We start from the raw sequence: 144,179 nt of genomic DNA, 5'->3' as shown, positions 1-144,179 counted from the left end.
ACCCAACTTGCGGGAATATCAATGCATACATATACTAGGGAGACTGTAGAAGTAGACAAGTCTCCTTGGTGACAATAATGAAGTTACTTAACAAGATAATTAGGTAAAGTTGAAAGCAGCTTTTTTATGATGGATTACCCAGTCTACAGATCTTCATATAATATACCCATCAAATATTATCAGATTTATCACATTAATGGGCACTTGGAAAATTTTACCTAGGGCAGGATATTTCTTTTATTAGAATTCCCATACTTTAGTCTAAATCAGCAATAACATTTGTGTAATTACAGAGCACATGTAGGAGGCCTAAAAATTAAAAGCAGAGAGAAATGTTTATAAGCAGACTTTTACCTAGATCAGTGGTCAGCAAACTCATTAGTCAACAGAGCCAAATATCAACAGTACAATGATTGAAATTTCTTTTGAGAGCCACATTTTTTAAACTTAAACTTCTCCTAACTCCACTTCTTCAAAATAGACTTGCCCAGGCCATGGTATTTTGTGGAAGAGCCACACTCAAGGGGCCAAAAAGCTGCATGAGGCTCAAGAGCCACAGTTTGCCAACCACGGACCTAGATGGACAAAATTCTCTTAAAAATACTTTTGGGAAATCTAACTACCTTACTGATCTTTTTGCTTTTCACATAAAAATATTGATGATAAAGAAGAAACTAAATTTCTGAACCATTAAATATTACATTCTTTCTCTCACTAAAATCCTTGAAAGGTAGTTTATAGATTTTCTTTATTTAATAAAGTAGATTATTCAAGATTCCCCAAATAACTATATTATAAATATAATAACATTAATTTATACAGTACTTCTTCTATTTGTAATATATCAATTTTTTTCTCATAACCATTAAGTTAGATAAAGAAGGATTAGGTGTTATTATTATCTAACTATTCAGGTAGGCTTTAGCATATAGTTTAACAGATCTTTTCACCTGCATCTTATAGGAAACTACACAGATACCTGCTTAGTACATCATAGAAAGAGCAGGGAACTGGGGGCTGGGAGGTCTAATCTATTATAGATCTAATCTAGATCTAAATGTAAACAGCAAATTGCCACAAAGTAGAAAAAAAACCTTTTTAAACGTGTTTCTTGATGAGTTGAATGCAGATGTTGGACTTCATGATTTCTAAAGCCTATTCCAACTAGAGATTCTACCCCCTCCCCCTGAAAAAAAATTGTCTATTATTATAGGGGTAATATTGTTTTCTTTTTTTATTTTCTATAGAAGTGACCTTTTCAACTCAGATTAGGAATATCCTTAGATGTATAAGGAAGGCAGGTATAATACTTCCCTGGGTAACCCTTTAGGAGGTAGATAAAAAAATGATCATGCATCAGTATTTCTGGTTTCCCATAGACATGAGACCCAGGGGAGCCCACATTGGTGACCTTGCAGAGGCTTGGAGTCTAAATAATGTGGCTGAATTGGTAGGAACTTCAAGACTGGCTGTCAGTTCCACACGGGCACCATCAGATTTAAGTCAAATAGCCAGATGAGACCAGTTGAACTTCAGCAGTTGCCAATTCACAAGCAGCCTAGCCCGGCCAATCCACAGTTGTGCCCAGAGAACATCCACTGCTACAAATGTTCCGTGAAGCCACCTCAATATGTCATGAAATCACATTGGGCAAAAAAACAGAGAGCAGAGGATAAAAGCTGAATGGCTAGTAATTTTCCAAAAGAAACAGGCTTGTTCCAAAGAGGTTGTTAGTCCAAACCTGATTCACATTTTGAATAGTCTAGATGTTTAAACCAAAAAGGGAAATAGAGACATGCAGTGATAGAAATAGTTCCCATTGGCAACTCCAAGATGTTGCTACCAATCAGCAAGGCGGAACTCATGAGGAAGATAAGATGAGCTGTATGGTGTCAGATGGGTACTAGTTTTATCGGGGTATCACTTAGTGAGTTATATAAATGTCTAATCACTGGATTGTACCCCTGGAATTAATACAATAGTGTATGTCAACTATAATTGAAAAAAGAAACCCAAGAAATTTTTCTTGTTTTAAAAATTATCTTAAAATAGAGTCTTAAACTTATTAAAAAAAGAAAAAAAGAAATGATGCCATATTTTCTTTATACATCTGAGGTTAGTTTAATTTTGTGAACTTGCCCTATGAGATGTATCTGTAAACATATTGCTATGTGAGATGTCTGAACTTACTTTACTTAATAATTTTAGTTCATTACCATAAGCTAAAGTAGAACAAACAAAATAAGGAGCCACCCTATTCACAAAGTCTGTTTTAGTTCAAATATTTTTCTGAGCATATAACATAGCCTCTCTTAGAAATGTTCATAAAGAATTGAGGTTAGCCGAAACCGGTTTGGCTCAGTGGATAGAGCCAGGGGTCCCAGGTTCGATTCCGGTCAGGGGCCTGTGCATTGGTTGCAGGCACATCCCCGGTGGGGGGTGTGCAGGAGGCAGCTGGTTGATGTATCTCTCTCATCGATGTTTCTGGCTCTCTGTCCCTCTCCCTCCCTCTCTGTGAAAAATCAATAAAATATATACATATTTAAAAAAAGAAGAAGAAGGAGGAGGAGGAGGAGGAGGAGGAGAAAAAGAAAAAAAAAAGGAGGTTAAAGGAATTTGGGTGACCACTTACTTGTATCTATGAAAATTTTTATAGGGTTCCCATTTAATGAAACCTTAAAGTAAGTGAGTTTTTAGTTTCAATTTGGTTGCCAACATAAAGGAAAAAGAAAAGCTCACATCAAAGTAGTACAACCAAAAAATTAAACATCAAGGAAAGCCAGGACCGGTTTGGCTCAATGGATAGAGCGTCGGCTTGGGGACTGAAAGGTCCCAGGTTCAATTCCAGTCAAGGGCATGTACCTTGGTTGCGGGCATATCCCCAATAGGGGGTGTGCAAGAGGCAGCTGATCGATGACTCTCTCTCATCGATGTTTCTGACTATCTTTCTCCCTTCCTCTCTGTACAAAAACCAATAAAAAAATATATATAAAAAATAAAAAAAAATAAAATAAAATCTGTGCTGCTAAAAAAAATTAATAAATAAGCATCAAGGAAAAAAGCTATTTCTTAAAGGGTGGCCTTGACTGTCAATCAGAATTTTGCTCTTTGTGTAAAAACAGAGGGAAAAGTAGCTCTCTATGAACTACCAAGGGAACTGCCTTTATTCTGCCACCTGCTCCAGGTGCTTCTCTTATACAGACACTCCGTCTCGTGCTCGCACCTGTTTATTTCCAAGCTCTTCACTCAAGCAGGGTTGATCCACTGACTATAGTTTAAAGTTACTTCATCTTATTTAAAATTTCAACCCAAGCAGGAAAAGTAGATCCATATACTTACTTTCCTCTTTATAACATCAAAATTGAAACTTCTGTTAAATAGGTTTAAAACCCATTGATGGCATTTGTTGCTAATTGGCCCAAGAAAATCGGAAGAAACTATGATCTGAGTTTGTCAATCAAAGCATTAAATACGTACGAACTGTTTCTATATAAATTTTTGTACTGTCATACAAAATAATTCATTATGAAGGCCATTTGTCTTGAAGAAGATACCTTATTTCAGATACGTCCTTTTCAAGAAATCACTGCTAAACATTTTTAAATTCAATTGGGGAAGAATTGACATCATAACCATGAGTTTTCTAGTTCAAGAATATGGTATCTTTCATTTTTATTGTCTTCTAAAATTTCTTTTAATAACTTTTTGTAGTTTTCAATGCATACATTATGTAAAACTTATCCCTAAATATTGACTATTTATTGTTTATTACGTACTGGACCCAGTGTTAAGCACCCAAGATAAAAAGATACACTGTGGTGTCTTATGAAGGCTACATTCTCTCTGAAGGCAGAAGGAAAATAGGAGTATTTTGCAATAGATAAAGGTCTATGGAGGCAATGGGGGTGCAGAAGAAGGGGCGGATTACAGACAGATTTGAGTAGAATAAACAGAATTTGTGTTCAAACTGGATGTGTTGACAAATGAAAATTCAGAGATAGTTCCCTGATTTCCAGTTTGGGGATCTAAGGATGCCATTGGATGAGATTAGAAATGTCAGAATGAGAAAAATAGAGTCAGCTTCACATTATTTCAGAAGGAGGTCTAAAAGAACTACTTGTGTACAGAGAAGTACAGTCAGAGATGGCCATATTCAAGTCCATTTTCAGAGCCTTAGTGGGTATTTTTTCCCACTGAAAAAATGTTTAAACCTGCTTCTGAAATGAAAATGTTTAAACCTGCTTCTGAACCTGCTAAACATAAACACTAGCTGGTGGAAAATACATTAAATGGTGAGAAAGCCTCTTTCATGGAGAGGACGTTAGCCTTGGATTAATATTTACAGCATAGGTAAGCTGGTGCTTTGGAATTCATTTTAATTATTAAATGGTGGCCATGAGTTAAAAGAGGCCCCAGAGCAAACACACTGAATAGAGAGCCAGAGGGCATGGGCTCCACCTCAAGCTCTTACATCTGCAGCATTTGAGGGAGAAAAGTCATGTCACCTCTCTTCATCATCTACAAAATTAGGACCCACACTCACTGCCAACTCTAAAAGTCTATAATTTCCCTTCCCATTTCTGGACATTGAAGCGGATAAAATGAGGAGGAACTGGCGGAAATGAATGCTAGAGAAACTGGAAATGTTCAACATCTATGTGTCAATGAGAATTTATTCCAAATCTTATGTCTGACGTTCTGAAAGGATAAACAGTTGAACAAGACAATAGCCCAAGACCTCTCACCCACTTTTAGTGTGAATTAAATTCAGAATTTTGAAAGATTTGAATATTTATTTAGCACAATATTATTCATCTTCCTAGTTATGAATTGCAAAAGTAAGCAAAAACAATGGCAAGTGGGCCACCACGTTCATAGTATTAATTATTTACACATTTTTAAATAGTGTTCACTGTTAAGTGGTTTTTTACTAGGATGTGAAATAAATCTATAGTGGAAGGTTTTAAGTTAAAATTGCCTTTCAGTAAAAATCAATAGTGATGGTGTCCTAAAACAAACGAATCCTGATCCTGATCAAAAGGCTTCAGCTCTTTCTTGGCAAAGGGAAGCCAGTTTAAAAAATTAAGGAAGTGATAAAGAGCTGTTTTGTACATTCACTGTATTCACAGCGAGGGAAAATTTCTGTCCTGTCAATATCAATATGTCTATTATAAAATCGTCAATTCCACCCATGATAGCTTTTTTTTTTTTTTAAGTAAGAACTATATTAAAGTCATAAGTAAAATTTAAGATGTTTGTTTTGTCCTGTAAACTTGACATGCATACATTAGAAGATTAGATTGACCTCTTTTGAGACAAATGCAACACAGAGTTGTGCCCAAAGATCTTAATTTTGTCTAGAACACTAGCAGCCGTTATACAGGAGTGCCTTCAATATGTCCCTGGCATTTCACCTACACTCTAATCCTTCCAAGAAACTCACAAAGTAGATGTATCACTGACGAGAGACTAGAGACCCAGAGAATTTATGTGACTTGCCCACAGCCACTCAGCCAGCTGTAAATGATGATGTTGCCATATGGACCCAAGTCTATCTGATCTCCAAGCCAGCTCTCCCCATTTAACAAAGTGCCTCTGCCCTTACTTTTTTACTACTTCAGGGCTTTTTCTTGAACTCCTCTCTCTGACAACTGTTAAACCATTTATTCAAAGATCTCAGACAACCTCAGCACTCTAAGGTAAGCTGTCAGATCTCATTGGGTTTACGTCATCTACCATTCTTTGTTTATTCCTTCTTCCTCTTAACCTCTTCCTTTTCTAAAGCTGAAAGTAGATAAAATAACCTATTTCAATCACAGAAAAAAGTGTTATTCATCATTTGAAAAGATTAGTGTATTCCTTGGTAGTGTTGGACAGTACACTAAGGTTATAAATATAGTAGAATGCTAACTATTATAACAAAATCAATAAACCCAGTCTTCCTGAGTATTTAAGTCACATCCTTGCTGGTTCTCTAATCTCTCTCGTCAGTAATCTATTTTAAAATGCTCTTCCAATTAATCCTAGGTATTCATAGGGATAATGCCCAAGGCAGGATAATCCTTACAAGTTCCCTGTGTCAGTCTGACTCCTTATTCTGTCACAATCGCCAAAGCTTAAAATCACCCACAAGCCAACCTGCTCATCATCGCTTTCATCCAGGCTGGGATTTCCTTTCATTCCTGAAACACCAGCTTGCCTGCTTTGCATTTACTTGAGGTTTAGCATAAGGAACATGTTATAAATTTTTTCTCTAAACTCTCTTCCATATTAAATTTTTGCTTCCTTGAAGAAATGCAGACTCAGTCCTGAATTTTTCACTATACTGAGAATCTCCATTGTTTTAAGATTATACATTCCCCTCAGACATTCAACCTTTGGAGAAAACAAAACCTCTCTATATCCTATTACTGGAAATCCACTCTTCCCTTATGACAAGAAGTGCTTGTGTGAATACCTCTACTAAACAATTCATCTCAAAGGCTGCAGTTAAAATCATGCTCACTCACCCATATGGTTCTCATTCTCATTTTCTCTCTCTCTTTCTCTCTTCTTCCTTCATCTTTTCCTCCACCCCTCTCAATTATACACAATGTGATTTCATTCTCTTACAACAGTTTAATCTTAGTTCTTTCATCCTTTCTTTCCTGCCACAACAAATCAATACAACCAAGCTCAAATGTTGCTTTTCCTCATCTTCATCCACATTGTCCTGTGACCTTCTCACTTTAACCTCATAACTGTATTTTTTTAATAAAAAATTTGACTTTTAAAAAAGACTAGCCCAATTAAGTGAAAAATATTTCATCTCTATTAGTTTTTCATTTTCATCTGTATTTAATATACTTTTAATATTTTGCAGCAGAGAAAAGTAAAAGAGAACAATAAACATCCAAGTATTTACACATGTGATCTGCACTCCAAAATTTCACAACACAAATGACTTTATGTGTAAATAAAATTCCACCCTCGAAAATAAGGTATTTATATTGGAGCATAAAAGAAAATAATGTTGATCTCATGTGATAATCACAAAACCTACATATGTCTAATCATAGAAAAATAGCAAGTCATTTGTTCCAGACCTTCAAAATATTTTAATCATGCAAAATCAACATAATGTACTCTAACATAATGCTAAAATGTTAACTAAGATGAAGTTAGGCCTTTGTTTTACAGGATTTGTATTTGGCAATAATTATTAAAATAATTACTCTAAAGGAACTCTAAAATATATTAGTTCAGAAACAATATTTCAAAACCCAGCAGGAAGCAACAGAAACTATTGCTCTGATACATTTTTTGTCATGACCCTGCCATACAGTTACAGAATTATAAAGGAAGTGTTTCACAGTATTATACAGATCCAGAAATGGTTACATCTCCTACCACAGACACAGGGTATGGGTACTAACAGACATGCACAGCATTCTGTAATTCATACCACAGCAGCAAGCAGAGAACAAAGGCCTGGTGGCTGCTGGAGAGTCAGAACCTATGTGGGAAGCAAGATTCATCTTTTTAGGAATCATACCCATTTTCCTGAAATACTTCAAATACAAAGGACACAATAGTTTCCAAATTAAAATAGTGACTAGATACATTTGTCCAACTATCTTCTCAGGTAACACTGAAGAGCAATATCTTCCTTAGGAAACAAATAAGTGCCCTTTTTGTAAAAAGGAAAATAAATATGGCTGTCAAAGTAGCCAGCACTTGGTCTCATTTGCTTCTCTGAATTGTAATGCCACATGATTAGTATGCTGTCAACTCTTGATGGTACAGGAGATAGCTACTTCATTAATCAACAACTTATCCCTAAATCTTCACTTATCTGCAGCCAGTCCCTCAATTTAATTTTTGTTGTAAAACCACCAACTATCAATTCACACCAGCAAAGGAATTAAACTTGGTATGTGATCATTTGATTAATTCTATCAGTCTCCTGTGGAGTAGGTGGGATTCACGGTCCAAATGAGAGTATTAATGGGATTCTGTTTCCACACCAATCCATCATCTCCTTGGCACAGAGCTGATTCTGAAGGCACGTCCCTACCATAAAGCTCTTGTAGATCATTCCTCAACTTCCAATTATCCAGGCACTTGCATGAACCTATAATTAGTTATGTATTCTTTGCAGTGAGTTTCTTGCTACTGTTTCTAATCTTTTGTTTCAGTTTGTGTTTTTCTTTTCTTCACATGAGACAAAATCCATCAGCATTGGGAAAAATGCAATTTCACCAATGAGTGCTGCATTTGAACATTTCTTAGGACAAAAATGTATTACTTAAACCACTCCAGTAATGCAAAGTGTTCCATGAACTCCATTGTAATTTAAAAATAAAAATATGTTAAACTTTGTAACTTATACTTTCATAAGGTTTCTGATTATTTTTTAAAAAGGTCTTTTGATGCATCAAGTGACCATCCATGCCTTTTCCCTTTCATTTCATTTCTAAAATACACAGAATACTTTATGAAAAGGCATAAACATACATATATAGGTAATACATATATGAAAAAACATACACGCACACACACACACACACACACACATATATACATTAAAGAACAATCTAAAATAATTTCTAATTGAAAAACTAGGGAAATGCCTATGTGGAATTGGTATTACAATATGTTTCCCAAGATAGGTATAAGGATACAGCTGTAATTTATGTAGCACATGTCCAATTGCTCACAATTTTCTAAACTATAAAATGGTGGCAAATAACAGATATTTTATGAAAATGTTTGCTTATTATAGTGGTGTATGGAGTCCACAGTGGCCCACTTTCCTCAGAAGTCTGAGGTCACGAGGTCCCACAGCCTCGCTGTGCAGAATTGGCTCTAGGACTGTCATGCCCTTGGAGAGGCTGCTGGCACTTCGCCTAGATGCCCACTCCGGTTCTTGGTCACCTCTCCTCTCTGAACTCTACTTCCAGGCAGAGTTTGGACCATAAAACAAAACGATTAGTTGTATCCTCTACATAGAAGCTTCAATTCAGGAAGACAAACTTATTCCCACAAATAACTAAAACAGTAAGTTTTCAACAGATCAGGAAAACAGGGAGATGACAAAAACATTCTCTCTAATCTAGGGAAAAGGCAGCAACAGTGCTTTGTAAACGTTTCTAATAAGACTATGGCATAAAAGTTTTAAAATTAATTTCATGTTCCTTCAACCACCTACTGGAAGAAATCTTTAAATAATTTCTCTAATAGAATTCAATGATCTGCATCCATCAAGAACAGGAAGTAAAACATAGAAATTACTTGTAACTAAGAGATATTTAAAATGAAAAGTATAGTATGTAACAAAATTAAGCAAAACCATAAATAAATGAAATAATATAATTAAGCAAGTTTACCATCAACACTTTTTGTTAACTATAACATGGTGTTGAACATTGTGGCGAGTACAGTCCCTTGTGAACTGATGTTACTTGACAAATGGAAATTTCTCCAAAATGAAAAAGCACCAAAGTCAAGTCATTAAAATAATTGATATTCGTGGAATGTTCCTTATGGCAAGATTTTACAATGGAGTAAAAACTTAAACTTGTGAATGAAAACCATTTGCCTTAGTTAAGGCACATTTGGGCATTTCCAGACATTCACCTGTATAACTATATTGACTTCATAATAAGAGGTTTCTAAAAACAGTCTGTCCCCAAACACAATCTGCTGGGTAGGCTGGAAAACCAGAACAGGGAAGGAAGCAGGGTAATACTTGCTGTCACCCTAGAGATTACCCACACACATCTGTTCCTGTAATAAACACTACAGAATTCCAAGTTGAAATCAATATACAGCATGTTCACTCCTAACTTTCTCGACCATGCATTATCCCAGGCCATCATTCTCTACAACTACACCTACACTTGAAATGATTCTAGCATGTCTAACTCCTGCCTGCCTGGTACTTAACACATACACCCCAAAAGAGAAAGAGGGATTTTCTAAGTGGAAAACAAAATAGATATCTTCAAAAACTACTCCTCTAACAAAAGATCCCTATTCACCCTCAGCCGACATGGAAGGCCACTGATGCCAACCCCAGTCCAGCAGGATTGAGGATGCCCCCTTTCTCAGGCTGGAAGAGCCTCAACTCTAAAAGACAAAACACATTCTTGATTTAGTTACCCAGTAGATTGATTATAAACTCAGCCATCACTCTACTACAAACTTCAGAAATTTAACTTTAAACAATTAACAAATATTCTCTACCCATCAGTCCAACCCACTTTTAACCACTTGATGTGGAGGTTTACTTACTAACATGATTTTTGAAGAGTAACTCACATGTAAAGCTAGACTGTTTTTCCTTTTTCACCAGATAATACTTTCACTCAGATTAAAGTATAAAAGCTAAAAGTAAAATTGGTTACTGTACCAGTATACTGCAAAATAGGAACATAATCACTGTGACAGGTGCTACATACAGCATTTTAATATTTTTAATACTAAGCAAAAAAAAAAAAAAAAAATCTTAGAACTTCTCTAATAACTCCTGAGTTGTTTTATTTTCTCCTTAAATCTTCAAAAGTAGTCTGAAAAACTAACTTTAAAATAAAACTAGAGAGTATTTTTTGAACTGAGAACTAGACCTGATTTAGACAAAGCAGACATAGTTTCACTTTTATTGTTATTCTTTTGAATTTCTTATAAGATCGAGCATGAAAATATATAAGGGCACAATGTTTGTAATGTTATAAACCTTTACTGTACTGACATATACCTTATAACTTTACAATATTTCAAAGTATTTTCACATATATCATCTCCTTAGAGATATAAAAGCACAAAATATTATAAATGCACTGGACTAATCAAGCAGTATGACATCGATTTGCCATAAAATGCAAGTTAATATTTTATCAATAGCCAATATTTAGTATCCTTATAGTCCAAGGTACAACAATAAAGTCTATATATTTGCAAAAATTCAATAATGTTTCTAGCTTTTTTGGTCATGCTTCACTGCATGTTCATAACAGCTTCTCAGTAAATTTCTGTGAGCACGTGGTACTTTTTAAAGATACAAAACGTAAGTCAAACCCAAAGGCTTGTTTCATTTGTAATACACACAAATACATATCTATAGCTCTTTTTTAAAACTTATAAAATGTGAAAGTATTATTCTTAGTAGAAAAAAAGTCTAGACACTCATAATTTTTATCTGCAAAATAAACAATATCCTCTTCTATTATTCTCCAATGAATAACTCTTTCATAAGTGACTCACAGATTAAATGTAGGAATCATACTGTTACATGTGAATATGCATTTAAAATAAAATATGGTGTGGAAGGGCCACTGTTTTCACTGGAAGCTAGGTAGTTTTTCCTTTGAGACAAGATGTTCTCAAATTAAATGGCACATCCTAAATTAACCCCTAATTAGGAATAATATTCTGAAAGTTGGATTATTGAATGTTTTTATATCTAAGAGTTCTGACATACTAGTTTCTAAATAATTTAGATGATACCCATTTCAGTATCTGTCCACTATTTACTGTCTTAATATCTTGTCACAAGTTCTTAATATTATGCACTTAGAAAACAGTCTGGAGACTTTATTTTGTGTGTCAAATTGATGAAGTATTTTTAATTTAATTAATTGTATTCCTATAATTCAGCCCAACATGACAAGCTATTCTCACCTCTAGCCCTACAAAATTGATTACTGAACTCTATGGAGACATTGCTTCAACAAACACCACCTTCAGAGGGTTCATGTAAGAAAGAAATTGAAATATAAAAGAATTGTTTCCTCAAATCCTAAAAATCACTTCTCAAAAACATAAACAAAAATTGGCATATTTTGGGAACCAAAAATCATAACTGTTCTATATTTATTAGGATATGGTATACAACACGTGTTACTAATATTCATATAAACAAAGTCAAGATTGAGCAACTGTGATGTTTCATGTAAACTTCAAAGCAATAAAATCATATTTGTAAAGGCATACTGCTGGTGTGTTTATTTTCCAGAAATGCTCTGCTTAAAATCCTCTGATCAATAAATGGAACAGATGATATATGATGTGATTAAAAATGTGACATAGTAAACATTCTCTGGGGATTAAAGTAAATAGAACTTTTCTTAAAAGCCGAAGAGACACACAAAAGCCTATTAATTTCTTTCTAAATAAAATGAAATTTTTTTTCTATTGATATTTATTGCTTTCACTATATCTGTATGCATATTTTGACCTTTTTACTACAGAGTTTATGATTTTTCCTGATATTTAATAATAATGTTAAAATATTATAAGAAATACCATTATTTTCTCTTAACCAATATTAACACATTAAGTGCTTACTAAAACTGAGTATATGGAATTTCAAATCAGTTCTCAATTTCAAGGTTCAACAACTTAGAGATGCATCAAATTGTAATTCTTTTTAAAAAGATATGTGCCCGGCTGGAGTGGCTCAGTTGGCTGAGCATCTCCTGTGTACTTAAAGGTTGTCTGTTCAATTCTCTGTCAGGGCATATACCTAGGGTTGTGAGTTCGATGTTTTTCTCTCACATCAATGGCTCGCACTCTCTATCCCTCTCCTTGTATTAGGATTTAAATAAATAAATAAATAAATAAATAAATAAATAATAAAAAGATACACTACAACTAAGCAATTTTGTTAATTTTGTAATCCTCATAACACTGAGATATTCATGGTTTTAGGAACCACTGCCTTGTTGCCAGTGCAAGGGGCATGCCTTTTAAAAATAGTTTCCTTTCTTATTTTTAAATTCCTTTCTTATTTATATTCAGAAATAAAGCATCAAATTTATATGAAACAGCCACAGAAGGCAAAATTCTTTTCTTGGACTTTTGCATTAAAAAAAAAAAAAAGTTTAAGCATTTAATACAAAAATTTTTTTTATTATTTCAAGCAAAGCAAATTATTGAAATCATACAGTTGAAAGTCCCACTCTGCTCCACTGAAGTTTCAATATAGGAGTTTATCCGAATGTGCACCAGAAACAGAGGTGCTGCCTGACAAAATGGGGGGTGCGGGTGGGTGCAGAGGGGGAGAGGAAAAGACAGGAGCAAGACTGACAAACGGAGGGTGAGGGGGTTACAGCTCCCCAAGAGCATCCATCTCATCTAAAATAAACATGTTGAGGTATTGTAATGAAAACAATCCAAGTTATTTTCTAATTAAAAATCCAAATTACTTCTAGATTTTCTCAGCTTTAAAAAAACACACACAAAGGAATCCATAAAACAGGCAAAGGTGTGGCAACATAATGAAATTATCCTCTTGGTTTTCTTTAGGTAGACTGTTACCTTCTCAAAATAATTTATTTGACATCCCAAGTACTGCATCAGTATTTGCAGATACATGAAAATAATTATAAAATAATTATTGTGTACAGAATTTGTAAACTCACATCCTAAAAGTGTTACTGAATACATTCATTTACTGGGTCTTGTCTTAAACATTTTATTAAACTTAATATCATCCAGAAAAAAAAAAAAAGGAAAAAAAAACCACAACAAAATGCTTACAACATAAATCACAAACAGATGGCTCAAATTTGAACTGTGACCTCTGTTCTTTCGGATAAACTGGACAGCAGTTTCCGCCTCCTCTCCCTACACTGGTTTGTGGGTTTCTGTGAATTCACGGAATCAGTTCCTCATCCTGGGAAGCTGTATTTCCTGGACTTCCACAGTCTTTGCTATGACTTGCACCTTCTTCCTCTTTTTCGGGAGGAGATGCACTCTCTGTTTTCTCTGTGGGATTACTCGTTGCTTCTTCTGGTTGAGAATTTGAACTTTCAGCATTCCCATCCTCTGCGTCCCCCAGCCTGGCGGCTTCGCTGCTGGGCTCTGTGCAGGGCCCGTCTGTGACTTCCTCAGGCTCTTTAGGGGCCGCTATTTTTTCTTCAGCTGCTTTGCTATTTACAGGAGCTGCTGAGGAGGAAGTTTTGGAGTCTTTAGATTTTTTGTGCATAGAAGTTTGACTGTGAGGACTGGAGGCGGGAGGGGCAGGCATTTTCTGGGCTTTGCCTCCTTCTGCGTCATCTTTCCGAGGGGGTCCCCAGATAAAATTCTCTGAAGGCGTGTAATGTTTCTGGGCGAAACGTAGGAGCTTCCTCCTTTCCCTCCTGTCTTTAATGGTATAAACAAAATACTCCAGCGCGCTCTGTTTAATATTGGGAATGGTATTTTCCACAAGAGCTTCGTGAAGAATAAATTTTACAAGAGGAGGTTTAAAACTTTCATATCCAAGCTCGCCAAGGCTTTTAAGAATACGGGTGATTCTTAAATAGTTGTGCTGGGACCTAAAAGAGAGGATTGAATAAAATGAGGGGGTGAGGAAATCAGGTGGAGGAATGCAGGGAAATAAAAACTACTGGGAAAATTTTTTTGTTTTGTTTACAGAAATAAGCCTTATAATGACTTGTAGAGACACCAATAAGAAAAACAAATTTGAAGGTATGAAACCCATATAACTCAATGCAATGTCAATCATGTGAAACTCAAACATATAATATACATCCTCCTTATTTCTTAGGTTCTTCAAATTTGAAAAAAAATATTTATATTAAAATTTATTTCCACTGATGTTGAATTGTTGTTTCTTAAATACACTGAGGATAAGTGATCTATTAGAGTATTTATTTGCAACAGCAATGTACTGTACCTGTCACCAGTGCTGAACCTAAACACAATATTAGCTACTAACTGAGTAGTATGATTTGCAGTGTAAACTGATCAGCAAAATCTACCATATTAGCCAACTCATGAGGAAAGATCCAAAAAACACTCTATCCTGCTAGAACAACTCCAACAAAAGATGCAACACTGACTAATTTAACAGAACACGTACAGCTACAAGAAATGATGATGGCTCGCTAAGGCTCGTAGACTCATTTGCTGGACTTCACTGGACTCTTACAACAATCAATTCAGTTGATAAATATGCAAGCCATGTAGAACTCAATAAATAATATGTACTATTTAATAATATTGTTATTATTTAAATATCTGATATTAAAAACTACCATATTTGTATCTACCCCAACTTAGTGACTCAGTTCCATGCTAGGCCTCTCTCTTCTTTATCAAAGAACTTTAAATTTTCCTTCCAATGACACTGATTCCAAAGATGCCCTTCCCCCCAGATAGCACTATCATCATTCTCCTGTCCCTATACTAAGACCATTATCAGATGAAAGCTTCCCAATTCTGTTTTAACACAATTTATAATCTTCCTCCCCCACTTCACTCAGCCCAATAGTTGCCTTATTGCACATGCCTGGCTGCATCCAAAAGGAATCTCCAGCTACATATATTAATCATGTATTGTCATCAACAGCCCAGATATTTGTTTACACAATATTGCAATACAACCATACTGTCACTTACTTTTAACTTCCTGAAACCTATTTTATACCTCAGAAACTTCTTGTTACAAGCATTGCACATGCCTGTCCTGGCTTCCAAGCATGCTTGGAGGATTTCACTTAGGAATAACTAGCAAACTATTTGGGAAGAATGGAAAAGGATGTTAATGAATTATTTGAAGGAAACACGGGAGTGGTTCCATGGTCTCAGAGTTGATAAGAGAGTTTGTTTGGACAAAACAATAGTCTTAAGGATTTGAGCTAACAACACTGGAAAAGATAAATTGAGCAGTTCTCATTGTCACCATCCTTATGGTTGTTTACCAAAAAAGTATTATCTTAACATTCAACTCTTTGAAGGCAAAAGGTAAAGCATGTTTCAGCCTTACGAATCTGTACTTTTTAATAGGAAGTAAGGGTATTTAGGGACAATATAAATTTGGGTGAAGTTAGGATAAAGTCCCATTAGTGGCACAATTGACTTAGTTGTTAGGCTAATATAGATTCTGTATAATCTAAAAACTTAGTGACAAAACTCTTGAGCAACATCTGCCTCATATGTCTACAATAAAGAGAAGTATGGGAAAGTGAAAGAATATTTTTTAAAATCCTAATGAGTTATATGACACAACAAAATTTACTATATTTACAAATAGCTCAATTTCATATATCCGGTCCAAGATGAATGGCTAAAATAAATTTTCCGTATACATTTATAGCTACACACTCTCCAATTAAAAATATTTATGTAACAGTAGAAAAGTACAAAAACTTAGGTTGAAGAGAATAAAGCTCAGGATGATGGGACAAAATTATATAAGAAAGAAATGAGGTGTTTCAATATGATTTGAAATAAATGTCACAAAGACAAAATGGAAGAAAGAAAAGTAGCTAAAATCCTAATACTGTGAGAGTCTTTGGGGTTATACAGCTGATAAACAAGAGAGGCCGGACTTCTAGACAGAGGTAAGGACTTCTTCAGGAAGACCAAGCAGGTGAAGAGAGAATGCATAAAAGGCAAGAATTAGGAAACAGAAAATGGAAGTTAAAGGAGATTCCAGAGTCTAAAATATGACTCAGTCATCTAAGGTGATTACAAATAAAATTGGAAATACATCTTAGTGATCGGTTTATATATCTGCACTGTCATGTTTGAAAATATTTCACCTCTTCTAGCCATGGCCACTTGTTCACTGAACATTATTTCATTTCACCTCATTCAATATTTTTGTCAGCTGGGCTCCTATAAATAAATATTGAGTTCCCTGTCTACTCTAAAAAGCTCAAGATGTCATATAGGTTAAAACACAAATAAGTTATGGCATTTAAAGATAAATCAGAAAAGAAACCAACTGAAGGGAAAAAAATGACATAGAAGTCTTCCTAGAGTCCCTTGTAATTTGTTCAAATCTAGTCAATATAAATTTTTGCAACTAAACCTCAAAGGAAAGTTGTTTTCTGGAAGATTTTAAGGCAATTCACTCACAGCTAGAAAAGCTCTATGCAATCGCCAGGGAAAAGAAAAAGAGACAATGGGTGGTGGAAAGTAAGCAAGCTGCATGGAGGAATGGGGCAAGGGGTGGGGGGGAAGGGGAGCACATGGCAGCCAGTTCAGGCTCCCCTCCCCTGACTCACCCCAAGAAATCATTTAACTAAAACCTTCAGAAGGGCTCTGTTTCCAGCTATCAATTAGAGGTCTGACAATATAACCCAGGAGGATTTAAGCTGACAAACATATGTTGTTCATCGTTTATTCATTCAACAAACATTTGCTAAGCAAGATTGCTATTCCAACCAAAAACAAATTGGAGGCAGAGATTCTCTAAAACGATAAACACGAGTGCATGAAAGATGAAGATACTACCCGTCCTCTCCGAAGATTTACTTCCGCCATTCTTCCTGTCAAAAGGCTACATGCATGCAGCTTTCTTTGACAGTATTACATAAGAGCTTAGAAACTCTGTCTAGAGATAGCTACCAGCATTGCTTAGGCAGAGACTTACATACTTCTGCTTAAATGTCCTAAGTCAAATTTAACTTCAGTTATAAGTGAATGGATCTTCTAATCAGGATCATAAAGCTTTGTGCCCTTCAGTATTTTAGTGCAAGTCACCATTTTAATAGTGTTGATTATAACTGAAAACAGTAAAAGAGCCCTGGTTGGGTAGTTTAGTTGGTTAGAGTGCTGTTCCAATACTCCAAGGTTCAATCCCCAGTCAAGGCACATATAAGAATCAAACAATTAATGTATAAATAAGTGAAATAATAAATTGATGTCTCTCTCTCTCTCTCTTTCCCTCTTTCCTTCTCTTCCTATTTCTCTAAAACAAATAAATAAATAAAGTAAAAGAAAGGCTTAAACATTAATAGTTATTTTAGTAAAATGAGATGAACGTTCTAGAAAGATACAATAATTTTAGTTAGTTAATTATTGCACAAAATTCTGATTTGTTTTGGACAAAAAATATTTCTTAGGCAGTTTCAATTATTTTTTCTCTGGGTACCTATCCAGATCAGTTAATTATAATATGCTAAACAAATGCTTTCAAGCTGTTGGTTTTATAGTCTAGCACTCATAAGCCACCCTATAATTAAAAAGGAAAAAATTTTAAATATAATAAAAAAGGAAAAATTTTACATTTTATTTGCATGTAAAAAAATATTAAGCAAAATAAACTTTAGGTAAAAGTATTAATGCAAGTTACAAATATCTAAGCAAAAGAATATAGCAAATCAATTCCAAATAAACTGTTAAAAATTTCCTTCAAAGGGTTTGAAATTCAGGAACCCAAAGTGGCCTTTGGTTTTTTACCTAAACAGAAAAGACTTTAATTTTCCTCTGTGATTTTTTTTTTTTTTTTTTTTTTTTTTTTGCATATAGGACTATCTCAGTCTTATAAAACGATTTTTGTGTCATAGGCCTACTTCATGGATTAAATCCAAGAAGGCACTAAGCTTGAGGAACAGACTGTGCCCCGTGAAGCACACAGCCTTGTAGAGGGGATTCAGAAAACTATACAAACAGTAGCCATAAATGACAAGAAATCAGTGACAAAAAGGGAAGGAGGCCACTGGCTGTGGGCAGTGGAGCCATTTCAGGAATAAACATCTCTGATGCTGAACAGCCATATTTCTACTTGGAATTTTGTTGTTTTGTTTTGTTATAGAATATAGAACAGGGAGTAAAATGCATTTCAGACCAGCTTTTGAATTCAAACATCTGCTCGTTGTTCCTCTGGGAATTCCTGGGTTCCACGGAGAATTCCAACCCAGGGAAGGAAAGCAGCGTGCTGGCCCTCATGTTCAGCAGGGCCTTCACTTACTCATTCAGGTGCTGGAACCTTTCCTGCCAGTTAACAGCCCGAGCAACATTCCCCGTTTTATCAATCAGCTTTATTCCAAAAAATTCCAACATCATTTTATAAGCCAGGAGAAATCTTCTAATTGCTTCTTTTGTTTTTTTGAATTCCTAATGAAAAGAAAAAGTCAGCTGAAATGATTCAGTAATTACCAGGTCAATAAAGAAGCAATATTACTTGGCCATCTCATGTAAAATAAAATGATCTTGCATTACCTCAATTTCATATGTAGTTAGTTCTTTAGCATAAAAGTTCAAGCCTTGTTCTCTCAGGGGGAAAAGCCTATTTTTCAGAAAAATAATGTTTGTATATTAATGTTATCCGAAAAACATGCAATGGTTAAATAGGGCTTGGCTCAAGACAGAGGAGATGAAACTGACCATTGGATGTAAGTGTGGTTGTGCTCCAGCTTCTCATAATCTCCTTTCCACTTACTGAGAACCTCTTCAATGTACACACCTGAACAGTAAATGCAGAAAATGAACCAGACACTGTAAACACTGGTGAAGGCATTTTAAAGTTTAATCACTTAAGCTTTATATTAGACATTTTTAAATATTAATAACAGCCCACAAGAATATAGCTTTTAAAAAATGAATTCCCTATGCCATACACTGAGTTACATAATGGGCCTAATTTTTAAAAAAAGTGGTACCTCAAATTGCAGGAAGTTCTATTGAACAGCATTACTCTACAGAAGAGTTGGCAAACTATGGTCTGACATCTGTTTTTGTAAACAGTTTTATTGGAACACAGCCATGCACAAATGAATAACATTCATTTATGTATTTTACACCAGAACAATGGAGTTTAATAGTCGCAACAGAGACCATATGGCCCAAAAAGCTGAAAATATTTACTATCTGGCCCTGTACAGAAAATATTTACCAATCCCTGCCCTAAAGGGTCATATAGGTCTTTAAATATTAGATAGGATCAAATTGAGATGAATGCCAGGGGAAAAGAAAGAAAAAAAAGGAGGAAGAGAAAGAGATGGAGAGAAGCAAAGAAAAGGAGAAATAAAAAATGAAAGAAAGCCCTGGTGTGGCTGAGTTGGTTGGAGCATCGTCACCTACACTAAAAGGTCACAGGTTCAATTTCGAATCAGGGCAGATAATCAGGTTTATGGGGTGCAACTGATCAATCTTTCTCACATCGATGTTTCTCTCTCCCTCTCTCTTCTCTAAAATCAATAAAAACATATTAAAAGAAAAAGGTGTTGAGCTATGGCCAGTATATCTAAGTGGTTAGAGTACTGGTCTGCCCTCTGGGTTGCAGGTTCAATCCCCAGCCCTGGTGGAGGTGCTTGCTGGAGCCAACCAATCCATGTCTCTCTGCGTCTCTGTGTCTCTGTGTCTGTCTGTCTCTCTCTCTCTCTCTCTCTCTTCCTTCCCTTCCTCCCTCCCTCCCTTCTCCCTTCCACCTTCTCTGAAAATAAATGGAAAAACTCTCCTCTGGTGAGGATTAACAAAATAATTGAAAGATAAAAGAAAAAGGTGTTGAGTGCCTACCATATGTTGGGCCCGTATTATATCTAGTATACTTCATCTACCTTAATCTTTGCAAAACTCTCCCAAATCAGTATTATCATCTCCATTTTACTAATGAGGAAAGTGTGTGATTTACTCAAAGTCACACACTAATAAAAGAATAAATGTAGAAATAGAACACAGGTCTTTCTTGTTTCAAAAAGTAAGTCTTCTTTGTCACATTCTATAGTTCCCCATAGGAACTTAAATAACAAATTAGAACAAAATCTTCCTGATTAAATCTCTCAAGGCCCTTTCAGTAGACTAATTGGCCATTTAGTCAATTTTATAGAAAAATTAACAATGTAATATTTTCTAAACATAACTTATTTTTGTTTCCTCTAGAAATCATTAGTTTTTAGTAGAGGGCCACTCTCAAAAGGTTTGGTAAAATGTTCCTTTTGAATCATACTATTGGCTTTATCGTGTTGAAACCATCTACTTCCATAGCTTCCCATTTGTTTTCCCTTCTAACTGCCCCTCCTCCCTTTTAATAAGTAAAATACATTCTTGCAGGCTTATGCTTACTGTCAAGAGTGTATGTAATCACTTTTCAATTGTGTGTGTGTGTGTGTGTGTGTGTGTGTGTGTGTACACATACTAAGAGAGGAAAGTATGTGAGTCGAGATAATTTATATAACAAAATAGAATAACATTTTATGTGACCTTAGCTAAAACTTCTGACCCCAACCTATCTTATAAGATTTCAAAATACATTTTTTGATAAAAATTACAGAAAATAAGTGCATTACTTATTGTTTTGATTACAATCTCCAAAATAAATTTATTAGAAATATTAAAATAATTCAGTTAAATACTGTAATATTTCTGTATTCAATATTTTTTTGTTTTGTTTTATTTAATCCTCACTCAAGGATATGCTTAGGGAGAGTAAGAGAGAGAAAGAGAGAGAGAGTGTGAGAGAGAAACATCCATCAGTTGTAAGTGCCCTGATGGGAACAAACCTGCAACCCAGGTATGTATTCTGACTAGAATTGGAACCAGCAACCTTTCAGTGCATGGGCCGATGTTCAACCAACTGAGCCACTCCAGCCAGGCCTGTGTTCAATGTTTTTAATATTTAATTAAATTCAAGTCAGAGTCAAGTTAATAATTTGTCATTTCATTTCTTCAAAAAATTATCTTGCCCCAACTCCTTAAAACAAACAAACAAACAAAAAAAAAACTAATAGTTTTCCCAGCCAATGTCACCTATGAACCAGGAGGTCACCGTTCCATTCCCAGTCAGGACACATACCCGGGTTGCAGGGATTTGTGCAGGAGGCAATCAATGATTCCCTCTCATCATCGATGTTTCTACCTTTCTCTCTCCCTCTCCCTTCCTCTCTGAAATCAATAAAAATATATATTTTAAAAATACTAATAGATTAATATTATTTCAATTAATAAATAAAGCAGTGTGTTTTTATAATTAGTAAATACAACAAAGCATTTTTATCCAGTTTCTTTCCAAATCAGAGCAGACTTTTGAGACACCAGAAAATTAATTAAAGTGATTCTGGCCTTTCAGCAATTCTTAGTCCTAACACCCAACTGGTGTGTTCCTCAGTGCACAGTACAGGGAGTTCCTCCTCCAAACACTCCCCCCAGGCTCAAGATATCCTTCCTCCAGTTAGTTCACCAAAGGAGACAAGGCTCTCCACTGGGAAGTTTTACAATCCATGATCTTCATTCCTGACTCACATTGATGTGGTTTTGGCTCAGTTTTCACTGAGAACAAAGGGCAAGAGCCAGAGTCATTTGGTCTCTTCACAGAGATAAGGGCTCAAAGAAGAGAAGCCAGCTTTGCTGGTTTGAGCTGAATAAAATTAGGAGCCCACCATGAATCATAGCATGGTGCCTCGTGAAATATGCATATTACCATTGTGGCTGCATCCTCTTATGAGGATCCCTTTAGAAAAGACCCTATGAGGGCAACTATGGAGTTGTGAAGAAGGAGGCTAGTTTATTTGCAGAGCTGAGTGGAGACCTACTCTTTCCAGGCAGGATACTGGAGCACTGAACTAGCACTGCTATGACTCCGTGACTCCTGAATCTGGAAGTCTACAGGAAAGATCATTCTAATATAAACATTGCTTTTCAATTACGTTCTAAATAATTGCTTTTCAATTACGTTCTAAATTTTCATGTATGGCATAGTGAAAAGAATACTGACCCCTGGAATCCAGACCCAACTCTTACAACTGAGTATGTGGGGACCTGATGTGGCAGGGATCCACCCTTTCCACGTCCCACACGGAAAGAGAGATGAAGGAACTGGTTCTAAGTGGAGGTGGCCAGGGATTGAAAATAATAGAAATAAAGAGAGAAGACACAGAGATAGATTTTAAGCTGGGAGCTGGGAGGAACGCCGATCTCCTCTGCTGGAGAGACAGACGACGAAGACCTGAGCCACACAGCACATCTATTTATTCTCCAATCCACCAAGGGGGTTTCACAGGAAAACAAGGAGCCTTGGAGGGCCCAGGTCCCACCCACTCCTTCCTCCTGGACAAACACAAGCCAGGAACTAAGAACATCTCTGCATTCCCAGGGCAGGAGTGCAACTGACATGACTCCGCCAATATCCCAGGCCCAGTCAGCAACAATCTAAAGAATATCCAGGTGTCTTCCCATTTGGCCCTCTACATGAGTAACTCTTCAATGTACACACCTAGTAAATATTTATTTAAGACCTAATAAATGTATATATAATGGATTTAAGACCTAGTGACCTTACATGTAGAGTGTCATTCAAGATTTAAGACCTAGTCACCTTACATTTAAAATGAGGAAGCTGAATTTAGCTCTAAGGTTCCCTAATCACCTAATTTTCTATGGTTTTAAAAATGTCCTCTCCGTTCCACTCACAATAAAGGCTTCCACTACTTGTCAGATAAAAGCCACTGTAAACAGAAGGTATTGCTAATCCACAGTGATTCCTCTAGAATTTGGAGGTAAGGTATTGCTAATCCACAGTAATTCCTCTAGAATTTGCCAAGTGGATGCTCTCAACTTGAGGGTCTAGGACTTTGGGGACTCAGACTGTACAGTGAAGTGAACCCAGTAATGAACACATGCATTGAGAATGTACTGACCATGGAATAAGCAAAGAATAACTAGGTACACTTATTATTTCGATTTTGCTTCTTACCAAAGTAGCAGATCACTCACCATCTGGCTTAAATGGAATTTTATTCTTATAAAAGCGAAGATTGCTCAAGTCATTTTGATACCGGATATCTTTGACGTTCTGCTAAAGGAAAAAATAAGTCAATCTCCAGCATATGCACATATTTAAAAAAAACACAATGACCCTTCTTAAATGTTTGTTCACTGGCACCACAAAATAAGAAAAACAGAAGGGAAATATTTTACATTCCTTTTAGAAAAAAATTTTCTGGTCTACGGCCATACCACCCTGAACGCGCCCGATCTCGTCTGATCTCGGAAGCTAAGCAGGGTCGGGCCTGGTTAGTACTTGGACGGGAGAAAAAAATTTTCTGTTATCTTACTGGGTACTGGTGTCTGTATTTGTACAAATCCCTTGCAGCGTAAAAACTTCTCTTTGGTTTGGCAGTTGCTTCAGTGGAATCAGCTCCCTAAAATAAAAAGTGAAATTCCATTCACATGTTAAAGCAAGATAACTTGAGAAATTTCCAGAACAAACTCGAAACAAGGACCATCCATAAAGAAAGCCTAAAAAGTGTCAAGCTGTCCAGATAACTGAAAACATTATAAAAGTCCTTTTAATAATACAACATTTGCTGGCATTCTGTCTTTCTGATTTGAACATAATAACATTTGTCCTAAGGTGTTTTACTAAATTAAAACCTTTATTATTCACTAAAAGTATACAGAGGCTAAATGTTATGGATAAATATCCATCAGAATAGAATTCAAAATGAATTTAAGACATATACTTTATCATAGGTTATACAACTACAATAATTCTATAACAAAACTTATTTTAGTATACTGTACATAACACTGAAAAACAAACAAGCCATGTTAAGATAATAAATCAATTCTACATAGAAAATTGGCATTACTTTCGCAATATTTAGCTGCTTTTGGAAATCAAGTAATATTTATGTAAGAAAAAGAGGCTTTTAAAACAAACTAAATAGCTTTCTAAATTCCATCCTTCATAGCACCATAATACATACATAAAATCAACAGTAATGTGTTAATTCAGTGATAATACAATGCAATATAAATTAACAAATTTAAAATATATACACAAAGAAATGAAAAGTTCTCAATGAACTTCAGACTGTAATGACTTACATATAGCAAGTCTGAAGTTAACTCGTGCTATTTATACTTTAAGGAAAATTCCCACCATTAAATAAGTTTTAAAATATAAGATATAGGTCAATGTAATTTATTTACAACCCATGTGTAAGCTAAATGCAGTACTATAATATTTAATAAAGTTCTTCATATCCATATCCCTCAGAAGAACGAGACTGATGACAATGATGAAATAGAAGACAAAGTTCAAATCTCAACATTCATTAACAGCTTTTCCCCCAATCCTTTTCTCATCATCTCCTACCCCCACCTGTGTTGATAGATTGGCTCTGTCAAAGCAATTTTTGCATGTTTTTGACGTGGTGTGATTCTCACTATTACTACAAGTACAGAGGCACTTTACCACCACATTCTCTGATGTTTAACATTAGCTACTCTGCCATGTTACATAAGCAAGGAAAAGCTTAAATTCTGGTTCTTGCCACATGTTTCAAAAGAGCTCTGCCTAGCAAGTTTCTGAATCTATTTAGCCTCAGCTACAACCATATGAATCATCATCCTACATTTGTATAGAAAGCACTTTTCCATTTACAAAGTGCTTACGTGTATTTTATTTCATCTGATTCTTCTAACGCACCTGGCTGGCAGTTGTGTTTCCACCTTAGAAACAAGGTAACCCAGACTTAGAGAAATTGAACAAGACCCAGAGCCTAACGACAGCAAAGGAACTAGATCCCATGCTCTGGGCTCCCAGACTAACTAGTTAGGTACAAATCAATTCCAGCTCCACTAAAAGCGAAAGGTCATTCCAGACACTTTGGTATAATGTGGACAGCCCAAGACTTGGAAGCAGGAGACTGGGGCTGAGTCTCAACTCTGCTACTTATTTGTTAGGCCTTAAGCAAATCACTTAACTGAATCTTAGTTTTATTAGCTGTGAAATGAAGGTAATGACTCATGTCCTACCTAATGCCCAGGATTATCATGAGCACCACTGCCGCCTTCAACTTCTGAACTTACCAGCCTGCCAGCATCCATCCCTGCTCCTCCAACTTCTGCACCTTTTGCACTCTCTATCCCATCCTTTTTCACCTGCTCCAGCAAGGATTTTATTCCTAGTTCCTGTATCATCAAATTTCCCTCTTTTCTGGCTCATTCCCCTCATCAAACATGCTGTAGCATCTCTAACCTTAAATAAACACAACCTTCCTTGCCCCAAATCCTCTTTGATTACCACAGATCCATAGCTCTGCTCACTTTGATAGTAAAACATCATCACAGAGCTGCTCTTTCTCCCTGCCTCCTCCACTTCTCCCAGGACCTACCCCAGCCAGGCTTTCATCCTCATCCAAACAGCACCTGTGAAGGTGGCTAACAAATCCCATCTTACCACATGATTTCTCAGTGCTCAATTCAGGGGACCTCCCCGCAGCAGTGGGAGGTCCCTCCTTCCTGAAACACTGTCAGGTCCCACACCTCTGGAGGAGGTTTTCTTCAGACCAAACTGTTCCCCTCTTTGGCTCCTTTTCATCTTCAAGCGCTCTAAATTGAGCAGTGAAGTATCCAAGGCTTAGTCCTCATTCGCATCACTCCTTGATGACCAGTATCTTCCCATGACTTTAAATACCACCAGTCATATATGCTGGGGACTCCAGGACTGGGGTTTCATTCACCGATATAATTAACTACTCAACTTGGATGTCCCATAGAGTATCGAACTCAAGAGAATTATCGATTTAACCTCTGAAGTTGCTTTCTCCCTAGACTTACCCATCTGAGTTAATGGCACCATCACTTGTCAAGTATTAACTTAGACAAGGAAGTGGCAAAAGTCGTCAGTCTGAAAGATAATTTAAAGGGAGCGCCAGTAGTACTTGCAAATGAATTGACTACCCGTATTTTCCGGTGTATAAGACGACTTTTGAAACAAAAAAGTCAACCGAAAATCAGGGGCAAAAGACCAAAATTGCACAAAAATTACCTGCAGATCTTGACGACAAAGTAAGTCTTTTCATTGAAGTGGGGTTGAAGTTGAAGTCTTATACAGCGAATATAGGCCTAAACCTATGTTTTAGCTGTAAAATTAGGGGGTCGTCTTATACGCTGGAAAATACGGTATGTGGAATAGGGAACAAATGGGGTTGATAGTCAAAAAGCAAAATTAAAAAGGAGATTTTTTTTTTTTTAGAAGTTAGATGGTGATACCAACTTGAAAAATCAACCATTAAAGGAAAAAAGGGAAAGCTGGTGTGGTCTACCATTGACTGGGGTTGCAATTAACTGATTGAAACATTAATTACCAAGTTGGTTTCTATTGATGGACCTGATCTTTGGATTGAATCTCTGCTGGTGTGTTTTGATAACCCAAACTTCTTTAGCCAGTTAATTAATTGGGAGACAAATGGAAGGGGGAAATACAGCTTGTAGTACTTTCCTGGGGTTGAATTCGCAATGCAAAATGACCCAGCAGCAGACCAGAACCAAGGGGCAGAGGGGTAGTTATCAATACAATTCCAACAGGTTAAGATTCTGACATTGGCGATATATGTATATATTTGGGTATGCATTCTTCTCTCTGGATGATCCTCAGCAAGCTGCTTTCTAGACCTGTCTTCTCTAAAATGAGAATGAAAACCAGCAACTCCCACCCTACCCCCAAAATTGCAGTTGATTAAAATAACTTGTTTACCCTAGAGCTTGCACTAAGACTTTTTTTTTCCTCCTGACCTAAACAGATCATCAGCAAGCTGTCTGAGGCCGCCTCAGCTGTAGTACTGAGGGGGCGATTCCTCTACTTGAGCAAAGAACCTGTGGTTCTTCGGGCTCCATTTTTTCACGCTCATTTCCCCATCGCTGATACAGAGGGCCCGATGCAGGGCAAACAGCAAACGCCTCTAGGACGCACACTTCCTCAGAGGTTTGGCTAGACAGTTCCTCCTTTTTAAAGTTTCCTGAATTATTTTCTGTTGCCTCATAGGGTACGAGGGATATTTATCTCTTTGCTCACCTCTCCTCCAAATTGTCTTAGGTAAATGATTTAAGCACAGGTGGATCAACAAGTCCTCTGCGTGAAATAAGATTTGTGCAGAGTGCCCTGACGCCTCCGTGGAAAGGCCTTACTTGTGGGTTTTAACTTGGGATGGGGACCTTCTACAACACTTTCCCTGGCTGTAAACGCCCCGGGGGGGGGGAGAGCGCTCGCTGCCGCCGGATCAGCTGCGGGTCCCACCTTATTCCGGGTAATTTTCACCAATAACACGCACCAGACCGGCTTCCACAAGCCTCTATTTTTAGACAGGGTCCTCCCACCCCACCTTCGCATCCCCCAGTTGCGCTGCAGAGGCAACGAAAACACTCATTCAAGTTGGGTTCTGCCCAGAGGACTTCCCGGCCGTGCCCGCGATCAGGCCCCAGACCGGCAGCGATCGGCGCCCCGGGCCCCGCAGGCCCCCGGTCCCGGGGCGGCGGGGCGGCCGGGAGCACCGAGGGGTCCGGCCGCCAAGGACGGGCAGCCGCCGGCGCCCCTGCCCTCCGCGCGGGCACAGCTCGGCAGCTCGGCGGGCGCTCGCTCCTGTCGCCAGCCGACCAGGTCCTTCCTCCCGGCGCCCGGGGCCAGGGCGCCCGGCCCGGCCCGCAGCCGCCGGGGGCCGCGTACCTGCTCGGCGCCCGCCGCCTCGGCGTCCTGGTCCGGCGCGGGGCTGGCGCGGGGCCGCCCGCCCGCCGGCTCCGGGGGCTGCGCGGGCTGCTCGGGCTCCTGCCCCGGGCCCTCGCCGCTGCCCGGCCCCGGCTCCTCGGGCTCCGACTCCTCGGGCTCCGGCTCCGACTCCGTCTGCCAGGTGGAGTCGCAGTCCTCCACGGTGGTGGGCTCGCGGAAGCTGGCCCCGCCGAGCAGGTTGCCCATTGAAGAGGCGGCGGCGGGCGCGGCGGGCGCGGGGCGCGGGCTGGGCTGCGGCGGCGCTAGGGCCGGGGCGCGGCCGCGGCGAGGGCGCGGGGCGGCATCCTGGGCGGCGGGCGCCGCACTGCCTCGGCGCGGCCGGCGCAGACAGCCACACTCGCGGGGAGGAGCCGGCCGCCCCGGGACCGCCAACGCCAACGCTCGAACCCGCCCATCTGGTTCCTTCTCCTCCCCTTGGGCGGGAGCCGGTGCCCGCCCGGAGCCAGGGCGGCAAACAGCCCGCTCCGGCCTGGGCGCCGCCACCCAGGGCGCCTGGAACCCACCTCACTTCCCCTTCTCCCTCCCGCAGCCGCCCCAGCCTTGTCTTGGTTCGGGCCTTGGAGGTCCCCAGGGGTGGATCGGGGTTGGCATCTTAGCCATCCCCTTCCTCCCTGACCCTTCCTTCTCCTCTCCCACACTCAGCCCCACTCCCACTCCCTGGCCCGGACCCCTGCCCTGGGGTTCTCTCCTGCTGAGCGGAGGAGTGATCTCCCCAGCTCTGGGAGGGAGGGCTGGGGTGGACCTGGTGTCTAGGCGGTGTCACAGTCCTCAGCAAGCCCTGTGTCCACACCCCTTCCCCTTCTCCCTGCTGGTCCAGGAAGAAAGTACATTAGCCGCAGCATAAAAAGACAAAAGCTAATGGTGAACAGGTACCATGTAAACGGAAATCCAAAGCTATGAAGACTGTATTTAGAGCAGATACCTGGAGTCCCTGCGCTCTAAATAAAATCAAAGCTATCTGTCACTTCGCCTAAGGAGCAAAGGTCTGGGGCGGGGGGGGGGGGGGGGGGGGGGGGGGCAACAAGAACTGGACCTTCACCTCAATCTGTGGACATTTTTACTAACATCCTCTCCAAACATGCATTTGAAGTAGCAGAAAAACTCAAAATCCTTGGCCCCTTGGTCCGTTGTGTATGTGAAGGGGAGAGCGGGGACTATAGAAGTTCTCCAGGATAAAATACCGTGGTTGAATACGTGGTCCAGAGGAAAGTGACCACTGTACACTTTGTATTATGACCTTCTAACTAGAAGGAAAGCCTTTCCAAGCAGCTGTATCTGTATGTGCGGAACTTGGTAGGCACTCAGTAAAACATTTGTTGAGTATGGTTAGATATAGGGCAGATATGCAAGATTAAGTAGGCTCACTTGAAATACATAGTTGCTTTTTTGACGTTTCATGATAAAATAGGGAACTGAATCAAGGCCGGCTGGGCTGTTTCTAGGGGAAAGGTTGCTCCCTTCGCAGGTAACTCAGGATTTCCTGTCTTCAGGCATGGCAGCAGGAGATCCCAGCTGTGGCTCTGTCCCTAATCAGCTTCTGACCTGGGACAGGTCACATAGCTACTTTAGACTTACATTTTCTCATCTATAAAACAGAAACAGATTTATCTCTTGTGTCTCTTGCAGCTCTGATTTTGCATGACCCTTGACTTGGAAAAACTCTAAAATTAATAATAACAGACACCACACACACACACACACACACACACACTTTTGGGTCATTGTGGCTTATTGAAAAAGAAATGAGCAACAGTAAAATACATGCATCTAACTGCTCATATCTGGAGAATTGAATTCATCTTCCATTGGCAGAGGCTCAGAGCACGTTGCAGAAGTAAATGCTGCCCTTCGCCGTAAACATTCCAGACACAGCAAGTCTGGGGATTGTTGCTGTGCTAGGTGCCCCATCAGTTGGTTTAGATTTGTGTAGTAGGCAGCCTTATATTCTTTGCCCTTCTCTCATTGAGAGGTAGAGTTGAATTCCCCTCTCCTGAAATCAAGGATGCCCTCAGTGGCTTGCTTTTGAAAATAGAATATGAGGATTTTCAAAAATAGAATGTCTAGAATTTTCAAGGTTAAGCAATAAGGAACCTTGCATCTTCCACTGGGGTTTCTTGAAACATGCTCTCTGTTAGCCCTGAGCTGCCATGTAAGAAGTTCAACTACTTTGAGACTGCCATGCCAGAAAGGCTACTGTGCATGTCTTCTGGTCACTAGTCCCCACTGAACCCTGCCTTCCAATATCCCTGGCTGAATTCTGCTAGCTTTTATTGGATCCTCCAGCCCAGCCCACCCACCAGCTGAATACCACTCAGTGACCACATGGATGTCATGACAAAGGAATTACACAGAGGGCCCTGCTCAAACTCCTGACCCTCAGAATAGTGAAATATGATAAAACTAGAGGCCCGGTGCACAAAATCCATGCACCAAAGGGTCTCTAGGCCAGGCCAGCAATCAGAGCTGATCTGTGGGGAGAACAGTGGGGTAATCAGGGGGGTGGGCCCCCACTAGCACCTGTCTTGGCTGGCCTAGGGCCTGTGGGCTGGAGGCAGCTCCTGCATTGAGCATCTGCCCCCTGGTGATCAGTGCTTGTCATAGCAACCAATTGTTCCACCTTTTAGTCGATTTGCAAATTAGGCTTTTATTATATAGGATGGCTGTTGTTTTATGTCACTAAATTTTACAGTAGTTTCTTAACAAGCAATAGATAGTGGAACAGTGAAAAATATCTGTGTAAGCCTGTATGTGTACATATGTGTAACCACTGTAATCTATATCCTTACCTTTCCACCACCTCTTGGCAAATGTATCAATTTTTCATGAGGCAATAGATTTTTGTGCCAAATTGTGCAACATATTTCCTAAAGAACATAATTTTACATAAAGTAAAATGTAACAACCTTAAGTAATAATTTTAAAAGTAAGTTTACAGCAATAATTGACCACATTGTGTCCAATTTGTTTATTTAATATAGTTAATTTTGGAGTCCTCTCATCTCTAGATTCTGTACACAGGAATTACCTTAAAGTTTTTCATTATCCTTACCTTTGAAAGTACTTAATATTCCTTCATTAACACTAAAGAAGTATATCTTTGCTTTATATAAAAATTCAACACTTAGTGCCAGGCATGTATTAATTTATCAATATACGTTAGCTCTAATTATAATTTATTCAATATGTCTTCAAAAAACATTGAATTGCACAATAAAATACATGTACATGGAACAAGGAGGAACTATCACAATAGTCTGTTTATAAAGTATAACTTCTGAGTCCTTACACCCAAATCTACCCAATGCAATTCAGATGTTATAACCATGCTTCAATGGAACTGTTTTCAACCTTTTCATGCTTCAGTCATGTCCTTGAAGGGTGAGGCCATTGTAAAAAAGGAACTAAACTTTTTGGATGGAACCAAAGACAGATATGGCATATCTTAAATTGTGGTGTTTTTTTTTTATAGTGAATTGTGTTTTAGAGAAGTTCAGGGAGAAAGTTTATCGTTATATAATTTCCTTTGAGAGCCTTTCAAATAAAAGGAAAGGATAGATCAAAGGCCATTTTATTCAAGCTCAGATGTTATATTCTCAGTAGCTCCCAGGAACGTAAGACCTATGGAGGAAAAAAAAAAAGTGTTATAAAAAATATTGCCCTCTTTTATCAAAAGCAGCCCCATTTTTATTATTTTGGGTTATTTTTGTTGTTATTTTTTATAGTTAAGTAAAAGTGTATGGAGTAGATAATGATGTCATCAACAGATTTGAGAAATTTAGAGCTGCCCTGATTGCTTATATTAGATGCCTTCCACTTCCTTCTCTGGTCACTGAAGTATTGGCTAATACCCCAAAACAATAGTGTACTGTGTTGCATGAGCACTAAGAAGCATTGTAATCTAAATTGCATCTTATTTTATTTTATTTTTTTAATATATTTTATTGATTTTTTTACAGAGAGGAAGGGAGAGAGATAGAAAGCTAGAAACATCGATGAGAGAGTAACATCGACCAGCTGCCTCTTGCACACCCCCTACCGGGGATGTGCCCGCAACCAAGGTACATGCTCTTGACCGGAATCGAACTCGGGACCTTTTAGTCCACAGACCGATGCTCTACCACTGAGCCAAACCGGTTTCGGCATAAACTGCATCTTATTTTAGAGACATTAAAATTTAAAAATGTTTTACAATCCACGTAATATTGTGGTTTGCTAAGAGAAAAGTTTAACATTTTTAAAGGACTAATAAATTTGTAAAAAGTAGTTTTCAATTCAAAGGCCAATTCTAAGATTCATATCCAATGGAGTATTTTCACAGCTTAAAGCCCTTTATACTAATCACACTAAAGTTATTAATAAAGCAATAGTGAGTGTTCATAGAATATATTAGTGTATAGTAAGATATCAGTGAAGCAGTTAAAATTAATATGATAATAATTCAGTAATAAATCATCGTTTGCATAACTAAGCAAATAAGTTCAGCCACTAAACTAAAAGTGGAGCTATGTTTAAGTTTTTAAAATAATGACATCTGCTCAATAACAATGTTTGGAGTCCTTAGTTGGACAATGAGGAGTATTTAGACTCATATTTGGGGTTTTATATTCAATTTAAGGTTCTTTTTAGCCACATTTCAATAAAACAAACATTCACATTTAAAAAAGAAAATTAGTATAAACATGATGAAATACAGGAATTTTGACCTCAATCAAGAAAGGAAAAGAAGAAAATTTGCCTATGATCTGCAAAGTTATTGCTTATTTTCCATGAATAAAAATAGATATATATCCCCAAATTTTCTTTTACCGATTATTGCCATTAAGTATTTGTTATTATTTCATATCATTCTTGTTCTTGGCCCTTTAAATTTATCTGATCAATTAAAAGCATTACCATAACTGAATAAGAAATGAATATGTAAACACATTCTGGACTTTTCCTCAGCTCAGAAAGATGCTTAAAATATAACTTATATATTTCATAATATCAAAAGTGATGTTTTAAGCACCTTTAAATCTAGAGCCAAAGAATATGTGATTCTTGTGGATTCCTCCAGGCTTCCTCGGAGTCTCTGCCCTTTTCTTTCACGACTGCTCTTAATCTTGTGAAAAGACTCCCGGAGGCAGGCTATATAAATGGATCTCCTCCAGGCTACTCAGAGCAGGAGCTCCTAGAAGGACACAACAGAACCAGCAGGCATCTGTCACTGAGCCCAGGGACATACCAGAGGGGATGCAGATAAACCCAAGGCAAGCATTGGCTCTTTATCCCAGGACTCAATACACCAAAGGAACCCAGTCTTGCTGCTTCCCAAAGATAAGTGTAAGCCGCTTAAGCCTGAACCAACCCCAGACTCTGATCTAGTCTTCTGTGAGATGGGTGTGCTGTTTGGAGGGTGGAAGGAAGGTGGTTCCTCATAGACTGCCAGCCAGTCCATCAGGAGAGAAGTGAGGCATGTGTGTGTGCAAGGAGAGGCGCTCTTGATCCAGATGGCCATCTCTTCGAAGAGAGGTACCATCCTATTTGGTAACAATTGTTGCTTTCAGTCTTCACAACTTACAACTACCTTTAGAAGAGTGCCTAGATAGTTCTTTGTCTCAGTTTTAAACTTCGTTTTCTAATGCCTGATCATTTATTCTACCCAGTTTCCAAGATAGCCATACTGTGCTTCACTTCCTGATATTTGAGGCAATGTGCAATTCCAGAAACATCTCTATCAAGATCTAGGTTGCTAGAATGTTTTGCTATTAAAAACAACCATGAAAATAATACCAATGAATGGATTTAATAAACAATATACTTACAATAGTTAAAAATGTTATATAGGATATTTTTCTTATAGATATATTAAGTACCTTTGATATTAAAATAAGGGATGCAAAAAAAGATGTGTTTAATAAACACCTTTATAAGTAGTTAGAAACATATGAAAAGTGATATTTTAAATATTTATGAGTTAAAAATAATAATTATGAGACAATGTGCATAGTACTAGGTAATAAAATAGTAATTATGATTATGATCAAATAACTCTAAATTAAAAATCAATTGTAGGTGAAATGACATTCATATTGTTAGTTTAAAATGCAATGTTAGGTGTTCAGTGAGGAGAGATTGTAAAGAGAACCTGTACATATTTGAGGATATGGCCTTGTGGAGAAACACAAGGTTCTATGAATCTGCTTTTACAAGCCTTCCAAACACAAAGACTTATACAGGAATGAAAATCAAAAACATCAACTTATAAGACAGCTTTGAGCCCTAAACTGACAAGATATTGGGGTTTTCCATAAAATCTTAATATATACTTTATATCTTTAATATGCCTTACTCTCTGTAGGACATTCAATATGTATTATTGAATGCATTTGAATTAATCTACTGTAGCAAAAATCAAGCTAAGTAAACAATAAAAATCCAATTTTTGAAGAAAATAAAGTCTCATGGGCAGGGAGATAGAATGTTAATATTGTGACTGACATTCTAGATGTCAAAGAAACTTCCACAATATCCCTAGACTGCATGTAAGACAGACACAGAAATGGCAAATTTTCAGGATAGTTTATTGAAAGTAAAACCAAACCCTTCTGCTCTAAACTAAATATCCAACTAACACAGACCAATTGTGAGTATACTCACCAACCCAGGGCAGCTCTGAGCTGAGTGTATAGAGTATGTGTATGTGTGTATTATGTGTGTGCAGTTGAAATATTTTTTTAGTACATTAAAAATAAAAAAAAATGGCTCATTAATGTAGAGAGCTTTTTAAAATGTCACTTATTCATCACTCATGACTCAAAAAAGTGCATCAATTTTTAACCCATCAGAGAGCTAAGGTCACAGAATAACCATGAGCTCCAAATCTAAGGAGGAGAGGCAAGAAGTGGCCACTTGCTTACCTGGCGCAGACCCGGTGAGACACTGGTTGTAGAACTCAGCCAGAATAGTTAACAGATTGGTAAAGGCTGCATGTGTCTGGGAGCTGCAGAAGTGGGAGTGCTTGCATGAACCCTACCTAGAATGCACTAAGCATGTAGACCTGAAAAGCCAAATAGCAGCCTCCACTGAAAGGGTAAGAAACCCCCACGAGGACCTTGCATGTAGCCTATGGAACCAAAGCCTGAAGCTCTTTCAGAGAATAACAAACTCTGTCACCCTCAGGACAGTGATGAGAACCTGTTGCAACTGAAGAAGGGAACAGCACATAATGCTCCCAGCCCTAATTCCAGTTTGCCTGTAACAGACATGGGGCTTTCAGAGCGAAAACTGGGGAAGTCCCTGGCACACTGGGAGGAGACGGTCATCCAAACCCTGAGTGAGGATCTAGAATCCTTTTTGACACACAATTGCAGGAGAACAGAGAAGACCACACCCACCAGTGTGCCCGCCTAAGACTGTAGAGACACTTAATGACAACAGAGAGCTCCCTCTCCCCACACCAGCCTCACAAGTTGAGTAACAAGTCACAGAGAGAGATTGCTAGGAGAGGGTCAAGACTGGAGACAGACCCTGGTTGATGTGCAGTGCAAAGGGGAGGCCTAATGTTGAGGGTGAAGCAGACACTGAGAACTACCAGCAAACCAGCCCCCAACTGCAACACGAGGAGTCACTAAAGGAATTTGATGTTGTGGTGCATTGAGGCTAAAACCACTGCAGCAGAGGAAGGGATTCACAATCTCAGCCCAGCTCCTAACTCATTTTGCACTCTAAAAATCCAGCAAAAAAAAAAACCACAAAAAAAAAAACCCCACAAACAGGTGTATGCATTTCCAGGCCTAAAATCTATTTTCCACATCTCTACTCTCCTAAACAAAGTGTCTGACTTTCAACAAAAAATGATGAGGCAGACGAAAAGGTGAGAAAAACAACACATTGTCAAAAATAAAGCAGTCAACGGAACCAGACTTGGCATGACAGAGATGGCGGAGCTCCCTGACAGGGAATTTAAAATAACTATGAGAGATGTGATGAAGCTCTGGGTCAGCAATTTTCAACCTTTCCCATCTCATGGCACACAAACTAATTACTAAAATTCTGCAGCACACCAAAAAAAAAAAAAAAAAATTATATTTTTTGCTGACCTGACAAAAAAATTGGTATAATTTTGTTTCATTCACTCCAAACGGCTATTGTTGTGTTGGCTGTTGTCATTCTTTTATTTGATAATCCAAGGGAAAAGAGGTCAGTACTCCTGACTAAATAGACAGGTATTGCATGTTTTAAAAATTCTTGCAGCAGACTGGTTAAAAATCACTGCTCTAGTGTAAAAGGAAAACAATGTGCAAGATCTGATGAGTAATTTCAGCAGGCCATGGAAACTATTAGAAAGAAACAATCACATTGAAATGTGAGAAATGAAAACCACAGTAACAGAAGTGAAGAATGCCTTCAATGTGTATCAGTAGCGTTAACAAAGAATCAGTGATGTTGAAGGTTGGTCAATAGAAATGACCTAAACTGAAACACAAGGAGGAAAAAAATTAAAAGTTACTAGGTATTTACCCAAGAGAACTGTAACTTGTACTCACACAAAAATCTACAAATGAATGTTTATCATATAACTCTTCATAATCACCACAACTGGAAACAACCCAAATATTTTTCAGTTAGTGAACAGATAAACAAAGCATGGCACATCCATGCAATGGAATAGTACTCAGCAATAAAAAGGAATGAACTATTCATACTTGCTACAACACTGATGAATGTCAAATATATTTTGCCAAGTAATAGTAAACAGACTCAAAGGTCATATATTCTACGAACCACTTATGTAACTGAATGGTTACTTTCTGAAACTGGCCAAAATAGAGACAGAAAATAGATAAATAATTGTCAGGGATTGGAAATATATATTAGCCTTTTATACTAATAAAAGGGTAATATGCAAATTGGTCAGGATGCCCTCACAATTAATGACCAAACAGCAAGCTGTGTGGGAAGACAAGGCCAGCAGAGGTGTTAGTGAGGGATGACCAAATGTCTGAACAGCAGGCTGCATGGAGCAATCAGGCTGGCAGGGGGGTTAGTGAGGGATGACCAAACAACAGAACAGCAGGCTGCATGGGGCGACCAGGCCAGCAGGGTGGGCAGTTGGGGGTGACCAGGCCAGCGGGGGGGGAGGGGCAGTTGGGGTCAACCAGGCTGGCGGGGGGGGGGGGGGCAGTTAGGGGTTATCAGATAGGCAGGTGAGCAGTTAGGAGCCGGTGGTCCCAGATTGTGAGAGGGATGTCTGACTACCACTTTAGGCCCAGTCCCCATGATTGGGCCTAAATCAGCCGTAGGACAAACCCCAAGGGGTCCTGGATTGGAGAGGTACAGGCTGGGCTGAGGGGACCCCCTGTGCACAAATTTCATGCATTGGGCCTCCAGTATATACATATATATACTGGAGGCACAATGCCCAATGCCCAAAATTCATGCAAGAGTAGGCCTTCCTGCCGAAACCAGTTTGGCTCAGTGGATGGAGTGATGGCCTGCAGACTGAAAGATCCCAGGTTCGATTCCGGTCAAGGGCATGTACCTTGGTTGTGGGCACATCCCCAGTAGGGGCTGTGCAAGAGGCAGCTGATCGATGATTCTCTCTCATCAATGTTTCTAACTCTCTATCCCTCTCTCTTCCTCTCTGTGAAAACTCAATAAAATATATTTAAAAAAAAAAAAAAAGAGTAGGCCTTCCTTTCCCCCACTGCTGGCACCTGGCTTCCCTCGCAGCCCTGGCTTCGTCCAGAAGGATGTTTGACTTAATTAGCATATTACTCTTTTATTATTATACTAGAGACCCAGTGCACAAATTTGTGCATGGGTGGGGTCCAGCTGACCTGGCCCCAATTGGAGCAGGGCTGGGCCTGTCAGGAGGAGGAGACAATGGGAGGTTGACTGGTGGGGGAGGCCAATTGGGGCAGGGCCAGCCATGTGTAGGGGCTGTGGGTGATAAGCCAGCACCAGCCCCACCCCCAAATCGGGCCAGGAGAGGGGCCGTGAGAAGTTGGCTGGCCAGCTCCATTCCTGATTGGTGTTGGAGGGGGGGGGGGGGATGATTGGGGGCAGAGCTGGAATTGAGGACTGCTAGGGCATTGGAGTGGTGGGGGCTTATCAAGGGTGAGGCTGGCAATGGGGACAGGCTGTGGGTGGTGGGCTGGCCAGCCCCACCCCCCAAATGGGGTTGGGGGGCTGATTGGGGGTCATAGGCCTGGGGGAGGGGTCATGGATGGTTAGCCAGCCAGCCTTGCCCATGACCAGAGTGGGGAGGCAAATTGGGGGTGGAGCTGGCTGGGGTGAGGGGCCATAGGCAGTTTGTCAGCTGGCCCTGCCCCTGGTCAGGGTGGTAGGGTTGACCAGGGGGAGGGGCCACAGGAGGTTGGCCAGCCGGCCCCACTCCCTATTTGGGTAGGAGGGTGGTCAGGGGTGGGGCCATCCTGGGAGAGGGGCTGTGGGCCGATTTTGGTGGGGCAGGCTGATCTGGGACAGGGCCAATCAGGGGGAAGGGCTACAGGGGGTTGGCCGACTGCCCTGCCCTTAATCAGAGTGGGAGAGGCTGATAAGGGGAGGGCCAGTTGGGGGGAGGATCCATGAGAGGTTGACTGGCTGGCCTTACCCCCGATCGGGCCAGTTTGCTGGCCTCAGTGGGCGTCATAATGACTGGTCCTTATGGTAGTTATGGCATTCTGGTCACTGGCTTTTTATATATATAGACTAAAGGCCTGGTGTATGAAATTTGTGCAAGGGTCTTGGCCCCAGCCCCCACCCACCACTGCCACGACTGGGGGCTTCTGCCACCTCTGCTGCAGCACCTACCTGTAGTGGCTTTGTCTAGAAGGAAGGCTGTCTAGGACGTCTGGTCTAATTAGCATATTATGCTTTTATTATTTTATATATATATGTGTGTGTGTTTAATATCCATGTATAGTTATATATACCAATAAAGTTGTAGAAATAAATATAAATATGTGTAGGCATGATATTAATATATATGTCACATATATGTGTATATATACATTTTGTATATATACATACATTTTTGTGTGTGCTATATGTGTACATGCATACATATATATACATATATATGTATATGTGATATATATATATTTAAAAAAATCAAATTCATGCGCCTCCTTTAGGAACAGCTTTTCAGTTTTCCCTTTGCAGATTCCCATTTTGCTTTATAATTCTCTCAGGGCACTTATCAGACTTAGTGCTTTTGTACATATCTTAGATATCCTCCTAGATAGCAAACTCTTAAAGGACTTTTTTGGATTTTATCTTTCACAACACCCTCCATGATCTCTTAAATGGTATAGGTGCTCAGTAAATTTACTGAGTGGAATTTAATGTTAAAAATATCTAGACACAAATCTGAATGCCTGGGAATCACCATGCCCTTAAGGTAATTAGTTCTCCTCAAACTAGATTCCACAGGGCCTTAAACAAGGACCAAAGGTACTATGCAGAGTAAATTCCTGGGCCCTCAATTCTTTCCTTTTCATTCTCTTTAATATCATATATCCCAATGACTAGAAAACTAAATATGATCCCTAAATGTATATTCCAATCTTTAACATCTCCTCAGAGAACCTTGGGCATCTTCCTGTTTCTCCCTCCCCATCCATCTTTCCCGTTTGCCTCCAATCATCAGGGAGTGGTGTGCCAAATCTCTTCCAGTTCTCCCTGTTATTCCACCTCTGCCATCATGGCCATAGTCTAAGCTATCATTAGCACTCTCCAAAATTTCTGAAAGTTTCTCAGATGATCATTCTGTTTTATACTCTTTATTTCAACTCACTGTTCAAAAGCAGTTAGAATGATTGTCTTAAAAACCTAAATCATATCATGCGTCTGCTTCAGTTGGTAAAACATGTTCAGTGGCTTCCCATTTACCTAAAATCACCCAATCACTTTATTATTTTGTTCCTCAAAGCTCTGCACACAACTACACTCCCAGTCATGAGCCTCCCGTCAGTTCCTCTAACTCAGACACCTCTTTCCTTCTTTAGAACCTTCGGTACTGCAGTTCACTTCTGCTAGGTCAGATCTTCTCAAATTATCCATAAAGGATCAGATATTTCTCTTTCTTCAATCTATCATAAAACCATACTGTCTAAAGCACAGTAAAAAATCAACGACTGGAAAAAATTGTTAAAGAAATACATTTTATTTTTAGATTTAGCAGACAAAAGGTAGTATATCAAATTACTATACATATTTCAAATGCTTATTCTCAATTTCTACACAGATCTCATTAGGGTTCAAGAACAGTTTGCTGAAGCGAAAGATCCGTTGGCTGCTGGGTGGCCCTGTGTTAGAGTACTCTGTGTATGGCTGATTCCATCTGCTAAGTTCTTGGCTTAAATGTCACTTCTTCAAAGAAGTGACTATGCTATCTAATTAGGTCCATCCCCCTTTATAATATTTCTTATCATTTTTTTTCATTCATTACAGTTATGTAAATATCACACACACACACACACACACACACACACACACACACACACACTTATCTCCCTACTTTATTCCCTGCCTGTTCCTCATAAACACCAGGTGACAGGTATGTGAACTCTTTTGTTTTGCGTTTTTTACTAATGCATACCAATTGCAATGTCAAAAATGTCAAATCCAGTTGAGACTAATGAATTTCTCAGAGCTTTAATGAAGTGTGAAACTCCAGACTCATGTGACATTAGATTTTTCTTCAGGATGTATACTGTAGACTACATTGTGGGAAATACTGATCTAAAGAAATAACTGGAAATTTTGCATATGCTAAAACTACTTTCACCGGGTTATAAAGTTTACATTGATGTTTAAACTTAACCTGCTATCATTATGTCATGGGTGGAAAAAGTGGAGAATTGGAATTATACCAAAAGATTTGATAGGAGAGTGTGTGACATTCATTTGCCCATTTTTCTCTTAGTTTTCTTTCTACCTTTTCGTATTCTGAGGCTAAAACACTGAAAATTAAATTTCCAGATTTCTCAGCTGGATGATTTCTGGGTTGGTTCTTCCAAAAAGAGGCACTCACAGAAGATTGAAAAGCTGAAGGAAAATTTAAAAGTATGTATTTTTTTCTTTTAAAAAAAATTCTAACTGTTCCTGACAGCAGTGGTAGCCTCAGGCTTCAGTGTCATTCTTGTCTTCTGGACTGAGGCTAGCAGCTGCAGCTCCAGCTCCAGAACTGTCCACTGTTCCCAAAGCAAAAAAGCAGCCACAAAGCCAACTGGCTGTGCCCTCCATAATCTTCAGCAGCTGCAGCAGCAATGACAATGGATTTGGCAATGACATGGCTTCCGGCCTTCAGCAGTGTCTGCTGTGAGCATCCAGCTGGGTCTGGCAACACTGCCTTCTCCCTTGTGTTCCTATAGCCAGGGCTGGAAGGGGCTTTCCCTATAGTCACTGGTTCCTCATTACCCCACCTTCTGCCTTTTGCTCCATGAGGCCTTCCAAGGCTGTATAAACTCCTCTCTGTTTAAAATACCTACAGTAGTTTGCTTTCCTGACTGGACTCTGATTGATATGGGGGCAAGGTGGGAGAAGGTGGTATGATGGTAGAAAATTATCTTCTCTGTCTGATGTCAATGAGTCAAGAATTAAACATTTAGAGAAACACCCAGCGCAAAAGAGCATGATGAATTCTGGGAACAAATCAAGAGTAGAAACAGAAGCCGAGGATCCTAATCCCAATCAATCACACATGGGGTGGCGTCTGCAAATCATTTCACGGTTTGGAACCTAGCAGTCCTCAATTCCTTTCTCCCTGATTGCTCCATCCCCTGGTGTGCACAAAGGCCTGTAACCTCCCCCCACACTCTCTTTTAAGCCACCCACGGCCATCCCCAAATAAGCATTCTAAGTGCCCCGGGCTTGCTCTGCCAAGGCAGCTTCCAGACAAGTTTCCTAGTTGCCAACTCTGTCTTCAACTGGACATCACCCAAAACCCTATCTAAGTAGAAAATCAGGAATTGCCATTATTCAACAGTTATTTATTTAGCACTTCTGTGAGGCACTGGGCAGGGGGAAAACAAGCTTACATAATAATGTGTGGGAGAATGATGCATACCAATAACAGAAAAGCTTTGAATGAAACAAGGGCTATCACAGAGATACAAATTAAGGCATCAAGTACCGGGAGGAGGGAACAATTAATTCTGTGGGGATCCTTCCCAAGGCTCCACAGACAATCACATTGTGTAGTAGAGCAGGATGGCACTGAATGGAGAGAGCTTTAACCAGTGGAGTCAGATTCAGTGGAACCTGCAGAGGCCAGACCTACATTATTTCCCTTATGGCACTTAGTATCCATATGAGGCTTTTAAACTAAACAGTTATGTGAAAATATTTGAAAACTTGAAAAAAATATATAGTGGTTATTGAGGAATGATATTACCTGAGGAAGAAATATAAAAAATATTTTATATCTGTTATACTTAGAGAGTGTGTGTATATATATATATATATATATATATATATATTATATACTATCAGTGTGATGCCCAGGACATAATAAGCAAAAAGAATTGGCTGTGTTTTTTAATCCTCACTCACCCAAATATGTTCTTTATTGATTATAAAAAGAGAGGAAGGGAAAGGGAGAGAGAGAAACAACAATGTGAGAAACACCAATTTGTTGCCTCTTTTACTGTCCTGAACGGGGATCAAACCCACAGCCTGGGTATGTGCCCTGACTGGGAATTGAACCTTTGACACTTCAGTGCACAGAACAATGCTGTAACTACTGAGAACACCAGCAAGGCCCCCCCCCCCCCAAAAAAAAAGAAAATTGTATTAATAAATTATCAAATAATAACAAAAACAGATCAACCAAAAAGTTGCTGGAAAGAAATAACAATGTTGAAAGGCTAAAAATGCAAGAAAGAATTCAATATCTCTTTGAACAATTTAGAGTATTACTGACTTGGAAGGCCACTAAGAAATAACAATAATTTATGGATGTAAAGAAGCTGGAAATGTGATTCAATATTGCATAATAAGAAGCAAATTACAGAAATATATCCTGAACTCATTTAATTTCTGCATACTCCATGATCAGTGAAGAAACAGTAATGACATTGAGATTTTTTGAATGCCATTACATGGGAAATTGGTTATGAATTTTCAAAGTAAAATGGTGAAAATACCAATAAAGTCAGCACTATTCTGAGGTATGTATACATGAAGAACTCTAATCTAAGTGAGGACATTTTAAACCTCAAATCTCTCAAACAATTTTGCAATAAATTGTACCCATAATATCTCACTTTCCTTTGATTAGAACTATATTAAAAGGATGGAGAAAATCTGAATAGAGAAGTAAGAAAAGCAGCTTAGTATTGAGGAAATTGACTTATGAAAAATATTCTAGGAACAAAATATGTGCAACTTTGCAAAGAGATGACTAAGGACTTATGACAGTCTATAAATATTTGAAAGGTATAAACATCCAGTAGGGGAGGAATTATTTAGCATGATATAAAAAACTATAATTACAGTTTATGAAATGAAATGAGACAACCAAGATTTAAAGCACTCAAAACCACCTTATTCAAGATGCTGAAGACCTATATTTGAAATGACAAATTGTATGATCTTTGAAGCACTTTAATGCTTTTGTCTGGTTTTTAAAATTTCTATCTTTAAAAATATATAACAATTTAATGAAGAGAGATAGGCATAATAAATCATTTCTTTTTTTTCTTTTTAAAATACATTTTATTGATTTTTTACAGAGAGGAAAGGAGAGAGATAGAGAGGTAGAAACATCGATGAGAGAGAAACATTGACCAGCTGCCTCTTGCACACCCCCTACCGGGGATGTGCCCGCAACCAACGTACATGCTCCTGACCGGAATTGAATCTGGGACCTTTCAGTCCGCAGACTGACGCTCTACCACTGAGCCAAACCGGTTTCGGCAATAAATCATTTCTTAAATGTAAGTACAATAAATACTTATTACAGTATTTTATTGTACTCCCTGGCTCTAACAAACAAAACAAAACAAAAAAAATCTCAGGTGGCTCACTCAATTATTTGACAAATAGAATACAAAAGACAAACAAAATCCATAAATACTTTCCTAATCGAATGTTAATCTTTTTCACTAGACCTACATACTAGCAAGGAGCAAAACTCACTAATTGGAATTTTGCTTAATCATTAGTGAAGGATTGTATATCATTGATCTAAACCAGTGTTTCCCAAACTTCTCTCATGATGAGAATCACCTGGTGGAGTTGTTAAAATACAGATTCCTGAGTCTTAAGCTTAGAGCACTAGTTAAGTATACAATTTTACCTATATGTTCCCCAAAATTCTAGTTTAGCACTTCTTGGTTGAGATTCAGGAATCTGTATTTTAACAACTCCACCAGGTGATTCCCATCATGAGAGAAGTTTGGGAAACACTGATCTAAACTAATCGAAGTTATGTACCTAGTTGAGGTAAAGACATATGTTGGCTGCTTTACATTGAAAAGAATCAAGATTTTATTTGCACTTGTTGCTAATTACTGCCTCTTTCTTTTTGAAAGTGTATAGGTAACTTCATTTATTTTTATTATGTAATGTTTTACATATGTCTCCTTTTCCCCAATTAACCCCCACCCCCATCCCTTCCCAGCCTGGGCAAGCCCCTACTGCCTCAGTGTCTGTGCCCATTGGTTATGCTAATATGCATGCATACAAGTCCTTTGGTTGCTTTTTAACTTCCCCTCCAATACCATTTGTTCTAGATCAATCTATTGTTGTTCATCAAATTATGTTGATCATCATATCCCACAAATGAGTGATATCATGTGATATTTATCTTTCTCTGACTGGCTTATTTTGCTTAGCATAATGCTCTTCAGTACCATCCATGCAATTGCGAATGGTAAAAGTTACTGCCTCTTTCTTGAATTGTTTCTTTCCCTATGAAAAACCTAAATATCTGGCCACATCCACACTCCTATGCCCATGTTTCATATCTTACACTGGATGTCTTGCTGTTTCCTCAACTCAATAGACTCCAAATCAAATTCATTTAACAAACAAAATGAAATTTACTCCACACTTTCCATATGCCAGGCTCTGAGGTAGAGATAAAACCTTGATTTTGAAAGAATAGCTATGGGTAGGAGCTCCTAGATGTTATCTCCCCACCTTAACCCAGTTCCTAAGTTTAAACTACATAATTTTGTTAAAAACAAACACTATCTATGGTTAGGTTCCCAAGAAGTACAAGATTTATTGAGAACTGCTCTTCATGATTTATTGAGAGAGTACTCTCAGGATAAAAGTAGTAAGGTGAGCAAGACACATCAGAGGGAGGAGCTAAATATTAGTAAAGCCATGGTCACAGCTGGTGTCTAGTTTCAGTCAGATCTGTGGGAAGCTCTGGAGCATGAATGGTACCACAGAGTTGATCCCACCTCCAGGCAAATAGGATTGTCTTCTATATGTTCATGTCAATTAAGCATTGACTATGGGCTGCTAGCTCCTGCAGAGAGCCCTACCTGTAATCTTTCAATGTTGATGCTCCCATCCAATGGATGGCAATTTTCTGAAGAAGGGAACAGCGGTAAGTCAACTCTCAAAGCACCCAGGAGATATATGCACCTCTGGTAAAGAGCACCTGACTGGCTACTATGCCTACTAGAAACATCATCACGTCCCTGGCCACTTAGGATCACAATTTCTATTCCTGTCAAGCCATACTGGATTGGTCACTAAATCTTAAAAATTCTTCCTTTATACTTTCTTTCTTGTGTTCTTCTCTTTTTATTTTTTCTTTCTAGTCACCACTTAGAGCAGTCCCAATTCTTATTGATTCACACTTAATCAACAATCATATTTTCCTAATTAGTCTCAAGATTTCCAGAGGCAAAAAAAAAAAAGCATGACAGGTGGCCAAACTATGGGTGGGGATTGGGTGTCCTGGGAGGGCATACTCTGATGAAAGGGTAACAACTACTCCGCTCCAGATGTGGCAAACTGCACAGTGTTGGAGGCCTTGTAATAGTTTAAGAGAAGTCACAAATCCAAATTTCTGATTTGGATTTCTAAATTTTATATGTGGTAGCTAATTCTAGGTTGGTATTTTTTTAAGTTCTATGTGAGGTAAAAGGAAAAATATCTGCAGGTCAAAACACCACAGCCATTTTAAAAATTCTGGCCAAAAGCCCATGAGAAGAGATGACATTTAAATAAATAACTATAGTTCAAAGTGAAGAAGGTAAAAGTCTCAAAGGAGACCTGGGTAAAGTACTGGGGTGAGACTCATACAACTTAACAAAAGGAAGATAACCCAATTTAAAACAAACCCATTGACCATTGCACACAAAAAAATTAAGATACCTAGGAATAAACTTAACTAAGGAGGTAAAATACCTCTACTCAGAAAACTACAAGATGTTGGGGGGGGGTGGGGGGAAAGATAGAGGAAAACATAAACAGATGGAAGAACATTCTGTGTTCATGGATTGGTAGAATCAACATAATTAAAATGTCCATACTATCCAAAGCAATCTATAGATTCAATGCAATCCCCATTAAAATACTAATGGTATATTTCACAGACCTAAAAAGAACTCTCCAAAAATTCATCTGGAAAAAAAAAGAGAGAGAAAGAGAGAGACCCTTAATAGCTGCAGCAATCATAAGAAAGAAGAACAAAGTAGGAGGGATCTCAAGACCAGACATCAAACTGTGTTATAAAGCTTCTCTTCTCAAAACTGCCTGGTATTGGCACAAGAACAGACAAATAGATAAAAGAATAGAGAACTCAAAAATCAACCTAAACTACTATGCTCAATTAATATTTGACAAAGGAGGCAAGAACATACAATGTAGTCAATACAGTCTCTTCAATAAATGGTGTTGAGAAAATTGGATGCAAAAAAAAAAAAATGAAACTAGACCACCAACTTACACCATACACGAAAATAAATTCAAAATGGATAAAGGACATAAACCTAAGACAGGAAACCATAAAAATATTAGAGGAATCCATAGGCAGCAAAATCTCAGACATATGCCGAAGCAATATTTTCACCAATACAACAACTAGGGCAATGAAAAGTAAAGAGAAAATAAACAAATAGGACTACGTCAAAATAAAAAGCTTCTGCACAGCAAAAAACACATCAGCAAAACAACAAGAAAGCCCACTGCATGGGAGAACATATTTACCAATGTTATCTCTGATAAGGGTTTAATCTTCAACATTTACAGGGAACTCATACAACTTAACAAAAGGAAGATAAACAACCCAATCAAAAAAATGGGCAACGGATCTAAATAGACACTTTTTGAAAGAAGGCAGAGGAAGGCCAAGAGACATATGAAAACCTGCTCAAAGTCACTAATCATCCCAGAGATGCAAATCAAAACAACAATGAAGTACCATCTCACACCTGTCAGAATGGCAAGTGCTGGCAAGGATGCTGAGAAAAAGGAACCCTCATGCACTGCTGGTGGGAATGCAGACTGGTGCAGCCACTGTGGAAAACAGTATGACGTTTCCTCAAAACACTAAAAATGGAACTCCCACTTGACCCAGTGATCCCACTTCTAGAAAGATATCCCAAGAAACTAGAAACACCAACCAGAAAGGATATATGAACCCCTATGTTCATAGCAGCACAATTTACCATAGCTAAGATTTGGAAACAGCCTAAGTGCCCATCAGTTGATGAGTGGATTAAAAACTGTGGTATATCTACACAATGGAATACTACATTTTGGTAAAAAAAAAAAAAAAAAGGACTAAAGGACTTCTTACCATTTGCAACAGCATGGATGGAACTGGAGAGCATTATGCTAATCGAAATAAGCCAGGCAGAGAAAGATAAACATCACATGTCTCACTCATTTGTGGAATATAATGAACAACATAAACTGATGAACAAAAACAGATCCAGAGACAGAGAAGCATTGATCAGATTGTCAAACCTCAGAGGGAAGGTAGGGGAGGGTGGGGGTTAAGGGAAGAGATCAACCAAAGGACTTGTATGCATTCATATAAGCCTAACCAATGGACACAGACACCAGGGGGGTGAGGGCATGATTTGGGGGGTGGGGGCAATGGGGAGATAAGAACACATGTAATATCTTAATAAAAAAATAAACTGTATTATCTAAGATAGAAAAATAAAATAAATAAAATGTGGATTTTAAACAAGTACTGGGGTGGGGAGTGGGGGCAGAGGGTTCAGAAGAAAAGAAATAGATCCTGAGTCCTCGTGAATGTGGATCTGGTTTTTATTAGGTTTTCCATCTTTGGTTTCTAGCACAATGCATGGCACACAGTAATTCTAAATATATGTTCAAAAGAGTAAAAAAAGAGCAAATGAAGGAATGCATGTCCTTGAGAGGGCAAAGGAACCATCGTACAATCCATAACGAAGCAATCATCCTCTCATCCACCAAGCACAAAATTAAAGCTGCCACACTCTGTCCTCTGGGGATTTTCTCAGGGTCACTCAGACACAGTCCCCACTTTCCTTCTCTTAGGACAAAAAGCATGTGTCAGTGTTTTGCTAAATACTGCTCCTAAGCTCGCAGGCAACAGCAGCAAGCAAACAGAAGAGGCTGGAATCAGTCTCTAATAATAGACTTTGGTCAGGTCTATTTTATGGGGTGTATGGCAACACTGGCCATGATTATACACTTAAGTCTCCTTCAGAAGTCCCCTGCATCTCCCAACATACCCCAGTTGGGTAGCTCTTTGTCTTCATGCCTTAGAATCCTAACTGCCTTGCCTTAGACTCTAAGGCTTAGAGGATCTGAGTCAGAAGCAGCTCCTGAAGTCATTGCAAAATGACAATGACTTTGGACCAAAGTTCACCATCACTGGGCACGGCTCTCTCCCTCAGCCAGCATCATCTAAGTCCCACAGATGCCTGTGGACAGACAGGATCTGCCAAGATGACATTCCAGAAAAGCTAAGCAAAGCTGAGGTCAGGGAAGCACAATGCCCAGTTGGCTATTTGGTTGCCTCCCAGAATCTCAAGACTTTACCAGAATAATCCACATTCTTAACGCCTCTTTCACATTGGGATGGAATAGTTCCATTGCTATGGAATGAAATGTTTCCCCACCATATTGTCATCTAAACTTCATGCTTCTTTACCAAGTGGGCCCATATGTTTGTAGTCTGGGCCTGTTTCTCTAGAATGTTTTTCTACTCTATGTACAGTAAGACTGCATTTAAATAAGAGAGAACCCCTACATTCTGGAATTCTCGATTGTCCCAGCTTTAGAAAGGGGCATTCAGAGCTTTCCTTTAGCCCGAATCAGGTTAATAATTAATAAATTATTTGTGTACCTTCCAACCCTCTTGTCACCTGCTTTGCATTTTTAAAAATTGCTTCATTACATAATTAAAATTATTTTCGCAATTTACAGAATTAGCTTTTGACAAATGAGCCTTCTGCTGCTTGGCCGGCCTCTGCCTTCCTCCCCTTGTACTTTGAGAAAATACCTATTCAACTTTTGCACTCACTTGGCAAAACCCGAATATTGGATGGATCCACCTCTCCCCCTGCCTTGACTCTGCCTGGGATCACTGGGGAAAAAATATCACACAATGAACTGAGTCTTTGTCCATTTGCTTGCTTGCTCTCTTTCAGCAGGCTCAGGGCAGGCCTCTTCCTTCAGAGACATATTAGAAACTGTCAGACAGGAAGTTCCTCAAATCCCTGCCCCTCTGCCCACACATCTAACTGTGATTACATCATCTGCCCCCTTCTTCCTCCTGCTTCAGACAGAAGTGCCTTTTCCTGTGGAATCCTTCCACTGTCTCTGGAGTCCACCCTCCCACATCCTTCGATCTTCAACCTCTCCCTCCCCCTTTCCCTCTCCCCTGCCACTATCCCAGGAGTATTTGAATGTGTTCCTCTCTTTGTATCCTTGACAGTCACAACATGGTCTTTTGATCCTTTGATCCAGTGTCACTGCTTGGTGGCTATCCTTGCTTTGCTCACCTTCACCCTCAAACTTTGGCAACACCTAGACCTGCTGCCACTGTTTCTCACCTTCCTTGTCAACCCCTTGTTCTTTGTCTACAGTTCCCATCGATCTTCTCCATGTGGCCAAATCCAGTGGACGTTCCCAGCCCGCATCCTGCTTGACCTCAGCAGCATTTTATGTAGTTGAGCTCAGTCTCTCCCCCTGGCTTCCTTGTCTCAACACCACCTTCTCCTTTTGTTCTCCCACCTCCCTCTTTGTGCCGTGCCCTGTCTCCTTTTAACTGTTGATATGTTTTGAAATTCTGTGCTAGGCATCCCTCTTCACTTTTCATTGCACTCCATCTCTAAGTAATTTAATTGATTCTCAGGGTTTAACTTGTCATCTGTATGCAGATAGCTTTTTAAAATAATTTTGCATTTATTTTTATAAAAGTGAGACATGTACATGAAATAAATCAAAGACTTCAGAAAGTTGATGAATAAAATTCTGTGCTCTTTTGTGCAACTCTTCCTCACCCAGAGCCTGAAGCATTCAGAAGCACTCTCTGGATTTATGTTTCTTATCTTCATGACTCTAAATAATGTGATTATTCTTTTATTTCACAATTTTTCAGGTTTAGATGTCTACTGATTTCCTAACACGAAAGGTGAGAATAAGTTTCACTTAACACTCATCTCCTTCTTCTCCTGGACCTTTTAAGATCTATCATTTTTAATCAGTTATCTTCATAACTTTAAATAAGAATTGAATCTGTTTTTTATAACATTGACCTTCAACAGTATTTCTTAAGCCCCCATTCCATAAGATAACAATATAAACAGCCTATCTTTCCTCCTTTCCCACTTCCCATCTTGCACTTTATCATCACATTTTAACCCTGCCACCATAACCAAATCTCTCGTACCATGTATAGATACATGCTAAAAAGATGGAGACAAACAAACAACATTATATTATTATTACTCTGTAAATATTGTTCACTGTTGAGCCAAATAGGAGGCTGGTATTAACCGCTTTCTCCAATTTCATACCCTGTGCCACTGAAGGACAATTCCAAGCATCAAGAATAAATTTTTCTCAAACTCCTCCAATTATTTAAAATTATGAAATGTTATAATATCCTTCATTTTTAAATAATGACTTTCTTATATATTTTTGCCTCACATTTCAAATTGTTTTTTTGATTTTGATAGATCTTCCCTTCCTCCAACTGATGGATGGAGAATGATGTAAAACTTCATCTGCGAACTGGACATTCCTGAGCACCTAACCAGGCACCTTATATGGACTGTACATTGAACCACCAATCAGCACCTGCCAAATACCCTAAGCCCCGGATTCCTAAGTACCTAAGTGCCTAATCATGTGCCTTATATGAAATCACCAATCAGTGCATGCCAAGTACTCTAAGCCCCTTTCCATTCCTCCCCTCAAAAGGCGTGTTCACCCTGCACATGTGCTCTCTTCCTTTGCAAGGCAGCCCGGCAATGTCCTTCTCCTCTAATAAAGCCTGTAGTCCTGGTTTTCAGCCTCTGTCTCATTTTTCAGATTTCTTGCATCATTTGCCTTGATCATCTTTCAGACTCCATCATAGTACAGTCCATGCAGGTCCCTTTCCCCCGGACCTGCATCCTCCTGTTCCAATGTGGCCAGCTTTGTCTTGGGTCTTCTGCATACCTGTTATCCCAGAACTTCTGTTTCTTGCTCTTCCATGTTGAAATCTCTGTCTTCCTTTTTCTTGGATATGCCTTTGTTTTCTTAGAGCAGTGGTCGGCAAACTGCTGCTCGAGAGCCACATTCGGCTCTTTGACTCCTTGAGTGTGGCTCTTCCACAAAATACCAGGGCCTGGGTGAGTGTGTTTTGAAGAAGTGGCGTTAGAAGAAATTTAAGTTTAAAAAACTTGACACTCAAAAGAAATTTCAATCATTGTACTGTTGATATTTGGCTCTGTTGACTGAGTTTGCCGACCACTGTCCTAGAGTATACTCTCTCTCAAATGACTTCTTTATAAAATGTGTGTATGAGATAAATTCTTTGTACATCTAAATGTTGTACATTTGTTTTGTTTTGTTTTGCTTGGCTTGGCTTTCACCCCTAAAAGGGAGTTTGGCTGATTGCATTGCTCCCTTATCTTCTAACCTCTGGTGTTGCTCATGCCAGATTGATTTTTGTTCCTTTGTAAATGATACAGTATTTTCCAGTTGGAGCTCTTAAACTCTTTTCTTTATTTGGCGCTTTGAAATTCACGTAGAGGCGTCTAAAGAATGGTCTTTTTCATTCATTTTCTGGGCACTTGCTGAACCCTTCCTGGAAGGCTCCTGGAAATCCATAGATTTGCAGCCCACTCATGTGCATGCGCAGATCACTCCCGGTCTGGCCTCCCAGTCCCGCCCCTGCACTGCCTTTGGGCCGAGTCCATTCAGCACGTGGCTATGCCCTGGGGCAGGTGTCGCTGCACTTTGATTCTGAGTGCAGGGATGGGGAAGGGGGTAGAGGGAGGGAAGCATCCAGGAGCATTGGCTTTTGCCTGATAGGTGGTGTGAGCCAGACGCCTCATAGCTGACCTGCGAGGGGCCTCCGGCACCTGGGTAACCCAGGTGTTTCTCATCCCTGGACTCCACTACCTGCCCATTAAGATCTCACGAGATGCCATGAGATATCGCCAGACAAGCGTCCTCTGGCAAAGTGGCCGCCCTGCAGCTCCTTAGCAGGGGATTGATCTGCCATTCAATGAAGACTGGTGTCTTGGACTGGATTTCCTAGAAAACAGCACCCGAGGTAAACACAACTAGGGAGTGAAGGTGATACCAGAGAAGCAGGCGAGAGAGAAATGCATGTGAGGCGAGGAAGGCCACAGCTTCCGGGAAAGCTGGTTGCTAGGGCCTGCAGGTGTCTTCGGAAAGTTATGCCTCTCAGAAGGGAAGGGGAGTATCCGGCCAGTGCCATCTCCTTCTGGTCAGGATTGGTGCGTGCATAGCTTCTCCGCAAATGCAGGTTGCATATTTATTGGTGCTAACAAGTTCCTTGCAACTAGGAACCCCCAGGGTAGGAGGGAGGGTGCTGTGAGCTTGTGTCCTCAGGTGCCTGGAGGGACCGAAGGCAGCATCACAGCAGCCCCAGCAGCGCCTGAACCCATAACCATGGAAACAGCACCAATGGTTGCTAGGTTCAAACACTGCAGATCTGGGATGGTGCAGAAACTGAATCCCATGCAACTACTATCTTGGTAGCTCTGGGAAATTTTTTATGGTCCTTCTACTGCTTTGTTTTTCTCATTATTGTTTTTCACCTTTAAGAGTTCTTCCTTGATCTCCATTTATTCCTTCCTTACAGGATCATGTTCTTGTTTTGAGACTATAGTACCTTCTATGTATCCATGAGAATATCAGTTATATTTTCAAGGTTTTCTGCTGTGGGAGGCAGTCTACATTGTGGTTAAGAGGATGGACTTTAGATCCTAACCATCTGGGTTTGAATCTCAGCTCTGTATGGCTTTGTGTCCTTGGGAAATTTGCTATGTTTTAGTTTATTTTCTTTTTATTTATTTTGTTTGCTTCAAACAAATACAAAATGCTTATTGTTAAAAAAAAAAAAAATGCAGGCATTGCCAAATTATCAACTTGTTAAACTTAGAAAAAGTATGATGTTATTTTATAACTCGAAAAAGAAAACTACATTCTTGTTACTCAGCCTAACTTACCTCCAAATTCTTAAAGTTGGAGATTCTTTAATTTAAAACGTGATTCTAAAAATTGTTCCAATCAGCCCAGCCAGCATGCTCAGTGGTTGAGCATCAACTTATGAACCAGGAGGTCACAGTTCAATACCCAGTCAGGGCATATGGCCAGGTTGTAGGCTTGATCTTGTGTAGGGTGTGCGGGAGACAGTCAATCAATAATCCTCTCTCATCATTGATGCTTCTATCTCTCCCTCTCCCTTCCTCTCTGAAATAAACATATATATTTTTAAATTGTCTCAATTAATTACATGCCATAAAAATGTCTTTTAAAGGTCCTATATATTAAATAAAGTAGAATTTGCAACGTAAACTTATTTAAATGGCTTTTATATTAGTAAAATATGCTACATTCTCATAAACTATACACCAATTTTATTATCTCATATTCTTCTCGACTCTCTTTGCCTATAGCAATTTTTTTACATCATTGTAGATTATGATGGTCCTATAACTCTGTCCATTCTTTCCAAACTTTGGTATGTTTGTAAAGCCTAAATATACCTCTACTAACATGTTTTCACTCTGTTCTTTTAATTTTTCTAGCATTATTTGTTTTCTGCCTTTTCATCTTTCTTTGCCTGTCTGTCTAGAATTTTATATTCAAGTGTATGTAAATCTCTTTTTTAAAACCTGGAAATTTCAGCAGCACTATGTTCCTCCTCCCCTCCCCCCTCCCCCCTTTGCTTTTCTGCTGTTTCCCTTCTTTTCAAGCTTCAAAAGTTCTTTCTGGTTTTTTTCTTCTCTTGGGTATACCTTTCTAATAGAAATTTTACTTTAAGCTGGCATCAGTGCTCTTTCTCCTAAGTTTTCTCTTTCTCTTCTTTTAACTTCATTTAAAGAGAAAATACATTTCATTGACATTTATATACTTTTCTGGTTTATTTTTGTTTTGTCTTTTTTTTTTTTCAAGCTTCAACAGGCAATTTCTGTTTTTTTCTTGGTTCCTCTTTTTACTCTTGATCATGTTATTTATTCTGAAGAAGCATAGGTATAGCCTCTGCCTTTAACTTGAAAATTTCCTCCATTTTGGCTGCATTTAGTTTTTCCGTTCTGAATAGTACATTTTTCTCTTTCTTCTAGAGTCAGAAATTTTTATAGTTTGTCCCACTGTTGCACTTCATCCTGTGTTCTTCCAGAACAGTATTCTAAAACTAGTCTCACAGGTGTTGGCTTTTTTGTTTGTTTGTTTCTCACTTTTACAAAGTTCTGGTAATCATAATCATACAGTGTGCTCTTGTCACCCTCCTGTTTGCTGAAAATTTTTCAAAATCTAACACTTCCCCTGGAAAGTACATGATGATACTTTGCCTACAGAAACTTTGCTTGACCTAGCTTTGAAAGTTTTCTGTGTTTTGGTGACCCAAAGCCCATGTGTCAATTTTTCTGGATATGATACTCAACTCATGATTAGTTGTTTTCTGTAATAAGCTTTCCTACTTATTATTTAAAAGTATTAATTGGCCCTGATCGGGTGGTTCATTTGGTTGGAGTGTTATCCAGTACACCAAAAGATTGCTGGTTCAATCCCGCCCCCTCCAATTGGAGTGCATATGGGGGTCAACCAATTGATGTTTCTCTCTCAAAGTTTCCCTCTCTCTCTCTCTCTCTCTCTCTCTCTCTCTCTCTCTCTCTCTCTCTCTCTCTCTCTCCATCAATTTAAAAAAATATATCCTTGAGTGAGGATTAAAAATTATTTCTAAATATATTTTATTGATTTTTAGTAAGAGGAAGGGAGAGGGATAGAGAGTTAGAAACATCAATGAGAGAAAGAAACATCAATCAGCTGCCTCCTGCACACTCCCTACCGGGGATGTGCCCGTAACCAAGGTACATGCCCTTGTCTGGAATGAACCTGGGACCCTTCAGTCTGCAGGCCGACACTAAATTCACTGAGCCAAATCAGTTAGGGCGAAAAAAAAAAAAAATAAAAAAAATTAAAGTGTTTATTGCACTTTCAATTGTTCCAATTATTTATCATAGCTTTTTAACAAAATCAGATGTCTCATTTCTTTTAACTGATGCTACAGTCTTTTTACATCATCATGTGTTTTGGCTAATTGCTGCTGGATTTTTGCTCTTTTTCATGCTGATAATTTCTTCTCTAATTTTTCTACCACACTGTGCTGAATTTTGAAGTCTTTTTTTTTTTTTAAGAAATGAATGGGTTTAGCTTCTTATCTGCTAATAACTTAATTTAAAAAATTTTTTTCTGCTGTGAGATCTTTGCTATCTTAGTCTTAGCTTGCTGCTTCTAGTTTTGAAGCTAAAAAGGTGAATTCCACCTGAAGTGCAAAAACAGCCAATATTCTGTGCCACACTGTAGTAAGGGTGGCCATATTCTCTTGTAGAATCACTGGGGCCACTCTGGGCAAGTGGGCCTCAGAGTTCACACAGGGGAAGCACTAAAGAAACAGAATAGCCCAAACCGGTTTGGCTCAGTGGTAGAGCGTCGGTCTGCGGACTGAAAGGTCCCAGGTTTGATTCCCAGGTTCGATTCCGGTCAAGGGCATGTATGTTGGTTGCGGGCACATCCCCAGTAGGGGGTGTGCAAGAGGCAGCTGTTTCTCTCTCATCGACGTTTCTAGCTCTCTATCCCTCTCTCTTCCTCTCTGTAAAAAAAAAAAAATCAATAAAATATATTTAAAAAAAAAAAAGAAAGAAAAAGAAACAGTCTGCACCAGAGGGAGAGGCAGGGTGGCCTGTGCCTTAATTTCTTCATCTATAAAATGGAGATAATATATTACCTACCTCATCAGGCTGTTATAATGATTGAACTTATTAGCTTCAAATTATTCCAAATTTATACGTATTATTATCTCTAGTCAATTTTTCTGTATGCTTATGTTTTTCTTTTTCCAAAGGACTGGATGGTGGTTTTATATGTGGCAAAATACTTCTCCTAGGGGAGTGCAGATGAACAGAAAGACTGATAGGGGCACAGAATACCAGACGAGGGAGAAAGATTGGGGTTGGACAACAGTGGTATAGGAGATAGGAGATGGGCATGAGATAGGAGATGCTGCTGAGGCAGCAGCCGGGCAAGCCCAGTCCTCATTGGCACAATCGGCTCTCTCTGGCCCGAATGGATGTTGGGTAGGGGCAGGCCTGCTGAGCTATGGGAATGCTAGGCATATGGACACCCCAGGTCAGAGAGGTTATGAAGGGCTCTCTGCAGGGAAGTGGAGTGGACATGGATAAAGAACAAGATCACAAGCAGCAAATACAGAGCAGCAGCAGCCAAGCCCCCAGGGGAGATGTGTGGTTGTTCTGAGGAAACCTCTGGGGTGGTGATCATTTCTTAGGCACCAAGGGCCTCTCTGCTGGGATTTCAGGGTGAGAGTGAATGAGCAGTTTTTGGTTTCAAAATGAGACAGACCAGAGTGTTCCATGGGCTCCACACCCAGGTGACACAGGATTGGGGGCCCTGACGCTGAGGGTCCCTCTTCAGATGGCAGCAGGCAAGGGCTCTTGTGAGCAAAGCTTATGCCTGGGGCAGCTGAAAGTGGAGGCAAGGAGGTGGGGGATGGGAAACCACATTTTGGGTTGCCCATTTCTCAGAGTTAGTTCCTGGGTGGGCAGATGGAAGTACATCTAATGCCCATCAGTTTCTACCCAGACTCTTTTCTAAGGGGCTTCCGTCCCATAGCTTTCTCCTGTCATACAATGCTGCTAGAAAGCCGGGAGAGGGGATATGATGAGGATCCTGAGTCTGGAGTTCGGGAAGAGAATCCTCATGGGATGTATGCTTATGTTTTCCTGTTTGCTTTTTAAAAAAATGTTTTTATTGATTTTAGAGAAGGTTGAGTAATAGAGAGATAGAAACATCCATGAGAGAGAAGCACCAACATCGATTGGCTGCCTTCTGCACAGCCCCTTCTGGGGAATTGAGCTTGCAACCGGGGCATGTGCCAGGACCAGGAATCAAGCCCATGACCTCTTGGTACATAGGTCGATGGTCACCCACTGAGCAACACTGGCCTGGGGTACTTACTCTTTTAAATGTTACTGGTATTTCTAACATGTCTTGTTATCCTTGGATATCCAGTCATGCTTTAAAAAGGCCTGGGTCAGTAGAGTTTCTTCTGCTGCTGTAAAAATAGGATGATTTTCCTCATAGGTCTTTCTGGTGGGAAGAGTTTGACTGAGAACTCCATGCACATGGTGGATCAGACACACACACTATAAGGCTTCACGTTAGGGACGGGTGAGCAGAAGCAGAATGTCAGTCAGGCTCTGGATCCCCAAATATGGTTGGCTTTCATATATATCATATCCTTTTTATTGATTTTCAGTTAATATGGCATTAAAGGAGAGTGGTGTTGATATCCTAGCATGGTAGATATTGTGAAAAGAATGCATAGAATACACATAAACTCTTTAGAGATGTTCTACACTTGATGTGATAGAAGAATCAATTGCTTAATCACAGGTGAAACGTTTTTAATACTCCAAAATAATATACTGTGTTTTTTTTAAAAAAAATTACATTGGTTGACAATCTACAATTGAAGTAATTATAGGATCATTTTGACTTTTTTGTAGAATTTTATAAATATTTTTATAGAATCCTGTGACTTATTGGATATTCTAATTTTGTTGACTAAAAATAGGACAGTAGCTTTTAAAACCCCTTTTCCTTTGAAATAACAGTGTGTGTCTGGGTCACCTATAAACTCTGGAACCCAGAAGAGGAGAATGAGAAATGAAGGAGTAAATATTCTTCAGGAAACAAGCTGTGACCCAAAAGTGGAGTAAGAACTTCCTGTCCAAGTCTTAGGAGGTGGTTAATAGCTCTACATATTTCTGCACTGAATTAGGTTCCATAACTTCCTGTGATGTCATTTGTCCCCTTCCCTCCGTCTCTACCCTCAACTTGAATTAAGACTTCCCTTCCAGAATGCTGCCATGCCAGTTTCCTTTAGAGTACTTTATAATCAAGTATTTCTACTAAGGTTTCATGAAACGAGTCCTGAATGAGAAGCCCAGATAAACGGATTTCTAAGGCCAACTTTTCTTCTTATCGTTTGACCTTAGAAACCAATGTTCATACCAAGCCTGCACTTTCTAAACAATTCACATTCTTGGAAGGTAGAAAGAACTTCCATACAAATTAATGAGTTCCCTGTCACTAAGGTATTCCAAAAGACTCTTGAAAGTCACTTCTAAGGATATAAAAATTGTAGGATTTATATGTAAAATGCAGATTGGATTTAATGGCCCTAAAAAAAAAAAAAAAAAAAAAAAAAAGATGTCTCTGATCCCTCAAAGTCAATGGTTTTCTGCTTTAGAAAGGAGCAGGGAGGAAGTGAGGAGGGGAAATCCAGCCTCACATAAATGTCAGCCTTGGCTGCTGGAGTTGCTCCAGGCTTCCTGAGGTTGTGCTGTCCCTGTCCATTCTGACTCCAGACTTACATACTCACTTTCATGGTTCACTAGTTCATGGTTCACTAGACCCCTCTTATCTGTGTTTTTGCTTTCTGTGATTTGTTACCCATAGTCACCTGTGGTCTGAAAAATATAAAATGGAAAGTTTTAGAAATAAACAATTAATAAGTTATAAATCTGAGTAGCATAATGAAATTTTGCACTGTCTGCTCTGACCCACTCAGGATGTAAATCATCCCTTTGTCCAGAGTACTCATGCTACACACTATTGGGCAGTCAGTCACTTAGTAGCACTCTTGGTTATTAGATTGACTGTTGTGGTACCCAAGTGATTGTGTTTAAACAGCCCTTATTAATGGGGCTGTTTAATAATGGCCCAAAGCCATTCACACCATATTGTTAAGATGGTTTTATTTTTTATTAGTTACTAGAGGCCAGGCGCATTAAATTTGTGCATGGGTGGGGTCCCTAGGCCTGTCTGGAGATAGGGGCCAATCAGGGCCTGCCGGCTGCCTGACAGGACCAGCCTGCTGGAAGTTGGCTGTGGGAAGTTGGCTGTGGGAGCCCACTAACCACCAGGGGGAAGCTCCTGCATTGAGTGTCTGCCCCCTGGTGGTTAGTGCGTGCCATAGCTACTGGTCAACCAGTCGTTCCCCTCATTCGGTAGTAATGGTCACTTAGGCTTTTATAAATAGAGAGATAGATTATTAATCTCTAACTGAGCCTAATTTATAAATTAAACTTTGTTATAGATATATATGTATAGGGAAAACATAGCACAGGTGCTCCTTAACTTATGCTGGGGTTATAGCATGGTAAACCCGTTGTTAGTAGGAACATTATAAATTGAAATGCATTTAATACACCTAACTTTCCAAACATTATAGCTTAGCCTAACCTACCTTAAGCATGCTCTGAACACTTCCATTAGTCTAGAGTTGGGCAAAATCTCCTGACAATGCATACACTGTAGAGTACCAGTTGTTTACCCTCAGGACCACATGGCTGACTGGGAGCTTCAGCTCACTGGCTCTGCCCAGCATCACAAGAGAACATTGCCTGGCACATCACTAGCCTATGAAAGATCAAAATTTGAAGTACAGCCTTTACTGGATGCATATAATTTCCACACCATTGTAAATTGAAAAATCACAAGTCAGGAACCATCTGTATATCCAGGATTTGGTATTATTGGAGTTTCAGGCATCCACTGAGAATCTTGGAATGTATCCCCTGAGAATAAGAGGGGACCTCTGTATTTTGCCATTTTTCCCTCAGTATGTCTATATTAGTATCCTTCAGTCAAAGGCAGGTAAAAGTACACCATTAGTTACAGGAATGGCCAATCAATGCAACCACATGATTTCTTTGAATTCTTAATCTCCATTTAAAAAAAAATCTATGGGAATTTAAAATTATACTTAATCAGATATCTGTTTCTATCTTTATATCAAATAGTATTTTAATATCAAATAGTATTTAAAATAGTCACTGGGAGCAGAGAAGTGAAGAACTTGGCCCAATCTATTCGGGAAAATGTGCCTCTATTTCCTTCTTATGCCCAAGGCAAATGTACCCCTACTTAAGAAGCTCAGGTCAATATGTTGATCTGGCACTCAGGATCCAGATTTATTATCCATCATCTTTTCATAATCCTTGTGACCTCCCTCTGCAAGGCCCATCTTCTCCAACACACCAGGTCCCCACTCCACGTGGAAGGGAATTCATACACTGGAAAAGGTTAATGTGTTATATAAATAGCCCCCTCTTGGTTCATTCATGTTTCTCTTTTCACTTCAACTCTTTACAGTGCCACAGCTAGTAGAATTATTTAATAATCTGTCTTAACTCAATCTTAATGTGCCTCACTAAACTAATTCAATCCCTGCCCCTGAAAAAGGCTGTATTATGTGTTACATTTTGCCATAATTTACTATGTGTCTTTGGAGAAGAATTGTGTATTTTATGTAATATGTCAAGGACAATTTCAAAATGGGTAACATCATCAATCTCATTGACATCTCTAATGGCTTCACTCTGTAGTCAGAGTTTTGCCAAATGCAAGCTTTGATTCAGGCCATCACACACCTGCTCCCTACCTTTTGTTTCAGATGTATTATCTGTTGAAAAGGCAACCAAGTTTAGGGAAAGAATTCATCCTTGAAACATTTCTTGTCTAATTAAGTCAACAGATGTTGTTTGAAGTCTATGCCTGGGGGGAATCTATTACTTCAGTTTTAAATAGTAAGAAGAATTCATAGACCTGCCTTTATGATAATTATGGGGCTTTCTGGATCAATGTAGCCAGCCTGGTAATGACTGATAACCATCAAGAATTTGTGATAGTTGTCATTTTCAACAGTTTGGATGGCATTTCCAAAAAGTGCTTTCACTTGAGTTATCATCTGGCCTTTATTCCTCCCTGGCTGAGAGTCTGATCTTTTTTTTTCTTTCTTTTTTTCAAAATATCATTTTTATTGACAGATGATAGAGGGTATAGCTTATATCTGTGGGCTGGAGTTAACTTGTTAGTCTGGAACTCCAAAATTATTCAAATGTACCACAATACCACAGGCCTGCTGGACACCCCAGACTTCATGTCTTCATGCAGACCCCTGTAAGTCACAGTACCTACTTGAATTTTGGAAAAGTATAAGCAGATGGGAGATACCCTCATCTTTATCACTTTTAAAGACTAGATTAAGAGACAGTTTTATCTGTAGGCAAGTGAACTTGCTATAACTGAACCCCAGAAGTCAACTGGGCCACCTGGCCACAGACAAGATAACTGCAGGCCTCACTAAGTGAGGTCAGGCTGCTCCGACACTCAGAGCATGCTGGAGCCAAGAGCATGTGGTCTGATCTTCTTGTGGTAGGGCTTGGACAGAGCTGGCCTGGCTCAAACTGCTTGTGGGGCTGAGGCAGATGGCAGGAAGTGGCTCTCGTGGTCCCTGCCTTTGCATGGAGGCAAAGAGAGAACAGTGAAGTCAAAGGTCAGTGTCAGAATGCACAGCTTAACCAGTCACTGAGGCAAGAAGAGCCTGAGGCAGGCAACAGATAACTGGTACAGCCTGTGAGTAAAAGAGCCAGTGAAAATGGAAAGAAGGACCCACTACTAGAAAGATTTCCATCCAGGCCAGCAGCCAAAAGATGAGCTCTTACTGCCCTCTGAAGTTTACGAAATCAGGGCTAAAGGGACACCCAGTGCCCATGGAGGCTTCTGTGTCTTAATCCGTTTCCTCCTCTCCTGCCTGGTCTAATAAGGGTGTGGCAAAGATCACATTCAGTCTTATAGGTGAAGTCTACTTATTATTGTTATTGTTAAAAGTTGTTATATAGTTGATAAATATGTGGAAAGATAGATAACTATTAAAAAATCTCCGAAAAAATAACCCAGCTGCATGGTGAGAATATTTTCTTCATGTGGCAGGACAAGATAGGACAAAGCACTTTGACATCTTATTTTCTTTAAATTTAATCTTCTCTTTTTAGTATTTTAACAAAGTATTTAATTAGCATCAGTGATTGCCAAACATTTGTGATAATTATAATTTCTGAACAAATTATATCTTGTGGCAAGTTCTGGTAAGTTCACAGATCAACATTTAAATACAAGGCAAAATCCCAGCATGAAATAATTTGATTTTTTAAAACACTGGGTCTCAAATTATCTACCTACCTTGACAGTTTTAGTGTCTTGATTAAATATTTTATGATGATACTCCTTAAGATAAAATGTAAAAGCTAATTTATAGTGACATCTCTTTATGTAAAAGGTTCCCAAGCTGATTTATTACCAGGTTGAAGCATGTCAGTGAATACAACCATGTCTAAAGATACTTTGCAGTTTTCTTCCACACTCCTAGTTAAACATCTTCTGCAAAACAATTTATATGAAAAGCAGTGTCTTTAATTATACAAGACTCTTCTTTCATATCTCCTTTAGTTTCATTCTTCAATTTAGTACCTGCTATGTTTTGTACTAAGTAATAAATTTGGAACACTATGATCAATTAAAATTCTTTTTCTGCTAAATTTATTATGTTACATCATCCTGAAAGGACTTTGGGGAATATATATATATATATATATATATATATATATATATATATATATATATAGAGAGAGAGAGAGAGAGAGAGAGAGAGAGAGAGAGAGAGAGAGACACAATTACTTAATCATATTTTTTGTTAGGGCAGAGGGGATTCAAGGAATACTTCTAATGCTTTGTTTAAGTTACATAAAACTATTTACCAATAGAATTAATAAAATAAAGCATTATAATTGCAATCTAACCTATAAACTCAGAAAATCTTAATAGTGTGTTTTATGTTGTTAAGAAGCACTAGAAGTGTAGCAAAAAGAACATGAAGCTAAGAGATGCTATAAATAGGACAAAGAAGAGACATCAAAGCTAGGCACAAGCTGAACAAGCAACTGCTTATGGCATACTGCAAGATCTGATGGGACAGTGTGTGATACAGGAAGTGGCAGCAACAGTAGTATAATGGGAAAGAAAAATGTCCTTGGTGACAGCATTTTAGTGGGAAGAAACAGGAGAAAATAGGGGAAAAATTAAGGGCAGGGAGAGACCAGATGGTGATAGTATTGAGCCAAAAAAAAAAAAAAAAATCCAAAATATGTCATAAACTCAAATCTTACCAGTAAAGACCCATTAAATTGAAAAATAACACAAATAGAAAAATTAAAATTTATTTTCATCATAGTAAAATACTTATATTTTATTTTATACAGGCAGTATCTGACATAGATTTTTCATAAAGAGGAGATATTTGCAATAAGATTCATTAATAGAGCCTAAAGAGATAAGGAGATGCATATGCCAATCATAAGAGCCAATAGAGTGGCTATGTTTGGGCATGCAACCTGGAGCTTCCTTGTAGCCATGATGAAGAAGGAAGCTTTACCAAATAAAATTATAAATATCATTATCTGAAATAATTATCAATAAATATTTGGGAGATAACATTTTCTTGGTTAGAAATATAATTCCTGTGCTGAATAGAGGGGATAACAATACAGTATTTCAGTAATAACCTTAGTGGCAGTTGAGAATTCAGAGAAGGAAACGAACTTGTTCCATGGAAAAAGTTGTTTGTAAATGGGCTCAGTAGGGCTCCTTCTGATGAAAAGAGTTTGACAGTTGCAGCCCCACACTGCCAGGGGCAGTGGCTTTGTAGGGTGCTTTAAAAGTCAGAACCCAAACATACCTTGCACCTGAGGAACTGTGCCAACAGCCCATAGTCTGGGACTTAATGCTATATCCCTGCTGAGACTTAGGACAAGTGTTCTGCCATGTCACACAATGTCTGGTTTGGAAGTAGGGTTTAGGAAGTTGAGAGAATGAAGCTTCAAAACCACTAGACAGAGAAGTGTGAAGAAAAAGAAGAGGAAAAAATCTCATTCAAAATGAGGCTGCAAAACAAAATTTTAAAACACCTGGGAACTCTAATTCTGTGAAGGTGAACCAGCACCAAATCAACAATTGCAACATAATTTCATTCCAGACAGAACTGTCTAGCCAAAACTTTCAAATGAGTATGCTTTGTATACTTCAGGAGAAAAATGAAGAAAAAAAAAGAATTTTTAAATAGAAAATATTAAAAACAGACAAATTCATTACTTTATTTTGAAGAAAAAGTTATACTTCCGGAACATGCTCCATCTCAAGATACTTGTGAACACTGGTTTAAACGCTTTAAATGTGATGATTTCTATGTAAAAGACAAAGAACATCCAGGTCAACCAAAAAAGTCTGACAATTACAAGCATTATTGGATGAAGATGCATGTCAAACTCAAAAACAACTTGCAGAAAGATTAAACATTGTTCAGCAAACAATTTCCAATAGTTTACAAGCAATGGGAATATTTTAAAAGAAGGAAAATGGATGCCACATCAACAAAAGACAAATGAAAAACCGAAAAGTCATCAGTACAATGTTGCTTCAACAGCATGAAAGAAACTCTTTTTTGCATTGAATTGTGACTGATGATGAAAAGTGCATTTATTTTGAGAATCCCAAATGCACAAAATCATGGGTTGACCCAGGTCAACCATCAACATCGACTGCAAGGCCAAATCACTTCGGAAAGAAGACAATGCTCTGCATTTGGTGGGATCAGGAAGGTGTGGTGTATTATGAGCTTCTAAAACCAGGTGAAACCATTAATACTGATCACTACCAACAACAAATAATCAATTTGAACCACTATTTGATCATGAAATGACCAGAATGTACCAGAAGACATGGCAAAGTAATTTTGCTTCATGATGACACTCCATCACACACTTCAAAACCAACAAAGACACTTTAAAAGATCTTGCCTGAAAAGTATTAATCCACTTGTCATATTCAGCAGACCTTGCTCCTTCAGATTACCACTTGTTCCAATCGATGGCGCACACACTTTCTGAGCAGCACTTCAAAACATACGAAGAAGTGGAAAATTGGGTCTCTGAATGGTGTGCCTCAAAACAAGAAAAGTTCTATTGGGACGGTATCCACAAATTACCTGAAAGATGGGGGAAATGTGTAGCTAGAGATGGACATTACTTTGAATAAAGCACTTTTGATGTTTCTCTTAAAATTATCATGTTTTCTTTTATTACAAAATCCACTATTATTAATCGGTATACCTAGTATTGTGAAAATTCACTAACGTGTACACTTATGCAAATACTCGTTTCTGTGAGATTGCTATACATAAAAAGAGGGGGGAAAAACTTTAAGTAACTAATATAAAAATAACCTTAATGTCTGCCAAATCAATAGATGAATGAGAAGGCGGAGATAGAGGATTTCAAGGATTTGGAGGAGGAAGAGAAAGAGCAGGGGAGAAGAAAGGATGAAAAAGAAAAATACAGAACCCATTATTAATTCAATATAAAGTTGGATTGCAGGGAGAGAGAAAAACAAAAACAACAACAACAACAACAACAAAAAACAAAGAAAGAAAATGGATGCTAAGAGAATACACAAAAGAAATTGGTAAAAATAAGCCTATATGCATGATCTAAGTGATGTAGATAGATAAAACTCACCTATTAAAAAACATAATCAGATGGAATAACATAAATGCATCTATATGCTAATTAGAAAAGGCACCTAACACCAAACCAAAAGGAAATTTGAACATAAAGTTTTGAATAACTAAGTAGATCTTATAGTAAGGTGATTTCCAAAAGATAGAGAATAACCCTCGAGACAATAAAACAATTTGCACTTAATAATACAACATTGTATTGAACAGAGCAAACCAACAGGATTACAAAGTAAAATTGATAAATCCAGAACTATAGTAGATGTCCAAAACTTCAATGAGAAATATAGATAAAATAGAGAAAGCTAATAAGAATATAGAATAAACAACTAAGCTGTATCCAGTATTAGCTTAATTCTGTGCCTACTCCTACCCAACTCCCAAAATATGCACACCAAAACCCCCAGGCTGCTGCTAAGAGAATTCTATAACCTGCTCTCATGCTGTATCTTTTGGGAAAGACCCTTGGATTCAGAGCATATGGAAAGGAATTTAAGGAGAATTCACCTAGACAATACCAGAATTAAAACAAAGTCTACATATAGGATGCATTGGAAATATGAACAAGAAAAAAATATGACATGAAACTATGTAAATGGAACAAAAGTAAGTATGAAAGAAACTCTAAAGCAACCAGAGTCTAAAGAACACATGAAAACATCTCAACAGTGTTTCATACTATAGAAAAGTTGATTAAGAATGTGAATTGAATAAAATAAGAACTTAAATCTAAGATGATAACAGCACAGAATGAAATGAAAATGTAAGAAACAAATTGAAACTAAAATAGCACCATTACAAAACTAATAAGTTGCATACCAAAAGGAAGCAAACTTCTCTCATGATGAGAATCACCTGGTGGAGTTGTTAAAATACAGATTTTTGAATCCCAACTATGAAGTGCTAAACTAGAATTTTTGGGAACATATAGGTAAAATTGTATACTTAACTTAGAGCACTAAGAAGGAGCATTCCCTTCAAAATTGATGAAAACTGATATTGAACTTAAAAGTCTTTACCTAGAAATTATAAATCAAGTATGGTTATAGAATAAAATTATCATCAAATATCTAAGGACTCAGAAAATTTATCTCCCATGCATCCTTATTTGTGAGGTTCCTTAAGATGGCTCAGGAAGAAAAACAAAAAAATAGAACTAAGAATGAGAAAGGCATGGGATGTAAGAACAATCTAACCTGGGACAATAAGGAAGGGAAGACCTAAGCTAACTACTGTGCAGGAAAATCAGTCCTGCAGTAAGGTCCAGAAATAAGCATGAAATAAAATTTTAAAAAGTATGTCTGTGAGGGTGGACATTCCATACACTAGGTAGTATCCTTGAAACCTAAGGATTAGCTAAATATAAGAGAGGCAGTTAGAAATTTTGAAGAGGGCACTGTACACAGGAAATATATGTAATTGCGTCGACATTGTTATGATAATGGAGAGCAATGATTATTGATTTTTCAACTTTAAAATCTAAACAAAGGCAAAACTTGCAGAAAACTGTGGTTATAGAACAGAATGCAAATGTTTTCAGTCTGGCCAATATGAAAGTAAAAACAAAGCTTACAAGAGTAAGGGACTGACAGGGGCAAAGGATTGAGGACTTTACCTTAATCAGTAGGGAGTCGAGATAGACTGTCTTTTATTACTGGAACAGAAATAAAGGGAAAATATAGGGTGGGGCTGAAACGGGTTGAGCTCAGTGGATAGAGCGTTGGCCTGCGGACTGAAAGGTCCCAGGTTTGATTCCAATCAAGGGCATGTACCTTGGTTGTGGGCACATCCCCAATAGGGGTGTGCAAGAGGCAGCTAATCGATGTTTTTCTATCATCGATATTCCTAACTCTCTATCCCTCTCTCTTCCTCACTGTAAAAAAAAAAATCAATGAAATATATTTATTAAAAATAAATAAAAATAATAAAAAAGAGAAAAAGAAAATACAGGGTGGGGAGAAAGTAGGTTTGCAGTTGTTCATATGGAAAATAATTAAATATTTAATAAAGAACACAAGAATAAACTGTGTTTTAATATATGCTATTGGGGATACAAAAATGACCAAAAGAGGAACTACGAATAGTTAAATAATTACTGTGGCAGGAGAGAGAGAGGAGTTTAGAGGAGTATAGTGAGCTAATTCCTCATTCAGCATAGCAGGAAGTCAGTAGGCAATGTTTAAAATAGATAATCCAAAAAAAAAAAAAAATCATGACTATTCAATTTAGAATTTAAAAGATCTAAAAATAGAAAAATATTAATTACATGTCTCTTTAAAAATATAATTTCTGCTATTTTTGCACCTATCTAAATAAATTTATAAAGATATATTTATAGTAATACTAGAGGCCTGATGCACAAAATTCATGCAAGAGTAGGCCTTCCTTCCCCCAGCACCCAAAGCTCGGGTTCCCTCTGGCCACTGGCACCCCAATTCTTATTAGACAGATAGGAAAACTGAGGCACACTTTAAGTAGTTTTCTTAAAGTGAAAGAACTACTTGGTGACAGGAGTATAAATAAAATGTAAGTTTTGAGATTCTCGAACTGGTAAGAAAGTACACACACACACACACACACACACACATGCACACACACAAATATGCCTTCTACATTAAAAAAATCAAAATTGGCTTATTTATCAGATTCTACTAAAGTCAAGTGAAAGATTGATCTTTATCAGTTTCTTTGGCTGTAATAGGAGAATTTTATGCAGCATTGCATGTGTTCTACTTCAGAAGACTTGTTTGTAAATCTTTTTTTTTTAATCAGGTAAAGAAGACAATTATATTGACTATATTTTGAAAGATAAGATTATTTTTGTTGTCTGCATTACAAAATAATCCATCCATTTTTTGTTGGCAGTTATTTGTAAGATACATAGTTTATTGCCTCCCCTAATTCTGACATCTTCCTAAATTTCTATACAGAAAAATTTCCAAGGGGAAAATTATTCCTCACTTGTATTTTTGTCATTTGATTAATTTTTTAAAATTAAGTCCAAATGATTCAACTTGTTTTTCACACAACAGACAGCCACCTGCCACCTCCCTCATAAAGGAAATATCCCATCAGATTTTCTACATAAATAACCTCTTTCCTAGGAGGAAGGAAAATGCATAGAGTGGTATTTACTCTCATTTTTACAAATACTTCTGTTGGATTTTGTAGTATGCTAAAATGCCTTTGCGCACATTATATTTAATCTCTTCTACTTTTCTTTGAGATTATAATTAGTCCCTTTCCTCTAATATCAATACATTTTCAGTTGAACACTAAACCTTTATTACTTTTGAAAATGTTCTTGGAAATATTTTTTTGTACAATTAAGGGGCACTCAAGTGATTCTATAATTAAAAGTTTCTGAACAATGTTCTATTAGGACATATAACCATTACATACTCAAAAAAGCTTGCTAATATTATTCACCCCTACCTCTGCATGTGAGCAGACTTAAAGAAACTGAGGAGTAAAAATATATTTTCCTATTACTCTTACTCAGATGTGCATGGCATGGGATAGATGGAGAAGGCCACAAAGCATTCCTGGCTTTTCAGTAGATTCTATTAAAGACTGGTGCGGTGGGGGCTTGTCCTGGGGGTTGGGAGGAGCAGTGGCGGGGAGGAGGGCAGTCAATCAATTAAAAAGGATACATACATAATACTTTAAAGAATAAAATTAAAACTAAACAAATAAAATTAAAAAAAAAAAAAAAAGACTTGGGAAGAACAACTTTGCATTGTAGTAGTGGCCAGAGAAGAGATGGGTTCACCATGAAACTAATGAAGATTAATTCCTAGTAATGTGTTCACATGATTTGCTTTAGAAAAATTTGCAAAAGTAAGATATTTTTATTGCTATTGTTGTGCCCTGTAGATTCTGCGACCCACAGACCTGAGCTGAGTCCGATGCAAAGGCAGAAAGTCTTTATTCTAGCCCAGGCTAGGGTTCGAGCCTGGGCATCAGCACAGTGGCACTCACCCGTTCCAAATTCAGACCCCGCTCTAAGTTTCCTTCTAAGTTTTATACTTTAGCCCAGCTATGCAAGTAAATACCCTTTGACTCTCCCCTCCCCGTTCCCTTGCGTAAGTCCTCTTTTGCTGTTGTGGCATCTCCAAGGTGGTCCTCTCCCGTAATTACCGGTTAGCCTGGTCTGTTCCCAGGAGGTGCATTCCACAGGGGTCAGGTCAGTCGTCATGAGATGAGTATCATGAGATGAGTACCTAAGAGATGAAACCTCCCTCGGGGCCTAGCCTTGCTTTAATGTTTGCCATAAAATATTGTATTCTGGCTTTACTCAACCTTATATTTATTGTTGTATTCTGGTTTTACTCAACCTTACACCATCAGTTAAGACTATTGATATTTTCTCTTGCTACCAGCAACTGCAGCAGGGCACTGAGGGAGCAAGGGAAGGAGGAGGCGAGGAGGCCGGGAGTCAGGGAATCTAACGGACCCTGATCACCAGCCAGGTCTAGGGACTTTACCTGTGCACTAGGCCTCTAGTGTTTAGTAAGAGTAGTGAAAGAGGACATCCGTGGCTTGTTCCCTTGTTCTTAGGGGAAATGGTTTTAGCTTTTGCCCATTGAGTATGATGTTTGCTGTAGTTTTGTCATATAAGGCCTTTATCATGTTGAGATATGCTCCCTCTATTCCCACTTTGATAAAAACTGAGAGTTTTTATCAAAAATGGGTGTTGGATTTTGTCGAATGTTTTTCTACATCTATTGATATGATCATGTGATTTTTGACTCTCAATTTGTTTTTGTGATCTATCACACTTATTGATTTGTGAATATTTTACCAACTTTGCGTCCCTGAAATAAATCCTACTTGGTTATGGTGTATTATCTTTTAATATATTGCTTGATCCAAGTTGCTAATATTTTGTTGAGGATTTTAGCATCTGTGTTCATCATGAATATTGGCCTGTAATTCTGTTTCTTTATAGTGTCTTTATCAGGTTTTGGAATTACTGTAATGCTGGCCTCATTAAAAAAAAAAAAAAAAAAAAAAAAAAAAAACTTGGAAGAGTTCCTTCCTCTTGGATTTTTTAGGATACTTTGAGGAGTATAAATGTTAGTTCTCTGAATGTTTGGTAAAAACTCCACTGTGAAGCCGTCTGGACCTGGGCTTTTGTTTGCCAGGAGTTTTTTATTTTTATTTTTTTTTATTACTGCTTCAATTTCATTAGTGATTATTGTCCTATTCAGGTTTTCTGATTCTTTTTTATTCAGTTTTGGAAGATTGTATTTTTCTAATTTCATCCACATTATCCAGCTTGTTGGCATATAGTTGTTCATAGTATTTTCTTACAACCTTTTGTATTTCTGTGGTGTCAGTGGTTACTTCTCTACTTTTGTTCCTGATTTTATTCATTTGTGTCCTCTTTGTTGCTTGATAAGTCTAGCTAATGGTTCATCAACTTTGTTTATACTTTCAAAAACCAGCTCTTGGTTTAATTGATTTTCATCTCTATGTTATTTATTTCTGCTCTAATCTTTATTATTTCCTTCCTTCTACTTACTCTGGGCTTCTCTTGTTGTTCCCTTTCTGGTTCTTTAAGTTGTAGGATTAAATGGTTTATTGATTGTTTTTCCCTGTTTTGTTTTTTTTTTAGTGTTTTTTTGTTTGTTTGTTTGTTTGTTTGTTTGTCTTTTAGGTAGGCCTGTAGTGCTATAAACTTACCTCACAGGACTGCTTTTGCTGTGTCCCAGAGATTTGTTGTGTGTTCATTTTCATTTGTTTCCAGGAAGTTTTTTATTTCTATCTTGATCTCATTGGTAATCCATTCATTGTTTAATAACATGCTATTTAGCCTCCATATGTTTGAATGTTTGTGGGAGTTTTTATTGGAGTTGATTTCTAACTTAATTCCACTGTGATCTGAGAAGATGCTTGATATGATTTCAATTTACTTGAACTTGTAGAGACTTGTTTTGTGTCCTAACATGTGGCCTATCTTTGTGAATGATGCATGTGCACTGAGAAGAATGTATATTGTGCAGCTTTGGAGTGAAATGTCCTATAAATGTCAGTTAAATCCATCAGATTCAGAGTGTCCTTTACCAGTAGAGTCACTATTTCCGTGTTAAGTTTTGTCTGGATGATTTATCCAATGAAGTTAGCGGGGTGTTAAAGTCCCCTACTGTGATTATATTGTTGTAGATCTCTCCTTTAAAGTCCTCTAGAAGTTTATTTATATATTTAGGTGCTTCTATATTAGGAGCATATATGTTTACCACAGTTATATCCTCTTGTTGAATCCATCCCTTAAGTAGTATGTAGTGACCTTTGTTGTCTTTTGTGATGGCCTTCATTTTGAATTCTATTTTTGTTGGATATGAGTATTGCTACTTCAGCTTTTTTTTTTTTTTTTTTTTTCTATCTGGATGGAAAATTTTTCCCATCCCTTCACTCTCATTCTATGTGTCTCTTTTATCTGAGGGGGATCTCTTGTAGACAGGATTGTTTTGTGTGTGTTTCTCTAAATTAAGATGTATCCTGGAAATCACTTTCACATTAATTTAAAGGGTTCTTTTTCAATCTTTTTCTACTTGTTGGATTTTATGGGGTCACATTTACTTTATATTATAGCGTGGGGAGAATTAAAACTTTTATGTTGAGTCATTTTTTTTCTAAAAATGAAGGGTGTCTTTTCACTTACTTAAATTTGTTTTTGTGCCTTTCAAGTGTATTTTAAAGCTTTCCTCCTGTAGATTTTACTCATTTTTAAAGTTAATGCCAAAATAGTCTATATTTTTTTTGTTGTAAAGAAGTTTTTCTTCCATTTTGTCTTCTAACTGATTATTGTTTATATGAGACTATTGGTTTTTATTAATTTATTTTTTGTTGAGGGTGTTACAGATAAAAATATGAAATACTTCATGAATATGTGTGTCATACTTGCACAGGAGCCATGCTAATCTTTTCTCCATCATTCCAGTTATAGTATGTGTACTGCAAAGCAAGCACAAGACTATTGGTTTCTACATGTTAAAATTATATTCTGTTATACCACAGAATCTATATATGTGCTAATTTGCTATTGATTCACTCAGGTTTTCCAAGCATGTTATCTCATCAATTGCAACTAAGAACAGTTTTATTTCTTTATTTCTCCTAATTCTACTCATTTTGTTGTGTCTGAATGCATGTCCCACATTCCCAGTTCAATATGAAATAATAGTGGAGATAATGGGCATCCTTCTTAGGGCAATTTTTGAGCCACAAAAATGTAGTGATGTTCCATTTTCCATACTAATACTAAGTGCAATCTGCTAGAGCAATAGGCAGTGTCCCCAGGCAGGAAACCTGCTTTATTTGTAATACTCCAAAAGATGTGTTTCTATGGAGTTAAATTTAAGATCCAATTTTCTTTTAAGGTAGAAATCAAGGGAACTTATGATACTACCACAAAGAAGCTTCATAGAAATTCTTTTGAGTTACATGTGTCAAATTGCTACCTTCTTTCTGTGTTGATGAGGTAATCTAATAAAAGCCATAGAGGGCCTGGCAATAGGAATAGGATGTGCCTCTGTGAAAGCAAGTCTTTTTTTTTTTTTAATTTATCTTTATTGTTGAAAGTGTTACAGATGGCCTCTTTGCTTCCCCTCCTCCCCCCCCTCCCCCCCCCATTGACGACCTCCAACTTGCACCTGCCCTTCCCAGGCCTTCCCTTTGTGTTTGTCATGCATATATGCATATAAATTCCCCAGTTAATCTCTCCATACCCCCACCCCCACCTTCCCTCTGAAATTCCTGAGTTTATTCCTTGCTTCTATGTCTTGGATCTATTTGTGAGAGCAAGTCTTAAGGCAAAAGGCAGATTCCAAATACTGATAGGACACTGTAAATTAAATTAATATGTGTTTTAATAATTTTAAGGTTTTAGGTTTACTCTCTTTTTAAAAAAATGTTTTTTTAATTGATTTTAGAGAGAGGGGTGGGGGAGAGAGAAACATCAATGATGAGAGAGAAGCATTGATAAGCTCCCTCCTGCACCCCTCCTACTGGGAATTAAGCCCGAAACCTGGGCATTTGCCATAACTGAAAATCAAACTAATGATCTTCTGGTACACCAGAATATTAATCAATTGAGTCAAACCAGCATATGTGATTGGAGATTACTTTGGTATAGTAAACCTTGAAAGGCCAGCAGAGACCGTATCTCTTATAATATGTCTGCCTAAATGCATGTGATCTTAATTTTAGGTTGCTATCACATACAAGTGAACACAAATTAATAACATACTGGGAATGTTTTAATCACAGGGACTCCAGTATAAGTACTTAGTTGATTTTCTGAAATTTTTTAATGAGTAAGACTTAAGCCTTAGGAGTAGTTTGAAAAAAGAAGTATATTATAGCAAGGTAGCACAGTATACAAAGTAGTAATCACATTTATAGTAAAAATGCTTTAGCAGGTATTGATACTTCCACATCTAAAGAGGAGTTTTTATGTTTTATCAACTCAAGGAAAACACTATCTTAAAACATACTAGTGTTTTTTCTTTCTGGTATAAAGAACAATATTTTTTAAGGCAATTGGTCAATAATGAACAAAAATTAGTGAATTAATCAATTAATGAATCAGGTATTGAAAAAGATCTTGAATGAGAATATTTTTATCAAAAATTTCCAAAATTTCATTAAATTTATCTACTTATTTTGATAGCATATAAAGAAGTTCCATGTAGAGAGAAGTCAATATTTCGACAAAGAAATCTCCAAAAAGAGAACAGGATAAAATAAAATAGGCTGCATTTTGTTATTACAACTTAAAAAACCTTTAGTGGTTTATTGATATCATTTGAACTTATATTTGGTATGTTAAAATAAATTTTTGCCCAATACTATTTTAATTTTTGAAGCAAAAAATTGTGTATATTGCTCTTACTTTAACCTTGTATAATCTACATAATTGCCTTATTACTTCACTTTTCACATGTCAATACAGCTTTTCAAGATTTATTATGTGCCACAATGATAAATAGATAGAAATAACTCCTTTTTAAAAGAGCCACAGAGACTATTGGCAGGGACCAAAAGGTAAACTAGTAATTGCAATTCAGAGGTTAAAAAGGAGAGCATAGTGATCTGAGAGAGGAAGGCAAGATCAATACTGCAGGGAGACATCAGGGAAACTTTATAGTCATGGAGACCTACATGGTGGAAGATGGGTCAAGAAAAGAGCAGGCAAGGTAAAGAGAAAGCAGAAATTCATAAAGATTCATACGTTTGAGAATGGGAATTGTCTAGAATGCTGGAAACTAGTTGTTTAGTATTTATCTTCCCAAATAGATTTCAAGGTCTGTAATCTTTCTCATTCAACATAATATTTCTCTCTAGTACTAACATTGCCTGGCACTTTTAAGAAACCCAATGAGTGTATTTATTGTTTGACTAATTAATTTTATTAAAGTAAATTAATATTAATATCTTATTAAGTTAATTTTGATAATTTCAAATTAATTTTTGATAGTTAAACAGTTATATTATGTAAAAGTTCTATTATATAATATAAAACCCACCACTAGATTAAGAAACAAATATTGTCAATCCAATAATGGCTGTTATGAAAATGCTACTTCTCACCACCCATAATTACTATTCTGAATTTTGTATTTAACATTCCAGTGCATTTCTATATAATTTTGTTACTTATATTTATGGAAGTACTTAAACTTTATATAAATATTTTTTATAATGTTTATTTGATCTGTAATTTGTTTTCTTTCCTCAACATTATTTTTACTATAATTAATTTCTGTTTTCTGATAGTCTGTTGTGTGATTATCTACAATTTTTTTCTTATCGGTTTTGCTTAAAATGGACATTTGTTTCTAACACTTAGTTCTTATGAATAATTATGCTATAAATGCTTTTGTATATGTCCCTTGTGTACATGTGAGAGAGTTTCTGTACATAGATATATACTTAAAAGTAGACTTTTTGGTCAATGCTGCTCAACCTCCTCATTGACACCTGGAACTGCAGCCTTTTTAAATTTTTGTTAATCTGATATGTGTAAATGGTATCTCATTATTTTATGTTGAATTTGATGAATTTTTCTTTAGGTTTTTTTTTTTTTTTTTTTAATGTACTTACTGACATTTAGTTTTGTCTTCTGTGAGCTGCTGGCTCCTTTGCCAATTTCATGTACATGTAATTGATCTTTTTTAATTGATTGAGTTATCTTTTTTATTGATTGAATTATTAGTAATCTGATTATAAAGATAATCTTTAACTTTGGTAAAAGATACAACTGTCAAATCTAATCAATCATTCTTTTTGGTTTGTGCTCTTTAAGTCTTGTTAAAGAAGTCCTTTCCTACCCAGAATTTATAATATCTACTAGAGGCCCAGTGCATGAAAATTCATGCATTGGAGAGGGGTCCCTCAACCCAGCCCACCCCCTCTCACAGTCCAGGAGCCCTCAGGGGTGGAAGGTGACCTGGAGATCAGTGGAAGGTGACACCTCAGCTGCTGCCATTGCCAACAACGCAATCCTCAGCTGGCCCTGGTTACCTGAGCTTTGAGCAGCCCTGAGCAGCTGGGCAGCCACTATCCACCATCCAAGGCTTGCCTGTGCCTCGGGCTGGCCCTGGGAGACTAGGGAGCTGAGGGGACTGGGCGACTCTGAAGGCAGACATGTGGAGCAGCCGGACCTGCCTGGGGCAGACCTAGCTGTGCCATGCCTGCCACCCCGGCAGGGCTGAGGTAACTGTGCACTGGCATCTTGGGGCTTTGGGCACCGCCATCTTCGAGGGCATGGCAGTCAATTAGCATATTTCCTCCTTACTTGCTGGGGGTGCCACCATCTTTGTGATGGTGTGATGGTTAATTAGCACATTCCTTCTTTATTAGATAGGATATTAAGTTATATTATGCTATATTCCATTATATTATACTACTCGGGGCCCAGTGCATGAAATTTATGCACTGGGAAGGGGTGCCTCAACCCAGCCTGTCCCCTCTCATGTACTGGGAGATCTCAGGGAATGTTCCACTGATGGCTTAGATCTGCTTTCAATGGGAAGTGACCGGGCTAATCAGGAAAGACACCAGCCCCATCACTCCGCTGCTGCCGGCACTGCCAGTCACTACAGCCGCCAAGGTATTTCCATCAACATGGACTCCAGTCCCACCACCACGAAAAAATGACAACTTTCTTTAAGTATTTTCAAGATGAGTCTTTCATAGGATATGACATTTCTTTCTTTATTTTTCTTCTTATCCTCACCTGAGGATATGTTTCCATTGATTTTTTTCCCCCTTCCCTCCAATCACAGGCTCGGCCCCTGCCCAAGCCTAAACCTCTGTCTGATGGCTGGTTAGGAGTGACCTTGGTGCCAAGGAGGTTCCTGGGACCCAGGTATGTGTGCAAAATAACAGCTGTATTTGTTGGGTTAAATTGCATACTCACTCTGGCTGTGGTCATAGCGAAAAGTATGGTCAATTTACATGTTTCTCTATTATTAGGTAAGATATTCTTGAATCAAAGATCTCTTAAATAGGACAAAATAAATATGGTCTAGAAGAGAAAAAAACCCATAAAATATATTTTATCAAAGTTAAAAACATGTTTTCTTAGACAGTTCAGAGAAACAAAAAGATAAGTCCAGTCTAGGAAAAAATGTTTTCAAAATACATCTGACAAAAACTTGTGTGACAAAATATAAAAAGAACTCTTTCAACTCCATAATCAGGTAAACAATCCATTAATAAGAAGACAAAAAGATTTGGACACTTCACGCACAAAAAAAGGATAAAGAAACGGTGAATAAGTACATGAAAAGATTCTGAACATCACAAGACATCAGGAAAATGATATTAAAACCATTATGAGATAGCACTACACAGCACTAGAATAGCTTAAATTAAGATACTGATAATACTAAGTGTTAATGATGACTTGGTGTGATGAAAACTCTATACATTGCTGGTGGAATGCAAAATGTCATAGCCACTTGGTAGTTGGTATAGCAGGATCTTACAAAGTTAATCATATGATTGATCTATCAATTTTACTGTTAGGCATTTATCTAAAAGAAATGAAAATGTGTGTTCACATGAAGACTTATACCAAATGCTCACAGTGATATTATTCACAATTGCCAAAAACTGAAAATAAATATTCTCCAATATGTAAATGGATTTAAAAAATTGTGATATATCCCTGTAATGGAATACTGTTCAGCAATAAGAATGAAACAAAAAGGAATACACACAACAAGATAAAGATACCACTTGATTCCATCATATGAAATTCTAGAAAAGATAAAAAAGCATAGTGAGAAAAAGCATGAAGGTGGAGCCAGGGATCAACTGCAGACGGATACAAGAAAAGTTTTTAGAGTGATGGAATTGTCCTTTATCTTTTATACAGTTACCAAAGCTCATCCAACTGCCATAGTCACTGCCATTCATCAAATGTACACTTTAAGTAGGTGACTTTAGGGAATGTAAATTAAATCTCAGTAGTGCTGAAAAATAATTAGCAACCACGGTAATTGTTTAGAACCAGACCATCTTAATGTTTAAGGGTAGATGAGTATTTTATTACAGCCTCTGTTTACAGTTGCTCTTGCATGCCAGCAATGAAAAGTAGATTGACTTTCAGTTATCCCCAGAGGAGAACAGGAATGAGATTTAGAAGTAAACACGGGAGTTAGTGAAAGTCTGCGTGAGGAGCGGGTTGCACAATTCCTTTTCCTACACTGCTTCTAAAATACTAGCAGTCTTCATGTTCCCCCAGGCAATTAAAGAATTCTTTTCTATCAAAATAAAATATCTCCAGAGAAAAATTCTTCAGAAATGAACATGGGAATTCGCCCAATGAAATGGGCTCACATTCACCAACCCCCGCCCCCAGTCCCCTCCAGAAACGCTCTACAAAGGGCAATGCCACCCATGCATGTGGCTTCATAATGTGTAACGCAGAAATACTGGGGCAGTCCAAACCATCAGATGTCATGAGGCCTTGAAATGTCAATGAGAGGTCAAGAAAAACACCCAGAGAACACAGAAATGATGTGTGAAACAAGAGGAACTTCAGGATCCACTTCATTAATTTGTTCAACAAACATTTGGGAGACTGCAGTTTTATATCATGCTGGGCTTTACATTGTTAGTTAAATTAGATAGAATTCAATTAAATTAGTGGAAAAATACTGAAGTAGACGTCACAAAATCGTGTTTCATGTTTTTGCTAATCATTTGCTTTGGGGAAATAGTTTATCCAAGGTGAACCTCAATTTGCTCCTTCCTCAACCGGGTATAGAAATAGCTGTCCTTGTGGGGTAGGATGGGCCATGACTGGAAGGGGTGTGAGGTGTCTTCTGGAGTTTGGGTAAAATTTTCTTTCTGTACTGGCCCAGGTGTGTGTACTGTATACTATGACTTGTGTACCTTTCAGTATGTGTGTTATATATATGTTAATGTAAAGGTTACCAAAAATAATGAGTTTTAAGGCCTCGTCCCAGCCTGAGAGAAATTCTATGATTCTATGACTGTTTCAATTAAAGTATTATGGTGGAGAAAATAAATGGGTAAAGGACATTTTAAAATGTGATCCTAGACCCTTTAACCAACTAGGTATGATCTTCAACCAAACAGCCCATCCCTAAGGTACTCCATTTTCTGACACATACATTGAGAGGTGGAATCAATTTAGATTTTTTTCTAATGTTCCCCATTCTCTCAAATTTTGATTATTGTTATAAATAATTAACCCCAACTAATGATTTACCAAAACACTGTTAAGGAGGATTGTTTCAAGCCTTTTTGTTGTAAACAAACAAATGAAAGCATCAAGCGAAACATGTTTAGTTTGCAAACTGCTGTTAATGACAAGCATGGCTTATTCTCATAATTAAGTTCTGGATCCTCCCTAAAATCTTCTGTATGATATTAATTTGTTTAGGGAACCATTTTTTTAGTTATAAAAAAGTTGAGATAAAAATATTTTTATCATACCTTGTAAGTATATTTTAATGGGCCTTCTTCAAAATATGTTTATTCTTCCTTGCTTGGCTTTTATATTCTCTTTCTCTCTCCATTTTTTTATTTTTTCTTCAGAGAAAGAGCCAGACCATCTAGCTTTATTCCTCTACTTGAAAAGCTCATAAAACTCTTTTATTTAAAAACCATTACTTTTGGGATCTGTCTATGAATCTTTATTTGAAGTAGAGGAATAATGGAAGTTATTTTGATTTTTCAACAAGGATTGTAAATTCTTTAATTCATCATTTATAGGCCTAGTTCAGGAATTAATGGGTCATCTAGCATGAGCTGTTTCTTGCATCTGGAGAAGAGTGGGGGTTTTTCCCCCAGAGTTTAATAGATGGAAGGTACTTCTTAAAGCCTGAATGCTATTAACACCATTAAGAAAGATGAATTTTTCTGGAAAAGTGTTATAAGCATCTCTCTCTAAAGAAGCCTCTTTGGAGATTCCCTGAGGCTATTGTTTGTGTCAGTTATTTATATGTCTTCTTTGAACTCTGTTGCCACTTTTGTATTTTCTCTTGGAGAAAGGTGAATAATCTCTTTTTCAGTCTCCAGGAAATTGGATAATGGATGACTTCAATTTTAAATTATCTATCTCTCATAGATATTGGGCTTTTGGCTTTTCATCATTCCTACCCCCCTTTGGAGATAGCATTTGGGGACCACCTTTCTTGGAGTTAACACTTAAGCCAACTGATCTAATAGGGAACTATATGATGTGCTTTACAAATTAATTACTAATGTGTTTTCATGACATCTTGCTTTCAGATTTCCATATTTTTACTCATTTCTTAGACTTCTCAGTATTAAAAACAAAAATGTCCTTAAAAACAACAAGAACTCACTGTAAAGATAGCTTGTCACATTATTTTTGAAGTGGATATATATTTCTATTTCCCCCATCACAAAGGTGGTAGACTCAGCAAAGAAATTGAAGACGCCTTTAAAAGAAATGCCCTTAGGTCATCTCAGAAAGGTAATTACCTCCCCTTTTTCTTAAAAATATCCAGAGTAATATCCAGAGTCTACCCAGGTCTCTGCTGATAATGGGCTGTGTCCCCTCTAACCCTGAAGCAGACATAAAACTGTTCTGCTCTCTCTTTTCTGTCACATTTTTCTTTTCTTGAGAAAAATTACCTCTCCCCTCTTGCAAAACAATATCCCTTTTGTAATTTTAGGTCCATTTTTCTCAGTCCTCTCCTTCCAAAGAAGACTGACTCATAGAAAAACAAGCATTTGTTTCTGAGTGTTTCCAGAGATTTCTTCTCCTAAGGAGAGATGCTCAGAAAGGAGAAGGCTCATGTCTGGCCATGTTTATTCTGGACCCTTTCCTCAAGATCTTTAGGCCTCTAGATCAGAATTTGCAGATTCAATCTAAGGGAAAAGCAAGGTTTACCGCCCCCCACCACCTCCCACCGCCCCCTGCAAAAGTGCCCTGCCCTCCTTCAGATCAAATCAGGTCTCCAGTTAAATAATGACAGCCATCAGCACAGCACACTCTGAACCCCACAGCCTGCTCTGTCCAGGCTGCTATGCCAGGCACTGGGAATACCACCAGGTCCAGAGGTGGCTACAGTCAACAACTTTATGTTTATTCAGTACTTTTAAGGCCCTACACATCACAAACACAACTATGATCTTTACAAAATTTTCTAAGGAAGACAGGACAGGAAAATAGATTACTCCCCCTTCCTATTTTATGGAAGGAAGAAACAAGAGACAATACCACCTTCTCAATTTAGGAAGGTGAAGAGTTGGGACCCAACTCTCCTTCCTCCACATTTAGGTCGTCACTCAACAATTTCCACTTGTAGCCTCTGGTCTAAACCCTGGAATATCTATAGTAAATTTTCTTGTTTGATTCATTTCTCTCCTATAACCCTTTCATCTCTGATATGTTAGTGTCAGAGCACAAATGCAAAATGTTTTTCAACTCAGAACCCAAGTAAGCTTTTAAAAAATAAACAAACAAACAAAAAACACACATTTCCATGTGTCAAGTTGTTAATTGTGTTAAATTACTTTCCCCAGGAAAATTGATGGGACAGTATGGAACTTACTGATGACCCTTGTGGCAACTTTCATTCTGTTACTAAGCAATAGTAGGTAAATTTGGAAAATGTAGTATTAGGGAAATTATCAGTTAAATGCCCTGAACAATCTAGTGAGGAAAAGAACCCTTTATTACAAGGGAAGCAGCATTCTGAAATATTGTGAAGTGAGTCTCTCAGTTTCCATCTGGCTGAGTCCCAGATGTGATCTTTTTTTTTTTTTTCCTGAGTTAATTGAAAAGCAAATTTTTAGCATGACCGCTGTTATTTCTCACCACTGCTGCAAATGAATCTAAGCACGTCATGAACAAGGAATGTTATTCCAGGACTGCTGCCACCTGCAGAGTCCCTAGGATGGTTAAAAAGTGTATCTGTCTGCCTGGCCATTTGTCCTTCCCAATGCACAATCGACAAGGGAAATGTACTCCAGGGTGAGCAAACTCCTCAGAGTTTGTGGGATGATAGTGCTTGATTGTTAGAATAAATTAGATCATCATTCACACCAGCAATAAAAAATAAGCATTTATTGTGTATCTAGTATATGCAGGGCAATGGCCTAGGCTTGGGAGATACAAGATACAGGCATAGATTTTTAAATTTTATTTAAAGGACATTATAGCTGGAAACATAAGACATGGAAATTACAGTTGTACTATAGAATCTTTAATCTCAAAATAGGTAGTTTGGAGAATAAGTATTATAGGAGCTCATGTGACAGAATAATTTAGAGGGCTGGGGAGTTACTGGTTATAAAAGTTACTGGCTACATTTACTTTTAATTCAGTCCTCATCACCACCATACAAGACAAAATACTGTTTATTGCCTCTCTTCCTCCCCCATTTTACAGATGAAGAAACTGAGGCTTAGGGTTAAGTAACTTGCCTAAGTCACACACGTGGTGTCCAGGTATTCTGAACCTTAACCATGATCCTAGAGGAGGAAATCCCCATCCTTCCCTGAACATGAAGTAACTGGGAAGGGGAAGCATGTCAGGGAGAAAGACCAGAGTAACCAACGGAGTTAATGATGAAACACTTCAGAGGCCATTCAAGCTGGTAGTTGGTTTTACCAGTCAAACTTCAGGTGTCAGGGGTGACCCCACAGAGATACAGCACCAAAAGGTGGCAACCCCAATAAATCAAGCAGGTAGCATCCTGGACATGTGTCAGTGAGCAGGCTGCAGCTTACGGAGAGAGCCCTGGATCATGGGCAGGGCAAGGCAGACATCTTGACAGCTACTGATGTGCCAAGGCATCAAGGAAGTGACTCTCACACAGGGCAGTGCATGGATCACAAAGATTTAACCAGAGCAGGACAGGGAGGGGTCACCCCAGGATAAGGTAGGCACTGAGGAGACAGAGTCAGGGGCAGCTACCAAAAGGTCAGCCCTGCAAGCAGAACTTGGTATCCAGAAGTGTGGCATGACCTTTTCAGCACAAAATTAAACAAGATGCACCAAATGCACCAAGCCGCCACCTGGTGGAGAAAGGTGCCAAGTTCGTCCTCAGAATCAGTTGCACTCTAAGGTCACAAGGAAGGAGGAAACCAGAGTCCCGAGACGAGATAAAGCCCAAGGACAGAACCTGAGTGGCAGCAAAGTTAACTTGATGCCAAGTTACATCGTTTCCTGGCAAGAGCTCTGATGACTCTTCTGTCTGGGTAAGAATTGAGCAAAGAGGCTAAAGTGGGATTGAGTCTGCATATAAGGATCAAGGCCCCTAGATATACAAAGCTTCAAAAGATGGGAACCGGGCAGTGCCTATAATCATTTGAATTAATTTTTTAGCCAATATTTATTTAGTGCCTTCTGTGCTCTGGGCTCCATTCCAAGGGGAGGACTACAGCTCCCTGGAACTCACGTTCCTCATAACCACGTCAATTCAGATGAGGAAGAAGAGTGTTCCAGGAAGAGGGTATGGCTCTGAAAAGGTGCAGAGGCAGACAACATCACTGAGCCTTTGAAAGAGAAATGGTTGGTCTGGTGGCAGCAGAAGGCTTATGAAAGGAATCTCTGGAATTCATTCACACGCTGTATCCACCTGAGTGCTGTGTGTTTGGGCGGGAAGAGCCGGTAGACCAAATGCCCCATCCATCCCTCTATCTGCGGAGGAGCCCTCCTCGGCCCAGAGAAGCGCAGTGAGTGGAAGCTTGGAGCACACGTGTCAGGTCCTGTCACAGGTACTTGGACAGGAACTCTCCAAATCATCGGTGCACTGGATCTGGACTGGTTTAAAGACATGCAAATGGCCCAGGACTCAGGGAAGCTGGGTCCAGGCCCTCCTAGCTCACCCTTATTCTCGACCTTGAGCAAGCCCCAGAGCTTGACAGGATTGAGGCCGATGTCCTCAAAAGCCCCTTCCACTTCTGGAATCTTTTCATGCTTTCAAGTAGGGGTGGGGAATCTTTTTTCTGCTAAGGGCCATTTGGATATTTATAACTTTTGCCGGCCATACAAAACTACCAACTTAAAAATTAGCCTGCTATCGTGGGTCAAACATTTAATTGACTCACCCCTAATGCCTAGGCAGGGCCAGACCAAATGATTTCACGGGCCTTACGTGGCCCATGGGCTGTGGGCTGGAAGTTCCTGACCCCTGCTGTAAAGGATCCTCTCCCGGTTACAGTAAGGAGCGTTCAGTGACATCAGAGGTATGGGGAAGGAGAGAAGGCAGTGGGGAAGCAGGCAGCAGGATCCAGGCTCCCATCCTGATTCTGCGCTCTGCTGTGTCCTTGAATAAGTTATGTAACCCCTCAGTGTCCTCATCTATCAAGTGTGGGGTTGCCAAACCACTTCTAGGCTCAAGTATTCTTTGAGCCTAGAATCTGTTTGCTTTGACAGTGAAAAAAGACAAGCACACAGCTGATGTACCGTTTTTAAAGAGGATACAGCTCTCAGTGAAAACATCTTAAAACAAATAGCGTTAATTGCCTGCTTCTTTACAGCTCTTCTTCCCCAGCTTGCAATTTTGCAGTCACCGGTGTGAAGCTTAAGTTTCAATACTTGCTTTCAGTGTTCATGCAGCATTGAAGTAAATGCTTTTTTTTTTTTTTTTTTTTTTTTTTTTTAAAGTAAAATGCAACCGAGTGAGTCTAGGAAGAAGACAAAAGTCAACAAATTACTAAATTTATTTTTCTCAAATTAAACTCACTGCAACGTATACGCAGGAATCTAAGGCAAACAGAATCCTTTGGCGGGTCCCCACAGGGCTCCATACACGCCATCAGCACTCTCAGCAAGCTTTAGAGCGCATAATGAATGTGCCCGTACTAACAGCGCCATCGACTGTTTCTTAACCAAAGGCTCTTAAGATTTCCCTTTTCTTTTTCCTTTATTCTGGGCGGGGGGAAATGACATGAAGGGAGACTTGAAGTCAGAGGAAACAGCGACAATGTTGGCTAATTTGCCTCCCTAAGGCCTTAGGAAATTCTCGCCTATGGTGTGACCATTTTATTACCCCAGTTTCTCTAATCACAGCCAAAATCCTGGTGAGAATTCATGTTGAAGATTGCAGCTGTAAAATATATGTTATTTATTTCAGGAAAAGGGGACCCCGTGTACCAATAAAAGTTTAAATGTATAATATATACATTTTATATACATTGTGGCCAGCATTTCTTAGCATTGCACTTAAATTACTGCAATGCCACCTCTGGAGTGCATAGATGATAGTCACTCGTGTATATTGAATGCTGACTTTGTGCCAGGCACTGTGCTAAGTGATTTGTATGAAGTATCTCATTCAATCCTCCCAACAACCACATTGGGAAACACTAAAATGGGCTGACCTCTCAAAGCCAGCCTCTGCCTTCTGGCGTTGCTGTCTTGGTAAGAGGTACCATCACTCCACCTGAGAATTCCATTGTTCTTCCAGATGTGTTGTCTCAAATCAAAAGAGATTCAGAGACAGCCCTCTTGGGTAATGTCTCTCACATGTCTTTCCACTTCCCTTCCCCTGCTCACACAGCTCTCACCTTCTCCACTGACCTCCTCTTCTATTTATCAAAATGCTTCCGGTTTGGAAAAGCTTAGCACAAAGGCCCCTCCCATGGCTCTATACTCCATACCTGCCCCCTCCCTACGCACACCTGTTTTCTGACTGACCTTGTTCCGAATCACCTTTAAAGCCCAGTATCTCCCATTGTCCCAGCAAGCACTGACTTGGTTATACAGTTATTTTGATGTATGCTCAGTGTGGGCTATCTATAGCCTTGTTTTTGCAAAAAGAAAAAAGTAAAATTTCTTAAAAATGGGACCATCACCACTGCTGCCCCTAACCCAAGGCCCAAACAGGCAAATCAGGAACAACCAAATAAATTATATATGTGGGATATAATAAACTCTTCAGTATTAATAATATTAACACTTACATAGTATTTATTAAGGGCTAGACACTCTTCAAGGCACTTTAGATGTATATATTAACAAGGATCATAAGAATTAGTTAATACTACATATCCACATTTTACTGGTAAGAAAACTAAGGCACAGAGGTTAGGTGACTTTCTTAAGGTCACAAAGATGTAAACCCCACTACTTACCTAAAAGTCAGTTTGGTTGAGTATAAAATCCTCAGCTCATGGTTTCTTTCCATCATCATCTTCAATATGTTGCTTTATTTTCCTCTGGTGTAAGGCCTTCTTATTGAAAAGCCTAATGGCAGTCTCTTGCCGCCCCCCTCCCCCCTTCCCTCCATTACATGGGTATTCTGGTCGGTATCCCCAGGTATACAATGTGCTCTTTCTGTACATAATCTCAAAATGTTTTATTTTAGCAAATTTTTATTGAATTGTGAAATAACAATTAGGGACTTCTAACTTATGATTTCTAATTCATGTATTCCAGATATATTTATTTGCACGTCAGATCTTCTCTGCCTGCTTTCTGAATTTATCACACTCTTGCTAACACTTTTCATCTCTTTCTTCATTTCTTATTTTTCCTTTTAATTTTATGTAGTTAGTAACAGAAAATTTACCATCTTGGCCATTTTTAAGTGTACAGGTTCCCATTGTTATGCAGTCATCACCACCATCCCTCTCCACAACTCTTTTCATCTTGCAAAACTGAAACTCTGTACTCATCAAACAATAGCTGCTCAGGGGGCCCCTCTCCCCAAGGCCCCTGACATCTTCATTTCTTTGGGATCTTTAATTTTTTCCCTCCCTTTCATCTTCCATTTTTGAAAATCATTACCTGTTGTGTATGTTTGCTCTTGTGTTAATCTTCTAGTGAGTCTTAATTTCCAAAATGATTTTTTCCTTTTATGTCTAATTTTTTCTGGAGTTCTATCACTTCATTATTGAGTTTTCTTTAGTGTGATTTATCTTTCACATCTTGTCTTTTTAACCTCATTTTGAAAATATTAGGTTATAATTGTCATTTTTTTAAGAATATATTATCTATAGATACTCCTTATTTATTCTTTTTCATCTTGTAGTAAATGCGATTTAAACTCTATTCTTTTTGTTATTCATTTTTACATAGAATTAGATTCTCTGAACTTTTGTAAAGGGGGCTTGACTTAGTTTTCCCAATTTTAACGTCTCTAGGCCACCTTCTTCTGGTTGTTTTTGTAGAGTACTGAGCAATATGAATACTTAAATTCTAAGGTCTCTGATTCTATTCTCCATTCTGGTTCTATTCTCCACTATGTTTCTTTGGTCTCTACTGTTGCCTGTTTAATTTAGATTCTTTTCTCAGCATTTGATTCTCAGATCGCCCCAGCTTTGCCCTGAGAGGGACCTTTATTTTGTTGCTTTGAGGCTGAAAGGAGCTCAGACTATTCAAGTCCCTTCATTCTTACCCCAGACTGTGCCTCACCACAGACATTCACTCCCAATTTCAGTTGCTGTCTTCAGCATGGCTTGCTGGGTTTTACAGGTAAATGCTTGTTTATTATTTTGAAGTCATCAAGTTTGTTAGACACCCCAATGCTTCGCTCTGCTTCCTCTTGGACAGATGCTAATACCCAAGAGGTCCTGTTGGTGTTGGTGATTTGTTATTATTTGCTTATAATTTGGAGTTTGTGGGAATATTCTGTCACATAGTTTAATAAAGATTGTATGTGGCCTGTCATTTTTCTATCCTAGCTATTCTGTGTGTTGTATAGGGTATTTGGGTGAGATGCTACTGCCTTCTTCATAGGATCCTCAGCACATACTTTTTAATTTCCTAGCTCAGTATACCTGTACATTGAAAGGGTTTAATAACTGTTTCAATAAACAAAAGGTTGAGGTATCATTTCTTTCACACACTTTATAATGTTAGAGCAAGAGTGTCAAAATTGTAAAGAAGTGAAGTCTATTTTTGGTAACAACCCACCAACTTTCCTGATAGCTCCCCATTCTGTACTTCTGAGGCTATTCTCTTCACTTTCCTGGTGTGATATATTTGGACCTATACATTATTTCTAACTGTGTTTCTTCATTTTCAAACATATAGACTTTTTTCTTTGTTACTGAATTCAAATACAGTCATAATGTAATCTTTGTGATAAAAATTATTTGGAAGTTGTAGTTCTTCAGTTTTAAATATATATATATATATATATATATATATATATATATATATATATATATATATTTTTTTTTTTCTTTGTTACTGAATTCTAACATAATCATAATTAGGTCTCTATGATAAAAATTCTTTGGAATTTATTTCATGGCCAAGTATGGAACACTTTGTTAAGATGTACCACAGCCAAGTATGGAACACTTTGTTAAGATGTTTCTCCTTTGGAAGGAGAAAAGTGTATTCTGCAGTTGATGGTGTAATAGTCTACTTAATTTCTATTAGATCAAGCTTGTTAATTTTGTTGTTGAAATATATCCTCATTGAGTTTTTCATTGCATAAAAATCACTATGAATGCATATGCAAGAGACTAGTAACACTGGTTGCTTTGAGGAACGGAACCAGGTAACCATGGAGGGTTGCAAATGGGGCCCTCAGAGCTCATACATTCCAGATAATGCGGTACTCCCAACTCAGGCCAGGACCCTGCCATTAAAAGAGACCCCCAGACCTTCTCCTGGGCCTGGAAAAAAACCTCAACCCTGACATTCAACACTATCAGCCTCTCCACAACAGTCTGCTCAAGATATCTATTATTATTAATACTAATAATCTTATGAAGGAGGCTAAAATTGGAACTAATGCTACATTTTCTCCTAAAGATCATTAGGAGTAAACTTTTCATCCTGACATCCTTGCTTATCTCAGTCACCATGAGCAGTGTAAGGTGCTAGGTTGTTCTCATGATTTGTATCTTTTTCATAGATTCAGCACACTCTTATCTGACCTAATCCCACATACTTACCCAGGATACTTTCATTGTGCCCTTGGTAACTCAGCTATATATCAGCAAAATTACCTATATCCTCAACCTCCACTCAGAATGCTCCTACACCTTCTTGCTTTGACTGAAACCTGCCAGACACCTGTGTATTCATACCTCACAGGTGCTAACTATTGTTCTCTCACACCCCCAAGTCCACATGGTCTGGAGTGGAGTAATTGCTTTCAGACTATTGCACTCCAAGTTTAGTCTGTTGGGAATACAGAATCTCATGTTCCACCTGAGAGCTACTTAGTCAGAATCTGCATTTTAACAAGATCTTTCAGTGTCTGACATTCACATCATAAACCCATCTTCAAACAAACTACTCATACTTAGACTCCATTCTGAAGTCTCCAAAACTGCCACACACTGCCTCCATTGCCTCTGAGACCACCACTTACCTCTCCCACTTCTTCCCTTTGGTCCATTCAGGCTTGAACATAGCGCCATGTTCTCACTTAGGGCCTTTTTACTTCTTGTACCTAGTGCCTGGGGCAATCTTCTACCAGATAACCTCACAGCTCATTTATATACCACGTGCACAACTCTACTCTCACTCATTTCTCAGAGGGCCTTTTTTGGTCTCCCTGCATAAAGACAGAATTTCCTACCTCCCCATAACTATTCCCTGCTTTCCTCTCTTCAAAGAACTTTTATATATCCCATCCTATTCTATATTTCATATTATTCAACGGTTTGTTTTTTGTTTATTGTCAATCTCATCTCTCTTTCACATACAAGAGAAAGAGAAAGGGAGAGGGAGAGGGAGAGGGAGAGGGAGAGGGAGAGGGAGAGGGAGAGGGAGAGGGAGAGGGAGGGAGAGAGAGAGAGAGAGAGAGAGAGAGAGAGAGAGAGAGAGAACCATGTCAACAGGAACTTCTCCCATGTTGTTCACTATTATGTCTCCAGCATAGCAAACAGTACCTGTATATTGTGGATATTCAATAAAGTGTTAAAGTGTTTTCTAAGATAGTAGCAAATGAGAAGCAGGGATGGGAAGAACATTTTTTAGCATGTAACCTTTTATACCTTTCACATTTTGAACCATGAGATAGTATTATCTACTCAAAATATAAAATACTTATATTATTTATAAATTTTCTCTAATATATCTTGCTTCCTTGTATTTAGTCTCAGAGGAAGATATGTCTCTCCTCTGGTTGAAATACAACTTATCAAAATAGAATATTTATGCCATTCCCTCCTAAATTTGCATGGACATGGTTTCAGCAATATTTCCTTTTTCTTTCATTTCTACTGACAACCACCATCAGCCTTTAAATATGTTTTGGACTTCCCTTCCTGAAAACAAACTTCCTGAAGCAGCCTATTCATTCATACTTATCCAAATCTATATATATAAAAGCCTAAGCAACCATTAGACCATTCAACTAGTAGCTATGACGTGCACTGACCACCAGGGGGCAGATGCTCAACACACAGGCATGAAAACATGGAACAGACTGGTGAATTTCAGAGGGAATAGGGGAAGGAGGAGGGCAGGAAGAGATTAACCAAAGATCTTATTTGCATACTAGATGCTTGGTGCACAGATTAGTGCACCATGGGGTCCCTTGGCCTGACCTGTGGGGATCAGGCAAAAACCAGCAGTCTGACATCCCAGAGGGGTCCAGATTGCAAGAGGGTGCAGGCAAGGCCAAGGGACCACACCAGTGCATGAATCCGTATATCAGGCCTCTAGTTTTTTATGAGTTGATTATACTTAACTCCTATTGTTCACTTCTCAATTTACTGCAATATGGCTCTTGTTCCAAACCCACTGAAGTTTTAAATTCACCCAGTATTATCTCCTAATGGTTAGATACAGTTTCTGGTTTTAATCTCATTGGACTTTTCTAATGGTCTTCACAGCTTCTACAACATGATGCTGTCCAATGGTCCCCCTACCCCTTGACCTTCTTGTCCTCTTTCAAGGACTTTCCTAAATGACAGGATCCTCCAGGGCTCTCCAGTCTCACCTCTTACAAACCCTCCTTGAATGATCCCACTCATTTTATAATTTCTACCTAAATGTCTATGACTCCCAGATCTCTAATTCTGTTCTAGACCTCTCCCACGTTTCTTATAAGCGAATAAAGACGCAATAAAATCCTGGTTTCTTAACATGGCGTATGAGGTCCTCCTTGGAATAGGATATGAAACTTGCTACACCGCTCTTTCTGATTCTAGTAACTCCCAAGCACACTATGCTGTTTCTGTGCCTTTACTCCTGTTGGCTTGTATGCTTATAATACCCTCACCCATCCACTGCATCCTTTGCTTTGACTAAGCATTCCTGTTTCTCCAGGCTGCACTCTGTGCCTTCTCATATTTACTCTACTGTATGCACACATCTCTCAAAGCATTGACTGCAATGCATCAAAAACCATGTCCTTATGAATCAGTTCTCGTTCTTCATCTGTGACGTTTCTGAGGACAGATGTTGGGTCTTATTTGTCTTGGTATTCCCAGCACCAAGCACAGGGTCTGCCATGTAAAAATCTCTCAACAGCCCTGGCTGGGTGGCTCCCATACACAGAAAGGTTGAGGGTTTGATTCCTAGTCAAGGCACATAACCCAGGTTAAGTTAGGGCATTTATGGGAGGCAATCAATTTATGTTTCTCTCTCAGATTGATGTCTCTTCCCCCCTCTACTTCCTCTCTCTCTAAAATCAACAAGAACATATCCTAGAGTGAGAATTTAAAAAAATAAATAAATAGCCCTGGCCAGGGTGGGTCAGTTGGTTGGGCATTGTCCTGTGCATTGAGAGGTTGCTGGTTCTATTCTGGTCAGGAAACATATCTGGGTGGGTGCTATCCCCAATAGGGGGACATGCAGGAGGCAGATTGTTTATGCTTTGTTCTCACATCAGTGTTTCTTTCCCTCTCCATTCCTCTCTTTCTCAAAATCAATACAGATATTTAACATTAATTAATTAATAATTAATTAAAAGCACCCAACAAATAGGTATTGAACTGATCTGGCAATTGCACTGATTATATTAGACTCTGAGAAAAGCTGGAGTAAAAGGACATGGTTTTTCCCTATTCTTTTGGAGGAATGAAACCATTGCAATTAAAGTCTTTCCAGATATTTTCACATGTGAGTCCATCTGGCTTTCTAGTGTCCTTTGGAAGTTGTTTGCTTAAAATCAAATCAGGCTGTAAAAAGAGTGCTAGACCATGATCAGAAGTAGCCAGACTTTTGGCCTTCCTTCGAGATAATGGACAATTCTGGTTACAGATTTGTTCGTAAGGAAGGGCACTATTGGTGCTGCATTATACAACAACAAGAACATACTTGCATGAGAACTGAATGTTCAGTCTTTCTCCTCAGCATGAAAATAGCTGTCCTTCAAGGAAAGATAGTCTGAGCTTATTAATGAAAATGAAATTCTTCGGAAGAACCTAACACTGTTATTGAAACAGTTTCTATTTAAAATCACTAGGAAGAACCTAAAATGACAGATAAGATAAATTTCATCCAAATTGTCTTAGAGCCATTTCCTTTGTATTTTGGATGATATGAAATAAATAGATGCATGGCTTACTGTATTTTCTAAACAATATTGAAGACACGTTTTTTCACCATGACTTCCTATATCACTTTTATTCATCAGTTACACAATTTAAAATTACTGTTCTGAGAAGTAGTTTCACATTTTCCCAATGAGAAATAAAAATGAGGCCTTAAACCAGAAATTAAACCTTCATAATGTCTTCAACTTTTTATACTGTCCCTACCAGCAACTTGCAGTTAGTGGATCACATGTTTAACATTAAAAGAGATCTCTGATGACCTAACGCAGTGTCTTTATTTCTTTTAGCAACTTACTTAAATTCTTAAAATACCAGTTTCATGAAAAGCATCGCAAATATTTTTCAATCTTTCCTTTTTTCCAGTTCAATTTTATAAACTTGAAAGCTCAAAATAGCTAATATATCTTCTACTCTTCTTGGGGTTGGAGTATTTTAATTCCTAGGAAGCAAACACACACACACACACACACACACACACACACACACACACACACACCCTCGGTGATAATTGGTAACATTACCTAACTTTCAAAGGCTGTTGGTAGGAAGGGACATGTTGCAATGTTTCCTTATTAAATAAAAATGGCATTACATTCTCACTCCATAGCTTGTCAGCATGACCATATCAAATGTGAAAGGAGAAACTTCACAATCTACAACTATTGTTTTCAATAACAGGGAATAAAACCTGTCCAAATCTCTCCTCATCCCAGGAGAGTGTGCCTTTTGCCCACAGATGTTTCAGAACATGCATTACCATGTGTGCAGGGATTTTGAGGCAGCATTTATAATTCCTCGACTAGACTCTTTCCCCGCTATTTATTTCTTAATAAGGGCCCATCAGCAAATTTCAGAGACTATTGTAGCTCAAAATTGTCAGGGGAAAAAAAAATATCTGCATTTTTCTGAGGAGAGGATTAGTAGCTTACGTCATATTCTCACTAGGATTAATAAAAGGTTAAATTCCACTGAAATAAGCAGAGCCTGCTGATGGATATTCCTCTTTTTATGCCTTCTGTGTTTTTTCTACCATCTTTGCAACTTAAAACTTGTTGGAAACTCATTGGACTAGAAGTTGCAAAACCCAGGCTCTACTTCCAGTCCTATTATTTGCTATAAACCATGTGGCTTTGGGCAAATAGCATCACTCAGAGATTTAGGTTTGCCCAAGCTTCCTCCAGAATGGGGAGAGTATGGCCTGAGTAATCCAAAGCATGCCGCCATCTGATTCTCCTTTCCCAAGTGGAGAGACATATCAATAAATCAAAATAATAATCTGAATATAAAGAAGGAAATTGTTTTCAGGGTTAAGACATTTTTTTAATTTCACTCATCAACTGTGTATTGAAAAAGACGTCAAACTACGGAAGAAAAAATGTGATTTATTTGGTCACTGCAGAGGACAGACTGAGCCTGGTGCCAGCCATGCCCGCTCAGCTGACAGCAGTGGAAGTCTGCTCTCCCATAAAGTCCTTCCTATCAGCATCCTACTGACAGGCTTTATAAGACAGTTTGCTAGAATTGCTTTAAATGTAATTTATATTATAAACTACAGTGAGATTATTGTTTTAAAAATTGTCTCTCCATCTGTGTTCCAAATTACTTCATTTTTTTGCTATTGATTATTGTGCTATCACAACCATGTACAATATGTAGTGGTCATTCAATATGGGACACATCAGAGTAGCAGCCCTTTTTTATTTTTAAAAATATGTTTTATTGATTTTTTACAGATAGGAAAGGAGAGGAATAGAGAGTTAGAAACATCGATGAGAGAGAAATATCGATCAGCTGCCTCCTGCACACCTCCTACTGGGGATGTGCCCGCAACTAAGGTACATGCCCTTGACCAGAATCGAACCTGGAACCTTTCAGTCTGCAGGCTGACGCTCTATCCACTGAGCCAAACCAGTTAGGGCATAGCAGCCCTTTTGATGGTAAAAAATCTCAAATAAAATAATGTATCTGCAAACGATCCCTAAAGTGTTTAGTTTAAATGATCTTGTACAAAATTCAATACTTTCCAACAAAATAGTGTTTTTCTCCCATTGTCTTCTTTCTCTTTCTTTAATTCTCTCAACAAAAGACAACACTGAAAAATCAATCCGACAGCTGGGATCTAGTAGAACTTACTATCTGCCACTATTGCACTTGGTGCTAATAAATGTATTTAATTAATTAATTAATTAATTAACTAATTAATTAATTAATTAATTAATATATTCATTTAGTGCTCATTACAACCCTATAAGATGTGTACTAATGATACCTCATTTTAAAAATGAGGAACTGTGGTACAGAGGGACTGTCACCTTGACATGAATGTTAAGTGATGGAAGCAGAATGTAAGCTGGCTTCTGAGTCTCAGCTAGCAAACAAAATGTGGAAGTAGAATAGGATGGGACACAAATGTTCATTCATCAACAAGTTTTTCTTGAGTAGAAGGTGCTGGATTCTGTCCTCTGGTACTGGAAATATAAAGTTAATAAGATTCATTCCCTGCTATCAAGAAGCTTACAATCTTATTACTGTGCTGTCTAATATGGTAGTCAAAATTCACCCTATGGCTAAAAATTTAAATCTAAATAATTTTTTAAAAATATATTTGTATTGATTTCAGAGATGAAGGGAAAAGGAGAGAGAGATAAGAACATTAATGATGACAAAGAATTAGCTGCTCTCTGCACACCCTTCATGGGAATTGAGTCTACAACCTTGGTATTTGCCCTAACCAGAAATTGAACTGTGACCTACTGGTTCATAGGTTGATGCTCAACCACCAAGCCATATCACCTGGACTAAATCTAAATATTTTTTATAAACAATTCAAATACTTAAAGTACTTTATTTGTAATTTACACATAGAATGTATATATACTTTATACATTTCATTTAAATAAATGAAATAAAATTTGAAATTCAGTATTTCATTCACACTTGCCACATTTTGAGTGCTAAATAGCCACATGTGGATAGTGGTTACCATATTGGACAGTATAGATTAGGCCATTTCATCACTGCAGAAAGTCCTACTGGACAGTGCTGATTGTGTTTGAGTGGGAATTAAGGGGTCAAATATAAAGGGAAATTGTGTAAGTGCTCTATATAGTGACAGGGTAACCTAGAAGCACAGAAAGGGGAACCTGACTTAAACCACAGAGTCTAGAACTGCTTCGCATTGACAGAGACATTTAAGACAAGAACCAGAAAGTTAAGTGAGAATGAAGTACCGTAGGTAGAGAAAGAAAAATGGGTATCTGAGGCAGAGGACAGATGATTCTTAGCTATTTTCTAGCATGATTCTTTCAGATCAAACATTTGGTACTGAAGTTCCATCCTCAAAGAACCTGTAATATTAAGCTGAAAGAACCTGGGATCCTAGGCGGACAAGGCTGTGTGATGGGGAGAAGACACGCCCATCCTCATCCTGATGCGGTACCCTGTACTGCAGTGATGCTGAGCTGCATCACACCATGCAAGGTTGATTCGGACTTTTGTCCTGTAGCCCTGCTAATCAGAGATTTTTTCACTATCATTTCAAATCACATCAATGTGAAATGTTTCAGACTCTGACTCAGTCCTTTCAGGCTAGGTCCTCTTTATTGCATTTTAGTTCTATTTCTTACATTGAAAAGACTGTCAGAAAACAGTGATAATTATGAGGATTTCAAAGGTTTCTTTGCCCATTAAGACAAGTTCCTAACAGCTTGATGGAGAAGACTTGTATTACCCATTATTTTTATAAGAATATTGTAGCATGGTGCTTTTGCAAGAAAAATTATTGAATATTGAAGTAATAACCTTGCCCTGGCTTGTGTGGTGGCTTAGGTGTTTGGGCATCATCCTGTGCACCTAAAGGTGCTGGTTTGATTCCCAGTCAGGGCATATGCCTTCCTGGGTTATGGACTCAAACCCCAGTAGGGGGAGTGTAAGAAGCAATTGATCTATGTTTCTCTCTCATATGGATATTTCTCTCCCTTCCTCTCTCTCTAAAAAATCAATTTTAAAAGGCATTTGAAGAGGGGAGAAAGAGCAATTAAAAACAATAAATAATGATAATAATAATAATAATAATCTTGTAACTTTTTTCCACATTTCAAGGGCATAAGTTTAGTGCTTTCATTAATATGGTAAATCATAGGTCATAACAAGGATTTAATAAGCTATACACAAAAAGTCTATTCATAAAGGAACCCACTTAGAAGAATATTATTCATGAATTCATTGGTGAAGGATTATATGAATTCACAAAGGAATGAGAACTGAATGACATATTAAACTAAGTAGGAGGATATACAGATTTTCACATCTAGGTCATCAGTTTTCATTTTATTTAATTGAATAAGACTAAGAGATTTTTTACTGAAAATAGACTGGCAATGAATAGGTCTTAAATTGGCCAATCTTTTCTTTAAACTTTATTTACCTGGAAAGCGTCATGACTGAATTTTTAAATTAGTGTTCTATGCTTTCCCTTCTTGTATAAAAAGACAACAGAAAAGAGAAAGCAGAGACAAGGTTTTGGATAAAATATTTAAATTTCGTTATCTCCTGAAATGGTGTGTTTTTCCCTTTATAAATGGCTTCAGCTGTGTGCATCTCTGGTTTTTGTTTCAACCTACTGTTCTGTAAACTGCAGGTAACCTCAATCACAGAACTCATTATTTGCCTTTCACAACACCTTCCATTTGTAAAACTTTTGCAATACCCAACACAATTTTCCATTTATTATCATCCTGAAACCACACAAAGGCTTATAATGCAGGTGGAACATTTAGCCTCACTGCTGTGCTAGAGAGGGGAAACTGAGTCTCAGATATGCTTCTCCCAAGCATTCAAAATCCCCATGTTCTTCCTGACCACAAGATATCCTCTCTACCTTTCTCTGTGATCTTAACAAAGCGATCAACTTCTTTTTCATTGTTTTATTTTATTTTTATAGATAAGATTTTTTTGCTTGTTTTAGAGCAGTGGTTGGCAAACTCATTGGTCAACAGAGCCAAATATCAACAATACAACGATTGAAATTTCTTTTGAGAGCCAAATTTTTTAAACTTCTTCTAATGCCACTTCTTCAAAATAGATTAGCCCAGGCTGTGGTATTTTGTGGAAGAGCCACACTCAAGGGGCCAAAGAGCCACATGTGGCTCTAGAGCCGCAGTTTGCCAACCACGGTTTTAGAGGAATAATGATCTGAATGTTGTTGTGTCTTGTTAGCTCAAAAACTCATGTCTTCTCAGAATTAAATCCATACTCAAGGTAGTCTGTAATTCAGCCTGTGATTACCTCTTTTGTTTTTTTAATTCCCATTGCCTCATCTCTTCCTTGACAATCATCAACTTATTCCCTATGAGTCTGTTTCTCTTTTGTTTTGTGTATTTATATTTTTTTATATTCTACATATAAGTGAAATCATAGAGTATTTGGCTTTCTCTGTCTGACAATTTCACTTGCATAATATCCTCTAGGTCCATCCATGTTGTCACAAATGGCAAGATTTCACTTCTTTTTATTGTTGAATAATATTTCATTTTATATATAATATATATCTCACATGTTTTTTATCCATCATCTATTGATGGGTATCTAGGTTGCTTCATATCTTGGCTATTGCTAGTAATGCTGCATCATGCAATAAAAATTAATAAACTATTGATATATGCAAAGCCTGATGAATCCTCAGAGAATTTTATAGTAAAAAAGTCAGTCCCAAAGGTTACATAACATTATTCCATTTATATAACATTCTTAATAATGACAAAATTATGGAAATTGAGAACAGACTAGTGGTTTTCAGGCAACAAGGAAGAGATGAGGTAGAAAGGAAGTGGGTATGGCTATAGAAGAGAAGTATGAGTGATCTTAGTCATGATGGAAATATTCTATATATTGACAGTATCAATGTCAATAAACTGGTTGTGATATTCCACTATAGTTTTGCAATGTTACCATCAGAGGAAATTGGGGATCTCTGTTTTATTTTTTACTACTGCATGTGAATATGTAATTTTAAAAAATCAATTTAAATAAATGGATAAACTAGACTAAACTAGAGACTACAAAAATGATCAAGACTTTAAAAATTAACTGTAACTTTTATAACTTAGATAACATTTCTGGATAAAGACAAAGAATGTAACATAAGCACCTGCTCCATCTTTAATCATCAAAATTCCTCTTCAGGAGTATGACATGGAAATTACTTCTCGAGCTTCACCTGGAGGGGCAAGGAGAGCAAAGGAGCTCAGCTACCTCTTCATCCAAAGACACAGAACCCGCTCTTCTCCTTCCAGTTGTAGTATAAACACTTGCCACAAACAAAAGATTTCTGCCAGGCTCTCAGCGTTAATCTATTAAACTCAGTTCTTGATAAGTTATGTCAATTGGGATCTATATAAATAGCTTCTTGGGGCTGCTGGCAGCATGTGGGATTTCTTAAACCTCTCAGAGACTTAAGCCCCAAGAACAATTTCTGAAAATTCCTCCACTCGCTCTGTAGGGCTATGAATCTGCAGAGGCCCAGACCTGCTATGCCATGGCAGTGGTTAGTTTACCGGGAAGACCAGCTCAAACAACTGCAGCAGAGGCTTCCTTTCCAGATCCTCCCCTCCTCCATCCTTCTTCACTTTCAGACATGTCAAAATGTCCAGGGAGCCTCAGCAGCAGCTGTTATCAGAATACTGGAAGAAAATACAGTTCTCACCATCATCTGGTCAACCCTCTCTCTGATCAATTCCTACAAAAGTAGTCACTCTCACTCTCATCTTACCAACTCCCTCACCTCTCTGTCCCATGTTTTTTCAAATCAAATCTCTAGAATTTTCTAAATCTGAAGCTAACCAAACTTTCTATTACTTTAGGCCCAGAGATATTGTAAATAACATCTGTCAGATGCTGGACCCGACATCCACTCTTTTCTCTAGTGCAAAGGACAGGGATTTGATGGCAAATACAAGATAAGATGGAAATTGTGTAAGAGCACAAGAAACAGAAGTATTGTTGCCTAGTTGACACTGAATTACTTTAACTTCTTACTTATACTCACACTTTTTCCTGACAGCACTTGACATGAATCTCAATATCTCTTATAGAGGGTTTTGAAATCTAAGACCATGAGGTAAAATCTTATGATTTAGAAGATTTTGCTTTTGGAATAGACATATCTATCTATAAAGCAGCTTCTTTTCTTTCTGAGGAAAAGAAACCATAAAAGTGGGGAGCATCTTCTTTAAAAAAAAAAAAAAAAAAAAAAAAAAGCAACACATTGGTAAACAAAGTACGAGAGGTTTTTATTGTGTAAATAATAAGTCAGTCTCAGTTGGACTCATAACTTCTTGAAAATGCTCTCATTATAAGTCAGAAGTTTCCCTTCAGGCATATTCTCCTAGTTTCCCTTCAGGCGTATTCTCCTGTGGAAAGTTTAATATTTATTCAAGGAGTCGCCAAAGAGCATTAACAGGCTCAGGATTCATTAGCTCTGTGAACATATATTAGCTGTGTGATCCCTTATTAGCTCCAAGACCTTGAGCAAATCACTTCTCCTTTCTCTGTTGGAATTTCCCCTGCCTACTTCCTAAGGATTATCATCAGGTCTCCATTTCACATCGATAACGCTGAATTTCTCATTTTCATCTCATTCTATCCCATTCCACAATATGAGTTAATTGGTTTATGACCCAATTCAAAATATTATGAGAGAAAGATACATATTGCTTCAGCCTAGTTTTTGACAAATTATGTCTACTTGAATAAAAATTATGGTAGTTAAAGTATCAATTATAAATATATTATTTAATTCTAAACAGATGGCAAGGAAATAGGGTACGTGGGCAGAATTGGCAGCAATAAATGACTAACAAAAATAAGTCATTTAGTGGTAAGATTCCTAGGAACTTGGATTTGGAAAAGGTCTTAAAGAACATTTGTTCGAATCAAAGAATTGTCTCTCCAGTGAGTCAGTGAACACTTCTTCCTTTGGGTGGCTCCAGACCATGTTAGGCTGTTCTTTCATTCCTGGACAGCTTGCTTTGGAAATGTTTTCCTTGGGGTGAACCACTTCCCCTCCTCCCAATGGCCAGACTTTGGTTTTAGTGTTGCCCTGTGCTGTAAGATAGAAACACCTTCTCCCTTTCCTGTGGCATGCCTTCCAGTATTTGTAGAGTCAGTCTGTCTTCCCCCGTCTTCTTTGCTGTAGCTTAAATAATCTCTGCATGGAAGCTCTTGCATATATAGTTTGCTCCCATACTAATGAAATCAATCTAACCACCATATGCCACTTTGAAAATAACCCACAGAGAATCAGGGCAAGATTTCAGGGAAAGCACGTTATTGGGTTTCACACAATTTGGAATTGGGTCTTGGCTTCTGCTCTTTCTAAATGTGTGGTCTTGAGAAAGTCCTCTAATTTCTAACTTTTTGTACTGCCATTGTAATGTTTTGTTATCAAAGGTTAGCTAATTTTATTAAATAAGTCTATAATCTGGAAGAGTTTGTGGTAAAGAAAATCAAGTTCTGACTTAAGTGGTAAAGAAAACCAAGTTCCTATCCTGTAAGAGAATATCTTCTTTCAAGCCAACTTTTATACCAATATTAGCCAAGAATTATTGTCTAAACCTCTCTTCTAGTTGGAGTATTATAAGTCCTTTGTTAAACACAGGGAAAATACAAGGTAATTATATGGGGATTTATCACCATGTGTGTTTGTGTGTGTGTGTATGTGTGTGTGTGTGTAAATGCAACAAAGAGTTTGTGTCATGATATAAAAATATAAACTAAGAGCCCTAGCTGATTTGGCTTAATGGATAGAGTGTCAGCCTGCAGATTGAGGGGTCCCGGGTTGAGTTCTGGTCAAGGAAACATGCCTGGGTTGCTGGTTCGATCCCCAGTAGGGGCGTGCAGGAGGCAGCCGATCAATGATTCTTATTCATGTTTCTATCTCTCTCTCCCTTCCTTTCTGATATCAATAAAAATATAAAAAATATCTAGATACCAGGAAAAAATTTTAAATAATGAATTAAAAATTTTACAAAACATGCAACTAACATATGACCCAGCAATTGCACTCTTGGCATTTATCCCAGAAAAATTAAAACGTGTTCACACAGAAACCTATTTTTGAATACTCTACCAGTTTTATTTGTGGAAGCCTAAAACTGTAATCAACCCAAGGTCCACCAGTAGGTGAATGGTTAAATAAACTCTGAGGTATCCATAAACAATAAAAAGGAACCATTGATATATATAACTAGGATAAATCTCCAGAGATGCTGAGGGGAAAAAGCCAAAGCCAATCTTGAAATGCATGCTTCCATTTATGTGACATTTTTGAAATGACAAAATTTAGAAATGGAAGACAGGCTAGCAGTTACAAGGGCTTAGGATCAGGGTAAGGCTAGAAGAATGAAGTAAGGGTGATTATAAAAGGGCAACAGGGCCAGTCTATATCTTGACTATGATGATCATGGGTACACAAGCTTACACATTTGATAAACTTTCCTAGAACTAAATACACACACACACACACACACACACACACACACACACACACACACAAATGAGTACACATAAAACTAGAGAAATCTGAATAAGATTATTAGTTTGAATCAATCTCAATATTTTGGTTGTGATACGAGAGGATACCTCTGTATCACAGTGGGAGAAAGCTGAATAAATAGTATATGGGATCTCTCTGTATTACTGCTTACACCTAGCTGAAAATAGACAACCTTCTCAATGAAAATTCAATTTTAAAAGATCACACACCTGTTGTAGTCCTTTTCTCCACAACATACTTCATACCCACGCACACCTCTTCGAGTCCTGACTCTTGACTGTCCCTAAGATTCTCAATTTAGGCAGTCCTAAAGTCCTGTCCCTCCTTAAACCACCACCCATCCCTCATATGCATAGTGGTTTGTTCTCTGCCCCCGCCCCCCTCGGGTAGAAATGGAGAAATATTCCATGTTTCTTGTTGCTCAATCATTATTCATTAAAATAAGAAATCCATCTGGGGGGAAAAAATAAGGCAATTAGTGATAAGTGTTGGTTCATTTTGTTACATACAATCTGGAAATCTATGCATCCAGGGTAGTAGACAAAGCTTTCATTCTGACTAGGGATGAGGAATTGCTTTCCCGCCAAGGGGAAGAGCCCAGAGAAGGTTGGGATGTGTCTAGGACAGACCAAGTGTTGTTGAGTGTTGCAGGATCTTGAGCTCTGAGGTGATGAGTAGGGATTTCACTTCAGAAAGCAGTACTTTAGGGAGAAATCCAGGATGGCACAGGGCTGGAGCACAAGCAGTGGAGTCTAGACTAGGACCCCAGAACACCTTGAGGATGGCCTGCAGACCAGTGCCTGTCTGCCAGCTGCTTGTTTCCAGTCGGTGAGGAAATTGGTACAGGAATAGAGAGTTCAGATTTAGAAACATGTCCTTGGCCACAGATTGTTTGAGAAGCTCCGCTCTACAAGGCTGCCATGGATATCTGGAGGAGAGGGATGTGGGCTTGGAAGTGGTTAATCTAAAAGAGAATAATGAAATCTGATGAAGGTTTGAACGTCATAATGAAAATAGTGCTAAAATTCGAAGTAGGGTGTAACATCATAAGCTGTTATCAGAATACTGGAAGAAAAAATAAAGGATTAACTTTATCACTGGGAAAACATTTCCCCCGAAACTATTATAGAAATTTCTGAGAAGAAAACCACTAAGAATCCAGGTTTTTCCTCCATTCCAGACAGGGTTGCTGTTATTTTTTTAAAGAAAATATTAACTGAACAGGAGTTTTTTTCAAATAAACACTCTGAGATGGAGCGAACAGGCATAACTGATTTTTTTTTCCATTCTTTTAGATTTCAAAAAAGCCATTAAAAGATTTGGATGCTTGAGGTATTACATAAATTATCCTATTATTGTACCAATGAAAGAATTTCATGCCCATCCATTTAATTCTGATTTGATTTGCCTCCATGAAATTTTTTTGTTTTGAAAAATATTTGTTATGCTGCAGTTATAATTCACATTAATCAAGAAGTGTATTTAAAAGGTAAGATTTTAAGTGCCTTGTTAGGAGAAAAAAAAGCTTGGCCTCACATAGCTCAACAATCCACTTCTTTTCACAGTATATTTGCCAGTCACCTAAAAGTAATTGTCCTGAGAAACTTATAATAGAAAGGTAATTTCACTGCACCGCTTACAATTTGTCTCTTCCACCAAATGGCCTATTTGATAAGTGACAAGGAGTGGATGGTTCATTGTTGCTTGCAGACTCTGCAACTGGAGGGAGGGCCATCAGCCCAGTGTTCTGGAATAGTTATTACAAAATGAAATATTCCTAACTAAATCCCAGAATTGTACAGAGATGATACTCTGAGGTGTTATTCTTCTATTTGATATTGCCCTCAATACCTGCTTCTTTCCCACCAACTCCCTGCCCTTCCCATTCAGGTCCTTATTCAGTGCCTCAGGGAAGGGCATGAATTTGTTCTCCAGCGGAAACCCAGCTTTAGTTCCCAAAGCCCATGAGGAGAGCATTGAGTGAGCACAAACATGAAGAAAGGTAGATTTCATTAAAACCAGGAAAAGAGAAGAAAACCAAGATGGAAGCATAGGTAAATAACTGTACTTGCTGCCCCCACAACCACATCAAAATTACAACTAAAATGCATAATAATTATTATCCAGAGCTGCAGAAAAGCTGGATGAGTGGAACTACTACAACTAGAGAAGTAAAGAAAGCACATGGAGACAGATAGGAGGTGCGGAGGCACAGAACAGCTGGCACCCAAATGTGCCGCTTTTTTAATCAGAAGGGAGATACAAGCTCCCACTTGTTCTGAGCTGCAGTGCCGGGCAAGACTCTGGGGAACCCAGACACATATGGGGAGAAACTGGACTGTCTGGCATCAGGGCAGGAATGCGTGGGCAGCTTTCTTCCGGGTGGAGGTGCTCAAAGAGGTCATTGTTCCTGTGCTAGGTCCTTCCCAGTGTAGGGCTAACTGGCAGCCATTGCTGTTTGCTCTGCCCTGGAGATTCCCTGAGACCCCACCCAATTTACAACCCCACCCAAGCTGTGCACATTGGCTTTTGCATATAAATGGACTGTCCTTTCTCAGCCTAAAATCTGTCAAACAAGCTGCAGCTGGGTCAGGGAGCTCCAGAGCTATCAAAAGAAGGCCCAATGCCAGCAGCAGCCCCAGCCTTGCTTCATAGCTGGGCCTCGTCTGGGCACTTTCAAACCTGATAAAAAAGAGGAAAAATCTGCAGATCTCTCTGTAGCTCCTGCTGGGTGGCCCTAGGCAGTGGCTGACTTTGCATTTCTTTGGAGATCCAAGAGCCAGGGTAACTGGTGGTCAGTGTGAGATCATACCAGATTACAACTCTTCACATCCATAAGTGACACACTCAAGGGGCAGACTCAGTGAGCACCAAAGCCCCACTGAAGCAAGTCCTGCCACATAAGGGTGTCTCCAGCACAGCAGCTTTTCCATTATAGACACAACTGGCCCTCACAGCCAATTGGTGTCCACCTCAGGTGATTGGAGATTCCTCCTAGTAATACCAACAGCAATCAAGGCTTAATTACAACAGGACTGTGCACACAGCCAACAAAGGTGTCCACCTCAGGTGATTGGAGAGGCTGAGCTACTGGGCCCTATAGGACACATACTACACAAGTTCACTCTAGCAATTCAAGGAGACTTAGTAGCTACCCAATACACAGAAACAAACACAGGGAAGCAGCCAAAATGCAGAGACAAAGAAATATGTCACAAATGAAAGAAATGGAAGAAAGCAAACTACTGGATATAGATTTCAAAATCACAGTTACAAGATTACTCAAGAATCTTCTAGAAACCTCCGAGTAACTTAGTGAGACCTTCAAGGATCTTAGTGAGAATGCAAAAAAAAAAAAAAAAAAAAAAAAAAAATGGAAAAGAACCAGTCAGAAATTAAGCATACACTGACAGAAATAAAGAATAATATACAGAAATTCTAGTAGATAGACGATTCCAAGAATCAACTCAAAATTTTGAAATACAAGGAAGCAAAAAACACCCAACTAGAAAAACAAAAAGAAAAAAGAATCCAAAAATATGAGATAGTATAAGGAGTCTTTGGGATAACTTCAAGTGTACCAACATCCAAATTATGGGGGTGTCAGAAGAAGAGAGAGAGCAAGATACTGAAAACCTATTTGAAGAAATAATGACAGAAAACTTCCCCTAGATGGTGAAAAAAATAGACTTACAAGTCCAGGAAGCACACAGAACCTCAAACAAGAGGAATCCAAAGAGGACCATGCCAAGACATATTCTAATCAAAATGCCAAGGGCAAAGACAAAGAGAGAATCTTAAAAGCAGCAAGAGAAAAACAGTTACCTACAAGGGAGTACCCACACGACAATCAAGTGATCTCTAAACAGAAACTATGCAGGTCAGAAGGGAGTGGCAAGAAATATTCAAAGTGATGAATAAATAGCAAGAATCTACAACCAAAATTACTCTACCCAGCTAAGCTATCATTTAGAATTGAAGGTTAAATAAACAGCTTCACAGATGAGAAAAAGCTAAAGGAGTGTATCACAACTAAACCAGTATTATAAGAAATGCTGAGGGGTATTCTTTAAGAAGAGAAGGAAGAAGAAAATTGTAAGGATAAAAATTATGAACAACAAATACATATCTATCAACAAGTGAATCTAAAAATCAAGTGAATAAAAAATCTGATGAACAGAATAAACTGGTGACTGTAATAGAATCAGGTGCATGGAAGTGAAGTGGACTGACAATTCTTGGGGTAGGGGGGGAGGGTGCATGCGGGAAGAGATTGGATAAAGATCTTATATGAGTGTATGCAGTACCTATGGACACAGACAGTGGGGTGGAGAGGGCATGAGGTGGGGTGGTAACCAGGTGGAGGGGAGCTATGGGTGAGGGGAAGAGGGACATCTGTAATAATCTGAACAATAAAGATTTAAAAAAAAAAAAAAGACCAGGAAAAGAAGGAGATGGCCAGATCCCAGATATATCAGCTGTTTTGTATTTCTAAGGAGACAGGACTAAAGAGTAGCCAGGGAAAGATTTCCAGGCCCCAAGGGTAATCCAAACTGCACAAAGTCAGATCTAAATAAACCATGGGCACCAGGATTCTAAACAACGGTGATGTGGGGACCAGTGACCATTCTCTTTACGGTATCTCAACATCTTAAAACTGGGTAGGGCTCAGTCAGTGTGGCTCAGTTGGTTGAGCATCATCCCATGCATGAAGAGGTATCTGGTTCAATACTCAATCAGGGCACATGCCTGGTTGCAGGCTCAATCCCCAGTAGAGGCATGCAGAATGCAGCTGATAAATGCTTCTCTTCCATATCTCTCTCTCTCTCTCTCTCTCTCTCTCTCTCTCTCTCTCTCTCTCTCTCTCTCTCTCTCTTCCCCTCTTCCTTTCTCCCTCTCCCTCCTTCTCCTTCTCTCTTCCCCTCTCTCTCACTCTACTTTTCTCTGTCTTTAAAATCAGTAAAATCATTTTTTAAAAAACTGGGTAGGATCTTAGAATTAAGGAACAACACCATGGAGGACAGTGGGGACAAGGGGGAAGGGATAATGTCACGACTCCAGGAAGAGCTAATGTCAAAAATTTTCTGCTCACTCATAGCTGACCAGAAGCTTGAAAGGAAAAAATTAAGTTGAATTATAGAATATAAAGTTATATATATTGCTCACCTGAATTAATGGAGTGAGATTCAGCCCATCATAGTAAATACATACACCATTACTTTTCTTTCCACCTTTCATTATGTAAAGTATAATGTGCTATGTCATTAAAGTATTGCCATAGATGTCTAAATTCAAACTGTCTATAAAATGATTTGTATTAAAGGCAAGGCAGCATATGCACCTGCATGTATATAGAACAGATACCAGTAGGGGCTGTGGAAGGAGAGATGTCAGAGGAAGAAAGATTTGAGTCCCTTAATTTAGAATTTGAATCTACTCCAAACAAAAAATGATTCTTTCCAATTCTTTATTATGGTGGCCTAGTAAATCCTGATTCACACAAAAATCGTTGAAGCTAGAACAGCTTGATTTGAACTACCAGATTTGCCTGTGTCTCTCACATTTGCCAATAGCAGGCTTTCTCTGCTATTACATTTTACTCCTACATAAATGTATTTGCAAGATTGATCTAGGATGAGACTAGCAAACTGTTTTTTCAGACTTCACATCTGCCCAAATATACCTATAAAATGTTATCTTCCTCCACAACATTATGGAAGGAGACAATTCAAAGTATAAGCGACAACAAAACAAAAAGAAGGAAGAGGTCAATGTGGGAAAGAAGACTCATGTAATACTTTAAACAATAAAGGATTTTAAAAAAATAATATAGTGGCTCAGTTTTGGTTAATAAGGAACTATGTCCATGATGAACATCTACAATGAGGCAGTGGATAGCAGTGTTTCCTAAAATAAAATGCTGTATGAAATGAAAAAAAAAAAACAAAAACACATACATTCCACTATGTGAAAAAGCCACATACACACACACACACACGAAGAACAAGAAGAAGAAGAAGGAGGAGGAGGAGGAGGAGGAGGAGGAGGAGGAGGAGGAGGAGGAGGAGGAGGAGAAGAAGGGAAATAGAAAACAACCAGAGACCTAGCCTGCTTTCCTTGAGTTCTAAATTCATTATCTGGGAGTGGTCTTGATCCAAGAGACAAAACCATTGGACAAACAAAAACTTTAAGTAAAACTCCCAATTTTAAATGAAGCTATCAAGTCAAAACAAAACTACTTGGAATCTGGAAGCCCATTTAATTCTTATTAGCACAATTTCAAAACAGAAACTGGAGCAAATTAAAAAACACCTCCAGTGTAGATATAAAACAACTAAGATCAAGAGACATACCTGAATCTATCTCAGGTAGACTACAGCCTATTAATCTTTTTCTAAAACTTGAAAGCAAAGTCAGGAAAAGAATCCCCATTAAATTTTAAAATGGCATAATCAGGATGGGATAAATGGGCTTCATGCTTTACCTGTTCCCCTACAACTCTGGCCCCAAAATCATGGTCCTTAAATGCCCTAGATGTTGCTGGTCAGACTTTAGCTCCTCTTCTTCTCCTTGCCCTCTTATTTCCATTTGTGATTTAATCTTTTTGCTGATAGAAATATCTTTTGAAACATCTGCTCTTCTGGGAGTCTCATGCAAATCTTACATAAGAACAGAGCAGGTATCTGTCAGTAGTTGGGATTAAAGGATGCAGGAGATATCTCCACAGCCCATAGCCTCCAACACACACACGCACACACACACATACACACACACACACACACACACACACGCACATGCACACATACATACACACACATACACATGCACACACACATGCACACACACCCATGCATGTGTGCACACGCACACACCCAGTAACAAGTGTACAACATCTTCCTTGTGATACCCTTCCTGTTACAATGGCTGAGCTAAAGTCAATAATTTTGATCCTCCCCATCCCCCCAAGGAAAAATCCTGACCCCCAAAATTTAAAATATATTTTATTAATTTTTTAGAGAGGAAGGGAGAGAGAGAGTTAGAAACATCGGTGAGAGAGAAACATCAATCAGATGCTTCCTGCACACTCCCTACTCAGAATGTGCCCACAACCAAGGTACATGCCCTTGACCAGAATCAAACCTGGGTCCCTTCAGTCCACAGGCCAATGCTCTATCCACTGGTTAGGGCCTTACCAAAAATTTTAAAAAGCTTTCACAATAACTTAATTTCCTACAAGTTATCAAATGTGTGCAAAGCTAGTAGATTCTCTTACTCCATTGATGGTACTTGACATTTAAAGTTTTGGAATTACATTTGTTTCATCCCATGCAGCTACAAGACCATTCTCTCTCTAGACCAGCTTCTCCTACAAGAGGACATGTGGGGAAACTGTGGATGCTCAGACCCTGTGCTCAGGAGTGTTTATTTTTTATTTTATCTAAGAGGTTATATAATTTGAGAGGAACTACTAAAAGAAAAGGAACATAATCTAACATCAGTTGAGGAAAGGAGTCTTTGCCACATATTTATTCATTTCTCTCTCTTTGGTTAAGGTATTACATATGTGTCCCTACTCCCACCCACCCCCACTCATACCCTTGCTCCCCTTGTGTTTGTGTCCATTGATTAAGCTTATATGCATGCATACAAGTCCTTTGGTTGATCTCTCTCTCTCTCTCTTATCCCCTCCCTCCCCTGCCTTCCCTCTAAGGGTTGAGCATCTGATAGATGCTTCTCTGTCTCTGGATCTGTTTTTGTTCATCAGTTTATGTTGTTCATTATATTCCACAAATGAGTGAGATCATGCGATATTTATCTTTCTCTGACTGACTTATTTTGTTTAGCATAATGCTTTCAAATCCATGCTGTTGCAAATGGTAGGAGTTCCTTCTTTTTTGCAGCAGTGTATTATTCCATTGTGTAGATGTTCCACAGTTCTTTAATCCACTCATCTGCTGATGGGCACTTAGGCTATTTCCAAAGCCAACATTACCCTAATACCAAAATCAGATAAAGACAACACAAAGAAAGAGAATTACAGGCCAATATTCCTCATGAACATAGATGCCAAAATCCTCAACAAAATTCTAGAAAATCAGACCCAGCAGTACATTAGAAAGATCATACACTATGACCAAGTAGGATTTATCCCGGGGATGCAAGGATGCTACAATATCCGAAAATCAATAAACGTCATACATTACATAAACAAATTGAGAAATAAAAATCACAGTCATATCAATTGATGCAGAAAAATCATTTGACAACACTCTTTTTTTTTTTATAAAAAAAAATACCTCAACATAATAAAAGCCATTTGACAAACTGTAGCCAACATCATGCTCAATGGGCAAAAGCTAAAACCATTTCACCTAAGAATAGGAATGAGACAGGGATGCCCACTTTCACTACTCCTAGCATTAGCAATTAGCCAGGGGTCTTCAAACTATGGCCCGCAGGCCACATGCAGCCCCCAGGGGAGTCTGATCCTGCCCGCCAGGTTTTTTGGGCAGTGAGCGCAGCCAAGGTGTTACAGTAGGGATTAGTAGTTCATATAGTCCGGCCCTCCAGCTCTCTGAGGGACCGTGATCTGGCCCCCACTTTAAAAAGTTTGAGGACCCCTGAATTAGACAAATTGGAATACAAGACATAAAAATGTCATTATTTGCAGATGACATGATACTGTACATAGAAAACCCTAAAGATTCTGCCACATATTTATTTGTGATGTCTGGAAACTACCATGGAGGGAGCCATTTCTTAGCAAAGTAGAAGTTAACTGTAGCTGCTACCAGGCCCTCTGCCCAGGAAGTTGCCCAGTGAAGGAGAAAGGAAATGCAACTCAAAGACAAAGGACAGGAGCGCGGACTGTGGTCCCTGCGCTTTCCGTTGTCATTCTCAGCAGATGGGGCTCAATCAGTACATTTAAGCTTCAGGAAAACAGGAAGGGGCTGAGATTCAGACCAGTGATTTGATGTGAGGAGAGCATCCTCCCAAATCCATTGCCCCTTTCCCAAGGTCACCTGCCTTCCCTTCCCTTGGAAATGCTGATTCCAAGAGCAAAGAGAAGCAAACTAGCATTGGGACCAAGAGTAACAGCCAGGAAACAGGCAAGAGATACCATTTTTGCTTATTTCCACTATTGCTCTCTACCTTTCCCTCCGAAAATCACCGAAAGGCTGTGTCTGAAAATGTATGTGTTTTTTATTTATAGTTATGCCTGCATACATATAACTAATGCTATTTTAGTGGACACTGAAAGCTTGCTGTGAAAGTACAGTTTCTATATGTAAAAGGAGAATAGAAAAACATTTCTCCTACCACCCTGCAATTCTCAGCACTTTTAAAATTACCTGTCATATCTGGTATTAAAATTGCCAATCTGCATTTATTTTGAATATGAAACACATATTAAACTTTCACTTTAACAAATATTAGAAATGAAACCATGGCAGCTCAAATCATTGCATTTCTCGATTTTAATTCAAGTCAGGGAATATAACTATGCACAAAGTGTACATGGCAAGAGATGCTACAAGAAACCCAAGCGGTAATCATACCGATGTCCCTGTCCTCCTCAAGGTCCTGCTCTGAAGGATTGGTCTGCTTTTCAACTCTGCCAACAATTGGTCTGGCCTGTCTTTCATGATGGTATATCTAGACGAGGGATAAATGTACCCATGTGCATACACACAGAGGTAATTTGCAGTGAAGGTAGTAGGTGACAGGTGCCAAATGAATTCTGCCAACTAAAAATACTCTATAAATCCAAAGACGAGATGGTTGGGACCATTGTAGTCATGGGAGGTTTTTTTGGCTGGAAATGGGACTTGGTTTCCACCCTAAAGGACCAGTGGCACTTAAAGAGGGAGAGAAGAGGGAGGAGCACATTCTACACGAGAGAAAGCCAAGCTTCCATGGAGTAGTAGCTAGGCAGGTTTGGAGAGCAGCCAGCCAGCCATGCATTTGATGGAGAGGAACCCAGACTCGGGAGACAGACTTGGTTTGAATGTTTGTTCTACCACTTATTAGCTGATGAGCTGGAGCAAGCCTGACCTGTGTGCACCTCATAGGCATTTCATGCGGATTAAATGCGTTAGTTTTTGTGACATGCTCAGACCAGGTAGTCTGGAGTAGAGTAGTCCTGTAGGTGAGTTCTGAAAACAGGTTCGAAAGGTAGACTGAGGCCCACTTATGGAATTGCTTTGGGCTTGGTCTTAAAAAAAACACAGGAAGCCATTGAGGGCTTTGAGTGGCATAAAAGTCAAAGTAACACAGACTATCTTCGTGATGTGTCAGTGCAAGGGTTTACTCTGTATGCTTTCCTCTAAATTCACTCTTTTATATATCTCTTGGAAAATGATCATTTTCCTCACCATATCTTTTCATTCCAGTTTTCACTCTTTTCATTTTTATAATTGTTTTCTTCACATTTATGAAGGTTTGCATTTATATTACTCCCATAACTCTACGATTACTAAGCTGAACTATACTAGTAAGCCTGGACCATAACGAAGGACATTTCCCCCAGCCTAATTGCTATTAAGGACAATATCCAAGCAAGAAAGTCTTTGTGTATTGTATACCCATTATCAGCAAAATATTAGATTCATTGAGTTTATAATTTACAAATGTAAGAATAAGGTGCCCCAGGGGTGTATTTCAAGCGAGGCTAGATTCAGGAATACAGAATTAATCACCCTACCCAGTGCTAAAAATCAGATTTATGATATTTAATTAAGTAACCCAATGATAACTGCAGCTCTGATAAGTTGTCTTCATACCAAGCATGGAATACAGATATTAGCAGTCAGGGAAAGTGCGCAGTCTTCAAATGGGATCATTTTTCTTAAGAACAATTTCTGTCCTATTTGACCTAAATCCTTTTCTCAACTCAATGCTGGCAGCGTGTTTGAACACTCTGGTACCTGGCCCCACGGCCTCCGAGGCCTCTTCTGAATGCAGCCCCAGCCCCGGTGACAGCTCTTCAGGGCTGGCTTCTCTCCCTCCAGCCTTCAGCCTGCGCCCTGCATGGGTGCCCGCTCAGCTGCACATACGCTCATGAGGATCCCACAGGGCACTGAGCACCACATTGGCAACCTCAGCCAATGAAGGCCGACATGGACAACTGCTTCTCCCATTCTCCCCTGGAGCAGTAAATCTGGGAAGCATCTTACATGCTGCCCAAAAGGTCCCAGCGGCACTGAGCCTCAGCCACCCACAGCAGTGCTGACTCAGGGATGTATATTGGCCTGGGTTTTCCTTCCTTTCCTATTTCACTTCCAAGCTCCCTTCCCACATAAATTACTTGAACACAAGCCTTTTTCTCAGACTTGGCTTTCAGTGGCTCCCCGACTATAACAGCCTGAAAGCACAAATCCAAATACAGGGAAATAGAGTCTATTTTGGCATATCAAAGTGATGTCAAATATCTATAAAAATCCATAACTGTGGTCTGTACTACAGAGGAGACATTTATTTTAATTTAGAAAATGAGTAGTGTTATGTAAATATCCCCAGAAGCAGTTAGACTTTATTTCATTCCTTTATTATTTTAAGGCTATTTTGGGAAGCTTTGAATATACAGCTGCCACCTACATTTCCCCAGATCCTAGTTAGCAATTATATATTAAATCTAAGATGTGGTAAATTGGGTGATAAGGCAGAAAGTTGAGTTTATACCAGATATAAAGACTGTTTTAGCCTGTATTTTGTATTGACACATGTTAAAGAAGACATTTTATTATGAAGATTCTCTGGTTATTAGCATTACCTTATTATCTTGGCAAACTGATTTTTATACAGGAATATCTTTGTTATCGAAGAGAATGTGTTTGACACAGCTTTGTAAAAAACTTTAGTATCACAGGTAGAAATGATACAGAAAAGCATAGGGATGAGGTCTAAGATACAAGGACAAGAATCTTTGTGTTAGAAAAATATTGTTAGCCCTGGCCAGTGTGGCTCAGTTGGTTGGAAGGAGACCCATGCACTGAAAGGTTGACAGTTTGATTCCCAGTCAGAATACATGCCCAGGTATCAGACTTGATCCCCTGTAGGGGGCGTGCAGGAGGCAGCTGGTCAATCTTTTGCTGTCGCATCTATGTTTCACTCTCTCCTCCCTTCCTCTCTCTCTCTCTAAATATCAATTTAAAAATCTTTAAAGACAAAGAATAAAGAAAAACATCATTAAATAGAACTGCATATAATCTTAAATATATAAAAAATACAAAATGCATCTTGAAGCTCAGAAATCTCTGTATACGAAAAATACAATGAAGGAATAAGACACTCTGAATCTAAGAGAGAGAAAGAAGGAATTGTGTTCAATTCTGGGCTTACTAAGCAGTTCAATATTGCGTCAAGGTAGGGCATAAAGGAATATAAAATGCTGTGCCCATAGCAATTTGGAGTACTGGGCACTTCACTGCAGTACATACCAGTTTCCCTCGCACGATAGGCGAGGTCACTTGCTCAAGCTCCTAAAGCTTCAAGTGGCAGATCTACTGCTTTGTGGCTAATATACAGGGTTAGGCAGAGTAGATTTACAGTTGTGAGTATTCTTTTGTTTTTTAATACATTTTTATTGATTTCAGAGAGGAAATGAGAGGGAGAAAAAGTTAGAAACATCTTTTGATGAGATGAAACATTAAATGATGAGAGAGAACCATTAATTGGCTGCCTCCTGCACCTGGCCCCCCCCGCCCCTCCAACTGGGGATTGAGCCCTCATTTTGGGTATGTGCCCTGACTGGGAATTGAACTGTAACCTCTTGGTTCATAAGTCAATGACCAACCACTGAGCCACATGAGCTGAACAGAGTTTATTCTTTATATATATATATATATATATATATATATATATATATATATATATATATATATTATTGATTTTCCACAGAAAGGAAGGGAGAGGGATAGAGAGCTAGAAACGTTGATGAGAGAGAAACATCGACCAGCTGCCTCCTGCACACCCCCCACTGGGGATGTGCCCGCAACCAAGGTACATGCCCTTGACCAGAATCGAACCTGGGACCTTTCAGTCCGCAGACCAATGCTCTATCCACTGAGCCAAACCGGTTTCGGTGAGTTTATTCTTATATTATTATTTATTGACCAGAGGCCAGATGCATGAAATTTATGCAAGGGGCTCAGCCCCTGCCCACTGTGGCTTCATCTAGAAGGAAGGGCATCTGGTCTAATTAGCATATTGTGCTTTTATTATTATAGATTATTGTATCATATTTTCATACAAACAAGTGTAAACCTACTTTTGCCTCACCCTGTACTCTGTGTCATTTATTTTATTTTAATCACAGTTATCTCCAGAGTGCCTGGCACAGTACCTATCCTAAATCATAAAGAGGTGATATGCAAATTAACCCTCACACCCTCACAAGATGGCTGCTTACAACCAGCCAGAAGCGGGATTAGTGAGGGATGACCAAATGACTGAACAGCAGGCTGCATGGGGTGACCAGGCCAGCAGGGGAGGGGGGCGCCATGAGATGTGACCAGACTGGCAGGGGGGCAAGTTGGAGGCAACCAGGCTGGCGGGGGGAGGTCAGTTGGGGGCGGCCAGGTTGGCAGGGAGGGCAGTAAGGGGTGACCAGGCCAGCAGGTGGCGCAGTTAGGGGTGACCAGTCGGGGGGGGGGGCAGTTAAGGGTGACAGGCAGGCAGGCAGGTGAGTGACTAGGAGCCAGCAATCCAGGATTGTGAGAGGGGTGTCCAACTGTCGGTTTAGGCCCGATTCCCAGGATTGAGCCTAAACCGACAGTCGGACATCCCCCAAGGGGTCCGGATTGGAGAGAAAGCAGGCTGGGCTGAGGGGAGCCCCCCCCGCCATGCGTGAATTTTGTACACCAGGCCTCTAGTTATATATAATCAATAAATATTTGTTGCCCTAGCTGGTTTGGCTCAGTGGATTGAGTGTCAGCCGATGGACTGAAGGGTCCCAGGTTCGATTCTGGTCAAGGGCATGTACCTTGGTTGTGGGCACATACCCAGTGAGGGGGTCTTCAGGAGGCAGCTGATCCATGTTTTTCTCTTATGATGTTTCTAATTCTCTATCCCTCTCCCGTCCTCTTCATAAAAAATTAATAAAACATATTTAAATAAATAAATAAATAAATAAATAAATAAATAAATAAATAAATAAATATTTGTTTCCATGAATGAATAAATCAATGAATGAATGGTTAAGAAAAGGGCACCATTAGCACCTTTTCAGTCTTCTCTGAGATATCAGGGGCCACAAACACAAAAGCAGTTACATTGCCAGTAACTCATGAAGTACCATTGGAGGGATCCACTGGAGTGTGCACGGATGAAAAATATCTTACTGGTGCCTAAAAGTCCTTTAATGCGAAAAACGTTTTAATTCCAAGTTAGAAATTAAATGCGTATAAAGAAAATAACTAGTGAAGATTACCATGCTATAAAGGTCATTGCTATATCAATAAGTGATAGATGGGTGTAAGTGACTGATTCTGTGTTTTCTGTTATTTCATTATTAGAGGCCCGGTGCACAAAATTCGTGCATGGGTGCAATCCCTAGGCCTGGCCGGCAATTGAAGCATAAGCATCTGGCATGGAAGGACAGGTCCCAGCTGACCTCTGGGCCCTGAGTAGCACCTGGGCCCCCAGACCCTCATGCGCCCCCTCTGCTTGAGTCATCAGGCCCCACCCAGCTCCCTCAGCACCTAGGGGGTGGTAGCCCTGCCCCCCACTGCCACTGCTGGTCACCTGCCATACCATCCCACCATGGTCCCACTCTTATCGGGGCCCATTGGGCCAGCAATGCCCACCTGCTGCCAGTGCCATGTTTCTGATGCCTGCCATGTTCCATGCTGCCCCCTGAGGGTCAGCATACGTCATAGTGAGTGGTTGAACTCCCAGTTGAATTCCCAGTCAAGGGGACAATTTGCATATTAGGCTTTTATTATATAGCATTTTTTTGGAGTGCAGGCTGTCAGCTAGGCAGTGATCTCACACTGAACAGCCTTAATGCGAGGTAAAGGCAGTTACCAAGTAGGGGGGAAAGGAACACAGGGAAAATATGCAATTTGAAGAACTGCATAACTGTCTTCCACAGGGTGAGTTTACAATTAAACTGGGCCACAGAAAAAAAGAATCAGCTTGCGGAGGAATTTCTATCAAACATGGCTCTAAAGACCCATAGTTCTGTTTGATGAATTTATGAAGAGTCTTCTCATTTTCCTATTTTCACAGAGTCTATTTATAAACAAGATTATTTTCTAAAAGTTTTATTACCTGAATATCATCAGTCAGTTTTCCTCCAGGGAAAGAGACAGATCTCTGGTTATTTCAAATGGAGTGATTAGTAATAAAAATGTTAAAACACAATTGTAACAGAGAATTGGTTGCAAATGTAGTGGAGGGACAGAAGAAATAAAAAGGGGCATAGGCGGAACTCAGGAGTCCTCACTGAATCAGCACTGTCATCCAGCTGGGATCCAATACATGGCACACTCTTATTGACTGTGTGTGTTGGGGAGCATGCAGCCCCACTGATTCTGCTGGAACCACTCCTGGTGCTGTGTATATTGACCTCCCCACTGCACAGTAGAGGTCATCTTACTGTGACAGACACACAGTCAGTCTTAACTGCTGCCACTGTCAGCTTGTGGGGGCTCCACACAGGGGAAGCAGTCCTACTTGGACCAGGTGATTGTAAACATTGGCAATTAATGGGGATACAGTAAAGAGGTACTTGTGAAAGAACAGCCAAAGGGTGACGACAGCCTATATTTGAATTAACGGCATACTGACCTAGTAAACTCTGTAACCACTTTTTTTTTCATTGTATTTAGAGTGAATACTAACAGCATATCTATTACAGTCACTACCCTATAGTAAAAGAATCAAATTCTGTGTTCAAAAGCAGCTATTGGCACTCTCCATTTTCATCCCTAGTAAAGCATAGGCTGGGAAGGAAGCAGACTCCTCTGTGGAAGGGCTTAGTGTGTGTCCAATTGAACACAGTCTGGTTGTATCATGCAAGGCAGAATGATGACCCTGTTACTGTCTTTATGTAGAGATTGAGCATAGACAAGTTAAGGGTATAAGTAGACTGAGATTGAATACAGATAGATACATATGAGTTCCAAGCTGACCAGGAGTGGACTTGTGATGGCTACTTTTACCTGTCAATTGGATTGGGCCATGTGTGGTTAAGCATTATTCTGGGTATGTTTGTGAAGGTATTTCTGTGAGAGGTTAACATTGGAATCAAAGTCTGAGTAAGGAAGATTGCCCTCCCCAATATAGGTAGGCCTCATGCAATGCTTTGAAGACCTGATTAAAATAAGAGACTGAATAAGAATGAATTATTTCTGTCTGCCTGACTACTCTCAAGCCATAACATCGGTCTTCTCTTGCTTTCACACTTGGACTGGAACTTACTTATTGGCTCTCCTGGTAGCCAAATCTTCAGATCTAGCACCTGGGGGTCTCCAGTTTGCCAACTGCGGATTTAGGACTTCTCAGTCTCCATAATCACATGAACCAATTCTTTATAGTATAAAGAATATATATATATATATATATATATATATATATATATATATATATATATATATATGATATTCAGAAGGACAAAAAAAATGTCCCTAGGGGGAACTAAATCCGTGAAATGCAAAATCAAATTGAAGAAATATCTCAAAGGTCAAGTGAACATGTAAGGATATAAAAATAATAAGCGGAAAGATAAACCACTTGGAAAGTACGTAGAGGAGATGTAAATATCACCAGATTAGAAGAAAGGAACAGAACAGAAGGTGGTGAGGCAACATAATGATCAGCCCTCCGGTGATTAACAGCCTTGGCAGAAAATGAGTGAAAACAGATGAATGGTCTTTGGAATCCTTAAAAGGAAACTGAGTTTCACAGCCAAAGAGAAGATGGAGTTCATGGAACTCTGTCAAGGTGGTGATTAAAATGTTGAAGGGTGTAACTGAACAAAGGTGTGCCAAAGGCTGTTAGAAATCCCTAAATATATGGTGTGTGTGTGTGTGTGTGTGTGTGTGTGTGTGTGTGTGTGTCTGTTTCTGGACACTTCTATTCACAAATAAGTACAAATTTTGTGCTATATTGGCCATAGAAATGCTTAGTGGAGTGAAAATTAAATGGGAATCAAGGATATTTGGACTCTGGTCTTAGTTCTGTTACTAACCAACCCTAGGATCATTTAACTCAGTTTACTCTAAATTTGCTCATGATACACAACCCCAGTCTTTCTAGACCCCTTTTATATAAATATGTGAATCAAGATCACCGGTCCCCAAATCACCATGGAAAATTGCCAATTTCAAGCCTAGGGACTCCAGTAGATATGGAATGAGCTCTAATGTGGATTTTTTAAAAGTTCCTCTTATAACTCTGAAACAGTCAGTTTTGGGAACCACTCATCTATATGATCTCTCTGATTCTCGCCAGCTCTAAGGCCTCAAAGTGATCTCTGAGTCACCAAGAATAAATGCCCATCCATCAAATTGGGTGTTTGATTCACTGGAGCCATAGAAGTAGCAGGGGGATTTGGTTTTCAAGTAGACTCACTACCAGGCACTGTTAGTTTTCTTTTATTATTTGATTGTAATGAGAGAATGAGCACTTGGCATAATACATGTGCCTTTATGTCACCAACATACCTGTAAACCAATTGATTAAAAGAATCGGAGGGGAGGGGAGCGTAGATTGGTAGATAAACCCATCATGAGATCTAGGGGGAAAAATGTATACTTTCCCAAGAAACTAAATAGAAGTCATGAGTACGGAGAGCAAATGTTTTCATTTGATATTAACTTTCCACTGAGGGCTGTGCAATGGTCTGGCACAGGCAATGACACACACGAGTGGGAATCTGATTATACTGTACTTGATGGGAAAATTGCTCATTTAGGACAGTTCTCATGTTTCAGTTTCATTAGTTACATTTACTAAGGGTTCAGTAATGTTCAACTCATCTTTTTTAGAGGCTTCTTAATACCACAAGCATGAAAACTTAATTTTTCACAAATACATAGGTATTATGACTTATCTAGATCCAAAAATTCTTCTTTACCTCAAAAACATTTTGTGGCTCCTTTAAAAAATGTTTGAAACCTCTATTTGATTAAAAATTTTATATTCCATTTCCTTATTCAATATTAATTATACTGTATAATTCACTTTGGGGGTAATACTTCATTTTATCAAACCTCCCTGGGACATCCTGAGATGTTTATGAACTCATCACTATGATGATTTGGCTTTTACTTAGAAAAAAGTGTTATTACTACCTAGTCATTCCCATTTTCTAAGAAACCCTCTCCCTACTCCTAAATTAGAAACCAGGTCTGAATTTTAACCATTTTGGTCTGCAGTAAAAGTGTTTTAAAAGCTTCTTTGAATGAACAACATCATTATTTCAGCGCTTGGGTTTATCTAATTTTGTAAGGTGTCTAGGGCAATACAACTTCTGTGAAACTCAGATTAACAATTCTTGCTGCCATATATATTTGACAACTAATTAACGGCTCCCACACTCATACGGCTCCTTAGAAGCACTTGAGATGCATCCTAATCATCCTAATCCAGAGATCTGGAATGACAAAGTATTTAGAGAAGAAGGGGATTAGAGAGCGCATGAAATTCAACATCCTCCTTATTTGCAAACTGTACGTCTACCCTGAAAAATGGGTACTAGCCTCTGCATGCACTCCTGGGACAAGGAGAGACCAATGCTGAAACTCTATTACTTGGAAAAACCATCATTTATAGAGCTGTTTACTTCCAACTTCACAGTTCTGACCTGAAGACTGATCTCCTTGCCCTCATAGCTCTCAAAATATTTCAAAACATCTCAAAGTTGCACATATTAGTACCTACTTCCTACTGCCGTCCCTCCCAAAATATAGATTTTCTAGGTCCCTTTTACCCAATACTTCTTTTTCTAGACCTACTATAATTCCAAAATAAGAATTTTTTTCTATAGAAAGAAAATATTGTTTTTGTAAAGGCATTATTGATTTCTCTTTTAGAATTTAAAATTAAATGTTTATTATAGAAAAACCTAAAGATTTTGATTTATAATGTATAAGTACTTACCAGGCACCACATATGCTTTTAATGAACTCATTAGTCAATGGGTTACTTCTCCCAAGCAAAGGTAATATCATATTCATCTTTGAGTCCTCAAAAGCTAATAGATTGCCAGCATGTGATGAACATTCAATAAATGTTTGCCTTAACTAATGAAATCTAAGACACCTCAATTGAATATTTTCAAGAGGATATTAATGTGTTTATTGATTATATGTGATAATAGATGATACACTTGTTTCATTTCCATCTATAATTTTATCTGGTACCATAATTCAATTTAGCTATATTGCACAGGATGTGCCAACAATCATTAATAACCAAATAAACTTCGTGACTCTACCTGGGTGACTCTATTAATGGTGAATTCCAGGTCACAGCACAGCAGCTGCCAGTTCAACTATACCAAGGATCCTGAAGACAATGGCTTCTGTGCCCAACTAGATTGTAAATAAATTTCAAATGGAATTATCCTGAAGGAATTCTAACTTTATACTGTTGGGCTGATTTACCAAGATGACTTCAGAAAAGACTACATAGTGCATTTAAAAACAAAACAAAACACATTTATTCAGCATCATGATCATACAATTACATTTGGCAGTCAACAGCATGTGTGAAAAGGTATATATATATATATATATATATATATATATATATATATATATATATACACACACACACACACACACATTAAAACCCTTTGTAGGAATGCTTTACACTTTCCACAGAACAGAAACTAAAATAACCTGTTATACAATTAGTCACATATACAGTCCTTGAGTTTTCGCCCAGTCACATGAGTCACATGAGTATTGTCTAACTACAGTGATTGGCAAACTTATTAGTCAACAGAGTGGCAAACCGTGACTCATGAGCCGCATGTGGCTCACGAGCCGCAGTTTGCCAACCACTGGTCTAACACATGTCTTCTTGTAGCTGCCAGGTCCTTTCACCACTGTGCCTGGCTTAGTTCACAATCTGTTGTAACCTGTAGCTTCCCTGTCACTTCTCTGGCTCCCCTCTCCTGCTAAGTTTTGTTTCCTGGAAGTAATTAAAACCTTCTGCTACTGATATAGTTACTACTACTGCTAGAACCACCATAGCCACCTTGGTTTTGTGGTTTGGCAAAGTATTGGCCTCTACCACAATAGGGGCCTGAGCTTCTGCCTCCAAAGCTTCCTCCTTTCATAGGCCCCAAATTTGAAGACTGATTGTTGTGATTGTCAAAATCATTGTAGTTTCTGCCACCTCCCAAATTGTTTCTATCATTACTAAATCCATTATAGTCATCCCTACTGCCACCATATCCATCTCCATCATGGCTGCCAACAAAGCCACCTTGACCACTGAGATTTTCTCTATGAGCAAAATTGTCATTCCCACTAAAGCCACCTCTACGACCACCTTCAAAGTTTCTAGAAACACTTCACCCTCTTTGGCTGGACGAAGCACTGGCCATCTCTTGCTTAGATAGGGCTTTCCTTACTTCCCAGTTGTGTCCATCCACAGTATGGTATTTCTGAGTGACAATCTTGTCTACAGAGTCACGGTCATAAAATGTACCAAAAGCAAAACCTCTCTTCTTGCCACTGCCTCAGTGAGTCCTGATTTCAATCATTTCCATTTGCCCTTACTGTTCAAAATAATCCATTAGCTGATATTCTCCATTGTCTTTTTTTTAACACCACAGTCTAAAATCTTTTTCACAGTTCAGTGGGCACCAGGTCTTTGAGAATCTTCTCTTGAGACAGCCTGTCTGGTTCCACAATTCTTCCATCCGCCTCGTGCAACCTTGCATTCATGGCTGCATCCACCTCCTCCGCTGATCCAAAGCCTCTATAGCGCTTGGTGTTTGGATCTCTCATCAACACACAGTCTGTGACCTTCCCCATTGCTCCTCAGACTCTCATAGTTGTTTCAAAGCTCAAACTTCTGATGAAGAGCTTCTGCAGCTGTTCGGGCTCATGGGGAGACATTGAAATTACAACTGCAGGAGGGGAGACTTTAATGATGCTGGGTGGTGTCCACCAGTAGAAAGTCAATTGAATTTTTTAAAAACCTGGTCATTTTTAACTAATTGCATAATAAACATCTCTCTAGTCCAAGATCTGCAAATGAATGAAAGGCCAGCTGTTTACACAGATCAAAGGGATCTCCTGAATGTAATATGGATGTTCTGTGCTACTAATTTCTTCCCCAGTATGTTTTCTTTTTCATAAAAATCTATTATTTTTAAGGATAATATTATTTTCACTATTTTTCTGATTTTATATAAAGCCAAGGGTCTAATCCAGGTATTGTATTCCATCCCTCTTTTATAAAAATTATACTAGAGGTATATTTTTCTTTTATAGCCCATTTTCAAAATTCGTTCATTAAAAATCTTAGCTATTAATAATAATAACAAAAATCTTGCAGCTGGACATCCTGTATCTTGGACACTTTTGAAAGCACTTGCTAAAGCTATTAAATTGTCATCATCCAATCCTTGTGAGATATGTATAATTCCCCAATCTTTCTTTTATAAAAAGATGTCATATAATTGCCTTAACAACATTCCTTGACCTAAGAAACATGTACTTAACACATAGTTGCCACACCCCAAACTCTCCTGAAGAGTTATTTCCCCTCAGGGAGCCCTGGAGCAAACTGCATTTCTGAGACCAATACTATTTTGACCCAAAGATTTAAGAGTGTCTTTGCCATCCCCACAAGAACCCAAATAGTAATCCCTATTTCTGTAACCAGTTTATTCAGGCCCCAGAGACCACCTCTATTCTATCCAACTTTAATAATGAAATTAGGCTATTAGGGTTTATGTAAACTTCGGATCTCTTCAAAGCTAGTCAAGCAAGTTCTCAAGGTAATAAGCCATGAGACAAAGCATCCGCATGGGCAGCCTGCTCTAACTCCTTCTGCTGATGATCTGGTCCTATCTGTTGAAAGGCTACCTACTACAAGGACCTCAGGATAAAAGTGCTCAACCCTAGCCCCACTAGGATGATTTGGCCAGTGATGATGGAAACCTAGGAAACAAATAGCAACCTGAAGTCACTTAATTCCCTAAAATAAAACATTCAAGAAATATATATTGTGCTTTCCCGAGTAACAGACCTAAATAATTTTTAAATTTAAATTTTGAGCAAATTAAGCTTCTTTGCATCTTTCTTCATAGTGTGACACATTTCTGAGATCCAGAGGAGGATGAAGATGATTCTCTCCGGGAAGTATCAAGCCTGCATATCAGGTCGAGTATCAGTTTTTTCAAAATATCTTTTTGTTGTTTCTAGGCTTTTTTAATATCTTCTTTCTTACATTATGTAATTATCTGGGTTAAATCCTTGGGCCCAAACCCTCCATGTTATGATTTTTATCCATTGCAGTGGATGTTGTTTTCATCTGCCCAGCATGTTACAACCTGACAGAGTTCATTTTTTTTTTTTTTTCATCTCAGCTTCCATATTTTTCTTCAAATGTAAGATTTTGGAAGTCATTTGAAAACATGTTTTTTTTTTCTCCGTAGAACTCTATATCTTTTTTTGAATTGTGCAGGTTCTTATTGATAGAGATGAAGAGACTACAATGGCACAGAAAATCCAAGGTTTAAATCTAAATACTTTCAGGGATAGATATTGAATTAAGCTATGCTTCAATAGACAAATTTCTATAGATTAAACATAATTTTGTGCTAGGTAAATGTCTCAAAGAAAATTATTTTGCAGAGATTAAATTGTTAAATACATAATTGTAAATAGCACCTACAGTGCTTCAGATGTTAAAAGAAAATTTAAAAAAAAGGTTTCATACCCAAATGAAAAAAAAAAAGAATGTACAATAGATTTTTTTCCTTTAGTTTCTGTTTCTGTATTTGTTCACCAAAAGCTTAGTAATTTAAAGGTGTTATTTGCATGAAGCTATTGCATTGTTATCTTTAGAGAAAATAAATAATAGACTTTGAATACAGAGAAAAGTAAGCAAAGACACAATGCAGAAAGAGTCGAATTAATACATTAAAAAAACAATAACCGTTGACAGTCATTGCCCTTGCCAAACTGGTTCCCACAAAGGATCTCAAATCAACTATGAAGATTATGGGGTAATAGTCAATAATTTTGTATTCTAAAAGTTGCTGTATTTCTTATATTTGTGTCAGTTCTAGTGATTATCAGAAGTTGTCTCAGTTATAAATATTACTGCATGATATAGTGCAACCAATTTATAATTCTATAATATATTCATATGTTCTTTCAAAAATATCTACTGTGTACCTACTAAGATCCAGGCACTAGGCTATGTGCTGGAAATACAACCAAAGGCAAAACAAACCACCATCTCTGTGCTCGTGGGTTTTTTAGTCTAAAGGTGCATTAAACATTAATATCATCAGCAACTGTGCTTAAGTGCCATAAGGCAAAGGTCCAGGGTGTTATAAAAATGGGTACCCAGAGGAAGTTGATCTGAACTGAGAGGGAGAACAAAGACAGTTTATCTTCTAGATTTCCAGGGAGACAGTGCTGTGGAATGCAAATATAGTCTTAGTGGCTTTTCTTGTTTTGTTTGTTTTTCAAAGGTCTAACATCCTGGTGAATTGAATTTGCTCAATTTAGGGTTATATTATGCTGCACCCCCTCCCAAAGAAAATTATTTTAAAAGTCAGGTGCTTTCTTTCCCAACTGGCATGGCTCAGTGGCTAAGCATCGACCTGTGAACCAGGAGGTCACACACGTACACAGGTTCCTGGCATGATCCACAGTGTGGGGCATGTGGGAGGCAGCTGATCAATGATACTCTGCCATCTGTCATCATTGATGTTTCTGTCTCTCCTTCTCTGTTCCTTCCTAAAATCAATAGAGAGGTGCTCTCTTTACCCTTATGTAAGCGTAAGCCTTTAAGTAAAGAATCATGGTATAGAATAGTAGCGATAAGATCTCTTTCTTGAGACTCTTCTTCAAATCTGTACCATTTATATTTTTTAAATACCTGCCACATTTAAAAAACATGCTTAAACATCATGTAAAGGGATACTAAAAAAATCACCTCTTGTTTTGTATAATAAATTATTTATTATGATAAGTAATCTTTGTTTTGACAAAGCATCAGAGAGAGGCATAACTTCTGGGAAGCTGAAGCGAATACAAAATAATATTGAATGTAAACTATAATTTTTTAAAAAAGAGAGAAGCATAACTCATATATAATGGGAGTAAATTTACATATTGCAGAAACAGCATTATTGTCAACAGTCTAAAGGATGGCATCTTTTTTTGTCATAGACTTATATGCCAAGTTACAAAGTGTTCAAATATATAAAACTTCGTAATTCTGCTCAACACCATTTAGACACTTAAAAATAAACTTAACTATGAAAACACATAAGGTTAATTCACCCTGAAATCTTCTGCATTTATATGGATTTGAAAGTTTAAATATTTTAGAAATCTAAGATAAATAAGATCTACTTAACTTCCCTCCCTTGTCTTTTCCCTTGTATTGATCACTAAGCAACATGGGGAGTCAGTGCATAGCTACGTGTACGTATAAAGAAGAGTTGCTTTTGCCTGGATGGTCTGAATGGCTTAGTCTGGAGGCAATGTCAACCTCTTCCTCCTGGTTACCTAGCTAGTCCCTCTCCCTTTTTTGTTTCAGGGTCTTTGCCACCTCTCACATCTTTTCACCTTCCTACTAGTAAGCTCTGATAGTATGCACTTACCTTATGACTAAAACAGGTATAATTTGCCTTCATTTCTGAATATCAAAGCAAAGCATTAGAGCATATTTCTTCTTTTAAAGGTCACAAAACAAGAAATATAGAAAAACTAGGAAACTTGGTCTATGAAAGAAATTACTGATAAGCTGGACTTCTTAAAATTAAAAATTATTGATCTGCAAATGATACTGTCAGTAGAATAAAAAGACAAGCTACAGAATGGGAGAAAATATTTGCAAAAGACACCATAATAATCTATAATAACAAAAGCATGATATACTAATTAGATCAGACAACCTTCTGGACCAGGGGTCCTCAAACTTTTTAAAGTGGGGGCCAGATCTCGGTCCCTCAGAGAGCTGGAGGGCCAGACTATATGAACTACTAATTCCTACTGTAACACCTCGGCTGCGCTCACTGCCCAAAAAACCTGGCGGGCCGGATCAGACTCCTCTGCAGGCCGCATGTGGCCCGCGGGCCGTAGTTTGAAGACCCTGTCTGGACAAAGCCGGGGCTGCAATGGAAGCCCAGGTCCCAGGTGCCGGCAGCCAGAGGAAGGAAGGCCTACTCTTGCACAAATTTCATGCATCGGGCAGAAAGACAGAAAAGGAATCCCCAAGTGATCAGAAACTATAAAAGAACTCAAAGCCAGGATAAGCATGAGCTGATGATATTCAGGGACAGAGAGAATCAAAAGGAAATGAGTCATGGCTTTCCTTAATGTTTGTCTTCAAATTTACCTATTCTTATACTAGTCAGTATTTTCTATTCTTTCTATCATAAAAGCTATTTTATTTTATGTATCTAAATGATTTTATAAATATTTTTATTACTTTGCATGAGAAATATAGTATTTTTTTCTCTTCTCAAATATTTTGTAAAAGTTAATAAGAAGAAACATGATTCTCCAAAGTAATATATCTTGTAAAATTTTTATGTCACTAATATCATTAACAGGTATGCTTGGGAGAAGACACTCTTTAATGATCATTAGGAAGATACAAGTATAAGTTAAAATCCACAGGCTCCAGTTTCCATTGACTTGACTGTAATCTTGAGAAATTCACTTGATATTTCTCTGTCTCAATTTATCCATTTGTAAAATCAATTTAATAATATTCTTAATTTACTTCTAATGGCAATAGGAGACTTAATTAATGTTAGTAAACTAATTTGCTGTGGTTAAAAGGTCTAAATAATTATACACTACTTTAGTGTTCTTAATTTTGAAATTATTTTAAGATGTTTAAATGATTAAATCTGAAAACATTTTAATGAGCTTTATTTTAATTCAATTAATAACATTATATTTTAACTTTTAAAGCATATATATGGCTTTTCAAAATGATAAAATATCTTTCATTCAATTAAATTACACCAAAATGTCCTCTCCTAAAATTATTTGTACCTCATTTATTACATGTATCCATTGTTTTGTTATCACTTTTTATTTTATTTAATATATTTTATCCAATATATCTAAAACTAAGAGAAGTTATTGTCAATGGAAAATATATATCAGTAGATTTTAAATAACTTTAAATTGGCCTCATTCATCTTATTCCTGTGAATGGTGTGAAAATGTGTGAATATGTATAAGGTGTCCCCCAAAAATGTATGCACACTCTTTGAATAATTATAAAGACAGTGTTTATGAAAAACATTTCATTTATTAAATGAATGTAATTGATATAATAGATCAGGTAAAACAAAATAGAGTTTGAGTATTTAAGAATAGAATACATATTAACTTATATCTCTTCTTTAATAAGTTAACAGGAAAAATAATTTAAGAAGAGAGACTTTTATCTGTGTTGTATTATAGTGCCATTTTTTTCTAATATCCTAGCCTTAGTTTTGCCTAATGCATTTTTCTCACTTCCTTTTATGTTCCCAAATGATCAGAGCTCCTTCTGAGAAAAAAAAAGTAATGTGGTGAAAACGGCCTTAAAATTAGCTTTCCATAAGAGATGACATAAAATATCAGTGCAAAGAAGGAGATAATAGAGATCTAGGGAAAGCTTGTCAGGGTAGGTATTCTCGAGCATTTTTCTGTCTTTCCTAAAGAAAGGCAGAAATTGTTAGTCCACTAATCATACTTTGTATAAGACCTTGGTATTCCAAGAACGAGGAACATTTGCAAAGTCTGCCTTCACTAACTGAAGCATTGCTTTTTCCAGGGGCTTTACACATTCCATTGGTGAGGACAGCCTGTGTATCCAGCTCATTCCATTGAAGAGCATCTGTGCTCATTGCTGGCCCTGCCCCTCTGTTCATTTCCTTAGCCATTAACTTAGCTACATGTCCTTTCTCATTAAATCTCTCATCAAAACATTTGTTGGTGCTTGAGGGGGAAATACAAAATTTGGCCAGGCCTCAATTGTCCCCATGGGCACTTGTGTTATACATTTTTCCTTTCTTCCTCCTTCGCTAAGTCAAGGTGTGAGTGAGGAAGAGTTGTGACACAATGCTGGAAAGAGGGGGTTGAAGTCAAATTATGAAAAGCCCCAAAGGTTGTACCAAGGAATTTGATACTATACGAAATGTGGCAGTGGGGAGCTGTGGGCGGCATTTGAGCAGTGGAGTCTAATATTCTAGGTGTACTTAGAGGAAATATCTAAAAGATTAAATAACTTAATCTTGTTATTTTAAAATAAATAGTTTTAAAGGATGGCTATTAAAACAGAGAGAATGAATTAGGAGATTGGGTGTGGTTTTTTTTTAAATAATCATTGAGACAGTGATGAGGGACTAAACTAAGATGATGCTATTGGAGATGGAGAGAAAAAGAGATATGAGAGGGAGATTTCAGAAGTCGAAATTGGAAGAGCCAGAGAAGGCTTTGAAAAGGGGGGACTAAGAGGATGGGGATGGCAATAGCAGAAGGAAGACTTCAGGCATGCTGGGGTGTGAAAAGCCAGTGGGCCAGTCAGATGAGACTAGAGTGGAGAAGAGATGAGGGCTGGAGGGAGAGAATCCGGTGTTGAGGATGTTAAGAGAAAAGTGAAAGAGCCAAGGAAAAGGCATGGAGGAGAGCAGAGGGAGAGGAGGGAACAGGAAGCTTGCCAACAGAGGAGTTAAAGTGAGTGTGGGGACAGCAAAGTCGAAGACAGAAGGCTGAAGAAGTTCAGCAGTCTCAAAGGTGTCTGAGAGGTCACGAAGGATGAGCAAGAGAAAAAGAGGCTTGCTCCAGAGAGTGAGGCTTTGGTGCTGACCATCTGGACACAGTATCCAGTTTTCCATCTTCTTTGTCACTGCTCCTCTCTCTGGCATAAAGAACTGAAAGTTGACTCTAAAGACACAGTCAGCACTGCTGCATATTAGCCTAGTCTCTTCCCTCTGTTTTATGGCCTATTGTCTTGTTTGTCTCTGGAACTTGGATCATGAAACCAAAGTTTGAAACCCACGTTGACTCTTAAGCTCTATAAAATACCTATTATCTAAATGACATGAAGTGGGCATTGCCAAATTAGGTATTTTTCCAAGAAGCAATGTTGGTTATTATACTTTCAGCCCAATAAAGGTGTGAATAAAATGTTTCCTTTTATAATAGAACAGAACGTTCGTTTCCTTGGAAGCACTTTTTATCATAAATGTACAAGCACCTTTTTAGAAATAAATGCCGAATGATCTGTCCAGAAGTGGCCATTTACTTCAAATCAGTGAACAGCCTCTTTTCATCTGTCTTACTTTACAATGAGTTTCATTAGCCATCAGGCCACTGCTGTCTGCTTTCTTACCTAAGTGGCAACATGCACCTAAATTTTAGGAGGACAGGTGACTTTTAAATTCTGCTCACTTCTGTGTTTTTAGGTCCTAAAAACACAGAAGTGAGCAGAATTTAAAAGTCACCTGTCCTCCAGCAAAGATAATAGTCACCATTTGCCCAGCCTGTGTCATTGCCAGCTCCATAGCTCTCCTCTGTGGCTGGCATAATGTTTTGTTCCGACTGGGTAGATTGCCAGATGTCCATGTGGTGTGTTTTACTGTTAGAAGTAGATTTACTCAGAGGCTAATGAGGGTTAAGCTCACACAGGCCCTATCCATGTCACATGCTATAAAATTTGCAAAAGTGAGATATTTTAACAATGATCAGCTCTGAGTTCTTTCTTTTTCCACCTTGACTTTCCACCCTTGCTGAAACTCCATTGTATTTTCCCTCCTCTCTGTTGGTGTTGGGGCCTTGGGTATCTTTGGACTCCAAGCAAGAGAAACTTAAGTTTCGGCATCACTTAGTTTGAGGTAGCACTTCCATATTATTGCTAGCTGTTCTTGTGAAGGAATGGCTTCGCGGAATCTCCCACCATCCACTTCTGTGCCAGCTCCCCCAGAATCATGACAGATAGAAGGGTATACAGTGATGTGAATGTGTCCTGGAGAGTCTGACACCAGAAGCGTGAGGTGGCTCAGAGTCTATTGGTGGAAAACAAATCTCACAGTTCTTGTGGGGAATAAACTTAGTGATTTCCCCCAATTTGACAACAATTCTAAAATACGAACAGTAATGAATTGTGATGCTGAAATAAACTATTCTAAGCTGACAATAATAATAATAAAAAAAAGACAAATTTCAATCAAACATGCTAACAGGAAGACATAATTATTTTTTATGTCTCTCTATTGAAAAAGATAGTATAAAATAGTCATTTTATGAAGTGTCCATCAAAGAGTTGGCAGCAAAATAAACATAGGAAGAACATATCATAGAGGTAGGTCCATAATTAATAAAAATAATGTATTATTTATACCATTTTTCTGTAATTTGTGATGCAGGTAGGACCAGCTTCATGAGTATATGCTATGTGCAATCACATAGGGCCCAACACTCAGAAGGGCCCAGAGCTTGGTTTAATGCCTGCTGTTGTCATCTTGAAATTCTTTAATTTTTGATGAAGGGACTGTGGAGTGTCATTTTGCACTGGGTCCCGCTAATTATATAGCTGGTCCTCACAACAGCCTCTCTGCTGCTGGTGAGAGCAGACAAGAATTGAACAGAGAAATGACAAGCCATAGATGCAAAAGTATTTCTCAACTTTTAAAAATTGTAATTCCTGTGATTTCTCATTCTCAATAGGCACTTTCATACTTATTATTGATTTCACTAGAGGCTCTGTGCACAAAATTTGTGCACAAGGTGGGAGAGTGTCCCTCAGCCCAGCCTGCACCCTCTCCAATCTGGGACCTCTCGAGGGATGTCCGACTGCCCGTTTAGACCCGATCCCACTAAATGGGCAGTCGGACATCCCTCTCTCAATCCAGGACTGCTGCCTCCCAACTGCTCACCTGCCTGCCTGCCTGATTGCCCCTAACTGCTTCTGCCTGCCAGCCTGATCACTCCCTAACCACTCCCATGCCAGCCTGATTGATGTCTAACTGCTCCTCTACCAGCCTGTTTGCCCCCAACTTTCCTTCTCTTCTGGCCTGGTCACCCCTAACTGCCCTCCCCTACAGGGTTGATCGCCTCCAACTGCCTCCCTTGCAGGCCTGGTGCCTCCCAACTGCCCTCCCCTGCTGGCCATCTTGTGGAGGCCATCTTGTGTCCACATGGGGGCAGAATCTTTGACCACATGGGGGCAGCTATTGTGTGTTGGAGTGATGGTCAATCTGCATATTACTCTTTTATTAGATAGGATAGACGCCTGGTACATGGGTGGGGGCCAGCTGGTTTGCCCTGAAGGGTGCCTCGGATCAGGGTGGGGTTCCCTTGGGGTGTGGGGCGGCCTGGGCGAGGGGCCTGTGGTGGTTTGCAGGCTGGCCATGTCCCCTGGTGACCCAAGTGGAGGCCCTGGTATCTGTAATTTATTTACCTTCTACAATTGAAACTTTGTAGCCTGGAGTGGAGCCAAGCCCCCTGCTCACTCCAGCTGCTGCCATTTCTGTTTGGTTTTATGTATCTTCTATAATTAAAACTTTGTATCCTTGAGTGGAGGCCTAGGCCAGCTAAAGCAGGTGGAAAGCTTGGCTTTCGTTGCTGGGGAAACCCAAGCCTCTCAACTGCTCTCTGTGGCTGCAGCCATCTTGGTTGGGGTTAATTTGCATACTCGCTCTGATTGTCTGGTGGGCATGGCTGGTGGGCGTGGCTTGAGCGGAGTGATGGTTAATTTGCATATTACTCTTTTATAAGGTAGGATAAGTGGGTTTCTTTTCCTAAAAGAACACCCCCTCCCGCCCCCACAAGTTGTATACTAGTAAGTTTCAGACCCCCCAAGATCTCTACCATGGTTTGTGTCCTTCAGGCTTTTGTTATCCAGACTGGATAACAGCTGGTAAATTATTCAGACTCAATTCCTGCCTTCTGTCCAACTTGTGATTATTTTTCAGCTTTTTTGCTTTTACTTTCAGCAGAGGCTGGGAAGATGTGGCAGGAGAAAAAAAACACACACAAGCTGACCAATTCTCATTTGTTAACAGCTCCAGAAATCAAACAGGAAGTGCAGAAGTTGAAAAGAAGGGGTTTTGATATTGTTTGCCACTTTCTTTTTGAGGAGGCTAGCCCTATACCCTCACTTCCAAGCTCCACTGCTGAAGGGAGGTGTGTTTATTTGTCTAATAATAATCCTGACCTTGTCTTGCCTACGGAGCTCCTTTCAAGTTGCAGGAGGACATTTCTAAGTTGTGAATTCCCTTGCTCTTTTCCTTTGCTCCGCTGTGAGCTTGTTACAGTTGGGAAGCTGGAGACAGTAGCCAGCTCATTAATTCAGCTTTAGGAAGGGGTGTATGTGGATGAGCAGAGCCAAAGCTTAGATCCGTGTGACCTTTCTCATACACGTCGTTCTCTCCTTCGACGGGAGTGACAGCCCCTAAATTCAATCTCACTTTGGTACAGTGCTCTCCTACCAGTCTGTTTTAAGGATGAATTCACACAAATTTTCCACTTTTATTAAAAGGCACGATTGTTTTTCTTAAGCTGGTAAAATTCTACAAGTACTCATTCCTTTGGATAATGTGATGAATTGTTTCTTAATATGCACAGTGGACCTTCACCAGTATTTACCACGGTTAGTATATTCAAAATAAAAGAATGTGTGAAATAGTGGTTAAACTCTAATCTTCTTTATGAAATTGACTACCCGTAAATTCTAAAGAATTTGGGAGAAAGCTAGCTAATGGTATAGGGAGTTTCTTCAATACATTAATTATCATTTTTGAGATGAGGTTTGAAATTAGATTCAGATTGCAAATCACAACTTTGTATGGGCTCCCCACTGCTAGCTGGTGAAATCTTCTGGCTTCTGGGGATGAAGCAATTTGGCTTCGGTAATAGGACTATGAAAACCTATTTCCCACTGGTAGAATAATAGGTCTGCAGCCTGAAATCCAGGAACCCAACACTTGCTCTTTGACTGCGTCACCAGTAGGACACATTAAGTGCAAAGAAAACAGGCCTAGAAAAGCAGTGATCTGCCTGGGCATTTCAAATCTATTCTAAAGGAAACTCATTTTTTACTTGGTTCCTCAGATGTGGCTCACAAAATTGTATTTCCCTCTCTATAAAAAGAACTAACTTTCCGATGGTTTTGAAGCATGTGAAGTATAGATATAGGTATAGGAATTAGTGTAACCAGACAACCAAGGGGTCCAGGCTGCCTGTCACTACTTCAGCAATTGAGCAGAGTTAGGGTTGAATCATATATGAGCGTTTATCCCCATAATGCCGGCAGTATGGGAGAGTAGAGTTTGTCCGCAAAAAATCTGCTCTGCCCCCCACTATAAGCCAGCTGCTTGTATCAGGTACAAGGACAAAGATTGTGTGGGAAAGTAGGAATTACAGTTATGGGAAAGTGAGCACTAGATAATCATTACAGGTTGCAAGTAATGAAGGTTGCGGGTGGAGGTGGGGTTACAGAGAGCGGATGTGGGGAGGGGGGTGCCAGGAGGCACAGGTGCCCAAGTACCAGATTACAGTTAATAAGGGCTGGGGGTGGTAAAGAGCAGGTGTCTCCAGGACTAGAATGTCTCAGCCATGAGGTTGTAAATCTTTCCATAATGACAGGCAGTTCTCAGGACAGGAGGATGGAGTGCATTCCAATGTTAGCTCCCATGTCCCAGGGCACACAACTCCCAGCCAAGTGAAAATGTGCTTTCTGATCAGACAGAGCATCATGGGTAACAAAACATGATTAATATCTATAATAATAAAAAGCATCATATGCTAATTAGACCGCAGGGCCAAACAGTGGAACGACCTTCCAGACATCCTTCCGGACAACCTTCCGGACAAAGCCGGGGCTATGGGGGCTGTGCATCAGGCCTCTAGTTTCTTAATTATAATTAGTTTCCAATATTCTGTTTCTGCCCCTAAGAGATGTAGATGAAAATGTAGAAGTAGAGGTAGAGATATGTAGATGTAGATGTAGATGAAGATGTACTGGTAAATGAAAATGCAAATGTATATGTAAATATACACACACAGTGACACTTCTAAGACCTCAGTCACACAGAGGCTCCAGTGGATTCTTTTTTCAGGCTTAAAGTGAAGGTTTTGATGACAAAACATGGGGTGATTAATTGCTATGCATGCACCTTATTTGACCTTTAGGCGTAATTTTAAAGCTATGCCTAACAGGGCACAGCTTCCACTTTTACAAGTTAAGTATATACTGGTTCACTGCCTGACTTCACACTCAATTACCAACTTCTCTCTCCCTAGGGGATATTTCCCCAATGGAGACTTAATTAAATCATGGCATCTAGTTTTCAAATGCACCTCCTTGCTCGGAGTTTCGTGGAACTTCCCACACAGTTTCAATTAATTTTACTGCTTCTTTTGGTTACTTGAAGGGGGTTGGGGTGGGGACAAGAGGGATGCAAACAAGAGAATAGAATTTTGTAACGGCTTATCAAAATTATTTTACCTCATGGGGTTTTCTGTTGCCCTTTCTGCTGTGTCTTTGAGTGTTTGGAAGCAATTTATGTTGCGCTAAGACTGTTTTTCTTTCCGAAATTCCTACATTTGAAATTCAAATCTCAGCTGTCAGTAGGCTCTTTGCTCCAACTGTGCCTTTTCACAAGGCCCTTAGCAGGATCCCTTATGGCATATTCCTCAAACCAGAAGCTTCCATATTCCAAAAGCCCAGAAGGCTCCTATTCTAGCTGGTAAGCAGAGAGAGGTTTAAAACAGTGGGCTAATCCTTCTTGCTTTCATTTTGCAGTTACCACAGAGTTATTTGCCTCAAATTCAGGTCATATCTTCTGTGGCTTCACACACCTCTTAGAGCTTCGTACTCTGCCCTGGTTTTGTCTTATTCATTCCTGTGCCTAGGTTGACAGTGACTAGCTAGAATGAGGACTCAAGCCTAGTAACTACCCAGGAAAATTTCCCGTCTCTTTCTTTATCTGTTGACGTAAGGTTGGCAATGCTTTCTAAGGATAAAAAAAAAAAAAAAAAAAAAGAGAGAGAGAGAGAGAGAGAGAGAGAGAGAGAGAGAGAGAGAGAGAGATATTTCTAAATCTTAAGTACTAATAATCACAACTTTAATCAAACTTACCAACCTTTGTTATTGTGTTCGTAATAGTCTCTTGAACTATTCAACTTTGTTTAAGACTAGAATTTTCTTTTTTTTAACCTTTGCTCATCCAAAAAGGCCTGGGAAAGAAGCATCAGGCTGGGCATATGGCAGTGGGCACAAAGTGTGGAGGTTTTTGTGCCCCAGTGAGAAGAGACAGTAAATAACCACAAATACAAAATGACCCAGCCCATGACATCATCAACCACCTCAGAACTGGCATAAATGGGCCACAAATGGAGTGGAAGGTGCATGTGGGCCCAATAGACTTTCAGTTACCAAAGTCATCCTAGTTATTGCTGCCTCTGAATGCCCAACCTGCTAGCAACAGAAACCAATTTGAACCCCTAATATGGTGTATCCCTCAAAGAGACCAACTGGCCACTTGATGGCAAGTTGACTAGTTTGGACCCCTCCCATCCTGGAAATGTCCATGGTTCGCCCTCACAGGGACAACCACCTATTACATGGATGGTTTTGCCTTTCCTGTCATGGAACCCACACAGCATGGTATCCAATTATGGGCAAGCTTAAGAAAAGCGTTGAGGGAAAGTGTTGCCATCCTGAAGAAATAGTGAAATTGGAATCTGATGAGAGTGGGAGCTATGAAAGCATATAGAGGGACACAGTCGTGCATAATTTTTATACCAAAGCAGGAAATTCTGGCAGAAAAAAAAAATGTATTCTAAGTGTTTTCTTCACTTTCCCTTCAACTTCATGCTGCTTCTCCCCACCCACACCTTCCCATTGCCTGAATCCAACCTGGTGATGTCATACCAAATGGTTATCTTTCTGTGACATAGATTAAGGCACAGGAAGCAGACAATAAATCATGAAGGATGGGTAAATGGAGACTATTGCACACTTACCTTCTTGACAATGAAATAGGAGCGTATGCCCATCACCATTGGCTGTAGCACACACCAGGCCATCCAGAAGCAACCAGCCTCAAAGAGAACAAGAATGACATTTTAAGGACAAGGCTAAAGTGCCAGCTCAGAGGCAACACTCTGAAAGTTGCGGTATCGATCCTTCATGGTACAGTAGATACATTAAATCAGAGGCCTCCGATATGGTACTCTGTCCCCACAGGAAGAATAGATGGGTCTGGGAGCCAAGTGAAGGGCAATTCTTCCTTGCACCATTATATTATGAATGCATTTGTGCTGAGATCCTGGTCTGAGAAGGGTATGATCACCAAGGGCTCAGCTCCCTCAGGAATAAAGGTTTGAATCATACCTTCCAAAGATAGGCCACCCATTGGGACCTACTGAGATGACAGCAGAGGATGATGGGAATTTAGAATGGATAGGAGGGGGGGATGAGTACCAGATGTGGCCCTGAGACCAGCTTCAGTGACAGGGGCTTACTCTGGTCTGTCCTTAAGAGATAATCTGCCCCTCTTAAGTCTCTGCTGGGTAGAAAATAGATCTGCACAGTACAAGGGGTAGACTGTGTTGGCCATGATAAGGAGCTTCTCGAATATTTTGCTGCAGAGAGCATGCTTAATAGGCCATCCCAGATACTGCACACACTCTTGCCTAGGCCACCCTTGCTTTAGGCTGCTGCACCCGGCTAATGACTGAGCCCAGCTGCTGTACTACAGCAGCATCTGCCTGTGAGACTCAGAATTCCTTTAATGAGCAATCTTTGTGGGAGCCTCACCTCAGTGTAACATTCTTCCTACCCATTCTAACTTCTTGCCTCCTCTCCCTCATGGGGTCCGACCTGAATCAGTCTAAGTACATCACTCCCTAAGGCCTTTCCTAAATGCAATAGTTGTTTGTTGTGCTCAGTAATTTGTGCTGGTTCAGGTCTTTCAAGAAGCAAGTGTACCTTAGCCAGTATGGCACAGTGATTAGAGTGTCAGCCTGCAGATAAAGGTCATATGTTCGATTCTCAGTTAAGAGCACATACCTCAATTGCAGGTTCAATCCCTGGCCCAATCAGGATGCTTGCAGGAGCCAACCAATCAATGAGTCTCTCTCATAGTGATGTCTTCCTCTCTCTCCCACCCTCCCTCCTTCCTCTCCTCCACTCTCTCTTAAAAAAAAAAATCAGTAGAAAAATATCTTCAGGTTAGGATTAAAAAATAAATAAATGAGCAGATGCTAAGATGAGAATAGACATGCATAGATATATTAGGGTACCACACATAAAGGATAAAGGGGAGGGACCCAAGGAAGGTGATTGAATGATGACTTCACTGGGGCCCCAAAAGAATATGTCAATGTCTCAGAATCCTTATTTGAAATAAGAGTCTTTGCAGATGTAATTAAGTTAAGGATCTTGAAATCACCCTACCTCTTCCAGGCTATCCCTAACTAAATTCAATGACAGGTATCTTTATAAGAGAAAGACAAAGGAGTTTGGGGGGGGAGAGAAGGAGAAGGGCATGTGAAGACAAAGACAAAAATTAGAATTATGTAGCCCCAAACCAGGGAACTTGTGGAGCCATCAGAAGGTGACAGAAACAAGAGAAGATTGTCCCCCTAGTGCCTTAGGAGGGGGAACAGCCCTGCTGACACCTTGATTTCAGACTTTCAGCCTCCAGAGCTGTGAGACAATAAATTTCTGTTGTTTGAGGCAACCACCTTTGTGGTGATTTGTTACAGAAGCCCTAGGAAATGAATACAAGTGGGGAGAACCTTTGGACCACCATACAGATCAAACTGCATTAAGAAGACAGGCAGGAAGAATTGGGCAGAAGAATCACTGACTTCGGTGCAGTTGCAGGAAAGTGTTTGCTAAGCCAGTAGGGAGTCCTCACACTCACTGAAGTTGTCTCCCTTTCTCCTTCATGGGCAGTGGTTCCACCAGTGAGCCAATACGCCCAATACTGAGCCAAACAGGCTAGGCTAGCCACAGAAGGAAGCACGCATTTGTGTTTTTGTGTGTGTGTTTTTTTGTGTTTTTTTTGTGTGTGTGTGTGTGTTTTTTTTTTTCATGTATAGCTCAAATGCAAGCAAAGAATTCTGTTTATGAATGTCCACGGAAGTGGTGTAACCACAAAAAGAGCAAGATACAAATTATCATAGAAATGATGAAAGCAGTTACCTTTGTGAGGGGGGAGGGGGGGTAAGAGACTGCAATTAGGAGAAGTATAGGGAGCCTCCTTAGAACTGGTGGAGTCTGCTGCTTTAGCCTGCATCACCCAAAAATCAACCAAACTTTAAAAGTTAACCCACATTTGTCCCAAAAGCTTGATAAAATAGGATCAACCTCACTAGTAAGTAAAGAAATATAAGTTAAACCAAGAGGTACCTTTTTTTTTTTTAATCAGTTTGGAAAATATGTAAAGAATATACCCAGTTAAAGCTAATGATGTGGGAAAGTAGGCAAATTTATACATCTGGGAGTTGAATATGCACAGGTGGATTTTCTGGACAAATTTTGAGCAATATATATCAAAACATGTATCTTTATGAGCAAAGGCCACAACCATAATTTACTTTAAGATAATAATGTTATTTTAATTTTAAAATTATTTTAATAATTATTATTTTTACATTCTTTACAATTATTTTAAGACTAGAGGCCTGCTGCACAAAATCCATGCAAGAGTAGGCCTTCCTTCCCCCGGCTGCTGGCACCAGCTTCCCTCTGGCACCTGGGACTGGGCTTCCCTCAAAGCCCTGGTTTCATCCAGAAGGTCATCTGGAAGGACATCTGGAAGGAGATTCAGTCTAATTAGCATATTATGCTTTTATTATTATAGATAATCAGACAAATATGCAGATGTGTATCAATTCATAAATACCTTTATAATAAACATGTTATAAACAATATATTATTATAAATACATTTATTATAATAATTATAATATTTTATATCCATATGATGGAATGCCATTTAATCATTACAAATTATGATGTACAAATAGGCTTATTTATTCACAAGGAAAGATGATCACAATAGGTTAAGAGAAACAAAACAGGTGTGAAAACAATTTGTAAAGAAAGATGATTTTCTTTTTTTAATATATTTTGTTAATTTTTTTATTTTACAGAGAGGGAGAGGGATAGAGAGTTAGAAACATTGATGAGAGAGAATCATTGATCAGCCACCTCTTGCACACCCCCTACTGGGGATGTGCCCGCAACCAAGGTACATGCCCTTGACTGGAATCGAACCTGTGACCTTTCAGTCCGCAGGCCGATGCTCTATCCACTGAGCCAAACTGGTTTTGGCAGAAAGATGATTTTCTTTTAATTTTAGAGAGAGGAAGGGGAGAAAGAGAGAGAGAAAAAAGAAACACTGATTTGTTGTCCCACCTATTTATGCATTCATTAGTTGTTTCCGGTATGTACCCTGACCAGGACTGAACCCAAAACCTTTGCATAATGGGACAACGCTCTAATCAACGGAGCTACCCAGCCAGGGCCCAAGATGATATTTTCATTAAAAATATGTATAGCTTTGGCTGGGTGGCTTAGTTGGTTGGAGCATACAGTAGGGCTGCTCAGAAGGTGCCTGAATTAGCCTTGTGGGCTTTGCCACTCTCCCTCCCTCCTAGGAGACTCCTAGCAAAACACTCAAATAATTTAGCCTTCCTCAAAATCAAGGAGGAGAATGTTTTTAAGCAACTTCTGATGTAGGCCTGCAAACAACCCTGATGTATGAGAGTGGGAGTAAGACAGAAATGAAGAGAATATACAATCCAAATGAATCTCATTCTTTCTGACTCTTCATCAGCAGTGAATACTTAGAACATCATAATCCAATAATTTATCCTGCCACATGGCTTGAAAGGCTATCCCTGGATGTAATGCAGAGAGTAACAGATTTCACCACTTGTGGGCACTTGATATAGAAGTTATTGGATGCCTTGCAGTAGAGATAGATACGCTCTCAATCTATTGACCAAGGAGCAAGTTCAGGGAAAGTAACAACTCCAGATTTGGAACAATCATCTATCTGTCTTGTGCTAGCCTACATGCAACACTATGTCCTATAAAATGGATGTATTTTAACATATGCTTATTCATGAGTATTTCTCTAATTACTGAAAAACCCGAAGTGTAAATCTTACTGCTGCCTGGGTGATTATACTTAAAAGCTCCCATGCTCGTTACACAGTTTCTCACATTGTCATCAGTGGTTCATTAATATTAAAGAGACCTGCAAGACCGTGAGTATTAGCTAATCATACCGAAGACTATCTTTGGAATCTGTCAAGCATAGACCTGGCTTCTATTTTTATAGCTTGATGTGCAGGATAGGCTGATCTGACTATTTTTAAAACTTACCTATCAATCCCACTTTGACTAGAAGAAAACCACCTGCTTTAACATGCACGCTTTAACCAAGGTAAATATCACCTGAGATTAATATGATTTGAATTACTATTTTTGAGAAATAAAAAAAATAGCAAATACATATTCTTTTCAGTTCTGTCGGCTATCAGATCAACTTTTATAAAGTGAAAGGAAGACGTGCTCCGGAAGAGTTTGTGTCGTATAATAAGACAAGGAACATCCCTCAGGCAACCCGTGTACTCATTCTGCTCTCCCTTTCTACTGGGCACAGGTGACATTTGAACATGCAGAACGTGGAGTTATATCCTATGATCCCCCACTTGGTCATGTCCAGGGGATCTTCAGAACTGAATAGAAATGTGTCAAAGTCAGGCTGCAGAGAACTTCTTTGTGTTGTTGAATAGCTCGTTCTCTGATCACTATGCAGACATAGAAAGGACATTAAAGGTTTCTCGGTGAGTTTCAGTATTGACTATGCGAGTCATCTCCAATAATAAATCAACCATTCCCAGATGTCTGCTTTATAAAAGACACCCTGATGGACGCTGTGGGAAAAATCACAAAGGCTAAGCGAACCTGCCCACAAGCTCCGACAACCTGGTTGGGAAGACAAGAGAGACACTGAAGAGAGCTGATAACCAATTAGTCAAAGGAGGCATATGCAGGGTGACATTTGTAGACACCGGGGCAGGCTTCGTAAGAAAATCTGATAAAAGCCATCTATTTGATACTAGGCAAAAAATCTACATTTTGATGTATTTTACACTAGTTAATTCTCTCTGAGCCTTCATTTCCTCACCTTTTCTGAAAGCAATTTGTGCATTTTATACATCCAGTAAACTAAGCAGCCAGGACTCAAATCCTCATTCCAAATTCAGGATTCTTGCATTGTTTGAAAAAAAAAAAAATAGGGATTTCAACAAGCCTGCTGCCTGCAGAAGTGAGTGCATTTGTTATCATTGTTTTAGAACAGGAGGGATTATAATAGAACTTCATCCTCATGAAAAGCCAAGGGGGAGTAGTGATTGATAACACACGAGGTTCAGCGAGAGCAAAATCTATGAAAAGGAAGGCATGTCTATAGTGTTTCTTTAAAAACTTTCCCTCAATGCATATCTCTTACAGTTTACATTTTAGACTAATTCTTAGCAATACGGTAGTCTCCCCTCACCCTAGGCTTCACTTTCCACAGTTTCAGTTACCCACAGTCAACCTCGGTCTGAAAATATTAAATAGAGAAGAGGGGAAATAAATAACTCGTACATTTTTAATTGCACACCATTCTGAGTAGTGGGATGAAATCTCCCACTTCCCCACCCCTTCCCCGCTGGGATGTGAATCACCCCTTTGTCCAGCATATCCGCTGTGTATACGCTACCCACCTGTCAGTCACTTAGTAGCTGTCTCTGATATCAGAGCCCCTGTTGTGGTGACATAGTGCTTGTGTTCAAGTAACACTTATTTTACTTGATAGTGGACCCAAAGCACAACAGTAGTGATGCTGCAATTCCGTTATGCCAAAGAGAAGCCGTCAAGTGCTTCTCTTAAGTGAAAAGGTATGTGTGTATAGGAAAGAAACATAGTATATACATAGGGTTCAATACTATTAACTGGGCAGGCATCCCCTGGGGGTCTTAGAAAATATCCCATGAAGATAAGGGAGAACTATTGTACTGTAAGGCTATCATTTAATTTAAATGGGCATTCCTGGGTTTGGAAAATTTGTCTCATATTTCATGATACTTAGGGAGAGCC

General features: G+C 38.8%; 1 protein-coding gene, 1 long non-coding RNA gene and 1 pseudogene across 4 annotated transcripts; 1 reads left to right on the top strand and 2 right to left on the bottom strand.

Moving 5' to 3' along the window:
• Positions 1-12,178: 12,178 nt before the first annotated feature.
• OGFRL1 (opioid growth factor receptor like 1) lies at positions 12,179-28,562 on the bottom strand. Of its 2 annotated transcripts, none has more exons than XM_084890407.1 (7): positions 28,166-28,562; positions 23,769-23,855; positions 23,428-23,509; positions 19,105-19,183; positions 18,940-19,006; positions 18,689-18,834; positions 12,179-14,300 (listed from the first exon to the last, which is right to left on the bottom strand). In XM_084890407.1, exons 1-7 carry the CDS (start codon positions 28,409-28,411, stop codon positions 13,637-13,639), a joined length of 1,371 nt encoding a protein of 456 aa, XP_084746533.1. In that variant the 5' UTR covers positions 28,412-28,562; the 3' UTR covers positions 12,179-13,636. The 2 variants fall into 2 exon arrangements, with proteins under 2 accessions (XP_084746533.1, XP_084746534.1); XM_084890408.1 differs by having other exon boundaries at positions 23,428-23,506.
• Positions 28,563-52,639: 24,077 nt separating this feature from the next.
• Positions 52,640-125,767, top strand: LOC311625796. The gene is made up of 3 exons (XR_014795567.1): positions 52,640-52,946; positions 77,651-77,733; positions 125,129-125,767. It is a non-coding gene; the product is annotated as an uncharacterized lncRNA (long non-coding RNA).
• Positions 123,005-123,920, bottom strand: LOC311625180 (heterogeneous nuclear ribonucleoprotein A1-like; annotated as a pseudogene). The gene has a single exon. The product of its transcript is annotated as a heterogeneous nuclear ribonucleoprotein A1-like (transcript).
• Positions 125,768-144,179: the final 18,412 nt, after the last annotated feature.

Source organism: Pipistrellus hanaki (assembly GCF_964339955.1).
Source record: "Pipistrellus hanaki genome assembly, chromosome: 7".
NCBI lineage: Eukaryota > Metazoa > Chordata > Mammalia > Chiroptera > Vespertilionidae > Pipistrellus > Pipistrellus hanaki.
Note: the sequence above shows the minus strand (reverse complement) of the source record. Positions and strands in the feature narration are given on the sequence as shown.

Coding starts and splice junctions, on each gene's coding strand:
- OGFRL1 (XM_084890407.1), bottom strand. CDS start 28,411: ATGGGCAACCTGCTCGGCGGGGCCAGCTTCCGCGAGCCCACCACCGTG. Junction 19,007..19,104: donor AACCACACTTACATCCAATG/GTCAGTTTCATC, acceptor TCTGAAAAATAG/GCTTTTCCCCCTGAGAGAAC. Junction 14,301..18,688: donor AGGTTCCAGCACCTGAATGA/GTAAGTGAAGGC, acceptor CCTCTCTTTTAG/GTCCCAGCACAACTATTTAA.